Source organism: Panulirus ornatus, chromosome 12, assembly GCF_036320965.1.
Source record: "Panulirus ornatus isolate Po-2019 chromosome 12, ASM3632096v1, whole genome shotgun sequence".
NCBI classification, from domain to species: Eukaryota; Metazoa; Arthropoda; class Malacostraca; order Decapoda; family Palinuridae; genus Panulirus; species Panulirus ornatus.
Window position 1 is genome coordinate 65,001,123 of NC_092235.1, and position 121,896 is coordinate 65,123,018.

At 41.1% G+C, this 121,896-nt stretch overlaps 6 protein-coding genes and 1 long non-coding RNA gene across 13 annotated transcripts; 5 read left to right on the forward strand and 2 right to left on the reverse strand.

The window, feature by feature from the left end:
• Positions 1 to 33,722: 33,722 nt before the first annotated feature.
• Positions 33,723 to 54,320, forward strand: LOC139752147 (Y+L amino acid transporter 2-like). The gene is made up of 10 exons (XM_071668077.1): positions 33,723 to 33,774; positions 39,738 to 40,060; positions 43,084 to 43,305; positions 45,626 to 45,851; positions 46,780 to 46,824; positions 48,697 to 48,820; positions 50,342 to 50,542; positions 51,050 to 51,199; positions 51,771 to 51,948; positions 52,344 to 54,320. The coding sequence occupies exons 2-10, from the start codon at positions 39,748 to 39,750 to the stop codon at positions 52,409 to 52,411; spliced, it is 1,527 nt and encodes a 508-aa protein (XP_071524178.1). The 5' UTR covers positions 33,723 to 33,774; positions 39,738 to 39,747; the 3' UTR covers positions 52,412 to 54,320.
• Positions 54,321 to 55,282: 962 nt separating this feature from the next.
• LOC139751760 (uncharacterized) lies at positions 55,283 to 59,658 on the forward strand. Its single transcript, XM_071667307.1, has 5 exons — positions 55,283 to 55,839; positions 56,215 to 56,485; positions 56,999 to 57,973; positions 58,142 to 58,333; positions 59,039 to 59,658. The coding sequence occupies exons 1-5, from the start codon at positions 55,654 to 55,656 to the stop codon at positions 59,233 to 59,235; spliced, it is 1,821 nt and encodes a 606-aa protein (XP_071523408.1). The 5' UTR covers positions 55,283 to 55,653; the 3' UTR covers positions 59,236 to 59,658.
• Positions 59,659 to 61,340: 1,682 nt separating this feature from the next.
• On the reverse strand, positions 61,341 to 72,405 carry LOC139752152 (monocarboxylate transporter 12-B-like). 4 transcript variants are annotated; one of them, XM_071668086.1, is made up of 6 exons: positions 72,305 to 72,405; positions 71,778 to 72,028; positions 70,468 to 70,735; positions 65,123 to 65,992; positions 64,087 to 64,278; positions 61,341 to 61,606 (listed from the first exon to the last, which is right to left on the reverse strand). In XM_071668086.1, exons 2-6 carry the CDS (start codon positions 71,865 to 71,867, stop codon positions 61,461 to 61,463), a joined length of 1,566 nt encoding a protein of 521 aa, XP_071524187.1. In that variant the 5' UTR covers positions 71,868 to 72,028; positions 72,305 to 72,405; the 3' UTR covers positions 61,341 to 61,460. The 4 variants fall into 4 exon arrangements, with proteins under 4 accessions (XP_071524187.1, XP_071524186.1, XP_071524185.1 ...); XM_071668085.1 differs by having other exon boundaries at positions 72,244 to 72,376; XM_071668084.1 differs by having other exon boundaries at positions 72,235 to 72,373.
• Positions 72,406 to 80,395: 7,990 nt separating this feature from the next.
• LOC139752150 (monocarboxylate transporter 12-B-like) lies at positions 80,396 to 87,128 on the forward strand. Its single transcript, XM_071668080.1, has 5 exons — positions 80,396 to 81,068; positions 82,736 to 83,006; positions 83,187 to 84,053; positions 84,781 to 84,972; positions 85,955 to 87,128. The coding sequence occupies exons 1-5, from the start codon at positions 80,826 to 80,828 to the stop codon at positions 86,113 to 86,115; spliced, it is 1,734 nt and encodes a 577-aa protein (XP_071524181.1). The 5' UTR covers positions 80,396 to 80,825; the 3' UTR covers positions 86,116 to 87,128.
• A 1,885-nt stretch (positions 87,129 to 89,013) lies between these two features.
• On the forward strand, positions 89,014 to 97,687 carry LOC139752149 (monocarboxylate transporter 12-B-like). 3 transcript variants are annotated; one of them, XR_011713488.1, is made up of 6 exons: positions 89,017 to 89,917; positions 91,502 to 91,772; positions 93,931 to 94,833; positions 95,369 to 95,560; positions 96,043 to 96,446; positions 96,503 to 97,687. XR_011713488.1 is itself a non-coding variant. In XM_071668078.1 (5 exons), exons 1-5 carry the CDS (start codon positions 89,654 to 89,656, stop codon positions 96,201 to 96,203), a joined length of 1,791 nt encoding a protein of 596 aa, XP_071524179.1. In that variant the 5' UTR covers positions 89,017 to 89,653; the 3' UTR covers positions 96,204 to 97,687. The 3 variants fall into 3 exon arrangements, 2 of the variants coding, with proteins under 2 accessions (XP_071524180.1, XP_071524179.1); XM_071668078.1 differs by having other exon boundaries at positions 96,043 to 97,687; XM_071668079.1 differs by lacking the exon at positions 95,369 to 95,560 and having other exon boundaries at positions 89,014 to 89,917; positions 96,043 to 97,687.
• Positions 97,688 to 99,038: 1,351 nt separating this feature from the next.
• Positions 99,039 to 113,092, reverse strand: LOC139752151 (monocarboxylate transporter 12-B-like). 2 transcript variants are annotated; one of them, XM_071668082.1, is made up of 5 exons: positions 112,085 to 113,092; positions 104,908 to 105,178; positions 103,776 to 104,684; positions 103,164 to 103,355; positions 99,039 to 100,089 (listed from the first exon to the last, which is right to left on the reverse strand). In XM_071668082.1, exons 1-5 carry the CDS (start codon positions 112,325 to 112,327, stop codon positions 99,929 to 99,931), a joined length of 1,776 nt encoding a protein of 591 aa, XP_071524183.1. In that variant the 5' UTR covers positions 112,328 to 113,092; the 3' UTR covers positions 99,039 to 99,928. The 2 variants fall into 2 exon arrangements, with proteins under 2 accessions (XP_071524183.1, XP_071524184.1); XM_071668083.1 differs by lacking the exon at positions 112,085 to 113,092 and adding an exon at positions 106,616 to 107,315.
• Positions 113,093 to 116,044: 2,952 nt separating this feature from the next.
• LOC139752153 (uncharacterized) lies at positions 116,045 to 119,780 on the forward strand. Its single transcript, XR_011713489.1, has 2 exons — positions 116,045 to 118,561; positions 119,271 to 119,780. It is a non-coding gene; the product is annotated as an uncharacterized lncRNA (long non-coding RNA).
• Positions 119,781 to 121,896: the final 2,116 nt, after the last annotated feature.

The following is a 121,896-nucleotide window of genomic DNA, read 5'->3' on the forward strand; positions in this document are numbered from 1 at the left end:
GTGTGTGTGTGTGTGTGTGTGTGTGTGTGTGTGTGTGTGTGTGTGTGTGTGTTGATTCCTCACAAGCTCTTCAAGTTAAATGAGAAGAAAATAGATGACTTACGGTACACTTTTCATTCTCTATTTTCATTTTTTTCGGAGGAGGTGGAAGACAGGAGAACTTGACTGTTGTGGTCACTGTAGTATCCAAAACCTCTTGCTTGACTTAGCGATGCCTTGGTTCTGTTCCTAACCTGCTCTGACTGCTAGTAGTAGACACTCCTGAGTGTAGCATCACTGGAAAGAAGGAACTTATTCTTTTCCTTTCACTAAGAAACATGAAGTACATTTTTTTATATTCAGGTAACCTTGACTCATAGTGATACAGTTTCTCTTTTGCTCCTTCTTCTGATGTTCTTTTAGGTGATACTACAGGAAGGGGGTGATGTCAACCCCCCGACCTTCTGATTTGTCACGAAGGAGGAGTTTAGTTAAGAATTTCCTGTATGTTTTGATCGAGTAAGAGACACTGGAGTTTTGATGCGGGCGAGAATCTTTTTGGTATGGTGATAACTGTTATCAGCTGGAGATTTCGTGCCTTATGATAAGGTGATGGGACAAATGACGTCCCATGGGTTAACAAGGGTGGTTTCAAATGCCATAGATCAATTATAAGAAGCTGTAGACGTGGGAGATACAGTTCCCTTCCACACAGGCGTTGGGAAACATCTGTAACTCTTTTCCTGGTGCATTTTTTCGCTCTATTTTACAAAAAAAAGAATAGAATTATACGAAATATATGACCGAATTAGGTATTCATATCTACAGGTAACTAGAAAATGGGTTGGAAATAAGGTACATTAATCTTGGAAGTGGGTAAGCAAAATCTGCCTCAGAAAATCAGATAAACGTAGTCTCGTACACAGGTAATCCACCGCCTGGAAATGGGTGGAAAGAATCGTAAAGATCAATGATGGATGTACATAGTTTAAGTGCTTTAAAATAGTCTTGCTTTATATGGGGGGGGGGTGGAATGAATGTGAATCACTTTCGAAAATGAAAATAGAATTAATTTTTCACGCATGAATATCATTTTTTCTACAGTAGCCTGTGATTTATGTTCCAATATGGGAAAATGTATATGAAACCATGACAGAATTCTATACGTTCCATATTTTCCCTGTACGCTGTGTTGTGAATCATGGTAGTCATGACGATCAAAAAATACCAGTTAATTCAGTTGATCAATTAATCATTTAATGAATCATCGGATGATATAACCCTTAGAGCCTTTTTGTGAGATTCTTACAGCTCTCAGGATTAGGTACTACATTAAGTAGCAGGGTATGGCTGAACTCTTTTTGAGTGAAAAGTTTTATGACTAAATTGTACATCTATGCGTACGCTGAAGAGGATTCAACCCTAAAAGAAGTGGGAAAAGCAGCGATATAATTTGTTCGCAGTGCATGGATCTCGAAACACATGCTATATAAACAATCAGATAGGTGTGGATAACATATACTTCGTTTTATGGTCCTTCTCTTAGACATCTATGGAGCTAAACCTATCATTAAATAAGTATCGCTGTAATTCATCTCATAAGACCAAACGAAAAGTTTGGAGTGAGAATTAAAACAGACCATTTCTTTAGAAATTTTCTACTGCATATCAAGATATTAAGAACCTCGTCTAAGAAAAGAAACTTTACGTTTAGTTACTTTGGTGATATAGAGCATCTTGTCTAATTACTTTTGCATGCAGCCTAGTCTTTGATTATTATTGTAAGGAACATTTTCTTTATTAGTAGTTGTAGAATACCGTATGTAAGATTTCTGTCTTATGAGATGGTAAGACGTGATATGCAAGAAGGCAAATTGATTCTTTTTACTCACCTTTCTGTCTCACCAGACAGGATAGGTAGCCTCAGTGTCTGTCAGTTGTCGGCCTCCTGGTTAATCCCCTCCACCCACTTTACCCTCCCACTCTCTATGTTCCTCAACTTCAGACGTTGTATTTCCTCTCCTACTAAGCTGGCTCTTGATGCCTTCGGTTCTGAGTCGTCATGCTCATAGGACAGTTGCAGCCAACTTAAGACATACTCAGATGAGCAAGATATGAATCTAAAATTCGTCTAAAGAATGTACAATAGACATTCTTTTTTGTTCTGAACTGTCAAATTATGAAATATAATTGCGACGTAGTATTTCATTTTATAATGTTCATTAATCACCAGCAAGTACTTCATAGTTAATTCAGATAAGAGCGGAATTACTATTATAAAATTTCTGATGGCACAATGCATCAAAGTGCCCTTCACTTTAGCTGAATACTAAATCTGTATACCCACGATAATCTATTAATTCTGCCCACTCTTACCGATGTATTTTGCATATTAGATGCTTACTGGAATTTTAATGATATTACCAGCCTATAGCCCTAACCGTAATCAAGGATGCTTAAATCACTAATTAATCAACTTCCTGACAATGGGTGATTCACGCACGAAAATCATTTGAAATTTGTTGAAATGTTTTGGCCGATGCGTAATGACCTGTGGGTAGACTTCTTGAGGGAAATTCTCTTTACGAAAAATCAGGGAATATTCTTTAATATACAAACAGCATCTATAAGCTATAGATAAATCAGGGGGGGGGTTAAAGATAAAAATCAATTGTCTATTCAGTTCTATCTATCTGTTCTATCTATCTTATTCTATCGTATTTTTTCCTCTCCTCTGTTCCAAGCAAGTTTGCTGTACCGTTCGAAATATTTTCTTATTGTCGAAGTGAGCAAACGTCTCCCAGGGAGCCGTACCAACGCTCTCTCCTTCTCTTCTTCTTTGGCTGATAATGTAACCAGGTTGTAGGGAAACACAGATACGAGTCATCATCATCAATCATCTAAAGACATTAAAATCATGTTGCCGTCATGATGAGTATCATATCAGGCAACGGAGCAGTCTATATCAAGGCGTCTTAAAGTCTTCCTTTTTTTTTTAACTTCCCTTTCTAACAAGAAGCAACAGGAAACATGGATTCCTTCTTGCACTGAGAGTCTTTTCCACATCAGCCTCTACGTCCGTTAACGTCAAGGTCAGGAGACATACTGCCTTTATTGGGTCGTAACTTACGTTGACTATAGCTATAAATATGATGGACACACCACCATCTGTGGTGGGGTAACTACCCACTCACATCACTGGAAATCTTCTACGCGTTACTCAGCATCATTAAGGGTGTTGTATTCAAGTGTACTTTTCTCAGCACTAACACGTAAGTCATATATATAAGGCTTTTCAGTATTCATATTACGGTTCATTGTTTTCATTAATTGTGAAATTCTTCAGAGAATGATCTCTCAGAGAATGATCTCATCATCATAGACATCATAATGTACTCTCATGAGCAGGGAGAAAAATGTTCTTTGTCTATGTATTTCGTAGACAATTGATCTGAGATATCACTTGTTCGATGAGAGTCCCTGATGACTCCCACAATGCGTTTGGTCCCACGCTGATGTTCAGCATCTGCTCAGCACTCCATCGTCCCAATACCTGAGACTACTAGTGCAAGATGCTGCTCTTCCACCCTCCTTCAGCAGGGTTAGTGTTGAAGGAACCAACACACTCGATCTACCACACACCAGACCTGTCTATCTTGTTGGCTTAGTGACAGTCGCTTGCTGACGTATCAGGAGACGGTGTTTATTGTTGGAATGAGTTCGAGTAAATTGGCAGGAGGAGGATCTTTCACCTTTTGTCGAGAGCTGTTGCCTGGAGTGGTATTTGGGTCATGCATATGTATGTTGTCATAACTCACTACCAGTATGTTGTTGGTTATGATGCTGACACTGATGCCCTGTGTGCATCTGAGGTCCCCGGTGTACGTGCTGTTTGCTGTTAGTGGTGTGGTGTGTGAGTGTAATGGTGGATGGACATAGTGATATACAGACTTGCATGCCATTTTGGCATCTGTATATGTGTATAGATAGATAATTAGATAGATAGCGTGTGTGTGTGTGTGTGTGTGTGTGTGTGTGTGTGTGTTTGTGTGTGTGTGTGTGTGTGTGTGTGTGTGTGTGTGTGTGTGTGTGTGTGTGTGTCTGTCTGTCTGTCTGTCTGTGTCTGTATGTGTGTGTGTGTGTGAGAGAGAGAGAGAGAGAGAGAGAGAGAGAGAGAGAGAGAGAGAGAGAGAGAGAGAGAGAGAGAGAGAGAGAGAGAGAGAGAGAGAGAGAGAGAGAGAGAGAGAGTGCCAATTTTCTTTCCAGAAGAGATAAATCATTTAACGATCTCAGAACCTCGTGTTATCTGAATCTTTTATTGATATTGGAAGTAAACCTGGCCTTGTTCTCTCGTGAATTCTTTAATGGGTTCGAGGACTCCTAAGGACACTGATACTCTTCCAGTATGTGTGCAATCCCGGAAATTGTAATCAAAGATTCTCTCTTTTCTTCGATATAAGATATGTAACTCAGAACTTTCAGGAATTTCAGGGTCGTATGAGTTCCCTCATAAATATGTATTTATTTTTTGAGTCACCCATCCCCACTGTGTCTTTGCTAACCGTCCAACGAAATCTTTATAATCATATCATGTGAAGATTGTCACGAAGAATTGCCACTAGATGTTTGGCAAAGTATTTTACAGTTCAGCTGAAAACCAATGACATGTATCTCCAAGTATGAGAGGACCATTCAAAAACCCTGATACCTTATACATAAGCTCATCTTCAACAGAAGACATTTCAAAAGCGTTAAGGTTCTGCATAGACTCATCCTCAACAGAAAACCATTCGGAAAGCTTGAGACTCAAATATAGATTCGTTATCAACAGGAGACCATTCGAAAGCCTTGAGATTCCAGATAGACTCGTCCTCAACAAAAGACCATTCAAATGGCATGAAACTCCATATAGACTTATCCTCAACAGACCTTTCAGAAACCATGAGACTCCTGTATAGATTCATCCTCCACGTTTTCTTTCTTTTCTGTAGGCCACTGAAAAGTCTTGAGACGCTATAAAGCCAACGGAAGATTATTCAAAACCCATGAGGCTCCATATACATACCTCACACCCAATGGAAACTCACACGATGATACAAACTTTACTTCTTCTATGGCTAGAATCTGACATAAGTGCCATTCTGAGTTTACATTATAACCTTCCACTGAACACGCAAGATGCTTCCCCAAGAGGGGGGCGCGGGCTGGGGTGTTTGGAAAGTACGACTTTCCAGCCCATGAACTTTTCATACCTTTGAATATCCATAAATATATCAGCACTTTAACCACATTGCAGAAGTTAGTGGCCAAGGAAATTTAGTGAGACGCATAAAACCACAGGCAATTTTGCCTTTATGGAGATTCGTGACGGAAGACAAAGTACACCAGAGCTGTCTGTGTCCAGGAGAAGTGTACTGGAAGGTTTCTGCCGTCGTCTGCAGTTTATCATTCTCTCTCTCTCTCTCTCTCTCTCTCTCTCTCTCTCTCTCTCTCTCTCTCTCTCTCTCTCTCTCTCTCTCTCTCTCTCTCTCTCTCTCTCTCTCTCCCTCTAAGGCCTTAGTGACGACATCCATCCTTCCTAACTGTCGTTTTCAGTCGTCAGTGAACTAAGTTATCAAAGAAACGGTAACAAATTCAATATAATCAGCTTAAGGTTTCTTAGGTTAACAAATTTCCATTTCACCAACATAGAAAAAAATTGTTGTTCAGTCAGGTCAACATTATAACCGTTTCCCATGCATCACTTGTGGTTTCGCATTATCATAACACATGTGATTCCTCTTCATTCCTTCACTAAGACTGATAATCCTCCTCCTCAAACTCTCCCCGCAGCCTTAAACTAACTAAGCCTTATGTATGCTATTGTTAGGGTTCATTTTACTGTGACTGGTCTAGGCTCAATCACCTCTCGTTTTATCTGCTATTTTTTTACACCTGCCTTTTGTTAATTCCACCAAGCTAATCTCCCTTAAACCTTTGAACGACTCTCAGCCTTTCTGAATCATTGTTTCGTAACGTGATAATTCCTTAAGGCTGTACACTGCCACATTGTTAAGGATGTACATTGCTGCATTATCAAGGATGTACATTGCTGCAGTATTAAGGCAGTACATTGCTGCATTATCAAGGCTGTACATTGCTGCATTATCAAGGCTGTACATTGCTGCATTATCAAGCCTGTACATTGCTGCATTATTAAGCCTGTACATTGCTGCAGTATTAAGGCTGTACACTGCTGCAGTAGTGAGGATGTACATTGCTGCAGTAGTAAGGATGTACATTGCTGCATTATTAAGGATGTACATTGCTGCATTATCAAAGATGTGCATTGCTGCACTAGACAATGTGATATTTGGTGTATGATATAGCAGCAGTGGTAAGGTAGTGCCCACACTCCAATACACCACATTAAAAGCATATGTTTGTAAGCAATACATCAGTCTAATATTTGAGGATCTTTGAAGTGCGAAAAAGCGTTTGATATATCATATGTATATTTCATTTTTCATACTCTTCGCCATTTCCAGCGTTAGCGAGGTAGCGTTAAGAACAGAGGAATGAGCCTTTGAGGGAATATCTTCACTTGGCCACATTCTCTGTTTCTTCTCTTGGAAAATCAAAAACGATAGGGGAAGATTTCCAGCCCCCCAGAGAGAGAGAGAGAGAGAGAGAGAGAGAGAGAGAGAGAGAGAGAGAGAGAGAGAGAGAGAGAGAGAGAGAGAGAGAGACCTTGGCTGGAGCAAAAGCAGAATAGGGAATTAGTATCAAACTATTCATTAAAAGCTAAAATCAAACTGACTTTATCCTCAAATTCTTTGTTGCCGATCATAAGGTTGTACTTGATGTTTCTTAGACTGTACGTATGACAGACGAGGGCGACTGACTGTAGAAAACGAGAGTTCGTGAGTGTAAGGAACTGTTGGTAACAGTTAGGGACATAACAATGACTGGCACATACATGATTATGGGAAAAAAAAACGAGAGAAAAATGATGTGTGTAAGGCTATTACTTGGCTCCAATAAATCATCTAAATGAAAGACGATAGTGGCGATAGATTAGATTTATTTTGCACAGGGCTGATTTTTTGAGAAATAAGAGTGGTAGAAATGATTACAGAGTGTGGGGTGCGTGGAGACTGATAGTCTGTGCGTTGTAAAGTGGAAGCAGCTGTATTTGAAGCAAACGACACGTGTGTCGGAAATGCATTTTCTTCAAAATCATAAAGGAATGGAATTTCATTGCACATTAAAATGCGTGAATTACTTTTAGGTTATATTGCTCTCGATGTGGGTCTGGGAGTATGTGAGAGGAAGAGTATTACGATGGTTTTGAATGGGAGGTTGTCAGGTTAGTATAAGTGGTTAGTATATATAGCATACTGGTATTATGACTGGTTTAGGTCAGGCTGGTTTGTTTATATTGTGCGTTGATTTGCAAATGTTTATCTCTTTAGTTTGAGGAGAGTCTTCTACACTCAAGGTGCTCCATCTTGAGTGTGTGTGTGTGTGCGTGCGTGTGTGTGTGTGTGTGTGTGTGTGTGTGTGTGTGTGTGTGTGTGTGTGTGTGTGTGTGTGTGTGTGTGTGTGTGTGTGTGTGTGTGTGTGTGTAACCCTGACTCAGCTTCTCCAGTCGCTTGTCTCACATTCCTCACCGTAGTATTTCTAAGGGAATCACAGTTCGCCACCACAAGACTTGCCGTCATTATAAAGCGATCAAATCTTTCCCCTGAAACGATCTTGTGTGGGAAAATTCGTGCACGAAGCCTGGCGGGAATTGCATATCTGGACGGGGCTGAAGTCAGGGGTTGCGAGCACACCAATCTGGCTCCTGTGGAGACCTGCAGGACGGTCTAAGTCTGCCTGACAACTGCTAATTATGGAGCATCGTTGGCTAATGGTCACACCGCCGAAGATGCCCAAGAGACGCGCAGTTTCCAAGAAGTTACGAAGGAAAAACGGAATTCCTGGCGAGGTTGGGTTTCGAAAAGAAGGCGATCTGGGGGAGACGGTATTATGCAAATGTTCCTGCAGGCGTGAGTGTCTTATCGGAATAAAGATATAACACCAATTTAAGGCGGCAAAACTCGTACTATTTTACTAAACAAAATCCGATCAGAAGTTTATTGAATAATTCCGTCAATTAGTGGGAGCTGCAGCCACTGGTGTTGCTGTACAAGACATAGCGCGAGTTTTATTTGTGCCATTTGTAACGTGGATTATATTCCATTAAGAGAAGGAGAGGAATCGAACTCGTTTCCCAGCTTGGTGCTGTTACGAGGGGAGGGTCGTGGCAGATTACACTGGGTGGGAGTTAGTCACACTAGGTGGGAGTGAGTCTCACAAGGTAGGAGTGAGTCACACAATATGTGGGCGGGGTTGTTGTAGATGGGTGGGTCACACCAGGTGGGTAGGTCACACCAAGTGGGCGTATCACACAAGCCAGGTGGGCGGGGTCACTAAGAGCGCCGCTGACAGGCCGCTCAAGCGGAAGATGGATGTCCAGGAAACCCTCGACCCACCAGATAATATCTCCTGCCTCCTCCACCAACACCACACCTCTTACACTCTCTCTCTCTCTCTCTCTCTCTCTCTCTCTCTCTCTCTCTCTCTCTCTCTCTCTCTCTCTCTCTCTCTCTCTCTCTCTCTCTCTCTCTCTCTCTCTCTCTCTCTCTCTCTCGACTAAGGAACTCAGGCCCTTCTAAGACCCTCCTCAACGCCCACTTCGTATTCCACTTCGGGGGTGTGGGTCTCACTTCTTCAGGCAGATGAATCATGGAATGTCGTCTTCATACATACCTCGCTGGCGTCTTGCAGTGATTACAGATGTCCCGTTTCCATCCTTTCCATCCGTGTTCCTTTCCCTCCGTTGCTGGGAGGTACGACCCGTCTCGTGACATCCTCCTGTAAGCTACACTTGACCTGTTCCTGGCGTGCACTTTGATGTCATATTAATTGATGAGGCATGCGGGTCCAAGGGGAATGCAGAGAGGCAGCAGATACGCGAGAGGCAGCAGATACACGAGAGGCAGCAGATTTATAAGATGAGATCGAAATAGACCGAAAATGGGAAGTAGCCGAGGTTTGGAAAGCCGGAATTTCGAATTCAGAATGTATACCTATATCTGTCTATGTATCTATCCATGTAACTATCTATCTATCTATCAATATATATATATATATATATATATATATATATATATATATATATATATATATATATATATATATATATATATATATATATATATATATATATATATATATATATTGATAGATGTATATATATATATATATATATATATATATATATATATATATATATATATATATATATATATATATATATATATATAAAATCAGACAAAAATAAGTGATCCCTAAGAAAAACAATCCGTGAGCTAGAATTCAGGAACAAATGAACGCTGTCCTGAGAAAAGTTTGGAGACCCCGACCAATTTACAACGTGTCCAATAAATTTTCACCAAGAAAACAGAAGTTTCTCTTGAATTCGTTATATGTGCACAACTTTCCCTTGAATCAATACACACAGTGCGTGCGTGTCCGACGATGGGAGCCATCTATAACGAAACGTTTGTGCAAGTTATAACGAATCAAGTTTCGAAACAGCGATGTCGGATGATCATATACGTTCAGCAATTATACTATCAGTACACAAAAGAAAAGACAAACAAAAGTCTCTATGAATGAGCTGCTATCATTAAATTTGAAGATTCAAAGGAAAATAGATCAGTCAATATTTTTCATAAGGTAAAGGAAAATACTGAGCAAATTAGTTGGCAGACTGAAGCACCCCTAATACAGATGATGATGTTTACAACCAGCTCCCTGAGGTCTAGTTTAACCCGCTAAAGGTTTTTGACTTCAGGAAAACTTCTGAGGCTCCTGAAACTCTCCAAAACACATTGTAAATCAGCGAACCCCTTTTCCAACCTCTCAAAATCTTTCGTACCAGCCATAACAAAATTAGGGTTGAAGTTAAGACATGTATAGCGAGTTTCCCGAAACTTGGAAAATCCATTAAAATCAATTAATGCAGTTAGTTGAGGAATTTACTTGGGGAAAAGTTCAGTACCAAGAGGAATTCAGGAGCGGATACAAGACTTCATTCTATTTCGACGACACGATTTCATTTAGAAGTATAAGTGTGGAATAAAATGCTAGTCCCCTGAAGCATGTAGTAATATTTTGTAGATACAGTAATAGTGGTAGTAGTAGTAGGAGTAGTAGTAGTACTAGTAGTAGTAGTAGTACAAGTAGTAGTAGTGCCTGGATTGGCTCGTTAGCCACCACTTGTCTGCATGACATACTATTCCCCAATCATCTTTACCTTTCCTCAGTGTTCGAACTTATTAATCCCCATCATCCATTCTCTCTCTAATCACTATTCTAAATTCTCATCATCACTCGTCCTATCCTCATTCAGTACCCTAACCCTATCCCTCGTCACCTACCCTATCCTCATTCATTACTTCAATGTCCTAGCTTCTAGTCCACCTATTCTTTGTGCAATGAGCATTTACTCTCTTCTTCTTCTTCTTCTTCTAATATTTGACCCTCAATTCCACGTCTCTTAACAGCACTAACATCTCCCAACCCAGCCCTCCTTCTTCCTGCCTTAACCTGTCACCCTGGTAAGCCTGGAAGTTCACCACCTGGAGTAATGATGATACAGCTGGTGAGGGGGAACCCAACGCTACCAGCTGGCTGATGGGAGGGGTCCGGGGAGTGGGGGGGAATACCAGCTGGCTGGTGGAAGGAACCGGACGCAACCAACTGGTTCTCCTGTTGATTATCTCACAGCTTGATGACGTCAAAGCCAGGTGGCGCTGCCACACACACACACACACACACACACACACACACACACACACACACACACACACACACACACACACACACACACACACACACACACACACACACACACACACACACACTGAATTATGAGATAGTGAGTGCGGACGTCAAACTAAAGTTTAAAAAGTTCTGTGATAGTAGAGAAAGTTCAAGAAACGGGAGACCCACGAGTGCAGAACTCTCTCTCTCTCTCTCTCTCTCTCTCTCTCTCTCTCTCTCTCTCTCTCTCTCTCTCTCTCTCTCTCTCTCTCTCTCTCTCTCTCTCTCTCTCTCTCTCTCTCTCTCTCTCTCTCTCTCTCTTACCCATGTGGACAGAAAAGGTGAGATATTATCTCTTTGGCAAACTCTATCTTTCACAACTTCAAAAAAATTAAGTAAGTTTTCCTTTATTCGTTAGTTAAATTTTAGTTTTTGGTATTCACTACTAATTCATCACCATCTATCTGAATTACTTTCAGTCTGACATTATCATTACCTAACTTTCCTGACCTGTATGTGTGTGTGTGTGTGTGTGTGTGTGTGTGTGTGTGTGTGTGTGTGTGTGTGTGTGTGTGTGTGTATGTGTGTGTTAGAGGTAGAGAGACAGACAGCTAAATAGACAGAAAAACCAGAGCAGACAAGCAAAGGGAGGAGAAAATAGAAAAAAAGAATTAATGAAATACTTTTGTACATACAAAGGGAGAGACTGATAATACTTTCGTTGTTGCTGGATCTATTCAGATCTGCGTAACAAAGTATTGATAGTTCATCTCTGCTACGTCACGAATGTAGCGAAACATCTCGTTTGTGAGAGGAAATCAAAAGACTCTGTAATGAACCATTACGACGACTGCCCATCTCCAGACATCAATCCAGTGGCCTTGACGACAGAACACAAGGAAGAGACTTGAAACCCTTACGACTCCTTCATATAGATGTAGACACTTATTTGTTCATCTGAATTCAATCTTCCTTTTCTAGACATATATCAAAACGGACACACTGTGGTGACAGACTGAGGAGGACTTGAATAGCCTTTCTCTGGCAAAGACATTATGACATGCAAAGTTTACATCAGTTGATTTTTCCCTTTAGGGTGAGCTGTCCACAGAACAGACTTGGGAGTGACGTTAACAGCGAGAAGCACTCAGTGCTCTGGCGTCAGCCTCACAGTACACACCTACGGAGATAGTATAATGTATGAGCAGAGCCACCTGGAGCCTCCCTGTCGTATCACAGCTTTACCGAACTTGACGTGAGATACAGGAACCTGAGTTGGACGATCTCTTGTGGATTGGAGGTTTTGCTGTCCACTGTGAGACTGGATTATCTCTTGTGGGTCGAAGGTTAGGTTTTGCTGTCCTCTATGGAGGTGGATAATCCCTTACTGGGTGAGAGTTTTGCTGTTCATGACGAGGCCTTGATAGCGGATCGGTTGAACCCCAGACAAAAAGCCAACTCAAGGCAACAACCTCTCTAGCATAATGATTAGACCAACACTATCACAACAACGCAAGAACCAGACGACGACAACGACAACCAGACCAACACAACATGCAACACAACCGCCAGATCGGCACAACAGCTAACACAACAAAGCATCGCACAGGGGGGTAGGAAGGAGGGTAAGAGCGCTGGACGTAATCACAACCCTTTGTTAGGCACCCCTAATTATACACATGGGGATGTCGTTGTCCTTAATAGAATACTGAGAAAGGAGGAGGAAGCTACTACGTATAACTGTGCCTGGCAACGTTTAACGGGATTCCACTAATTATCTCCTCCGTGTGTAGCCGTCTCCATCTCCCTCTCCTGCCTCTCTCCACCGAAGTCCACCTCTCTATTTCCCGTCTTCGGCACCTGATTTTGCTCCCCTCCGCGTCCCTCCTCTTATATCAACCTCGACCCTCTTCTTACCCACAGCGTTGTTTCCCATCTCCATCTCCTCTCCCCTTTTCCCCCCTCTCCCTCTCTCTTTCTCTCTTTCTCTTTATTATACGCTTCTACGCCATTTCCCATTTCCGAGAGCGCCTGACCCGATCCGCGCAAAAGATCCCTCTCTCATGCTATTTTCCCTTCATTCCACTCGTCCTTGTCTACCTGCCCCGCCCGCCAGTGCTACCCACACGTCTGCTACCTCCAGTCTCCTTGTTTTCATTATTAATCATGTGATATAATGAACAAAAACTCGTCAGTTGATGACACTCAGTTCCCCCCCTCTCAAGGGACCTCTGCTCTGTGCAGCAGTGGATGCAGCAGCATCAACAGCAGCAGCAGCAGCAGGAGCAGCACTAGCGTCGGCAGCTTTGGTTATTAAACATTTAATTACAGCTCTAGGCCAGGCTCCCCGCACAGCTGTACACTACAGCATTTGCTCCTTTCTCCCTCCTCTTCCTCCTCCTCCTCCTCCTCCCTTGTTGCTGCACATTGGCTGCTGTTCCAGCTCAAAAAAAGAAATGGCAGCTTCGTCGAACGTTCTAATTTCAAGTGTTCTCCTCTTAAAGGGTATGTCAGGAGTTTTCTTTCCCAGTGTAGATATTCGAATCGAGCGTGAGGGAGAACCAAACGTTGGGTCTTTGGCGTTTAAGGTAATGTTGTGTGGTGTAGGCGACCACCACCCAACACAACACCTTCCTTACATGTGGATTATTAATGAAGGTGAGGTCCTCTTGCCATAATGGAAGTCTGTGGGTTCGTGTCCTCGGGTTCTACCTCGTTCCATCGTCATTTGTCCTCCTCACTCCAGTGTGTGTGTGGGTGTGTTAGGGTGAGGCTCACGCAGACGTTGTGTGGAATACGTCAAGTAGTTCTTGCTAGAGGATGGAAGATAATGCTTCAGCACTTGTAACCCTTAGTGAGGGCGTTGTTTGTTAGTGTCCTATTTGAGTGTTCTTTCCCATTACTTCCCACAACTGCACCTCCCCATTAGGCCATGGTGATGCCCTGAGGACAAATATTGATAGAGGAAAATAATAAGGAAAATGATGCCATAAAGCAATGGTTCTGTATAGCCAACCTTTCGAGCCCGACAAATTACAATAAAGGCAACGCTTTCGTTAACAGGGTTTCCAAAATAAACAACATTTCTGAAAATCGTAAGAAGAGAAAAAGATGCGAAAAAAACTTGACAGTCAATATGATAATGATAATAAATTTCATTTATGATAAAGAATGAGATTGATTGACTTAGAGCCTAACATTTTATCACATATAAATGTCAGACTCCACTTAAGGCTAAACATAATGTAACATATTGTAACCGATCATTTGATTTGGCTGTCACTCTAGAATATAAGCCTCGTTACCTGGGCGACAGCGAACCTGACAGCTTCCATAACTAGGTTCATAAATTCATAAACCTGGCGTCTTCATTTTCACTGGGAACGATACCCAGCACAATTTTGGACAGGTGTCAGGAATGCAGACAAAAATTTTTGACATCCTGATGTTACTAAGACCGAACGAAAATACATGTTTTAATGGGACGATTCATTTTCGAAATAAAAATAAACTCATGAGACATACAGCTAATTCGTGAAGACTTACTTGATCGCAATTTGGGCTGAAGAGGTGTAACACGAACGGACAAAAGCGATCGCTAGGGATGAGCTGAACGAACACCCAGCCGCTCTAATTACCTCGACACACACATCCCCCTGAGGGAGGAGTGAACCTGTATTGCCTCGGTTCCTAAATTTCGGTTCCAGTGCCTGTTAGAGGAGATGAGAGAGAGAGAGAGAGAGAGAGAGAGAGAGAGAGAGAGAGAGAGAGAGAGAGAGAGAGAGAGAGAGAGAGAGAGAGAGAGAGAGAGACCCGACAGACCCCCTTCTCTCTCTCTCTCTTACTCCCGAGCGAGAAGCTTTCTATTCTCACCACGTGGGAGGAAGGCGAGAGAGAGAGAAAAACATATTCATGTCAAGAGAAGAAAGATGCATCGTGAGTTTTAATCTCCAGGCGTCAACAGCAGCCCTTGACTCTGTCAGTGAGACAAATTTATGAAGCTAAGGTTAAGGAAACTTCGATAAAAGGCGCGCGGGGAGGGGGTTTATTCTTCTATGTTGACTCTGCAATGCGAGGCAACACGATCCCCTCTCTAGACAGTGAAGATTCCGTGCTGTTTTCTCTGGCAGGGGTGTTCAAGACGATGAGAGGGATGTTCAAGACGATGAGAGGGATGTTCAGGACGATGAGAGGGATGTTCAGGACGATAAGAGGGATGTTCAAGACAATGAGAGGGGTGTTCAAGACGATGAGAGGGGTGTTCAAGACGATGAGAGGGATGTTCAAGACGATGAGAGGGATGTTCAAGACGATGAGAGGGATGTTCAAGACGATGAGAGGGGTGTTCAAGACGATGAGAGGGATGTTCAAGACGATGAGAGGGGTGTTCAAGACGATGAGAGGGGTGTTCAAGACGATGAGAGGGATGTTCAAGACGATGAGAGGGATGTTCAAGACGATGAGAGGGATGTTCAAGACGATGAGAGGGGTGTTCAAGACGATGAGAGGGATGTTCAAGACGATGAGAGGGATGTTCAAGACGATGAGAGGGATGTTCAAGACGATGAGAGGGATGTTCAAGACGATGAGAGGGGTGTTCAAGACGATGAGAGGGGTGTTCAAGACGATGAGAGGGGTGTTCAAGACGATGAGAGGGATGTTCAAGACGATGAGAGGGATGTTCAAGACGATGAGAGGGATGTTCAAGACGATGAGAGGGATGTTCAAGACGATGAGAGGGATGTTCAAGACGATGAGAGGGGTGTTCAAGACGATGAGAGGGATGTTCAAGACGATAAGAGGGATGTTCAAGACGATAAGAGGGATGTCAAGACGATGAGAGGGATGTTCAAGACAGGGCCTTCATTTACAACCAGGGAGAGACCTCCTCCCGGACAACTTTCCTCTCGTCACCTACATGAAAAACAAGAGAACGTGGTGAGTTCTGGATGATCTATGTAAATATGATTAAGAGCTTCTTTTGACTCGCGAAACCTGGCTGCCCGAAATCTCAAGCTTATTTTTATGTCCCGGAGTCGTTCCCATCTACCACACCTTTAATATCTTGATATCATCTATCGATGATAAATTCCTTTAAAGAAAACAAGAAATGGTTGCTTGTACAACCGTTTTCTTTCACAGCTCACATTCATCGTGTGGGTGTATGTGGTCTTAGACCTAGCTAGACACGTAATACCAGACGAAAGTGATAAGGATTTTCCGTTTGGTGGCTTATAGTTAGACGCTGACAGCCTTAATGACTCCTGACAGGTAGTTGATTGCTTCAAATACCAACCAACCAACCAACCTTTTGGGGTAACCCAAACCTCCACTGATTATATGAAACTCCCCAGAACTCTTGGATTTTCTTTTCATGGTGGTGGAAATAAAATCTTTGAACCTAACTGTCTTTTCTTATGACAAAAAAAATAAAGAAAAAACGGCGATTTATCTTTACCCATATGTGTGTCTGTGTGTGTGTGTTTTGTGGGTCTATTTGTCCATTGTTTTTATGTACGCATCAAAGTTTCTTTATATCTTATTTACATACATTTTTTTCATGGGTAAAATCACGCCCCAATCAAAGGCAGATAATCACGTGTAGGTAATTACAGGAGACTGTAGCTTTATATATGTTTTTTCGAATGTTTACGAGAGTTCTTGTTTGTTTCTTGTTTTCTTTAATATTATTGCCCGTGTTTGTCCCGTGTATTAGTGTTTGTAGAGGCTTTTGGCCCGTGTTTGTCCCGTGTATTAGTGAGCCATGGCTTGTGATGAGCCAGTGAGGGGTGCACCTTGTGGCGGCCTTAATGAGATTAGCGGAGGGAGGGAGGGAGGGTTGGCTGACTCCCGGGACGGTAGGCAAGTGTTGGAGGGTCAGGCTGCCAGGAGGGGAAGAGAAGAGGGTGTGGCCAGGAGAAAATGTTTGGGCGTGAGATAAAGAGAGAGAGAGAGAGAGAGAGAGAGAGAGAGAGAGAGAGAGAGAGAGAGAGAGAGAGAGAGAGAGAGAGAGAGAGAGAGAGAGAGAGAGAATGAAAGAAAGACAGGGAGGGGGACTTTCCCAGCAAGAGGGGAAACAAAGTAGTGCAACAGAGAGAGAGAGAGAGAGAGAGAGAGAGAGAGAGAGAGAGAGACCCGGGAAGAAGATATTTGATGATGAAGTACAGGTGAGAGATTTTACCGAGGGGACGTACAGACAGGAGAGGGAACTTTTACGGGAAACTGTTATGAGGGTAACAGAGTGTGTGAGGAAATAACAGGAAATGAACAGTTGGGTAAAAACGACCTACAACAGAGCCAGGAGGAGCAGGGGAGACCCGTCATCCTGCAGTGAGGGATATATATATATATATATATATATATATATATATATATATATATATATATATATATATATATATATATATATATATATATATATACATATATATTGCAAAGGATCACAATTTTTCGCTTGATCAAGTATATTCCTATGAATGTCCACGGGGAAAATGGAACACAGTAAGTTCCCAAGTGGACTTTCGTGTAATAATCACATCAGGGGAGACACAAGAGAGAAATATCAGTCAGTTGATATACATCGAAGAGACGTAGCTAAGACCCCATTTGGTAAACATGCGATTGTTTCATTTTCCCCGTGTACTCATAGGAAAATATATATATTATATTTATCATTTATTTTGCTTTGTCGCTGTCTCCCGCGTTGGCGAGGTAGCGCAAGGAAACAGACGAAAGAAATGGCCCAACCCACCCCCATACACATGTATATACATACACGTCCACACACGCAAATATACATACCTATACATCTCAATGTACACATATATATACACACACAGACACATGCATATATACCCATGCACACAATTCACACTGTCTGCCTTTATCCATTCCCATCGCCACCTCGCCACATATATATATATATATATATATATATATATATATATATATATATATATATATATATATATATATATATATCAGTACATGGACTGCTTACCTCAGCGTTCGTTGAGTCAGCCACGCCTCCCATCTTGGTCAAGGATTTCCCGCGTGATGCATAACAAACGCTTCGTGACAAACACCAACAGACTGCAAATGGAATTTTCTGGTGAGTTTTTAATTAGTTCGGTGCCAGTTTAATTGGTTCGTTCTTCATGACGTCGTCCCCCTCCATTTCCCAGTGCCATGAGTACGGGAAGTAAACACGATCAGTGGAAATAGAGAGGTTACGTGTGATTAACGTGGAGGATGAATTTATGCCATTTTGTTGCTGAAACTTTGCCTGTGGAGGAGGTCATTTCCACTGTCACGTTAAACAAGAAACTGGAGATGAGAATACCCAGACAAACTGCTGAAGTTATTATGAAAGGAGATGATTGATTAAATCATAACTTTAACTATTTTATCCCATCAATCAATAAGTAATTTCGTGTTGTATCGCCTCATACTATTACAAACAATTTTATACGTGTTGGTATTTGTATATGTTTGTGTAAAAGGCATATGAGCTGAAATTAGTGTTCAGGAACTTCAGAAGCAATGATAATAAACGCATTTGTCACGACACAGAACTATACACATAATTTTCCAGAGTATTGTGTTATCTAAAAGCTTGAAATTTGGAATTAGTGTAAAATTGTACACACACACACACACACACACACACACACACATATATATATATATTTTTTTTTTTTTTTTTTTTTTTTTTTATACTTTGTCGCTGTCTCCCGCGTTTGCGAGGTAGCGCAAGGAAACAGACGAAAGAAATGGCCCCCCCCCCCCCCCCATACACATGTACATACACACGTCCACACACGCAAATATACATACCTACACAGCTTTCCATGGTTTACCCCAGACGCTTCACATGCCTTGATTCAATCCACTGACAGCACGTCAACCCCTGTATACCACATCGCTCCAATTCACTCTATTCCTTGCCCTCCTTTCACCCTCCTGCATGTTCAGGCCCCGATCACACAAAATCTTTTTCACTCCATCTTTCCACCTCCAATTTGGTCTCCCTCTTCTCCTCGTTCCCTCCACCTCCGACACATATATCCTCTTGGTCAATCTTTCCTCACTCATTCTCTCCATGTGCCCAAACCATTTCAAAACACCCTCTTCTGCTCTCTCAACCACGCTCTTTTTATTTCCACACATCTCTCTTACCCTTACGTTACTTACTCGATCAAACCACCTCACACCACACATTGTCCTCAAACATCTCATTTCCAGCACATCCATCCTCCTGCGCACATCTCTATCCATAGCCCACGCCTCGCAACCATACAACATTGTTGGAACCACTATTCCTTCAAACATACCCATTTTTGCTTTCCGAGATAATGTTCTCGACTTCCACACATTTTTCAAGGCTCCCAAAATTTTCGCCCCCTCCCCCACCCTATGATCCACTTCCGCTTCCATGGTTCCATCCGCTGACAGATCCACTCCCAGATATCTAAAACACTTCACTTCCTCCAGTTTTTCTCCATTCAAACTCACCTCCCAATTGACTTGACCCTCACCCCTACTGTACCTAATAACCTTGCTCTTATTCACATTTACTCTTAACTTTCTTCTTCCACACACTTTACCAAACTCAGTCACCAGCTTCTGCAGTTTCTCACATGAATCAGCCACCAGCGCTGTATCATCAGCGAACAACAACTGACTCACTTCCCAAGCTCTCTCATCCCCAACAGACTTCATACTTGCCCCTCTTTCCAGGACTCTTGCATTTACCTCCCTAACAACCCCATCCATAAACAAATTAAACAACCATGGAGACATCACACACCCCTGCCGCAAACCTACATATATATATATATATATATATATATATATATATATATATATATATATATATATATATATATATATATATATATATCAGTACATGTACTGCTTACCTCAGCGTTCGTTGAGCCAACCACGCCTCCCATCTTGGTCAAGGATTTCCCGCGTGATGCATGACAAACGCTTCGTGACAAACACCAGCAGACTGCAAATGGAATTTTCTGGTGAGTTTTTAATTAGTTCGGTGCCAGTTTAATTGGTTCGTTCTTCATGACGTCGTCCCCCTCCATTTCCCAGTGCCATTAGTACGGGAAGTAAACACGATCAGTGGAAATAGAGAGGTTACGTGTGATTAACGTGGAGGATGAATTTATGCCATTTTGTTGCTGAAACTTTGCCTATGGAGGAGGTCATTTCCACTGTCACATGAAACAAGAAACTGGAGATGAGAATACCCAGACAAACTGCTGAAGTTATTATGAAAGGAAATGATTGATTAAATCATAACTTTAACTATTTTATCCCATCAATCAATAAGTAATTTCGTGTTGTATCGCTTCATACTATTGCAAACAATTATATACGTGTTGGTATTTGTATATGTTTGTGTAAAAGGCATATGAGCTGAAATTAGTGTTGAGGAACTTCAGAAGCAATGATAATAAAAGCATTTGTCACGACACAGAACTATACACATAATTTTCCATAGGATTGTGTTATCTAAAAGCTTGAAATTTGGAATTAGTGTAAAATTGTACACACACACACACACACACACACACACACACACACACACACACATATATATATATATATATATATATATATATATATATATATATATATATATATATATATATATATATATATATATATATATATATATATATATATATATATGTGTGTGTGTGTGTGTGTGTGTGTGTGTGTGTGTGTGTGTTTATATGAGAGAGAGAGAGAGAGAGAGAGAGAGAGAGAGAGAGAGAGAGAGAGAGAGAGAGAGAGAGAGAGAGAGAGAGAGAGAGAATATTTGAGGACATATGACATTTCCCGACAAATATACTGTTTCACAAAACCATATTTAGCAACGAGAAGATGGCGTCACCCAACCCGAAAACAAAAAAGTGAGGGACTTGAGCAGAGGAACGGGAATAACAACTGATGTGAGACGAGAGAGAGAAAAAAAAAGAAAAGAAAAAGAAAACGGCAGATCAATACCAACATGACAACTGGTGGTCATGAGTTATGAAAACATACCACTGAACAAGAGGTGCAGACACACGCGATCCTCACTCACACACACAGTGAGTCAGTCAGTCCACTGAGAACACATCTTGTGCTCTTAGAATACTCGTATCTGCGCGTGTACACGTCCAGGGTATAGGCACGCTATGTCAGATTGACCCTCTCTTACAGATGTAGTTAGAGAAATATAAGAATAGAAAAAAATCGAATATATATATATATATATATATATATATATATATATATATATATATATATATATATATATATATATATATATATATATATATATATATATATATATATATATATATATATATATATATATATATATATATATGTATGTATTCTCAAAAATACATATCATTCATTAAGCAACACTGTAAATGATCTTTAGATGATAAGGAAAATTAACTTCATTGATGTGTATTAAGATATCACGAACGTACCCAGATATGATACACTTCTCTTCATGTACGAATTACGGCCCCGGAGACGATATGCCAAACCACTTGAAATTCGAGGAAAAACGAAGATGATTCACACCCACCCACACACACACACACACACACACACACACACACCGGTCATCCTACCAGAACACCACCAGCACTAACAAGGAACATGGACCAAGTGATTACAAGCGGACATGTCGTCCTTATGATGGGAACGAAGGACCCAGATCAAGTGGTAACAATTCTTGGTCAGAGTTCATACAACCTTGGGTTAAAGTATCTTGTTAGGAGTAATCGGCTTATGTTCGTTTGTGACTGTCTGGTGTTGCCAGTGTCCTGACACCGTGAGTTTTCAAGTTAATGAACTGTGTTGTGTTTTTGACAGTGCTCCGGTTTCGAAGCCTCGGTGGTCCCATGTGGATGTCGTCATCTGAAACATTAGAATGAACGGTGACGAGAGGTGGAAAGTGTTTACTGTGTTGGTTTATTGGAGATCTAGAACTGAACTATTGATTGTGTGAAATTTTCTTTGTAGATATATATATATATATATATATATATATATATATATATATATATATATATATATATATATATATATATATATATATATATATATATATATATATATATATATATATATATATATATATTCTTATGAGTTCACGGGGAAAATGAAACACGATAAGTTCCCAAGTGCACTTTCGTGTAATAATCATATCATTAGGGGAGACACAAGAGAGAAATATGTCAGTTTATATACAACGAAGAGATGTAGCTAGGACGCCAGTGTTCTTACAATTACACGTCATGAAGGCATGATGGTCACTGGTATGCTGGTAAGATCTTCAGCGTCTTCTATACTTACATCTTATAGAAAACGGATTACTTGTGTCTTACTGATGAAATGACTGCAGCCAGATGTCTATTACGAAGATAAGCTATAGCGGTCCTTCATAGTTACTTTCTTACCCTAGCTAATATTTGGAGTAAGGTCGTTCAAACGTGTGTAAGTATGCAGGCAGGAATTACAGGAAGGATATTGGTCCGTCTGCAATGCTCTTACGTCTTGAGATTTAATATCCTTTCCAGGTCATCCCTTCTTTTTCCTTCCTCTTTACATAAGCGCGACGGAAAATCGGATCTCCTTTTCCTCGCGGGACGGAAAATCCTGATACATTTCACTGAAGGCTAAATCTTCAAGTCCCACTCGGGATAAGTACTCTCATCCTTTCTAAATGAACCAATGGAGGAAGATGAGGAGGAGGCGGAGGCTTCCCCATCCTTTCCTTGGCTTCGCCCAAGTCGTTCAGTGCAGGCGAAAATACGACAGATGTCCTGATGGTTATCATGAACTAAGCCATTTCTGGATCTCTTCCGTATTGCAAGATATATGACTTGAGTTTCAGGTTCGTTGGCAAAGTCCGCAGCCAAGAAACATATGTACTAATCAGAAATAAGAGTATTTATGCACAAAGATAAAAAGATTGTATGAATAGATATAAACAGTATACTGAAACAAGGTAATCTAGCAAGGATTAAACGAGCGAAACGAGTTAAGCAACACGATTGATTAAGAATATGCAACGAACCTTTGTGTAGACTTTGACTTGTTTCCATGACTTGGTTGATGTCACACAACGACACATCTTGTTCTGAGTTCCCAGGAAGTTATTTTTGACAAGAGGAACAAATCAGGATACAGGTCAAAGGAAACAAGACAGACAAAAAAAAAAAGTGATATGTGACGTATCTCAAACCGGTAAAAAACGGGAGATAGAGTGGTTGATATTATGGCTCCCCTGAGCGACCTTGTGGCGCCACCATATGTCGTGCCTTGGCTCTGTATCTCCTCTCAATCTCATGACTGTGTTACCCCTCTAAGCTATAACTTGATGCTACGTTACCCCTCTATGCTCTAATTTGGTGCGGTGTTACCCCCTCTATGCTCTAAATTGGTGCTGTGTTACCCCTCTATGTTGTGACTCGGTGCTGTGTTACCCCTCTATGCTATGACTTGGTGCTGTGTTACCCCTCTATGCTATAACTCGGAACTGTGTTACCCTTCTATGCTCTAACTTGATGCTGTGTTACCCCTCTGAGCTGTAACTCGGTGCTGTGTTACCCCTCTGTATCATGACTTCGTCGTGTTATTCCCTCTGCCTCGTGATATGTCATTAAGTCTCCTCATCGTCAACTGACCTTGCCTTGTATCTCTCACTCTCTCTTGCTACCTGACGCTGTCTATCTTCTCGTGTCCGGACTTCGTATTGCGTTTCTCGCTCCTCCTCTGTCGTAACCATTACGACGTTGAACGGTTTCTCTTCTTCCCCTCCGTGTGTCACACGAAACACGAGTCGACGAACTTCGGTGAAGCATTAGGGACATTTAATGACAACGTTGTCATTAGACGTCCTTTTCGCGCTAGTGCCACACGCAACACCTCAGTTGCAGAAGCCCCCCCGGGTCGATAACGGCCCTCGCTAGGGCGTTTTGGGAGGAGGGAGTAGGAGAGAGAGGGAGGGAGTGAGGGAGGGAGGTCTGTCCTCGTCGTGACAACAGAGCAAAAGCTTTGTGCCCTATTTCTCTCACGTCTTCCTTCCTGACACAACTCTCTTAAACAAATGGGGCAGTTTGTTTCCATGTGACCCGTCGTGATGAAGGAACTGAAGCGTTATGTAAAAGATAGCATTCTCCCTCCACCTTGCACCGCCTCCATGTTTGGGTCGTGTCTTTCTCAAAAGGCCTTATAACGTTTTTGCCTTTTATCTACTTTGGCTCTCGTTCGATGTTACTTTGGCACATTAAGACAAGCTCCTGCAAGTCGCTCTTGCGTGCGATAAAACACTGCAGCTCGAGATAATAAGCTCACAAAATCAAGATCGCTGGCTAAGGAACGTCCCTGAGTCAGTGTATCTTTCAACAGACAAACCAAGTGTGGTAGCAAAAGACTTGGCGTATATGACCATATATGAACGAATATTAGCGTATATGAGCCACGCTTGACCTCTGGTAACTACATGTTTGACCTATTTTCGTGTCACATCCAGCTTATGTTTGCCATACGTCAACCTGTTTGACTTTATTTTGATATGTTCAACATGACCTCAGTGGAGCGGCTGCTTGCATAGCTGACCCTGACGCACTCAACAGGCAGCTCGGAGTCGAGCGCATGGGTTCGAATCTTGATTGCGTCAGTCGGATGTATAGCGTTGATGGGATGGCCTTGATACACACACACACACACACACACACACACATATATATATATATATATATATATATATATATATATATATATATATATATATATATATATATATATATATATATATATATATATATATATATATATATATATATATATATATATATATATGATTCAATATCACTCAGAGTTTCCTCATCATACATGTAGTTTCACTTAACCCATAAATCCATTAAGTCTTGTAATTGAGCATCTAAATTATTACAAGATGGAATATATTCCATAATTCGCTTCATACTAATCTGGTATTTGTCGGCCAGAGAAAGCATTATGATATATGATACATTATGATATATGATACATTATGATATATGATACATTATGATATATGATACATTATGATATATCATACATTTTCTTTCGAAGTATAGAAACCTTTCGTTACGTTATATTTCCATTTATGAAACAAAAAAGATTTTTGGCCTTAAAAAATTGGTATTTTCATCGAATGATAAATTTCTTTCAAAACCTGTGTATAGATCCTATTGTTTAAGCTCGATACGATTCTGAAGTTGACATGCTATTTGGGAGCCATTAAGTCTTACAAATAAGCGTTTGAATAATTATAGGATTAAAATAATTCATGTTAATTCCCTTATTATCTATTTGGTATCTATCTGTCAGTAAAAGCTCTTCATTAAGTTATAATCTAATTCTGAAAAAAAAAAATTGACCAGGAATACAGCCTAAACTATCATATTACCAACATTCTTTTAGTATTTTTCTATGGACAAGAGATCTGCTTCAAAACATTTACGATACGGCATATTTTAAAGCGGAATATGAATCAATGGGTGAAATATTGTTTGGATGCCATGAACGTCTGAAATCAAGCATTTAAAAGATTAAAATTTTTATAGAAAATCATATTTCATTTCCTATTCATTTGGTAACTGTGGAGCAGACGAAGCAATATGATATAGTTTATATCATCTTTTAAAGTGTAAAAGCCTTTCATTTGGTTCTGTTCCAGTTCTGAAACAAAATGATTTTTGCCCTAAACAATACCTTGAAGTTTTGTCAGTATTTCTTTTCTTTTATCTATCATGGGAAAAGAATTTAGCTTCATATCCTCAATATAAGGCCTATCCTTCAACTTATGTGAGTAACAAGGGTTGAAGTATTGTTTGGGGGCCAAATAATCTTGTAAACAGGCATTTAAATGATTATAGGCACAAGAATATTGATGATATTTCGATTTATATCAATTTGGTATTATTCGATCAGGAGGAAGCATTACTATGTATTCTACATTATGGTTTCATGCACTTTAGCCTTTCATAAGCTTATATTCCAATTCTGAAACAAAAGAATTTTTCCCGAAAAATCCCCTGTAGAAGCTATTCGTTAGATTATTTTCTAATTCTAAAACAAAAAAGAAATGGTCTAAAACGTACGAAAAAGAGTTAAGAAATGAAATGTTGCTTGGGGCATTTAAATTTTGTAATTAAGCATTTTAAATGTTAAAAGAATTGAAAAAGAAATCATTACTTTTCTTATCATATCCATTTCCTGTCTATCACCCAAGGAATGTTTAATGGTATATTTTACATTATCGTTCCAAATATAGAAACCTTTCGTTATGTTATATTCCATTTCTGAAACTGATTAGTTCTATCTGAAAATTACCCTGAGCTATAGAAGCCTTTCATTACATTATATTCCAATTTCAAAAGATCGATCCGGCCACGAAAAAAAAAATAATCTGCGTTTTCTTCTATTTTTCTTTGAAAAAGGAAATGAACTTTAGAGTCTCAGTATAAATTCTCTTCTTAATGCTGATTACGATCTTGTGGGATGATATATCATATGGATTCCGTTAAGTCCCGTGATAAAGCTGTTAAATAACTAATCTTTTAGAATGTTATAAGATGATTAGCTTCATAAAACTCTCGGTATTTGTCGGCCAGAGGAAGTATTATGAGACATTTTACATAATCATTACAAGTATAGAAACCATTTATCATATATTTCAACTTCGAAGTAATGATATTCCAGAAACTACCGGCGTTTTTCACTATTTCTCTGCAAGAAATAAATTTCCATTAGAACCTGATTTTTTGGGGCCTATTCATAGTGATGAATAAGACTATAGGGATCGTATACTGCTAGGGGCAATTAAATCCTGTAATTAAGCATTTAAAGTATTACATTTTGAAAATATTTCTTGAATTATTCGCTTCATAGTTGGGAAAGCATAATGAGACATTTGACCTCAACATCCTAAGTTTTGAAGCCTTTCATAATGTTGTATTCGAGTCTTGACAGAAAAAAAGTCTTTTGGCTTGAAAAATGCCCTGAGCTATCACCTGCATTTTTTGCTATTTTTCTCCGAAAAAAAAGAAATATGTTTCTTGTAAACCTCAGAGTAGAGCCAATTCTTCACATTAAATACGAATCTGGGGTTGAAATATTGTTTGAGGGCCATTAAGTCCTGTAATCAAGCATCTAAATAATTACAGGAACGAGAAAATTTCACCAGGGGAAGCATGTGATATATTTTCCATGATCATGCTAAGTGTAGAAACCTTTCATTATGGTACATTCCATTTACTAAGGGATAGTCTTTTTGGCCTGAAAATTACCCTAAACTGAATTTTGATTTTTTTTCTATTTTCCCATCGCAAATCTCATTGTTGAGCCTATTTTTTTTTTTTTCAGGCTGAATACCATTCTGTAATTGCAATATTGCTTAGGTGCCATTTAGTCTTGTAATCAAATGCTTACATGTTTTAAATTTTTTCGCTTTATAACTATTCGGCATATGTCATCCAGAGAAAGTAAAAAGAAATATCTTAATCACCCTTTTGAACATAGCATCCTCTCAGTATATTTCAACTTAGAACGTTTTTTTATCATGAAAAAATACCCTTAGCTATTATCTAAATCATTTACCATCTTTCCTCGGATATTAGATTTGTTTCAAAACCTCACTTAACGTTTGTGTTATACTGGACCATAATTCAGAAGAATAAAGAACTACGCATTATGGAAAAGTATGAAAATATCTTGCATGTAATTTAAATGAAAGTCTTGAGGGTCTTCAAAATGAATCTATGAAACACTTTGTTGTTTGTACATCAAGGCTAAATGTTAAGGAAATAGCAGAGTGGCTATTTTGGAGAGGAAGATTTTATAAGAAAGAAAGTGGGATAAGGAAGAATAACTTTCCTAAAGAGTTGTAAACCTGAGGCTATGGATAGTATGGCGAGGAAGATGGTGAAGTATGGTACTGAAATAAGAGTACTGGTAAAGTTGCTGTGTGCATGACGACCGAGAAGAGAGACACCAATTTATCCCTAGTAGATATGTATAACACGAGTAAAAGCTGTTTGGCAGTATTGTGCTGATGAGTGAACGTCTGGTGGCGCGAAACAAGGTGAGTTTATAAATGGAGGATACTGTGTACATTAGAATCTTATGCATTCATCCTAGTAATTGAGAAACTGTTGGAGTAAAATAGGAAGTATGTGCATCATCTATGGATTTAGAAGAGTTTTAGAGGGAGTTCAGACCTCTTCATATGTTCCAGACTTTCTTCTTCCTGTCTCAAATAGTTGATTAGATGCACAGTGTCACAACTACGCCTTAGTTTACTCTTGAAATATGTTATCTTAACAGTGATGATACCACATTAACATTAACGTTAACTTTAACATTAGCAACATTGGTGTAAAACGTATTATCACAAAAGATGTTGTTTCAACCAAGAACTATATAAGTTACCCAAACATAATCCACTTGCGAGGTATTTCATAGAAAATGATACATACAGGCATATCTTGGGTAACAGAACTATTTGATCTGTTGTTTAGGAATAACAACAGTGTTGATGATGATGATAATAATAGCTGAAAGATGAATGATAGTGCCGATGATAACTACATTTCCTGTGCAAAAAAAAAAATCAGTGGAATGTAAGAAACAGAAGATCAATGTGAACTTTCGAAGCAGTTTTTGACAAACGACAAGAGCTGAAATGTTCTGTGAAATTTACAGTGAGTAGAAACATGGTCACCTTTAATCTCAAATAAAGGGGAAAGGCTCAGAAAGGAGGAGTGCTTCCGTAAACCATTGACGAGAACGAAGGAACTTTATGACGTGTTGTGACAAGGTTACAGGCAGAACTGTAGCTAGCAAGCATTTGAAAAGCATATGAGAGCCTTCCTTCAACTATCATAGCATGAGAAAGGAGACGTTGCGAACTACAAACACGTCTCCTTGACGAGCGCTGTCTGTAAAGTACTGGGATTGCTTCTTAAGTTAGGCGAAAGTACTTAGGTTAGAGATAATACAGCATCATGAAAAGGGGGTCATATGTAACGAATCTCTTAGATTTCTTCTAGGGAATGAGCTCCTCTTCAAACAAGGTCAAAGGCTCAGTGGATTGTCGGTATCTAAACTGCCAAAAAGCATTTGACAGTATACCAAAGAGTGAGTTGGTAGAGAAGGTAGAGAAGCTAGGTATTAAGGCAGAAATAAGGGGAAGACAAAAGAACAGAAAAATGTCTTAGTGGAAGTGACGAAATAACCTATGTTAAAGGAGCCAAATGGACTCGGGTTACCAATGGCGTGCAGCAGGGTTATGTTCTGGGATCATTGCTCTTCCTAACCAATGTAAATGACTTGCCAGTTATTGTCTGAATATGTCTATGAATGTTGCCAAGGTCATGAAGTAATCAATAAATCGGAGGGTTGCAACTTACAAGGGGATCTAGACAAACTCCAAAGTTAGTCTGATACTTGATTGATGAAAATTAACCCGAAGAAATGTAAAGTAAATGTGATGAAAACACAGGGGTATACTGCCTTAATATGAATCTTGTTTAACAGAAGATAAGGTGCAGGAATCTCTGTGTGTGAGAGAGGCTTAGGAATCGACATCGTCCTTAACTTGTCTCCAGAGTTCTGCCACAAGGGAAAAGTGAAGGAGACAAACTGTCTGCTGATGAATATCAGAAATGTACTGTAGTATATGGATAAGAAGATATTCAGCAAACTGTACACGTCCTACGTAAGGCCAAAACTAGTGTATGCTTCTCAGATTTGGTCACACTGAAAGGAGCACAAAGAACTTACAGAAAACGTCCAGATTAAGAGAACGAAAATGGTATGAACACTTGCGGATTTACAAGGAAAGGATAAAGGCCATAAATTTGTCCACTTTGGAAGAGAGTGGAGTAAGGTGTGACTTGACCATAACTTTTAAATTTTCTAACCTGATTGACGAAAAACAGTCAGTAGTTCTCCCAAAGATACTAAGATAGAACGAACATAGGCCGTAACATGGAATTAAGCAAGAAACGTTTCTTAGAAATGATTTAAACAAGTAACTGAAAGCATGAGAGCAGAGGACGAATACATTAAACTGATATATGAGACTGTGTGAGTGAGGAAATGCAGCACTTCGAAGTTTAGAAACGCATAAGATTCATGGTGAGAAAATAGTTAACAAGCATTAAACACCACTGAATGAATTAATAAGCAGTTATACTGTAAGTGAACTGTGAACAAAGCTGATGGGAAAATTGAGTGAGTTATGCATCAAGGTATATAGACAAGTTACTATTCACAATAGGCAAAATTGGGATATATTTCAGATATCTGAGGTAGATTCACAGTTGAAACACATATATATTTCTTGTCGTGTTAGAGAAGCTAAATATAGATATTAAGAAAAGGTATAAACACTAAGGAAGCAACTCCGAGGTTATCTGTAAGTCTGCTTTCCTTGGAGTAAAGACCTTGGAAGGAGGATCACGCACAGAACAGAGAAATGAGGGCCGCGCAAACACACACACACACACACACACACACACACACACACACACACACACACACACACAGTTCCTTAGTGGGATGTATACTCTGCAGTCTTGGCTAGGATTTGGGTTAACCGCCTGGCCACATCCCTCGTATAACAATACTACATAGGTTCTGTAACCCATTATACAGCTTGTATTCCCTCACAAGACGATTGCTAGAGCGTAGAGGCAAAATAAACTCTTAGAGGTATGTAGTTACTGTCTAGCCCACTAAGTATACTTCCATAAGCCTCGGAGGTTCCAGCGTTATAAGGTAACTGCCGTGGTGTAACGGTCAGCGTTCCTGATCGTCAACCATTCACGAGGGTAGCCCAGGGTCTGAGCGCATACGTTCGAATCTTGGTTGCGGCAGTCGGTCCACAGTCTACCCAACTGATCATCCATCACTAGGGGTTGGCTCAGGCGAGGATGTGTATATATATATATATATATGGTTTTGGACGATCACATGTTTACCAAATGGCGTCCTAGCTTCGTCTCTTCAATGTATATCAACTGACTGTTATATTTCTCTCTTGTGTCTCCCCTGATGATGTGATTATTACACGAAAGTGCACTTGGGAACTTTTCATGCTTCATTTTCCCCGTGGACTCATAAGAATATATATATATATATATATATATATATATATATATATATATATATATATATATATATATATATATATATATATATATATATATATATATATATATATAATCAATGGGATGGCCTTGATTAAGGGCCTCAGTTTCCTGTGTAGTCTCAAATAACAACAAAAAAATATCACTGCCTTGCTACCCTGTAACCTTGGCGGCTGGGACTGTCTCGAGATGTGTGTCAGCCAAGTAGTATCTTAAGGCACAAGTAGTTCCACGTCATCATCACCCACACCACCACCACCTCTCCCACTTACTACTAGACGTATTTAGGTTACAGCAGATGGACACTTGCCACTCGCTTCATCGTACCAGAGGCACAAGGGGTTATCACCTCTCATGTGAGTGACGTGACGAGTAGAAAATCCCTCGAGTTTTTTTTTTGTTTTATTTTTTCCTTCTATCATTAACGTCACTCTGCGTTAAGTAGCGTAATAAAGGAAATTGTCTCGTAAAGGAACTCATGTCACGAATACAGTGAAACAGACATGCTAGTCTTAGGAATCGGGCGAGGGAGTGGCAAAGGCGAAGGGGCTATACCGACGCATATGGTCCCACGCGCACGGTAGAGGGCGAGGCTGGAACTCCAACATTAATGTGTACCGCAAGAGTGAGGTCGACTGTGAGTGATTACCCACAAGGTGAATATGTGGCCGTTCGTCATGCAGGTTTACATCATATATATATATATATATATATATATATATATATATATATATATATATATATATATATATATATATATATATATACATATATATTATTATATTTCTTATTATACTTTGTCGCTGTCTCCCGCGTTTGCGAGGTAGCGCAAGGAAACAGACGAAAGAAATGGCCCAACCCCCCCCATACACATGTATATACATACGTCCACACACGCAAATATACATACCTACACAGCTTTCCATAGCTTACCCCAGACGCTTCACATGCCCTGATTCAATCCACTGACAGCACGTCAACCCCGGTATACCACATCGCTCCAATTCACTCTATTCCTTGCCCTCCTTTCACCCTCCTGCATGTTCAGGCCCCGATCACACAAAATCTTTTTCACTCCATCTTTCCACCTCCAATTTGGTCTCCCTCTTCTCCTCGTTCCCTCCACCTCCGACACATATATCCTCTTGGTCAATCTTTCCTCACTCATCCTCTCCATGTGCCCAAACCACTTCAAAACACCCTCTTCTGCTCTCTCAACCACGCTCTTTTTATTTCCACACATCTCTCTTACCCTTACGTTACTCACTCGATCAAACCACCTCACACCACACATTGTCCTCAAACATCTCATTTCCAGCACATCCATCCTCCTGCGCACAACTCTATATATATATATATATATATATATATATATATATATATATATATATATATATATATATATATATATATATATGTGTGTGTGTGTGTGTGTGTGTGTGTGTGTGTGTGTGTGTGTGTGTGTGTGTGAGTGTGTGTGTGTGTGTTCACTTGCATATGTATTTAAATATGTAAACATACAAATGGGAACTTAAAGTTAGAATCTTCACAAACACTGAGTCAGTTATCTTCAAAGACAACCACTGATAAATCATTTATGATAATGATTTAGATCATTAGGGTTTGGATGATTATGAAGTGGTCTTGAAAGCCAAAACTTTTACAGTGATAAAGAAATTATTGCGTGTCAGAAGTTGCTCACAAAGAACCATACCTCTGGCCTGTGGCTGAAGGCCATTTAATCAGGCTCGAAAATTCTTCCTTCGAAGAATTATGTGCAACATCCTTAAACATCACAAAAGCCGCACTGCATCACTCCGCTAAACTAGTGTTTCACCCAGCACAGAAGGTTTGCACCTTCACTGATCAGTCTTCATTCACTCTGTAAAAACGAGACGTACAAATCCAGCTCACACTCTCCATTGAATAGACAGACTTTACTCATGATTGACACAATTGACAACGCACTTAACATTAACTGCCCACACTAATAACGTAAACATAAAAGCAACGTACAAATTAAATGCCCTCTGAACATTAACTAGCACCAGATCTGGACAAGAAAAGGGATCCCTTATCCTGTGCAAACAATTCGTCCGGTTTACTTTAAACTTTGCCTGGTGTTCCACCATCTCAAAAGCAAATAGGATGAATCTACATACTACATAAAATGGTGCACGGTCTTTGAACTGCTGGAATTCCTGGAAAAAAAAAGAGGATATATATATATATAGATAAACAGACACATAAACACACCAAAGTTTACGTTTCCACAATGGACATAGGAAGTATGTTGTATAAATTTCCATATCACCTGACATCATTATCGTCTATTGCCCTCAAAGTAATTTTATTTTTTTCCACAGGATGTGCTTGTAGCAGTTTAAAATGCTGTTAATCCTGTCCCTTGTTGTCTCGCTGGTTGAAGAACTGTAATCGCCCCACGTATCCTTCAGTTGCCATTTATTTCAATTCATTTTGTTTATTCGAGCATTACTGAACCCCGTTATGCATTTCTACATTTCCCATATCTTATCCGTGAGTAAGCTTCAATTCAACGATGGAAAATTGTAAATGTAAAGTGTAGATGCAGACGATAATTATCTAGATATATATATTGTGGTCGCATCTTGAGCCAACTTTCGGCGTTCCAAGCGGTGAGTGCGGCCAGAGTGTACGACGCTGTGTGTCTGGCTACTTGTGCATCTACGAGGTAAGACGATTTGATCTTTCAAACGCCTGAGTGCTAGGGGATTCCCGTGCGTTTATCATACAATATTATACATTACATTATCATCAGAAAGCGAACGGAGAGAAGTGAGTGTTCAATGTACGAAAGCAAAGTTCATACACTTTATAAAGATATGGTTTAGGGCAACAGCTTTTATACAGGTTAATGGAAAACTAAATAACTGTGGTTTATAAAATGTGAAAAGCCATTTAAAGTCTCCACAGGTTAATATAAGCATACCAGTGTCAAACACGGACGTTTTTAGGTTAACTACGTGTGTTTTCAGTTACTGACAACTAGCAAGTACTTTAATCATACATTTTGGTACTAGTGCAATATCTCAGTGATATCTATATTTATTGTATATTTTTTCCCTAGTATTGTCACTCCATTAGTTATCTTCCATCCTATTTAGATACTGCCATTACCAAGGAAGATCTTAAGCAATATTAACCCACCACTCGTAAGGCTAGATTTCCTCTATGCTCGCTAAGATTACGTAATATCCTGGTGCGTTTCGATGCAAGATGTAACAATGTCTTTCCATCACTGCTTTTTGTCACGTTTCCTTGAAGTATGTTAACTCTCCTTTGTAGAGCTCTTTTTTTGAAGATTTACAGTGATATTCTAAGCTTTCAGACAGTGTGATGTCCACTGGACTTGATTCTATCACTCAGGAAAAAAGAAACAAGGAAAGAAAACTGTAGTTATAAACACACAGCGAGCAACTAATAGAAAATATGATATCCACACGTGTCATCCGTTAGTTAGTTAAGGCTGGACGTTGTGCGTAAGGATCTTTCTAAACGTGAAGATTCAATGTTTGCCTCAATTAGTTTATTTTCAACCGAGTATTGCGCGCCTCAAGAAAGACAGAAAGATGGGAGCACAGAAAAGACGTCTCCTTTCTTTTTCTTTATTCTCTTATCTTAATGATAATAATGATGATAATAATGATAATGATGATAATAATGATGATAATGATGATGAAGATAATGATAGTGATAATAATAATAATAATAATAATAATAATAATAATAATAACGATGATAATGATAATAATGATAATGATAATTATCCCTTACACGTTCGCCGTTTTCTGCCGTTTCCGAGACAGCGCCAGCAACGAGATTATTTTATTATTATTATTATCATCATTACTATCATTATTATTAATATTCCAATCTTTATTTCGAGGAAGTATTTTCTTGAATAACGATTATTGCATCACCAGAAGGAATACAATGGGGTTGAGTTTAACTGTGAAGACAAGATAGAGTGGGAGCGTCTGTACGTTATCTTAGACTTCACAACACCTAAAGGAGATGTGGAAGAGTTTTTAGTTTGTGGTTATAATAACCTTGCCCGTTGATAACTCCACTGTACAACTAACCATGAATTACGGAAGATTATGAGGACGAAAGTCTTGAGAGACTCTCTTTCTCTCTCTCTCTCTCTCTCTCTCTCTCTCTCTCTCTCTCTCTCTCTCTCTCTCTCTCTCTCTCTCTTAGAATAACAGCCCATGAATCACCCGGACGTTGACTTACTACTATATGAGGCTCCTGGCAGAGTAGATCAATCCTTGTCTCGAATTAGATACACACTAAAGAAGTAGAAGAAATGAGAAAAAAGTTTGAGGGTTAATGAGTGTCTTGTGGATATGCAATGTACAAGCGCGTCTCGGTGGTGACCAGCTGCACGATAAGCTCGGGTGAGAGAGGGTCGCTTAAGACTTCTAGAAACCCAGCAGTGACCCTCACAAATCAGGATGACTTTCGCACCAGCCACAGGTTATTACCACAGCGTTACATGTGTGCGTTGCGTGGCGGTGGCAACGGGCCATACCCACGCTTCTTCGACCACATGACTCTCGCCTTCAGCTGAGTTGCATCATTCACTAGTTCGAAGCGAAGGAACTAACCCCTCTGTATCATCAGTAAGAGCAGCTGGATTCAGGCGCACTTGTCCTGTGTTGATACGAAGGATTTCTATGCATACATTCGTCTGTGTTGTTACGAAAGATGTTCATATCCACCCACCAAAATCTGTGTGTTGTTATGAAGGGATTTCATGAACAAAGAACGTTTAGGATGTAGGATTTAGGCGCACTTCTCTATGTTGATACGAAGGATTTCTATACATACATTCGTCTGTGTTGTTACGAAAGATATTCATATCCATATTCCAGTATGTGTGTGTTGTTATGAAGGGATTTCATGAACAAAGAACGTCGTTTAGAAATAATGACATTTCACAAGCTTGAGGCAAAGGTCCAGTAACAGGAACTGCCTGTAAAACTTTCCTACTTGCCTGACGTGGGAGGACCGCGTATCTTGGCCTCGTTTTCTGGGGAAACCCTTGTTGGAATACACATACACACACACCCCGAGGCTTCTGGCGGTGCTGGTAAGAGGAACAGATAAAAAAAAAAGAAAAAAAGAGCCAGTCATGCAAGGTCTTCATATTATCCTTCTCCTTTATGAGATTTTTTGTTAACCTCACACATCTGTAGATTGCATCAAGTGATACGACGTGACGCGTTTGAACACACACAGACAGGAATATAAACTCAGTATTTAGACACCTTAACAAAATTATGCACTTGCTTAGTCATACGTCTACAGTGACCCCGGGCTGTGACCTAATCATAGTCTTTGAGGTTCTAATTTAAGTGAACACATAAAAAGAAATCAGAAAAGAAGTTAGGTCCAGATATGGTAAGATGAGGATGATGTTGACAGTTAACTAATCCCTCGAGAGGAGTAAGAATAGAATATTAAGAGGAAAGAACATTATAATAAGCAAGACACTCGTTCAATGAAAGATGGAAAGACGTAATTCAGTCGTATAAGAATGGACGAGGAATGGAATAGAATGACTAAGGACTTGGTCAATGCAGACAGCATATGTAAATTTTAGAAGTGTAACAGAGAATGTTCAAGAGATTGGGCCATACGAGTATAAAACTTCATCCCCTTATAATTTAGAGAGAAAATTACAAATAGGTAGTTTCTCTCACACACACACACACACACACACACACACACACACACACACACACACACACACACACACTCCAGTCTAACGGGTCCGGATTTGAATAACAGAGAGGGAAGCTGCCTCACAGTCAACATAGCTGTTCATCCTTCCCTTTGAGGCTCCTTTGTGTATATGTGTATGTATGCATAAAAGTGACATGGTATATATACAAGTTTAAGTGATGGGAGGGGGAGACATGAGTGTAATATTCTGTCCTCCACCACCCACCAAAAAGAGAAAAAATGCCACTCAGACATAAACACACTGACATGGCTGAGGTGTGTGTGTGTGTGTGTGTGTGTGTGTGTGTGTGTGTGTGTGTGTTGTGTTTAGACATATAAGAGTAAAGATATGATACATATACACAAGGTTAATTGACGGGACAACACGAGTGTCATACTCTTTCCCAATAACACACAAATAGTATTCGCCCACTCACTCACCCACACACACACACACACACACACACACACACACACACACACACACACACACACACACACACACACACACACAAGCCAGAAGGCTTCGGATGCTGATCCATGGAGGAAACTGCTGAGGAGAAAAAAAATCAAATTCTTGGCTCACATCAGATATAACCTTAGATAGGCTAAGAGCTGAATCCGGAGGAATGAGAAAAGAATTGCAACAAGTGTTTGTCTACATGTAAGACGAAGGGGAGGGTGGATCTTGGGGAGCAGCCAAGTCCCCCACGACACTGTCATTAGGAAAATAGAAATATCGGTGTTGATGACTTCTCTTTGGACGAGTTTCGTACCTAACACAGCAAGGAAGACAAAACCGACAACCCCACAAAACGCGACTTAAGATAAACCGCGACAATTACGCAGACTTTACGTCGATCGAGATATGATAACCACTTACGAATCCCTCAAGAAACCTAATGAGGTTACCGCAGCCCACCTCCTTCAGGGCAGATGACAACACATAAACCCCGTAATGAACGAGGCAAGAACAGCAGCTGCAGTACGTCAGAAAAATTCCTGGACATTGGGGCGAGCTAAACGAAGAAGAGAAAGTCATCGAAATTCGCCTTGAAAATCTAAAACTATTATCGAGGTATTAGCGAGGTAGCGCAAGGAAAATGACGAAAGAATGGCCCAACCAACCCACATGCACATGTATATACATACGTCCACACACGCACATATGTATATCTATACATTTCAACGTATACATATATATACATACACAGACATATACATATATACCCATGTACGTAATTCATACTTGCTGCCTTTATTCATTCTCGTCGCCACCCCGCCACACATGAAGTGACAACCTCCTCCCCCCGCACGCACGCGAGGTAGCGCTAGGAAAAGACAACAGGCTACATTCGTTCACATTCAGTCTCTTGCTGTCGTGTATAATGCACCGAAACCACAGCTCCCTTTCCACGTCCAGGCCCCACAAAACGTTTCATGGTTTACCCCAGGCGCTTCACATGCCCTGGTTCAATTCATTAACAGCACATCGACCCCAGTATACCACATCGTTTCAATTCACTCTGTTCCTTGCACGCCTTTCACCCTCCTGCGTGTTCAGGCCTCGATCGCTCAAAATCTTTTTCACACCATCCTTCCACCTCCAATTTAGTCTCCCACTTCTCCTCGTTCCCTCCAACTCTGACACATATATCCTCTTTGTCAATCTTTCCTCACTCATTCTCTCCATGTGACCAAACCATTTCAATACACCCTCTTCTGCTCTCTCAAACACACTCTTAATTACCACACATCTCTCTTACCCTTTTATTACTTACTCGATCAAACCACCTCACACCACATATTGTCCTCACACAACTCATTTCCAACACATCCACCCTCCTCCGCAAGAGTTTTGGAGAGAGGGGCAAGTATGCAGTCTGTTGTGGATGAGTGGACTTGGGAAGTGAGTCAGTTGTTGTTCGCTGATGATACAGCGCTGGTGGCTGATTCGGGTGAGAAACTGCAGAAACTGGTGACTGAGTTTGATAAAGTGTGTGAAAGAAGAAAGCTGAGAGTGAATGTGAATAAGAGCAAGGTTATTAGGTACAGTAGGGTTGAGGGACAAGTCAGTTCGGAGGTGAGTTTGAATGGAGAAAAACTGGAGGAAGTGAAGTGTTTTAGATATCTGGGAGTGGATTTGGCAGCGGATGGAACCATGTTTCATGAGTCCCTTTTATATTTCTTCAAACAGCCCCACACAGCACTCAAGGAGCCTGCAATGATGTTGTGTGTGTGTGTGTGTGTGTGTGTGTGTGTGTGTGTGTCTGTGCGTGTGTCTGTGTGTGTGTCTGTGTGTGTGTGTGTGTGTGTGTGTTGACAGAGATAGATAGATAGAGAGAGAGAGAGAGAGAGAGAGAGAGAGAGAGAGAGAGAGAGAGAGAGAGAGAGAGAGAGAGAGAGAGAGAGAGACGATGAGGTCAGCAGAGCCTGTCCCCTGTCTTTGGCCGTAACCACACCATCAACAATAGATCCATCTGATCCATGTCTGTTAACCTGAAACGAAAGTGTAACTTGAGACACAAGTTGTAGACGGGATGGCCATCATAATTCCTTTTTGTGTACAATTCATTTATAAACAATATATGATTTATGTATGATTTTCTGCTAAATATTACCACTATCGACAGAAATATTTAATAATTTTGCATAATTTTCTCTCGATTTCTTGTGTTATTTGCCATTAGTGTCCATATTAATCAATTTTGGTATTACACCTTTGAAATCTCTTCTCATTCGTCTCTCTCTCTCTCTCTCTCTCTCTCTCTCTCTCTCTCTCTCTCTCTCTCTCTCTCTCTCTCTCTCTCTCCACTCTCTAAAGCATCCTTCATCCTCATCGTTTTAATAATCATGTCTTCGGTGACATATATACGTTGACTTAATAAACCTCATCAATTTCAGATATTTGAGAATGATGGAGAGGTGGAGTTCCAACACTCGGGTCAGCACAGACGAGGAGTCTGACGGAGATGACCACGAGCGATCATATCAGGTCTCAGACATCAAGGCCAAGGACGAAGACTCCATAGGATCAGTGAAGTTGAAGAGGAAACTAGGTGTCTTCGAGGGTGTGGCGGTGATCATCGGCTGCGTCGTGGGCTCTGGGATCTTCGTGTCTCCCAAGGGCGTCCTGCAGTACAGTGGGAGTATAGGACTATCGCTCGCTGTGTGGGTCGTGAGCGGGCTTCTCTCGATGTTGGGTGCGCTCTGCTTCGCTGAGCTAGGTAGAGTGACTAATCTTTATTTTGCCTTCATGCTGCATGACCTCTCTCTCTCTCTCTCTCTCTCTCTCTCTCTCTCTCTCTCTCTCTCTCTCTCTCTCTCTCTCTCTCTCTCTCTCCTTCTCTCTACGTCTGCTCACCCTTAGTTTTATTAGAGTACCAATGACTCTCTCATAATTTTCTTTTAAACTTTAGATTTTATATCTTCGGCTTCGTAACTTTTACCACGTTCTGAAAGTGTATCAGTCTGAGTTGATTTAGAGACAAGGGTTGAATTATTCACATTGTGTTTAAAAGGATTCTCTAAGACAGCACTATAATGACACACTCTTATGGATGAATTAAATCAACAGAAAGTGATTTAGTATTAGCTATCTTCTTCATAAGTCTTATGTTTTGAATGATGCCAAAGAATCGAGGTCATTGAGATAATCTAGAATCAATCATATCAAAGGAAAATAGTAAGTTACAATAATCATAAGGTCTTTAACAACTTCCTTACATTTTGTTGTCTTCAAAGGATAAATATCCTTTTAGAATTTTACCAGTGACAACTTTCCATCAACCTCTTCCTGCCTCTGGATGATTACGGGAATTCAAATACCTCATTACTTATAGAAAAATGTAGTTTATTGTATACCAGTATTTATCAGCGAATTTCAAAATGAGAAAAGAAAGATCATATTATACGGTCTTTAAAAAACACATTAGATCCACGCCCTTACAGATACAGTAAATGGCCACTGCTCGGGGCATTCCCTCAATGTGTTACTTTTTGTCTTATCGAAACAACGGATGTAATTAAGCTTTTCAAGATTAGGTAATGGTACAGTCCCAGATATCACAGTGTAAGATTACATTTAGTAGAGTTAGTTCTTATCATCCGTTTTTAAGATTACATTGAGCTGCTCCAGAGAAAGAGTTCATATCACCCCCTGGTACATTAACACGTGAGAGTAAAGAAAGAAAAGATAACTTCTTGAGTACTATTAAAAGACCCTTTGCAACACTGACGAGAGAACGATGCGTTTGGTATCAATGATTGACTCATGTCGACACATCATACCCAAGGGTCGTAAGGTCGTACTCAAGGGTGGTACCGTCGTTCTCAAGGGTTATACCGTCGTACTCAAGGTCGTATCGTCTTACTCAAGAGTCGTAACGTCGTATTTAAGCGTCATACCCGTCGTACTCAAGAGTCGTAACGTCGTATCTAAGGGTCATACCCGTCGTACTCAAGGATTGTACCGTCGTACTCAAGGGTCGTGCCGTCGTACTCGAGAGTCGTAACGTTTTAGGCTATCCCTGTCTGAGAGAGGACTAACCCCGGTAACCGCCGCCCAGAAGCAATGCAAGAGTTACCACACCAAACATTTCCGTGCTGGTTTTTCACTTGGCGTCTGGGTGGTGTTTCCATCACGCGAAACACTCCAGTAGTAAAGAAAGGAAAAAGTATAGATCATTTGGCAAGTGCCAAGAGGCTTCCTAAGGGTGTCAAGTAGGTCAGCCAAACCAAACAAACCTGTTGGCACTATAAACGAGTTCTTGATCACAGCCACAAACAAAAATAAACGCTACATTCGGCGTCGTAGGATACATCAGACAGTGTTGCCATCTAATGAGACTGGAAGTTTAAGTCTGGCTTTGTGGCATCTGAATGCAACACCTAAATTTCAACGTCATTTTGTTTGTATTTGATATTTCATTATCTTATTGAAGTGTACTGAAGATGATTCGTAATATAGGTTAGGAGTTTTTGAACAAAACGTTGATTCACTTGTATTAACGGATGAACGAGGTAGAGAAGCTGATATATAATATACGAAATGAGTAGAGAATGAACGAACATTTTGAGTAATGGGAATGTCTATTGTTGTTATATAGGAGCTAAGATTCTGTATACTGAGATGACTATGGCTGCAACCTCATTGCAAGCACATAATTATTGTACATTTAGGTTCCTTATTGCACAGCCTGACCTCAAAAGACGCAAAATACAACAGACACTGTTATTAAGACAAGAAGAATAGTCTGTCAATTTTTTTGAGAGAATGAAAAATTTATTTTCTTTTTCGAAATGGGTAGATGATATGTGTTACTTAAGAGGGGAAGGTGAGACCCCATTCTTGTAAACATTTTAGAATAAAAAATGGCTAAAAGTAATATCATTAATAATTTTTTCAGTTATACTAACTTAAACACACCATTCAGATTAGGTGTTCCCAATTACGAATTTAGAGATGAATAAGTTCTATATACACATATGAAAATAAAGCATCCATCAACAACTCATAAGGTAAATAATAATAATAATCAAGAAAAAGATTTTTCTTTTTTTTCCTTTTTAGTTCTTTCTGAAGTGGTTTAAATTCCTTCCTGTTTTGTTCAAGAGTCGGTAATCTCGTTGCGTCTGAGTGTTTATTGCTTAGCTGAAGTGACTCACGCACGAAACACGTTCCGGTGTGTTCATCTCCGTGTTTCATATCTTTTGTCGATACATTAGTGTGACCAACTTCTAAGCATGATGGTATGATCTTTGACCACGACGGTAGGAACGCTGAGCACGACATTATGACCTCTGAGCACAACGTTATAACCCTGGAGCACGACGATACGAACTTGGAACACAAACGGTATGAACTTTGAGTGGTATGACCCTTGAGTATAATGATTGTACGACCCTTGGGTATTGATAACCTCCCCTTGGACCGAATTCAGTTAACAGCACCGCGATTTCATTGCACGAACACCTATGCGACTGAAGTGATGACCTGCAGACGATACATTGTCAAGCCACCAACGATTCTTCTGTCCATGTGTCCCTTAGACTGACGTATGCCTCATAATGCTTTTGTCTGAGGTGACTGAACTGACTCTCTCGTCTTCGGGAGTCATCCTCTTCAGGTATTACGAACCCAGAAAGTTATATCCCCCCCCCCCCCATACGCATTATGGTGGTGAATACATTGCTTTCTATCAGGATCTCCTTTATATATGATATGCTTCATTTAGTCATTCTTTTCCAGGCACGATGATTCCAGAGAGCGGCGGTATGTATAGCTATTTGTTTCGAGCCTTCGGGCCGGTTCCAGCCTTCTTGTACATGTGGGTCACCACGCTCACCAGGAACTCGGCGGGGACTGCTGTTATTGCCATCACCTTCGCCAACTACTTCATTCAGCTCGTACTACCAGACTGCGAGGCAGCTCCAGAGATACCAGCAAGACTTTTCGCAGCTGCCTTGATATGTAAGTCCAAGAGCGTGAAAATATAAGTCCTGTGTGTGTGTGTGTGAGATGAACACGTCGGTGCTCCTTTGGAGACTGCGTTCTCTGTATGGTCAGATTCTAATGGAAGTGTTTGGTATTGGTATTGTGCTTTTATTCAGGTCACTGAGCTTCTTCACGTGTTCATAATGAAAGCTGAATAACCTCCTGTGTTTTGAGTTGATAGACGGTTCTTAGCCCCCAAAGCTCCCTTATCTACATTGCTCAGCTGGTTTTTCCTTAGTGCTTCTCAGAATATCCTGTAACCTAAATACAAGTATGAAATATTCTCAGTCAACGGGAGGCAAGTTCCAAGGAATACACGCACAATACATTTTAAAATCAGGTTTAATTTCAGCTCTGATTAAGTACTTGACACGTAATTTACATAATTTATGCTTATTCCATGAATATTTGATTCGACAAATTGGGAAATGTTTCTAATTTGAGTTGTTCTCCTTTTTCAGACAATATATATATATATATATATATATATATATATATATATATATATATATATATATATATATATATTTTTTTTTTTTTTTTTTTTTTTTTTCATACTATTTGCCATTTCCCGCGTTAGCGAGGTAGCGTTAAGAACAGAGAACTGGGCCTTAGAGGGAATATCCTCACCTGACCCCCTTCTCTGTTCCTTCTTTTGGAAAATTAAAAAAAAAAAACAAGAAAGGGGAGGATTTCCAGCCACCCGCTCCCTCCCCTTTTAGTCGCCTTCTACGACACGCAGGGAATACGTGGGAAGTATTCTTTCTCCCCTATCCCCAGGGATATATATATATATATATATTTATATATATATATATATATATATATATATATATATATATATATTTATGTAAATATATATATATATACATATACATATATATATATATATATATATATATATATATATATATATTTATATATATATATATATATATATATATATATATATATATATATATATATATATATATATATATATATATATATATATAACACATGCACCTTATTCTCCCCCAAACCCGATCACCTCCCTGTGTCGGCAAGGTAGAGCTAGGAAACAGATGAAGAGAGGCCATATCCACTCACATTCATTCTCTAGCTGTCATGTGTAATGCACCAAAATCACAGCTTCCAACCCACTCCCAGGCCCCACAAACCAAACCTTTCCATGGTTTAGCCCAGACAGTTCACATGCCCTGGTTTAGTCCATTGACAGCAAATCGATCCCAGTGTACTGCATTGTTCCAATTACTCTTTTCCATGCACACCTTTCACCCTCCTGCTTGTTCAGGCCCTGATCGCTCAGAATCTTTTTCACTTCATCCTTTCACCTCAATTTTGGTCTCCTGCTTCTCCTTGATCCCTTCACTTCTGATGCTCATATCCTCTTTGTCAACCTTTCTTCACTCATTCTCTCCATATGGCCAAATCATTTCAGCACACTCTCTTCTGCTTTCTCAACACACTTTTTATTACCATATAGGGGAGAAAGAATACTTCCCACGTATTCCCTGCGTGTCGTAGAAGGCGACTAAAAGGGGAGGGAGCGGGGGGCTGGAAATCCTCCCCTCTCACTTTTTTTTTTAATTTTCCAAAAGAGGGAACAGAGAAGGGGCCCAGGTGAGGATATTCCCTCAAGGGCCCAGTCCTCTGTTCTCAACGCTACCTCGCTAATGCGGGAAATGGCGAATAGTATGAAAGAAAGAAAAGATATATATATATATATATATATATATATATATATATATATATATATATTTTTTTTTTTTCATATATATATATATATATATATATATATATATATATATATATATATATATATATATATATATATATATATATATATATATACACACACACATAATGTTTGCTGATATATTTTCCAACCTTAGTTTCCCCACTTCGTATCAACAGTTAAACACCACACTTAACTAATGAGTCTGTTTACTCTGAAAATGTTCTATTCGGCCAAGTACATCACGTTCTATCTCCAGCTGCTGCACATTTGTTCTCTAACTTAATGCTTTTTGTACCTAATACAAATATGAGAAACAATGTTCTGTCTTATACTTTCTGAAAACATCTATTTACATGCAGCAGTTGGGTTGGCTCCTTATCAAAGGATGTAGATTACCCTCATCACATACATCATGAATGACATCACGTAGAATGGATGTATAAACGACTGAAGAAACTCTTTCCCTATGGTGTATCATCATCGTACACTTTATTTTTCCAAGCAGATCTTATTATGTCTCAAACACATCCTCACATCTGATCCTTTATTTATCAGGTTTCTTGACGTGGATCAACTGCACCAACGTGAGGTGGGTGGCTCGGGTTCAAAATCTCTTCACGGTGGCCAAGATGGGCGCTCTGGTCATTATCATCGTCGCTGGGCTGTACCACCTGGCCAGCGGACACCTGGAGAACTACCAGAGTCCTTTGGCTGGCACGAGCTGGACAGCGGTAGCCATCTCCACCGCCATCTACCAGAGTCTCTTTTCCTACACTGGTTGGTAGGTTGTGCTGCACTTTGTGTCGTGGGAGATCTATGCTCGCCATGAATATTAAAAGTTGTATCGGTGAAGATCTACTCCATGGATATTCAAGGTTGTATCGGTGAGGATCTAACACACACACACACACACACACACACACACACACACACACACAGAGTGGAATACGGTTTGAGAATCTTTTATGTTCTTTGCGAACGTCTGATGGAAAATACAATGGGCCATGTAACGCAGTGAGAGAGTGTATGGTCTTTAGAAATATCTTAAACACTTGAAGAAGGGGCACAAGTTTTTCTTTCTTTTTCATTGGTGGCAACAGAAAGATATCAATGGCTTTAGGAATCCAGTCAGTCAAATGGACCAAAGCCCACATCACAACCATTATACTCTTCCACCTAAATGTACTCTGGTTTTAACGTCCCTCTCATACGAATCCTCGATCTTACGCCAGAAATATATATAATTTTTCCCGCAGTCCAGATTTCATTTGAAAGCTTCTAAGTATAAGTATATTGTAAAAAAAAAAAGTTTAGTAGCGTTCATTCATTTAGACTCTAAATGAATTAATGTTACTCTAAATTCTTAAGATATGGAAAACATTTTATCCACTCTACTTGCGCCATATCCCTTAATGAATACATATAACCAAATGTGAGACCCCTAGATCCTTGAGTTCATGGCAGATATGAGCACAAGTACCCATGAAAAAACATTATAATGAAGGAAGATCGAGAGACCCATGAAAATTCAAATTAGTTTTTTTTTCTTCTTCATATCTTCTTTCTCGTCAGATATAGTCATCTTCACAGACGCCACTGCATATACGGGACGTTTCATTTGGTTTGTCTCTGCTTTACTGTGTCTTATGCCATTAGAAAATGTCTCAATTTCATTTATTTATATTGATATATTTTTCCTCTTTTGGCAGGGACTACCTAAACGTCGTCATTGAAGAAATGAAAAACCCGAGCAGGTAGGTGCACGAAGATCTAGTGACTGTATTCTCTTTACAAGACAGGTTATTGGAACGTGTGACTCGCAAACGATATGGAAGCAAGTATACACTTGATGAAGGAAATATAACTGGCATTTCCAGTCGTTTACGAGTGTAGGAGTTAGACATCCATTATGAAAGTATCTATTCAGTGACTTGATGTATAATCTCATTTCGAAGAGAAAAACAAGAAAATCCGCAAAAGGATTACTTCATAATCTTATTATTGTGTGATATTTTGAGTACGAACTGATAGATTATGTCTTTATCTTATAATGGACTGAGGCGACATGTTCTGAAAAAATACTTATATCTTTTTGTACCTAAAAACGCTGACATCTGTGACAAGCATACGTTATCACGAGCCAGCAAAATGTTCACAGGAAACACCATAAACTTTCAGCCAATTCTGAGTTGGTCATGTAGAAATATCGCTGCATATAGCATAAGGCAGTTTTCAGATACCATTTCAAAGGTGCGTTTGAACATAAGATGTTGAAAGTAAACTGTACCAGTATTTGCATTACTTTACAATCACTGTCTGCATGGCCTAACATCACTGTGTTGTTTGCGTTACAGCACTAATTTAAGTAGAATTGGAAACCTTATTTGTAAGAAGGTGATGACGGAAAGGATTCTTTACGATCCTCAGATAATTTGGTATTTCGTCAGAGGACGTCGTGTATATGAATCTCAAGGCAATAACACGCTACCTTTAATATCCCACCGAATGCGTGTAAATCTTTCTCATGATAAGATTATCCCTCGGCACACACACGATAAAAAAGGGTTGCATTGCTACCCAAAGATATTCATGGTAGAAACGCTCTTTGATCACTAAGATATTCGTGGGAGAAAAGCTCTATGATCACTAAGATATTCGTGGTAGAAACGCTCTATGATCACTAGGATATTCGTGGTAGAAACGCTCTATCATCACTAAGATATTCGTTGGAGAAACGCTCTATGATCACTTAGATATTCGTGGTAGAAACGCTCTATGATCACTAAGATATTCGTGGTAGAAACGCTCTATGATCACTAAGATATTCGTGGTAGAAACGCTCTATGATCACTAAGATATTCGTGGTAGAAACGCTCTATGATCACTTAGATATTCGTGGTAGAAACGCTCTATGATCACTAAGATATTCGAGGTAGAAACGCTCTATGATCACGAAGTGCTCGAGCGTCAGTCTGTTATTCATTCTAGACCTAAGAAATCCTCATGATGAAACTTGGTGTATTGCTGGCGACACATGTACATTATACCTGTTTCTCTGCAGCCAGATACAGCAGATATCTGTGCTTTACTGGTGAAGGGAAGGAAGATAACGAGTCAAACTCGTGTGGATTCCCTTAAGCTTACGTCTTTGAAAACATGATAAGGCTAATGCCTTAAGTCACACAGATCGACAACTAAGAAAAGCCTTTAATTAAAACCCGCTAACCATAAATGCATGTTTGTGTCATGCCTAGATTCATGATATATAGAATTTATACCACAATATGCCTTAATTAAAGGCCATAAAAAAGATTCAGGTATGACCGCAGTTAAACCATATGTAAAACAAAATATGTATTGATGATATTCATATCTGTACTGTGGTGAATTAGAAATAGCATCAATATTCTAGTCTGTAAGTTCATCATATATTATTCTTTATGCTGACAACATGAAGGTGTGAAATAAGAATCTTTATCATTTCTATAAATTTCATGGTAAGAAGACCTTTTCCATACAGTGTAGTATCTTACAGTTATTATGTCTAATTTGCATATGAACACTACAGATAAAGTCTCGCCGGATCAGAGGTACAGTTTGTCTAGATCGTTGTCTTTACCTGACAGGAACCTCCCATTCTCCATCATCCTGTCAACCTCCCTCATCACCCTCCTGTACACCCTCACGAACGTCGCCTACTTCGCTGTTCTCACACCGACGGAGATGCTCTCCTCCAACGCCGTGGCCATGGTGAGTGTTCCTCAAAAGTGTGGTCATGATGGCTGCTCCTCTGCCAGTGGTTGTCGTTATGGTGGGTTTCTTCGACGAGTGGTGTATGGTCATGCTGGGTTTCTTTTCCAGTGGTGTATGGTCATGGTGGGTTTCTTTTCCAGTGGTGTGGTTATAATGGGTTTCTTTTCCAGTGGTGTGGTCATGGTGGGTTTCTTCGTCGAGTGGTGTATAGTCATGGTGGGTTTCTTTTCCAGTGGTGTGGTCATGGTGGGTTTCTTTTCCAGTGGTGTGGTCATGGTGGGTTTCTTTTCCAGTGGTGTGATCATGGTGGGTTTCTTTTCCAGTGGTGTGGTCATGCTGGGTTTCTTTTCCAGTGGCGTGGTCATGGTGGGTTTCTTTTCCAGTGGTGTGATCATGGTGGGTTTCTTTTCCAGTGGCGTGGTCATGGTGGGTTTCTTTTCCAGTGGTGTGGTCATGGTGGGTTTCTTTTCCAGTGGTGTGATCATGGTGGGTTTCTTTTCCAGTGGTGTGGTCATGGTGGGTTTCTTTTCCAGTGGCGTGGTCATGGTGGGTTTCTTTTCCAGTGGTGTGGTCATGCTGGGTTTCTTTTCCAGTGGTGTGATCATGGTGGGTTTCTTTTCCAGTGGTGTGGTCATGCTGGGTTTCTTTTCCAGTGGCGTGGTCATGGTGGGTTTCTTTTCCAGTGGTATGGTTATGGTGGGTTTCTTTTCCAGTGGTGTGGTCATGGTGGGTTTCTTTTCCAGTGGTGTGATCATGGTGGGTTTCTTTTCCAGTGGTGTGGTCATGGTGGGTTTCTTTTCCAGTGGCGTGGTCATGGTGGGTTTCTTTTCCAGTGGTGTGGTCATGCTGGGTTTCTTTTCCAGTGGTGTGGTCATGGTGGGTTTCTTCGTCGAGTGGTGTATAGTCATGCTGGGTTTCTTTTCCAGTGGCGTGGTCATGGTGGGTTTCTTTTCCAGTGGTGTGATCATGGTGGGTTTCTTTTCCAGTGGTGTGGTCATGCTGGGTTTCTTTTCCAGTGGCGTGGTCATGGTGGGTTTCTTTTCCAGTGGTATGGTTATGGTGGGTTTCTTTTCCAGTGGTGTGGTCATGGTGGGTTTCTTTTCCAGTGGCGTGGTTATGGTGGATTTCTTTTCCAGTGGTGTGGTCATGGTGGGTTTCTTTTCCAGTGGTGTGGTTATGGTGGGTGTCTTTAACCAGTTATGGTGAACGCCTTCATCAGTTCTGTAACCAATGATGTGGATCCAGATATTCAGCCACTGATGGATATATCTCATCACTCTATCAGATAAGCACACGTAAGATGCATGGAGTCTATATAGATATGTGGCTTTCATTTCAGCCTTGAATTACCATATGTGCACAAATCACGTTCTCAGAACTTGTATGTACAACCTTCACATATGACTCTGAAAATTTACAGGTATTTCGCATATGTACACAACGTTGAAAGGTGAAAATCTAATGTTATCAGATGTTCATTTGACTCGAAGTGACTCAGGGTCTCCTCTTTTATGCCAGACCTTCGGCAGTCGCGTGTTGGGGGTGTTCGGGTGGACGATGCCAGTCTTCGTGATGCTGTCCACCTTCGGCGCAACCCACAGCTCCGTCTTCACTCAGTCGCGTCTCATCTTCGTCGGTGCCAGGCGGGGCCACTTCCCACAAGCCCTCAGCCTCGTCAGCATAAGGAACTACACACCTGTACCAGCCGCTATATTCAATGTTAGTTTGTCTTCCAGTTATACTTTACGTATCTGATCCATTGTGGAAAGGTATGGTTCCACACCTCCTCCATTTGGTATCTCAACCTCACTAAATTCCTGTTCCTCTTGCTGTATGTATAGTTTTCCAAAGGGTATCAGTTGACCTTCCAGTTACTCTGTGAAGCCACAGTTGGCAAGGGATGACACAAACCGTATCCAACGAGTGATGAAAGATGACATGCGCACCAGTGGCTGTGTATATTACAGTCATGTCAGGCAAGTAAGGAATTACATTGAAAAGAATAGAAAATCCTTGCGATAGATATGTTTAAAATCCTGTTTTGGTCTGATTATTTAAAGTTTGCTACTCCTTAAACTCGACAGGAGGTGGTGGAGTATATATTTAAGAATTTTTGATAAATGAGCGTGAGCCAGTCTCTGGTAAACATAACCTTGTTAATGGTACAGCTGAGTCCTGCCCGTGGTAAGTGTGATATCATGTCTTTCCCTTGCGTGTTTCCCTCAGGGCCTGACGATCCTGGCGATGCTGGTAGTGCCAGATATCTCCTCCCTCATCAACTACACAGCCTTCAGTGCGTCAGTCATGCACTTAGCCTGTATCTCCGCTCTCTTCTGGTTCCGCTACAAACATCCTGAGTGGAATAGGCCTTTCAAGGTATGGACAACACCTTCGGTGTGATATATATATATATATATATATATATATATATATATATATATATATATATATATATATATATATATATATCAGGAAGTATTATGATAGACTTTCAAAAAACAAAGAATGTTAACTTTATTATTGGAAAAACTCTATTCATCCAATGTCAAATCTGTATCTCTTAGGGGAAAGGAAAAACGAAAATGCTTGTGAATTGTCTCAGTTACTTATTAACGTTTCTGAAGCACAGTTCTTGCTTAAAGAGCTCGTCTTTTCACCACCTAGCAAGTGTTGTTACCTTTACTGACCAGTTGTTCATTGCACGTATACCTTCCTTTGCAGTCTGCAGGTGTTGCATGTCATGCCTCTGTGTTATACTCTTAAGTTCTCATAATTTTTCAACATACGTTCAATGCCAGTAGTTTTTATTTCCCCCCACTTCATACTCTATGAGAATTTTCAATGATTTGTTTCCCTTATTCTTTCCTGACACACGAAGCTCTTTGGTTTCACCTCCTGTATTGGCTTCGTCCAGATTTACTGACCACCTCATCTCTTCCGTTGGCAGGTTCCACTGGTGATTCCGGTGGTCTTCTGGTTCACTCAGGTGTTCATCATGGTCATAACCATCGTCCTGGCGCCCTTGGGAGTCACCGGAGCCATCGCCATCATCCTGATGGGTCTTCCTGTGTATTACCTCACCATATATCGGCAGGACGTCGCCCGCTGCTCCTCCCCTGTTATGGGTTAGTGTCCTCCTCCTTTTCATGGCCAAGTCCTCATCGAGGCCAAATCCTGGATATGAAACTAAGGCAAAACAGAAGAGAGGAAAAGGGAATACTTTAAACCAAAAAGAAAAAAAAGATGATTACTGGGGGATGTGTGAGAGAAATCAGCAGGAGGTCATAAGGGAGATGCCGTGGTTGAAACAGACGACATATGAGACTTTTGGTGAGCAAGTATCAGTAAACTTTAGGGAGAATAAGTCATTTTGGAGGGAGGTTAACGATGAAAGAAAGACGAGAGAACGAATGGGAACATCGGTGACGGGAGGAAAAGTGGAAGTGGTAGCAGGTAGTGATGAGATGAGGAGGAGATGAAGTAAGATGTAGGACTAACCTGAATATCTTTAACTTTTCAGAGAAGATGACCATCGCCCTTCAGAAGGTCTTCTTTTGCCTGCCAGAAGACAGGGGTGACTTACACTGATCATCATCTATCAACGCCTTGCCTCATCGACAGCCATCATATCATGAACGCGGGAGGAAGGGTCATTTAGGAAACCCTGCATTCCCGTAATTCCATACTCATTGATCCGGTACATTGTCGATGCATCAGACGGCCGGCCTGGAAGAATCGGTTCTAACGTCTGTCAGAGGTTCATTCTTCGCCTAATCCTGACATAGCATCTACAACAGACAACACCTTCGTTTTGTCGAAGATGTATCTGATTTTCAGTCATCATCATCTTCATGTACATACGCGGTGGAGCGGGATCAATTGCCATCATCACTCACTAACCGAAGCTCCTGGTTAGTGGTGATATGGAAGTATTCCACGACAGTGACAGGTGATCACCAGGGGGGCCTGAGTCTCGGCCCTACGCAGGTAGAGACTGCCCACGTAAACTGGAGGTAGACTAAAAGGTTTACATACCGAGAGATAGCTTAAGGTTTACAGGCTGTGAATATACATGAGGCTAACTTGCTTTATTTAGGTGAACTGACAAAGTTGGCATTGCAAATGTCAGATGTAATGCTCAAGTTTGTTGATTTTGAGATGGTTTATGTACAAATGTATAAAGATTTGGCCTTATTAAGCAGAGAAACTTACAACGTATGATAAAGAAATATAATCGTCACGATTTGATCATCAGATTATTCAAGACATTAAAGAAACGATTTATAATCAAGAAAAGATAATCCTATACCACTCGTCCTTTACAATAGGAGTCTTTAAATCTTTTAATCTGAGTTACTTTTAGTTCAGAATTGTTCTTGTAAGCAAAATGATACAAATACAGTTCCTTAGTAGTCAGAACTTTTAACTTTTTGGCATCACATTTTGAAATAAAATGAACGTGGAGGAAATTTATGAAAATATCTTTCTTTTGTTTCACCTTAAACTCATCAATTTAGTGTTGCCCAGAGTCCTAAATGGTGTAAATCTCTTGGGTCACACCAGTGGTGGAAGCCGTAACGTGTTGTGACATCAAAGTTACAATCACTTGTTAACTCTTGGCGTGCCATAAGTTCTCTTCCCGAAGTCAGCCACCACATCGATCAGCTCTGGAAGCCGGCACGGACGCTACCACATACTTCTCTCACCTTTTTCCTCGAGAGCTGTACATTACTTCTCTCCTTCCCCAGGAACAGGTAAAGCTCCTACCTTTGCATACCTGTGAAAAATCACACCAGTATCAGAGATACTGACGAGCGAACTATAAACAAAAATCCCCATTTGATATCTTTTTCTTCAGACTTATAGATTTGCCTTCAAGAAAAAATTCTTTTGAAAGATTTGGAAAATAATCAAAGGAAGGCGGAATGCATCACGTACATATCATGGTTAATCACTGACAAAATATAAAGGAATATCGTATGATGATACAGAGCGTCTTACAATGTCTTCCCAAGCCAACCCGCATTTAATGTCTTTAATTCTTCTCTATAGTTGAATGAGTAGATGTATAAGATATACGTGAAGTTTAGGCTTTGTTAAGCCTGGAACGGATGAGATATATATGTATTTTGAAAAGAATCATTGGTTTCCTAGCAAGAATGAAGAGGTTAAAGATTGGTGCCAGAAATAAATGGACAATATTACTCATGACTGATAGAAATCATGTCAACACATTACCCCGTTGGTAATTACCTGGATGTTACAACGACGGCATTTTGTTATACGATGCAGACTTTCACGTAAAATGTACCATATTCCCTTCCTCAGTCTCCTTTCCACTCGCTCTCTTCGTTTCAACTTGAATTGTTGTTCTCTAACTACAAAGCAACACGAGCGAGGCGAAGAGTGAAATGTAAATATTTGTGTTGTGTCCTCGTATCTATGGAAGGTTTCTGTACAAGCCGAAACCTAAGAGAAATAAAGCTCAAAAAGCTTTCGCCTGTGTTTACTCATTACCCCAAACATGCTTATTAATGGATTATATATATATATATATATATATATATATATATATATATATACACATGTAAACATCACAGTTTATACATGGCACTTTATAGATGCATCGTGTAGAACGTTCTGGTGAGTCCATGATTAGTGGAGGGACGGGACAGGGAATTATGGTGAGGGTTAGAGGAGGTAGTAGGACGGATGGGCTGAGGGTTAGGGTGAACATGGTCAGGAGGGGCTGTCAGGGCCTAGGTTGTAGGGAGGAAGATATCATCAGGAGGGGGAGGGTTTGGGCAGACAGAGGGCGCTGAGCGAGCGGTTACTGGGGAGAGAGAGAGAGGGAGAGAGAGAGAGAGAGAGAGAGAGAGAGAGAGAGAGAGAGAGAGAGAGAGAGAGAGAGAGAGAGAGAGGCTGTGTAGGGATAGTGCTATCGAGAGTAGGGTGGACCAGGGGGAGAAGTCAAGGTCATGGTACGTCACTGACAAACTCTGTATCCAGGTCAACAAGGTTTTGAAATCATGCCTGACTAATTTCTCTTAAATCACTTCCTTGAACCTTTACTTCCATAGTACCACGCTTCTCGCAGAACCAACACTCTTTGCGGCCTCCGTTTGGTCTAGTTATCACAGAATCCTTCGTCAGCGCTAGAGAAGAAAAAAAGAAGAACAAGACAGACAGAGCTATATAATCTAAGCTATTTACAATCAAACCTGATGCACACACGACCCACGTGTGCAGTCTCCATAACAGCTACACAGCAACTCCTCGACTAAAACTAGAATCAGAACATATGGCTGTTTCACTGACAAAGCATTACGTCACAACGAATACTCACCTTCTCTGAGGAAGAGTCAGCGATAAGCAAAGATAAAAAGAGATCGTAAGATAAAGAGAGACAGAGAGATAATGGCCAGGGTAGATCTAGTCTTTGGGTTTGCTATCTCCAGCCTCAGAAAGTCTTCTCCTGTGGGGGTGTGCGTGCGTGTGTGTGGGGGTGTTCCTGTGGTACTCCGAAGTCCCTCGAAGCGATCACTATCCCTGGTCGAGACCTGCGTCTGATCTGCGACGGACCAGGGAATGATGGCTTGAGGGACAACGACTTCGGGACGAGGTGTTAAAACTCGTGATGAAATCTTGGGTCATATTGGTGACATTCTAAAATCCAACACGACTGAAAGTCCCGAAGAGATGACTTGAAGATGATCTGCTAATGCGATTGCCTCTCGGGAAACTGAATTCCGGAAATCCACAAGACTGCAGACCATCAGGTGGTTATCCATAAAAAACCCAAGTTATAACTTCAACAGCTGTAGAGAAATATGGAAGAACAAGCTGAGAAGAAGAATTCAAGTGTCTCCAAGAACCTACGTCCCAATTTAGGAATTAGTAAACATAATGAGAGAAACAGTGATTCCCAGAACCTTGCTCAGGGTTCTGACAACGCTCTCAAGGCTCCTGATGGAGGTTGGGGTTGGCTAGTGGCGTTTGGTAGCTTAATCATTTGCGTAAGTTTTATATAAAAAGAAATTACTTACTGTTCAGTATTTTCACATTGGCTTTCATTCTGATTCAGTTTGTCTCCCTGAACAACCCATGTTTTTGTTTTGTTCTTATTTTCAGGAATTAATGAATCCCAGACATATGTTTTTTTCTATTTGTGATTACGATTTGTACGTTACGGGGAGAGGGTTTATCGCTCGTGATGTCCTGTCTCTTTATAATCTGTGATTATATATATATATATATATATATATATATATATATATATATATATATATATATATATATATATATATGTATATATATATATATATATATATATATATCATTTTGATGTTGCATTAATGAAAGCTTCTACAGCACATTTTCTGTACATACAGATGCTCGTTCTAATGATCACGCCGTGCTTTGGCGTGCTCTTTTTCCCCTTCCTGATGGAAATGGGCACCTCCTCCACCACCATAGCCTGGATCTTCAACCTCCAAACCTTCCTTTTGTTCATGATGGGAGTCATCATCAATCCACTTTCCAAGGAGTTCGGTTGGAGAAAAGTCGGTATACTTGGTTGCCTGCTGGCGTCCTCCTCCATCGTCCTGTCAGGTTTTGCTCCGGTGGCCGAGTTTCTCTTCTTTTCATTCTCCTTCTTGAGCGGTAGGTTCCATAGGTATATATATATATATATATATATATATATATATATATATATATATATATATATATATATATATATATATATATATATTGTGGCGATAGGATTGAATAAAGGCAGACAGTATGAACTATGCACATGTGTATATATGTATATGTCTGTGTGTGTATATATATGTATACGTTGAGATGTATAGGTATGTATATCTGCTTGTGTGGACGTGTATGTATATACATGTGTATGTGGGTGGGTTGGGCCATTCTTTCGTCTGTTTCCTTGCGCTACCTCGCTAACGCGGGAGACAGCGACAAAGCAAAATAATATAGTAATAATAATAATATAATATATATATATAATATATATATATATATATATATATATATATATATATATATATATATATATATATATATATACTAGTGGTGTATACAGATCCAGACACTCTTCATCAGAATATTATGACAGTCTGATATAAACCCATGCGTCACATATTCTCACTTCACTATATCTGGCAGGTTTTGGGGGAGGACTGTCCGTCTCAATCTGCTTTATCATCGTACCCATCTACTTTGACCGGCACCGTGGGATGGCCAATGCTATTATGATGGCCGGCATCTGCATCGGGGAAATCATTGGACCTCCGTTGATTCGGTATTTGCAAGAAGAGTATGGCTTTCGAGGAGCAACACTGATTGTTGGAGCAATTCTCCTGAACGGGTGTGTGGGCGCTTGTTTCTTCCATCCTGTAGAGTGGCATATGAAGAAGCCTTCACCGAAGGCAGCACCAGAGGCGGCTTGTGGGGTCAGTCTGCCTTTAATACACGAGGATGAGGATGAAATGGCGGCAACTGGTTCAGGTATGATCCCCACAAAAGCCCGTCGAGGTACCCAGAAAACTCCCTCAGGTTTGTCTCTAAACTTCAGAAAAACCTTCTCTGGCGTCTCCCTTAGTAATTCTAATAGTGGGAGGGAGTTAGAGACTAGTGCTTCCTATGCAAAGCTAACGAGGGTCAGAGGTCTTTTCCATCTGAGCGAGTGCTCCAGCGACTCTATCGCGTCCCTCTACAACTCAGATTTCTCGGTATATACCTTGGCTCTGTTTGGACGCGCCACCTCACCATCCTGTAACGAGAAGGAAGACATGATAGATGCGGGAGATGAGGGAAGCGCTAGTACACTGAGGAGGACTACGTTACGTCTATTACGGTCATTGGAGTCGGACATCAAGATTCTTCGACACTTGCGCGCCGTCGTCATTTCCTTGGCCAATACACTGATCGCCAACGGTTACTTTAACTTCCTTATGATGTTGCCGTTCTCAATGCAAGCAGCGGACCTCACCCTCCAAGACTCTGCTCTGAGCATATCTGTGGCTGCCGTTTGTAACCTTCTCTTCAGATTCCTCACGTCTATAATGTCCGATTGGTCTTGGTTCAGCCTCCGGGCTGCCCATCTTGGAGGCCACATCGTCCTAACTTCAGCAATGATCGGTAAGGGAAGTCTCATATCTCGTGTGTACCTCAATTGCAATGATCCAAACTGTTGATTTTATGATGATCAGACGTTTACACTTGCCGGACTGTATGATACAAGACTGAGGGATGTGGTGTACATCCCACGTCGGTGGAAAGAATCTTATTTCCTCCTCTTTTCCGCAGTGTTTCCCTTCTTGCTGGACCTGCGATGGATTCTGGTGACGATGGGTTTGATAGGATGCGGTGCGGGCACCAGCTTGGGCCTGAACACCCTTGCCATAATTGACGTCATGGGGCTGGACAATCTACCACCAGCTTTTGCCGTTGCTTCGCTAATGAGTGGTGTTGGCTTTCTCACATTTGGACCTTTGATTGGTAAGTTGGTTATCTACAGCACGAGCATACCACAATCATACTACAAGCATACTGCAAGCCTTTAAACGCAACTGTAGTTGAAATTACATCTACCTTTATGCTTAGTGGTGCTTATCCGTTTATGTAACTGCTTAAATGAAAATCCACCAGTAATATTTCCTAAAGCATTAACTTAACCCTTGAAAGATGCAAAAATCTCCCTGCCTCCTTAGTTTCCTCTTATCTTCTTTGCTGCCAAATACTTGAAAGAGGTAAGAGGTTACTCTTAGATAGGACTGGACGTTCGAGCTCCTATCCTGTAAAAGCTACGTTGATTCTGATTCGCGTGAGTGTTGTGATCAAGAGCATCGACTGCCATACAGGGTTGAAAATAAACTTCGGTGTAGACAAACTCCTCCAAGCCCAAAGCTCAGCTCATACCAGCGGTAAGGGAGAGAGAGAGAGAGAGAGAGAGAGAGAGAGAGAGAGAGAGAGAGAGAGAGAGAGAGAGAGAGAGGAATGTCAAGGGAATCAATTGATAGAGGAACACAGTTGCAGAACCATACAGTTGATGAACTCCATGATGGACGGACAGTAGTGCTCTCACTAGTGTCACTTAATGAATACATCAGCGAACATCGCCTCTGCGTCATAAAAAAAAAAACACCATGTTGCTTCAGATTTTGACTCATCTGAATCTACTTACGGTTTTCTTTGTCTTTTCAGGCTTCATACGCGACGTTAGCGGCAGCTACGCCACAAGTATGTTGATCTGCTCGGCCATGACGTTCAGTAGCTTTATATTATGGCTGTGTATCCCCCTAGCTGCCGTCTGGGATAACAGAGAAGATGGGAAGAGTGAAGAAAACGCGGGGGAGACTAGGATGGACGACATGACCAATGAAGACAAGGAGGAAGTTTGATATATATATATATATATATATATATATATATATATATATATATATATATATATATATATATATATATATATATATATATATATATATCTTTCTTTTTTTTTTCTACTATTCGATATTTTCCACGTTAGCGAGGTAGCGTTAAGAACAGAGGACTGAGCCTTTGATGGTATATCCTCACTTGGCCACCTTCTCTGTTCCTTCTTTCGGAAAATTATAAACGAGAGGGGAGGATTTCCAGCCCCCCGCTCCCTCCCCTTTTAGTCGCCATCTACGACACGCAGGGAATACGTGGGAAGTATTCTTTCTCCCCTATCCCGAGGGATGATGTATGTACATATATATACATATATGTATGTTTCCTGGTGTAACATTGGAAGACTAAATGTAGATACAGATATGATAACAATAAAGAATAAAAATCTATAGATGTATGAGTATAGCTGAGATAAGAATTTTCTTTACGAAACTCCAAGATAGTGAAAATAGATAAGACCCAGTGGTCAGATGATAACTGGGTGCTAACACAGACGTAATTGCATGTACGTATAACGAGACTTTGTGCCTGAATAAACGAGACCAAAACATAGACTGGCATGGAAATCTCTGGTGAACACAACGGCAAAGACTTGTACCTACCACCTTGTAGCCCTTGAGCTTAGATACATCGAGTCTTGATCAGCACAAACTTGTCGTTGTTCTCGACGGTCGTTGGAGGTCCTGCTTTGTTAAACATCATAACGCTGTTATGTCTACGATCATCTCCGAAGGTCTACCTCGCTGTCAGCCTCTACAGGATAACGCTCCCTTCATCTCACTAGACCTGTTCATTGTCGGCATCGTCAATGTTTCAAAAGCTCAGAGGACATTATCAAGTCACCCCTCACTTTTCTCTCTTCCAAAGTGAACAACTTCAAAGCCTCGAGCCTTTCCCTATAATTCTCAGACCATCTTTGTTGGCTTTCCTCTGGGTCTTAACTGTTAGCTCTTTGAGCTTCTTTAGGTCTATGACCATATTTGAGAAGGATAACCTGGCTTTGACCCTTTGTCGGAGGTGAATACGGTGGAAGACTGAGATCAATATCAAAATAATCTAATGCAAAACATTTTCTTTCGAACCAGTTCAATGGTCATGAAATTCAGAATCTTTTACGCAAAGTCTATTACATAACTCCCAAGCTCATATACATGAGTTTGTGTAGATCATAGTTCATTATCTAAAATTAATGTAGAGAACCTGGGCTTCGAGTGATAATAGCTAAGACAGCGATAAAAACAAAGGCTTTTCTTTCACGAGCTTAGAAGAGAGAAAACGTAACCTGAGCGGTTGTCGTGCCAAGTAACTTAACTGAAGTAACAGAGTCTGATCCTACGTATGTAGTGTTTGAGAGGAATTATTGTTTAAATCCTTATCCATGATACGGTAGTGGGCATATCTTCTGATCTTGATTCACTTTAATGGAATGATCTGCTATGAATGTCATTATAAAGATGTATAAACAAGTAGAATCACTTTTTTCAGGAATAAGTTCGTTCTTCGAACCTATACATATATTTTTCAGCCGTGAATGCTACGTGTTAGCACTGTCTTTGGGCAAAATTTCCTGGAGATGGATTCCACTGGCCTCCATGTTTGGACACTCCACTGGCCTCCATGTTTGGACACTCCACTGGCCTCCATGTTTGGACACTCCACTGGCCTCCATGTTTGGCGACGAAGTCCACTGATCTCCATGTCTGGAGACAGTCAGGGGCAAATGGTCTTAATGTGGATGTTTCTAGTTTTTAATATCTCTACAATCATATCAGTAACCATGCTTTATATATACGCACACACTGCTGTAGGGAGGTAGATGATTAAAGAAAGCCTTAGAGAGAGAGAGAGAGAGAGAGAGAGAGAGAGAGAGAGAGAGAGAGAGAGAGAGAGAGAGAGAGAGAGAGAGAGAGAGAGAGAGAGCAAAGATTTGAGGCTTTGTGACAGTCTGAGGGGAGGACAAGAGTGACTGAAGAACATGAACTGAAGAAGGAACCACAGAAGCAGGAATGAGACATCCTTGACACGCCCAGCCATCTATACTCCTGTACTTTTATACGTGAAAAGAAAACCGTCATTCCTAAATGTTTATTACAAAATTACATTTCTACATATCAGAAAGAACTACCTCGTTAACATAGCGTTCATCTTGTTATACTTCTTGGCGGCTTACTGTCGATTGCATAAGCCTTGCTTATATGGCCTCCTTGAGGGCCTCCTTCCTCTCCTCATAGGCCACAGCCGCTGGCATGAAGAACCAGAGGACGACACACACCATCACCTCCGCCGTCATGACCCACATGGCGACGGCGTAGCTGTTGCTCACGTCGCGGATCATACCTGTGTGGGTTGGGTGGTAGAAAATAACACATACACAGCGCTGTAATCTGAGGTCAGGTTAAAGACGATGTGGGTTGTAATCTGAGGTCAAGTTGCAGACTATGTGGGTCATAATCTAAGGTCAGGTTAAAGACGATGTGGCCTCAATACCTTTAGAAGACATACTCGTTTCACAATCTTGAACTAACTGTCAAGTCACTTGGAAGATAAAAGAGTGACAGCACCCCAGGCAGGATGCTACGACCCTTAACCTTTTAATAACTCGACCCATATATATATATATATATATATATATATATATATATATATATATATATATATATATATATATATATATATATATATATATATATATATATATATACGAATAAAGTGTATATGAACGCGCACCTTCATATACACCTTCATGTACAGTTGGTTCGGTATGTGTTCTGTTCGGAAACAACCGATAGACCCCGTTGCTCACCATTGTGAGACGAAGGGTATTCGAGTACTTAGTATTTCGAATAGTTGTTTCCTATTATACAGTCCCTTAGGCTATCGGTTAGCATGCCTGCCTCTTGCACAAGGGGTCCCAGGTTCGATCCTGGCTGTTGGAGGTTTGTATGATATATATATATATATATATATATATATATATATATATATATATATATATATACGCGATTCGTCGGTGACCTCTCCATCCGCAAGTATTTTCACAAATTGAGTTTTCCTGCTACATTTCCAAAGCTGGGTTCCAGGATGGGCTGTAGGAGGGGGATATACGAATTCTAAAGGCCTGAATTCACAAGATACATCATGCTCAGTTGCACTCCAGATATGAGGGAGGGAGGTGCTACGCAGCTTGTGCAGATGTTGACGTCAGAAGCCAAACATTTCCTTACTGTTACTTACGTATATATCTTTATAAATGCTCATATCAGAGTACGTTTAGATATGACAGCGACTGTAACAGATAGAAAACAAAATGATCATCCCATCGACATATAAGATAAAAACTAACAAACGATAAAGCGTATCTGAAGGCAATGGTTTATCAGAAGAAATAATCCTAGCTGATTCTTTTTTTTTTCGTTTTCTTTGTTATTATCTTTACGGCAGCACCTTCGTCAGCTCTTGCCGCTTCACCTGTGACTCGATCGTTGTACTAGCTGAGTAACGTTCTTTGTTGACTATGATCATGATGGCACATCAGCTTATATCTTTGGACAATGCATGGCTGAATCTATGTCTCATTCTGCGGGAGTTAAGATTGTTATCATACGACTTGAAAAAAAAGGAGGGGGTGGGAGAAGAGAGATCATACGCGAGTAGACACAAAAAAAATCTATGTTGAGAAAGTTAAACGATTATGCATGATTGTACAACATCTGAATACGACAGCTTGGCACTTGACTAGATCCATAAGGGACAAGTCCAAGTGCCATTTCGTTGTACTCGGGCTTTGTGTCATCACATGTACGAGATGTTGATTTATGGTAGTCTAACTAATTCATTTTAGTCTCGCAAAGTTAGTTTATTTTTCCAGCGTTTCAAAATGAAACAGAAACTTGCTTATACGACACGAGGCAGAGAAATTCAAGTCATTTTCCGATGCTTTGCTTTATAGTTGTTGAGCTTATGCAACAACGTTATGGTGACACATGGAACTTTTCAGAACTTTACCTAATTTTAGAACTTTTTGGAGCTTTAGACACTTTTGGAACTTTAGACAATTTTAGAACTTTAAATACTTTTAGCACTTGAGAAACTTTTGGAACCCTAGGCACTTCTAAAACTTTAGACTAGAGCTTTAGACACTTTTGGAACTTTAGACACATTTAGAATTTCTTAGAACTTTTAGAACAACTTCTTCTGGGTTTACTGAGACTGTGTATTTATGGATTCACCAGTTTGTATTGTCTTCCCACGAGTGGCTGATGACACACTGAAACTATTTAAGAATTTAGAATAGAACAAGAAAGAGTCAGCTTTCCCACGTTTAGATTACTCGATAATTCTTAATATATTGATTTAGCACGTTGGAGTGAGCTCAAGCTAAGATGTGTGTGTGTGTGTTTAGTGCCATGTGAAACAAAAAGTAATTTGAGCTGATAGAAAAATGAAACGAATAGTATGCAAGTCTTTGAATTGCCCTCAACACATTTGCATCCAATGTCTCTTGCTTGTTGATGGATAGCACAATGTACAAGCTCTGAGCAGGAAATACAGTAACATTTTTTGCTTGTGGGTTCAGGCAAAAGCTAAAGACATTCCTCGTTGCTTAGAAAAAGATTTCAAGAGCTCCCTGAATCAATGTATAACTATGATTTTATCTTTTACACTTTCCAAGGAAAGTCACAGACTTTACACGACCTTCCCGAAGTCACAACTGGTCATTCAGTGGCTGGAATGAGCCTATATACAATGTCACAACTCACCTACAACGTCACAACTCACCTACAACGCCACAACTCACCTACAACGTCACAACTCACCTACGAGAGGACCTAAGATTAGATTGGCGAACGCCGTGGCGAATGACTGGGCACCGAAGATAGAAGGCATCTTTTCCAGTCCCATAAACCTTGGCATGATCAAGATGTAGAGGGAGACGTTGACACCCACTCCGAAACCCCAGATCACCAGGGTCACCTTCATCCAGACCAGGTCACTCATGAAGCTGAATACTGTAACAATACTGAATACTGTAATGCTTTCAGAGCTAATGTAGTTTCAAAAATACCCTTCCTTGTCCTTAAGGACAATAAGGATTATATATATATATATATATATATATATATATATATATATATATATATATATATATATATATATATATATATATATATATATATATATATATATATATATATATATATATATATATATATATATGAGAGAGCTTGGGAAGTGAGACAGTTGTTGTTCGCTGATGATACAACGCTGGTGGCTGATTCGGGTGAGAAACTGCAGAAGCTGTTGATTGAGTTTGGTAAGGTGTGTGAAAGAAGAAAGCTGAGAGTAAATGTGAATAAGAGCAAGGTTATTAGGTTCAGAAGGGTTGAGGGACAAGTCATTTGGGAACTAAGTTTGAATGGAGAAAAACTGGACCGGATGGCGACGGAAATGGATGAAGGCAGTAAGTATGAATGTATACGTCTGTATATATGTATATGTCTGTGTATGTGTATGTATTTATACTGTGAAATGTATAGGTATATATGTGCGTGTGTGGGCGTTTATGTATATATGTGGGTGGGTTGGGCCATTCTTTCGTCTGTGTCCTTGCGCTACCTCGTTTACGCGGGAGACGGCAATTAAGTATAATGTAAATATATATATATATATATATATATATATATATATATATATATATATATATATATATATATATATATATATATATATATATATATATATATATATACCCAAAAAGATTTGGCACTAAATAGATTAAAGTTTATGAGAAACATCCACTGCAAATCAGCCTGTCAAATGTCTATGTATACAATATAAACACATGGAACTTACACAGGATAGAAAACGCCATAACAGTAACTCCTGACATGTAAGCAATTCTCATGTCGAACCAATGGCAGTCGGAGAGACTTGACGCTGTGAAACGTGCCACCAAGTTTGCCACAGCTGCATACGACATGCACCAGGCGGCGTCTTCCAGGGAGTAGCCAGCGTGTTGGATGGCAAATGGTGCTGTAATGAGGAAGTTCAGGTAACTGTTGAGTGCACAGACACCCCCAGAGGCTATGATGAAACCTCTGGGTGTCTTCAGGATTGCCAAGTCTGAGATGGTTGATCGCAGCAAACGGCCTAGTGTCTTCAGCACCCCACGCTCGTCTGGGATGCCCGACTCATTAGAATCTTTACTTTTTGGGAAACCGTCATCTGCATTTGGGGCGGGGCCAGTCAAGTCGAGGTACGAGATAGCTAGTGTCAGATTTGAAGCTTGGCTCACTCGACGGCTCAGGTTACCAACCAGCAATCTTCTTTCCACCTCACAGGCTTCCCTCTTCGGTTCTAGCGTCTCGTTCGCTGTTACATCAACCTCTCTTGATGCTTCATCCACCATACGACACTGTTTTGTATCTTCATCTGCACTATCCGACAATATGGGCCTTTCCACGGGACAAGACTTCTTCATGTGCCATTCCACAGGTTGAAAGAGTGCAGCACCAACGCAGCTATTCAGCAAAATAGCTCCCATGATAAGGGTCGCGCCTGGAAAGGAATACTGCTCCAGCAAGTAACGGGTGAGAGGAGGACCCACGAAATGGCCCGTGCACGACCCAGCCATCAGAAACCCGTTGGCTTGACCGCGTCTGTTGTCGAAGTACTGTGCGACCTGCAGGTAACAGGGCTTACAGGCCAGCCCAGCAAACAACCCTGATGAAGATACAAAAGTATTTTAGTTTTCTCATAACACAATCAGTGTACTGTGGGAGTCCATAATAAAGCTAAACTTTAAGAAAAAATAAGGAAAAAGATACAAAAAATATTCCTTCCTATTATGAAAGCATACATGCCTCATATGAAAGCATACATGCCTCATATGAAAGCATACATGCCTCATATGAAAGCATATATGCCTCATATGAAAGCATACATGCCTCATATGAAAGCATACATGCCTCATATGAAAGCATACATGCCTCATATGAAAGCATACATGCCTCATATGAAAGCATATATGCCTCATATGAAAGCATACATGCCTCATATGAAAGCATATATGCCTCATATGAAAGCATACATGCCTCATATGAAAGCATACATGCCTCATATGAAAGCATACATGCCTCATATGAAAGCATATATGCCTTAAGTGTTTGTCCACGGTGAAATTGTACCACTCAGTGAGAAAATCGACTAAAGGAGCAAGGGAGATGTTGAATAGATATCGTGATGCATCATATCACCATAAGCTTTGGCAGACCTTAACGTTCAGATCCTAACACTCTAAAAGAACTCTTTCAATCCATCCTTCCATCTTCTCAGGTCTTCCCTTCCTCTTCCTTTTCCTCCTCTTCCTCCTCCTCCTCCTGCTACAGACACATAAATCCTCTTCGCTATCGTATCTCCACTCATCCTCCACATTTTTCAGTACATCCTGCTTGGTTCTTTCAATCGCACTACCCTCACTAAGACATCTTTCTCTTGCGGTGTAATTTCTCACACGACCAACCCACCGCACATCACATATTGTCTTCAGATATTTCATTTCCAGGATATCAACCCTCTTCCCTTCTTTTGCATTTGTGGCTCAAGTAACACATTCATTCAATGCTTTCAAAACTATTGGACAATCGCATGTTTACCAAATGGCGTCATAGATACGTCTCTTCGTTGTATATCAACTGACTGTTATATTTCTCTCTTGTGTCTCCCCTGATGATGTGATTATTACACGAAAGTGCACTTGGGAACTTATCGTGTTTCATTTTCCCCGAGGACTCTTAGGAATATATATATATATATTTTTTTTTTTTTTTTTTTTTTATACTTTGTCGCTGTCTCCCGCGTTTGCGAGGTAGCGCAAGGAAACAGACGAAAGAAATGGCCCAACCCCCCCCCCCCCATACACATGTACATACACACGTCCACACACGCAAATATACATACCTACACAGCTTTCCATGGTTTACCCCAGACGCTTCACATGCCTTGCTTCAATCCACTGACAGCACGTCAACCCCTGTATACCACATGACTCCAATTCACTCTATTTCTTGCCCTCCTTTCACCCTCCTGCATGTTCAGGCCCCGATCACACAAAATCTTTTTCACTCCATCTTTCCACCTCCAATTTGGTCTCCCTCTTCTCCTCGTTCCCTCCACCTCCGACACATATATCCTCTTGGTCAATCTCTCCTCACTCATTCTCTCCATGTGCCCAAACCATTTCAAAACACCCTCTTCTGCTCTCTCAACCACGCTCTTTTTATTTCCACACATCTCTCTTACCCTTACGTTACTTACTCGATCAAACCAACTCACACCACACATTGTCCTCAAACATCTCATTTCCAGCACATCCATCCTCCTGCGCACATCTCTATCCATAGCCCACGCCTCGCAACCATACAGCATTGTTGGAACCACTATTCCCTCAAACATACCCATTTTTGCTTTCCGAGATAATGTTCTCGACTTCCACACATTTTTCAAGGCTCCCAAAATTTTCGCCCCCTCCCCCACCCTATGATCCACTTCCGCTTCCATGGTTCCATCCGCTGACAGATCCACTCCCAGATATCTAAAACACTTCACTTCCTCCAGTTTTTCTCCATTCAAACTCACCTCCCAATTGACTTGACCCTCACCCCTACTGTACCTAATAACCTTGCTCTTATTCACATTTACTCTCAACTTTCTTCTTCCACACACTTTACCAAACTCAGTCACCAGCTTCTGCAGTTTCTCACATGAATCAGCCACCAGCGCTGTATCATCAGCGAACAACAATTGACTCACTTCCCAAGCTCTCTCATCCCCAACAGACTTCATACTTGCCCCTCTTTCCAGGACTCTTGCATTTACCTCCTTTACAACCCCATCCATAAACAAATTAAACAACCATGGAGACATCACACACCCCTGCCGCAAACCTACATTCACTGAGAACCAATCACTTTCCTCTCTTCCTACACGTACACATGCCTTACATCCTCGATAAAAACTTTTCACTGCTTCTAACAACTTGCCTCCCACACCATATATTCTTAATACCTTCCACAGAGCATCTCTATCAACTCTATCATATGCCTTCTCCAGATCCATAAATGCTACATACAAATCCATTTGCTTTTCTAAGTATTTCTCACATACATTCTTCAAAGCAAACACCTGATCCACACATCCTCTACCACTTCTGAAACCGCACTGCTCTTCCCCAATCTGATGCTCTGTACATGCCTTCACCCTCTCAATCAATACCCTCCCATATAATTTACCAGGAATACTCAACAAACTTATACCTCTGTAATTTGAGCACTCACTCTTATCCCCTTTGCCTTTGTACAATGGCACTATGCACGCATTCCGCCAATCCTCAGGCACCTCACCATGAGTCATACATACATTAAATAACCTTACCAACCAGTCAACAATACAGTCACCCCCTTTCTTAATAAATTCCACTGCAATACCATCCAAACCTGCTGCCTTGCCGGCTTTCATCTTCCGCAAAGCTTTTACTACCTCTTCTCTGTTTACCAAATCATTTTCCCTAACCCTCTCACTTTGCACACCACCTCGACCAAAACACCCTATATCTGCCACTCTGTCATCAGACACATTCAACAAACCTTCAAAATACTCATTCCATCTCCTTCTCACATCACCGCTACTTGTTATCACCTCCCCATTTACGCCCTTCACTGAAGTTCCCATTTGCTCCCTTGTCTTACGCACCCTATTTACCTCCTTCCAGAACATCTTTTTATATATATATATATATATATATATATATATATATATATATATATATATATATATATATATATATATATATATATATATATACATTTGCCACTTTACAAAATACTATTCATCCTAAAAATAGTCTAAATGCTTGTCATGTAGCCCACATTCTGGTGGAATTTTACAATCTATAGTATTCAAAAGACTTTAAAAATAAAAACATATCAAAAATACGTCAGATAAGAGATAGTCAGAATTCGAATTCAAGAAATATGAACCTCACCTGATTCAAACTGATATATGGAAACCAGTTGAACCCAGAGTTAAGTTGGGTTAATGATCACTTAGTTTACATACATTGGAATTCTGTGTGTTGAATTACTTTACGTTTGAGTAATATCAACCACTTGACATCAGTCACGTAAAGAGATTCTATTTGTATGATAATTCTTAACTTTTAGGCGAGAATTATGTACTGAGCATCACCAACAGCGTGAATGAATTGCAATAACTAAAAAAAAAGTCTAACTTTGTGTTCTCTTAAATATGTATAAATGACTGTCCTAAAGAAATTCAAAAAATAACACCATAACATATTAGTCTCAAAGCTAATTGTGGAGATGCAAGAAATGGCAAGGGACTTACCACCTCGCACGTTCTCCTCCAGGTTTTGAATTACGTTTCAACTTACCTGCTGTGTGGAACCGATAGTTACAATGCTGTAGGATAGTGGATCTCAAAATGGTTGTTAAAGATCCCCTGGTGATCGATGGAATCATTCTGGGGCTCGATAATTGTCTAAGGGTCGTCACGGGAGGGTCGATAAAATTCTAGGAGTCGAAGAATTTGAATATTTGAAGAGTTAAGCGTATATAAGATAAAGGAGAGACAGAGCATGCTTGTATTCTTCATATATTAAGATGGAAAACTATGTTTTAATGATTATCATTAGGGTCATCCATCTCATTAAGGATCTAAACTGCTTCAATCAAAATATATATTAAGCATTAGCTAGTTTTCTCCTACACTTGGTCTGGTGTCGATGAAGTTTCGGTATGTCTATGATTGGAGGGAGTCGACAAATTCAGAGGTTTAGGTTCCCTGCCATAGTCTATACTACTTCACATCAATATTAGTCGTGCACCCCACAGGTCCTAAAGATACTGACTCCGTGCATCACATGCAAGGAGAACTCTACATGCCAGTTGCAACAGCCCATTAGAAAGGGATTGGAAGACGCTTTCATTACAGCAAAAGAGGAGAGGTACACTACATTCAGTTGATTCTAAGTACAATCAAAAGACATGTGAAAAGGATTGAGATACTTCTGTACTGATGTAAATACTTACATCCATATCCCATTGAAGCAACGAGCAGATTAAAGTTTCGCCTCCTGCAAACCCTCAACTGTTAGGTAGATCACATAAAAAAGAGCTCACCACATAGAGAAAAAAATACCAGAAGGTACCAAATGTTGGAGGCAAAAGCCAGGATCAGCAGGAAGAAAGACGCGATAAACGCGCACAGGAAACAGATACGCCTGAAGCCGAATTCCTTAGTGAGGGGACCCGTAAACAGGCCAAATACGTTCCAGAGGAACATGTGCGTGTTGAAGATCCAGGCGATGGTGGTGGAGGAAGCACCCCGCTCATTGAGGAAGTCCGAGAACAGGATGGAGTAGCAAGATGCCAGCATCGACAACAAGCTCTGTAAAGAGAAGAAAGAAAAAAAAAATCTTTTGAACCACATTGACATTATTAGAAACTTCTGGCATAATGAATTAAGACTCAGCATCTTTATACTCTCTGGAGTTCATTGGTTCGTTCCCATCTTGCGTCCAGCTCTGGTCACCCTACATGGAAACAAGACATAGAATGGAGAAACTGTTGCGTCGATCTACCAAGATAGATAGATTGCTGATGTGGGGAAACAAATCCTACGGGAGCAGATGAAAAGACGAATCTAGACGAGGTAATTTACTCAAAGTATTTAAGTTTATCAAAGGATTTGATCATCTTGATCTATCAATTTACTTAATATTTCGTTCGTCCTATTTCACTTGTAGTAATGGATGCAAACTCGTGTGCAAACGTTGAACCTCGAATTGTTAACGTATGGTAGAATTTGCCTTTATTCTAAGATTCTCTAGAAGCAGAATTATAGATACGTTTAACAATAGACTTCAAAATTTGTTTCGCTTCAAGTCCACATCTTACATTATTTGTGCCTTCTGAATTCAGTTAACAATATTCAGGTTATTTATCTTGAATCTTGTCACATAACTCAGTGTTTCTGATATCTTCCACAGTATCAACTCACTGGGGTCTGACCCTTTGTGTGACCCCTGTAATCCTTTTTGCGCTACCGCTCACAGGTTGAGCATGAGGTGCACAATGCATTGGCCAGGGACACTGGCACAAATCAAATCACTGTCACAAACAATCTGGAAGGAATTTGTTTGTGAGACAAAATGTGTGGATATAATATCGAACCAAGACTATAAAGTTGTATAAGTTGTTCAGAAACACGAAGATAAGGTAAGAACATACTAATCATATTAAAATATTGTGTTAAACACAGTCATACATACATGTACAATATGGCCGAATAAACAAAACAAAAACAAAACAAATTGCTTAGAACTATGTGACAAACACAGTGGCATAGACTTGTATCTACGTACAACCCAGGGAATCTAAGCTTAGATCTCTGGAGACTTGATACGAGGAATCTGTGTAGCGTATCTTACCATGATGAGAAACGATCCTCCAGCCACCATCCAACCCCAGCCTCCGTCAGGAGCCCGGTGCTCCGAGACGCCGTCACACTCGACCATCATAAAGGTAAGGAGGCTTCACGTTCCAGACTCACAATGACTCGTTCCCTCCTCACGGCTCGTCCACCGTGAACATCATGCACCACACATCTTATATATACACTTTGATCTTGACGTTGCATAAGAAAGCTTCTTTCTTTCTTCTTCTTCTTCTTCTTCCCCCGCTGTATTGTTATGTAAAAAAAATGCGTCCAATAAGTGCTATGTTCCTATCACTCCAACATACATTAACGAATCAGGATAAGGGTTTCCACTTTCACAATTTTCTCAGAAATTCATCACATATGAGTAATTATAGACAACATATTTTCACATTGCCGTATGAGAATATATATATATATATATTCTACGAAAGATTCAAGAGCGCTACCTCACTCACAACATCTACAGAGAGAACGCCCCGGTTTCTCAACACACAGGGTCATCCAAGAACTGCTTACTGTTGCACTGACGAACGAAGACTACCAAATCCTGTCCGTTTTCTTTTGGTTTACGTTATGCAATGTTCCAACAGCTGATTCTCCACGAACTATATCTGACCAACTCGTTTAGTGAGAACCATGTACCTTGCCAACACGCTCGGGATTTTCAGATTTTTACTTGGATATCGTTCTTTTCACAAATGTATGGTATACGTTCTATGCGCTGCGTTCAAGAGGACTAAAACAGTTTGATAAGAGGCATACGTGAGTCTATGCGCACTACATTATATCTGCTACCAGTCTGGAAGAAGTCCAGTGACATTTAATCTTCTATTTAGAGTAAAGACGAATGCTCAGTTTGGGCTAAGTTAAGATGCGCAAGAGCAGAAGCGATAGCTGCCAAATCTTCTTCAGCTACGAAATGAGAACCCTCAACACCAGACACTCACACATAACACACATTTGAATTTACTACCTACAAGAGAACACTCCAAAGGTCGTGGGAAGTGAGATGGTACAGGACAGGTTGAGAACAGGCCATGACCTTGATGTAAAGTTAGGTAAGGTCTACTGTCTGCCAACTCGGTACGCGCGTACCAGGGATGTCTGACGGCGGCTCTAGAGGGTCAACACATTGTCTCCAGAGGTCCAGATGTAAGGTTTAGAGAATAGCCAGTCGATGAGGACCTGGGAGCGAGTCTGAGACGATGGTTTTATATGACAGAATTATTTTGTTCGAATCAAAGTTCTTAAAAATGTGGGAAGAGAAAGTGAGGTTTTTGAATGGGAGACAGACAAAGCGATAATGATGTCAAAGCAGAATGTGAGCTGGAAAATACCAGTTTATGGATTCCTGAAACTGTTAAGGATAAATGCTGAGAAGAGAGAGAGAGAGAGAGAGAGAGAGAGAGAGAGAGAGAGAGAGAGAGAGAGAGAGAGAGAGAGAGAGAGAGAGAGAGAGAGAGAGAGCTTCCAATTTCAGGTCAAAGCAAATGGTAGGACTAGAAACCTTAATATTTTGCTGGGATATAAGTCACGATAGGAAGAAGTTAGAAGTTCAAGGCTCAGGTTTCGCTCGGGGTTCGTCCCTAGTAACAATTTCAACCTTGAAACCAGGAGCGAACACAGACAGACAAGCCGTTAGTCCTCCAGCACAACAATCTTTACCTCTCCTGATATGGAGTGCTCTGATATCTTTCTTATATAACTGATGGCACTTCGAGAGCAATGAACCCACCATACGTCTCCGTCAAAACCAGTGCGTCAAATAGAATACTCAACTAACCCTCCTCAAAAGAGGAGAGCGGCCAAGAAGCGTACGTGGTGACGTAATGAAAGAATTGTCCCATTACAGAATAATAATGTCAAATGAGATAAGGAAAGTTAGGGGTGGGGGTGATTACTGATCTTCAGTCAAACGATAAGGACTGATCGCGCTTACGTAATACACACATACATATCTTAACTCATCCAACTGAAAGAGATGTAGAGCATTGATCTCAGATAAGAAGAAAAAAAAAAGAAGCGATTAGACACGTGAGTTCACACTGCTGATGGCAGTGGTGCAGTTGAGGGCGGAGTCAACAATGTACCCTGGCTCCCAGCCAACCACTCCTCCCTCTCCCTCTGTCCCATGATGGTTGTTTAACCTTGGGAAAAGCTTGCCAGTCACCCTTGGCACAACCTTGAGATTTCGGAGTAGCCATTGACCTGTCCTCTATGATCCTTGACACCGAGGAGCTTATATGACAGTGTCGCTGTCGGCTGTATGCCTCGTTCGTTCATCACAAATCCCATAAAGGTTCATGATCTGCATGGTGTTATCTGGTCAGGTCTTACAGCTCGGCTAGTCTGCCACTGGTGTTCACAATCAACAGTAACGCTTTCCCTGAACTTCATGTTTCTTCTTCACGTCTGAGGCCCCAGTCCTTCATCATGTCCAGGACCTAGAGGGAATATAAGAAAAGAAAAAGACAAGATAGAGAGAAAGAAAAAAGAGAGAGGAAGAGAAAAAAACGAAAAACAAAGAAGACTCCAAGTTTTTTTTTTTCTAAGGGAGGTACGAAGCTCTTCTTTATGAACATGTTATCTTTATGTAACAGTTAAACAGACCTGTGCCAGCTTTCCACTGTGCCTCGTCAAACGCTGTGATGAGGGTACCCACCCTCTCCCCCAGTGTATGGTATTGAGCGATTCATTTTGCTAATAGACAGGGAAGACAGCGCAGAGGATACTTAGAGAGAGAAAAGAATCGTGAAGGGGAAAAAAGAAAAATATGCGTCACTGAAAATGCCAAATGACAGGAAATGAACGTATACAAAGACCAGTCTTCAATGAGTTTCCCACACACGTCAGTGTCCCCAGGGGCAGAGATGCTGCTTAAACCAGTTAGCCGGGTTTCAAGGGCGTGTGTGTGTGTGTGTGTGTGTGTGTGTGTGTGTGTGTGTGTGTGTGTGTAGACAACAATCCTCAGACAAATATCGTATTTAGGTCAATTAAAATGTTAAAGTTGTTGATGAGCTGCATGGCAAGGCTTACTGACTGAGGTTGTCCTTGGGTGTTTTGTGTTGCCTAACACTATGATGTAAGTTAAGGACAGTCAGAGGAATCAAGAATTTTTTTTTTTGTGAATCATTTATCTCCCTATTTTGCTAGGAGTGTGTGTGTGTGTGTGTGTGTGTGTGTGTGTGTGTGTGTGTGTGTGTGTGTGTGTGTGTGTGTGTGTGTGTGTAATTACTTATTTGTAGTGCACGGGGAGTGAGCTCTACAAATCATGTCTCCTCATCTCCTGAACCACACCCACTCACCATGCCAAGAATCGAACCCTTGTCTCCTAGGTGAAAGCTAGGTATTCCTAGCCGGCTACTAGACCACTTGGAATGCGCTTGACCATCTGTGTGTGTGTGTGTTGTGTGTGTGTGTGTGTTTCGACTACCAGATAACCATTAAGCTTACATGCTGATCACGAATGCTAATCATACTTCACTAAAGACGTCAACATGCTTGTGTTGGTTAGGTCAGTCGACGTGAGGAGCATATGATAGTTGTAGCAGGGGGGATAGCAGCCAGGATGATGATGATGATGATGTTGACCTGATAACAGTGAACTCTTAAGATGTCGACGTTCATCTGGAAGGGAAAATCAGCGTATCCAGAACGGCTAATGATGACTGCTAAGATAACTTCATGAAAAACAGGGAAGGATGTAGATGATTTGTTGAGAGATTCTACCCAAACAGTGCCCAAAATTGATTCTTAAGATTAAGCCTTAAAATATATATATTTTATTGGAAGTGAAATATTTGAGGACAAAATGTGGTTTAAGGGGGTTTGATTAAGTAATGAAAGGATAAGAGAGATGTGTGTTAATAGAATGTGGTTGTGAGAGCAGAATATATGTTGAAGTGGCTTCGACATATGGAGAGAATGAGTGAGGAAAGTTTGACTGAGAATATATGTGTCAGAAGTATAGGGAACAAGGAGAATCAGGAGACCAAATTGGAGATGGAAGAATTGAGAGAAAAAGATTTTGAGTGATTGGGCCTGAACATGCAGGAGAGTGAAAGGCATGCATGTAATAGAGTGATTTGCAATGATGTGGTATACTGGGGTCAATGTACTGTCATTGGATTAAACCAAGGCATGTGAAGCATCTAGGATAAACCATGGAAAGGTCTGTGGGGCCTGGATGTGGATAGGGAGCTGTGGTTTTGGTGCTTTACACATGACAGCTTGAGCATGGATGTGAGCGGATGTGGCCTTTCTTCTGTTTCCTGGCGCTACCTTGCTGATGCGAGGGGCGGTGACCATATGTATAGGAAAAGAAAAGAATGTATATGTTATTTTTCCTTTCATGCTTTCATGATGTTTCCTGCGAGTCAGGGTGGTATTGGGAATAGATGACGGTGAACAAATATGAATATATACTTTTGTATATACCTGTATATTTATGTACAGTATATGTATGTATGTGTGCGTATATGTATATATGCTGAAAACCACATGGAAGAGGAAACACGAGATCCCGAGCACTTTTGTGTATTAACAGATGTTCAGAGGACAGTTACAGATTTGTCTTTGGTCCTCTTATTCTGTAGCTGTCCTTTGAAGATGTGTTGATGCACGGAGGTGCTCAGGATCTTGTGTTTCCTTTTCCATGTGTTTTCTCAGCATTCATAAAATCACATCTTGTGATTTTTTTTCTTGTCCGTTTTCCTGGCGCTACCTCCCTGACACAGGAAACGGCGATCAAGTATAATAATTATAATGATATATGTATTTTTCCCAATACCCGACGGGGTATTGGGAAAGAAAAAAAAATATATATATATATCCCTGGGGATAGGGGATTAAGAGTACTTCCCACGTATTCCCTGCGTGTCGTAGAAGGCGACTAAAAGGGGAGGGAGCGGTTGGCTGGAAATCCTCCCCTCTCGGTTTTTTTTTAATTTTCCAAAAGAAGGAACAGAGAATTGGGCCAGGTGAGGGTATTCCCTCAAAGGCCCAGTCCTCTGTTCTTAACGCTACCTCGCTAATGCGGGAAATGGCGAATAGTTTGAAAGAAAGAAAAATATATATATATATATATATATATATATATATATATATATATATATATATATATATATATATATATATATATATATATATATATGTATATATATGAAGGAAAACCGTTCTTATATGATACGTATTTCAACGAATCTACTTCAGTGTGGAATTCAAGACGAACAGAACATATACAAAATGCACAGTGGCCAGGTTTACCATTGGACGGGAAAAATGTATAACGTTTTAAATCAATACATAATACAGAAATTCTAATTCTTGACACAAACATTCATTGACTGAACGGTGAAATGATGCTAATGATATATTGTTAAATACATCGAAGACTTTTGAAAAGTGGCCTTCGGTGGCCTCAAAACAGCCTTCAAGGTCGACTCGTATCGCTTAAAGCCTTGCTCAGATTCTGAAGTACCTACACCCAAAAATCTGAGGTCTTTAGGTGCTACAGCTTCGCCGTGAGAGAAAGTTAAGAAACAAACTGACAAACTCCTGGATTAAACGACGTCTCTGAACCACCTTGGAAGGAAGAGGTATTGTGGATCCAGGCCGTCGTATTTTGTAGCCTTCCGCTGTTCCCTGAAATCTCCAGCACCATCCAGAGGAGGTGTAGGCTCGTTCCAGCTGTCTGACCATCCAGGCATATGACGTTACACCGTCGGGAGGCTTGCCACTTTCCATTGGGTCTAGAGAGATGGAGTTCTTCTGCTGGAGCGCGCGCCACCCAGCGGAACTCTTGTATCTCATCTTACGACTGCCATTCTGAATAGTCAATTTCTGTCGCAAGTATTCTGGTAGTCAGCGTAGATGAGGGTAGCAAGACGATGGTCTGTCCCGATACGCGAAGCATGTGGGTGGAGACGAGTGCTAAGGGAGGAGATTGGAACAGTATGTAAGAAGTTCCTTAATTGGTAATGAGCCCTTATACTAAGGTGCCGGGCCTTCCTCATCCGGGCCTTGGATAGATACGGGAAAGACGCAACTTGTTCGAGCACAACCGTTGCTTCGTCCAATATGGTTGAGGCCAAAATTTCCACGACAGGATTATTATCCCATCTGCTTTGCTTATGGGTCTATTGAGGTCTGCGTCTCAAAACCTTATGCGTGAGGTTACCACACATCATCTTGCACCACAATGTTGAGAATAAGGATGGCATTCACGTGCGGAGCTCTGCTCGACTTCTGGCAGCATCCTGGTCACCAGTTCGCTAGAGACTGCAGTGGAAGACAAGACGAACGGGATAGTTTTGGGGTGGTAGTGCAGGTCTTCACACAGCTGAGCCGAACAGGAAGGGTTTGCTTGTCCCTTCTAGTTCAAGGTCTCATCAAAAGAAAGACTTAAGTGCATTATGACATTCCCTGCGTCTGCCACTGGAAGAGGAATGGCGAGCTAGGCTCTTGTGGAAGTAGGTCAAGACTCGATAAGATCAAACATCTGGTAAGAAAGTTCAGGGGTCGTGGACAACTATGGTTTGGATGCTGTCTTCAATTCTTCGTAAACCTTCTATCTCTCTTAGGCTAAAATTTCATCTATTGCCTGTAACCCAAGAGCGCAATAAGCCTACAACTGTCCCCTTAGTTGATGAACAGCACGGGGGACTACCTAAAACCTTAGTTTGAATCATGACTTTAACGCCAAAGTATAACTTGGGGAGGAAACACAACAATTACGAATAATACAGAGAAACTTCGTTTGTTCACCATAGAAGTGGACCCGACTTCACCGTCCACCAGACTTAATTCCTTCATTGCCTGAGGTGTTAGTGGATATTTCATTTTCTGTTTGACGCAGTATGAGCCATGATTCAGCAGAGCGTCCTTTGTTCCCACTGTAGCTCTGGATGATGTCACCGTTGCTAGAAAAGCTGCTGTCGTTGTTGCAAGGCAAGCTGACGTCACAGCTGCCAGAAAAAAGCTGCCACGAAGGTGCCATCACTGTTGCTGGAAAAGATGACATCACTGACATCCGATCTCCTTGGTCTCCCTTGAATCCACTAAACTATGAGAGCACGCGAAGCGTAAACAAAAGTCGAGTTATGTAACAATTCAACCGCCAATTTTCCCGAAATTTTGTCAACGTTAAGATAATAAGACCTTTTTAGGCTTGGTTGGCTATTTTCTCATTGCTTTAGTGTCATGAACAGAGATAATGACAGTAAGAAAGCAAAATTCCTTTCCCACACCAACGTGCAAAAAAAGATTCTAACTGGGAAGACCTTGGCTGAGTTGATAAAAGCAGGTCTGAATCTGCTTGACGAGCACAGCAAATCAACAAGTCCTTCGAAGAGGCACCGTGATGACCCTACCTGTGCCATGACCTTACTTATCATCATCATCATCATCATCATCATCATTAACTGAGGCCGTACAATACAAAGTTTGAGATACATTTAGCGACCTATAAACTTCGTAATGACTCTGCGTTAAGACAGATTCGTTCGCGTAGAGACTTTTAAAACAGGAATGAATATTCGAGTGACCATTACGCAAAAACAATTCCACTGTTATCATAATAGCCTCCATCTTGAGTTCGATGTCGACATCGGGGATGACAAAACGCCTCCTAATCGGGCGTTTATCTCTATTATGAGCCGTAAGGGAGAATGTTCTCAGATGATTCGGTCAAGTGTATTTCTTTAGGTCCAAGTCGTAGATATCCGCTTCAGAAACCAGTGAAGGAAAACGCTCTGTCACACAAGAACCACAGGTGACAAATGATGTTTAATTGTGACGACATGTTCCTACACCTTCAAGCAAACACAACTCATGTTTGATCAAAACCAGTTTGGTGGAGGAACACGGAAAACTTTATACTACTGCGACATATAATCTGAAACTCTTTTATTATTCTGTTTATACCATTATCAGTGAGACGTTACGAAAGGGCATGAGCGGACGACGCTTTTCTATTTGGGTTTCCGGATCTGGCTTTATGACCTGACGCAGATGGGTAACCATTAGAACTAACAATACTTATCTAAACACTTTCTCAGAAGACTTGGCCCTTTCTTTACTCACAGATATCATCCACGCATGTGACCTTGAATCTTCCCTCCTTATCTTCGATGATAAAGTCAAGAGGTCCTCCAAGTTAAAAAAAAAAAATTCAATTCTCTGATAAGCAAATAGATACATAAGTTTACCGTATCGCTAAAGAATGTTTTCTCTCTAAACAAGACGAATGACTCAATGTACAGGTGAGATCAAATCAAGATAAAAGACTAATGACTCAGTGAATAGGTAAGACCATATCAAAACACAAGTGTCTATGCTGCATCGTTTTTACTCTAACAGGTCACACTCGCTTTTCACTAATTATCAATGAATAAGTCTGTGATAAGAGAGATCTAGCTTTAAGAAAATGAAGTATATCTTATATAATCAAGTGCATGATTATATGCAATTAACGTGGCAAGCTAAGAGAGAGAACCCACTAATAAGAAATGCGTCTGTGAAAGTGTACCGACCTCGCTCGCAGTGAGAAGGGTAAGATGACGCCTTGGCCAGCTTCTCACAAATAGTGCGAATGCGTGTTGCAAAGCACTTGGCTCTGCAGCGTCTGCCGCTTCCTGAGAAGAGTTGCACTCATCCTGTCCAGTTGCGAAGCCACCGTGATAGAGACATGTGCTTGTGTGATGCGCTGCAGTGCACAGGGATAAGAAAGAGAGATAGGAAAGTGATAGAGTGAGACACATCATAGGTGAAAAGAGTCATGACCTTGTCTCTCTCTTACAAGTACTGGGAAGACTTGCTTCGTGTAAGTCCCCAGGTCAACGACTCCTCGAGGTGAAAAATACATCGCAAGCAGTTGTCGAAGTACGGCGCCCTGGCTGTCAAGACGGCGAGATCGATTTGGAGATTGTTTGGCCACGAAGATCGATCACAGAACACGATATGAGAAGCGCTTCCGTGAAAATCGCCATAGTTTACGCACATCGTCCCTACGTGAGAAGGGAGAAATAGAGGAAAAAAAATGACAAGTTCACAGAAAATACAGGCCGATGCAAGCCTCTCTAGGGGAGTAGGTGTTGCTAAGATCTTCAAGGAGGACCTTAGATATGAAAAGAAGTGTCAATCGCGGGACTTGCGTCAGAACGGTGACAGGAAGCAGAAGTTATGCGATGTTGGGGACGAAGCCGAGGATGACGTGTGGGAGATGAGACCTCCTGACGGAGGCTGGGGCTGGATGGTGGTCCTAGGGAGCTTTATCATCATGGTAAGAAGCAGAAGCTGCAAGAATCTCAGTTCTTAATGTCTGCCCTGTTAAAAGTCCTTCGATTCCTACATCGTCCTAGATCATTAGATTGGGTTTTCGTTGAGTGAAAATAGACCACAGCGTTTGAGTTTAGTGTGGAGTTCCCTTAGTATCATGTCAACACGGAGAATCAACCTCTTGCCATTGCCAGTCTAAGTATCTACTTTTTCTTGGCAGTGCTCTGTGCCTGCTGACGCGGTACGCAGGGACCACTGCCAACACAACGAAGTTGCGCAGTCATGGATGAGATTGACCTCTCTCTCTCTCTCTCTCTCTCTCTCTCTCTCTCTCTCTCTCTCTCTCTCTCTCTCTCTCTCTCTCTCTCTCTCTCTCTCTCTCTTTACGAGTGGACTCTGGTTTCTTCTGGACGTTTTTTTCTTAAATGGAGTGGATTGGGTATACATATATTAGGGGTTTGGGGAAGGAAATACTTTGTGTCATGATACGTCGAAGTAACGAACGCCATCCGACAAATATTGTGTACAAGTAAAACGAATGAAGATCAGGGACAGTTGTGTGTTTATTAGGTCATGTCTAAAGTCACAGAGTCTCACTTGTCGTAGTTTATGACGGTTCATTCAGACTCGGAGATCCGCCAGGGGCGATGACCCTGGGGAAGATGCCACAGTGATACCTGTTTACATAGTTACGTAGTTGCCATTGTTCAAGACGTTCCAAACAGATATCAAAAAACTAGTTTCAGAATTTTGTACATATATCTATATATACACATATAAAACCTCGTTTATATCATAGTTTCAGACTAACTAACAATAAACTTCCAACACTGGTTGTTTACTTCAGGAATAAAGATGTTAATAGGTCGCTAAGTTAATATACTCCCAGTTTCAGGTTTACATTCATACTGTGTCATAATATTGGTATCCCTAAGACCCCATCTAGGCCACGGTCGCCTCCCATACAGACCTGTATGAAATCAATGTGTCTGGATGTACGTCTACCTGTCTGCCTAACGAACCCTTTATGAATGAATAAGACTTGGACCACTTGATCTGGTACGAAATGGCACAGCCTAATCAAACTACGATATATCTCTTCAGATTATGGAGGTATAAGTCCATTTAGGCCAACAAGCATTTCAGCACATATTGAACTTACAGGTCATAATTAACAATTTGTACTCGCAATATATACTCACTGTTCATTTGATACTGCAAAATAATGTATCTTACCAAATCTTGGTGGGTAACATCTTGAAATTGTCTTGTCCAGTAAGCACTCTGGGATTAATGATCAAAGTACATAGTTAGTAAGAATGAACACCTAAGTCATGTGTGTCCTAAATCCTGATGAATACGATCTATCTTATTTTCTGCACGGATGATGGTTTGTCTATCTTATTTTCTGCACGGATGATGGCTTGTCTATCATATTTTCTGCATGGATTATAGTTTGTTTTCGTTAACGATCGAGCCCCGTCTTTTGACGGCATTTGGATAATATTCTTGCTGTTTACGAAGCCGTCCTATAATCACCACGGGTTTAACTTCGTGCAGCATATCTTCGAGTCATTCCTCAATCTGTTTTTGGCTCTTAGTGTTCATGATTAAGAGGTTTCGTCAGCCTCGCGTTGCACGCGATATTCACAACGACTTCTTTTCTCACAGACTCTAATCCCCATGATGACGCGGTGCTTCGGCGTGATCTTCTCACCCTACCTGCTGCAGGAGGGTTCCTCCTCCACCACGGCGGCCTGGGTCTTCAACACCCAGTGCTTCATATGGAACGCCATGGGACCTATCACGAGACCCCTCACCAAGGAATTTGGCTGGAGAAAAGTCGGCATCACTGGAGCTGCTTTGGCATCAGTCTCTCTCATGATTTCAGCTTTCACTCCTTCTCCGGCGTTCCTGTTCTTTTCGTATTCCCTCCTGAGTGGTAGGTATAGGTTTATGCATGAGCAGTATTTAGCATTGAAAATAAAATTACTCATGATTTCATTAAATGTTTCTGATGCCTTTCCAAGGATTGATGGAATAAGCAGATATAACTAATGGTTAGATTTTTGGCGAGTTATTCTCCACGTCGAATAAAACTCTCGTTTGATCTCATCCGCAGGTAGTGGCGGGGGTATGGTGATTTGCATATGCCTCAACATTGTCCATACTTACTTCGACCGTCGGCGAGGGAAGGCGTGTGCTATAACGTCGGCAGGCATCTCTGTGGGGCCGATGGTTGGCGCACCTCTAGTTCGCCTCCTGCAGGATGAATACGGCTTCAGAGGAGCAGCTTTGATCCTGGGCGCCTTAGTTCTGCATAGCTGCGTGGGAGCCTCCTTCTTCCACCCTGTCGAGTGGCATTTGAAGAAAGCTCATCCACAGGTGACGGATCAGACTCGGGAAGTGGACGCATTTCTGACATCACCGAAGGAGAGCAAACCTGTAGTCAGTGAGGGCCTGGTTGACTCCACGCCAGAGCTGTCATTTACAAAGAGCCTTCGTGAACCAGACTCGGAGATGAGGGGGCGTGGTGGGCGTCGTATAAGTGAGACATCTTGGTCATCTTGGCAAAACTCGTCCCTCGCTGCCTCTGTTTCGGATGTGGCTACTGTCGCCGAAGCTGAACAGGTGGATGAAATCTCTTCCACCGCTGACTCCCGGGACTTATCCTCCATCGGCACAGTCATCCGGCGAGTGGCGCAGTCCACGGTGTCAGACTTGAGGGTGTTGCGTTCTCCACGCGCCTGCATCATCGCCCTGGGCGGGTGTCTCTGCATCAGTGGATATTTCAACTTTATGATGATGGTGCCATTTGCGATGCAGGCGGCGGGTCACACCATCGAAGACGCCGCCTGGTGTCTCTCCGTCGCGTCCATCTGCAACCTTGTCATGCGTCTGGTGGTGTCCGTATTGTCCGACTGGCCCAGGTTCAACATGCAGAGATGCTACATGGCTGGCTTCACCGTCATATCCTTCGCCGCGTTCAGTAAGATGATGAGGAAGTTCTCATTATAACGAAAGGCTTCAACCGTAGACCATTCTCTCTCACTTCATCATCAAAATGCTCACTAGCAAGAAATATGATAAATGGCTTTCGGTGTTAGTAACTGTATGGATCTGTGATTCAGACAAAGGAGGGGAATAACTTTATGCTAAGTAATTACAGTCTTGAGAAAGAATGATAAAGAGGGACCCTTAAGGTAAACTTTGCAAACATTTCTATTTCATTGCTATGCAATAACATACTGTGAAGTTTGAATAGGATAAAATCATTTCTTATTTCAGAAAAACGTTCTCGACAAAGAACGTTGCGAAAAAATGAGGATTTCGCAGAATAATCTTTACGTTCTGTTACGTGATTAACACCAGTCCTCTTACCCTCTTATTGTCTTTTATCTAGTGTTTCCCTCGCTCGTCACTAAAATTCTTTCATCTCTCTTCCTTTCCGTCACTGTTGAGTCTTCTGAATCAATCCATTTTCTTCCCACGTTATGACTTAATGTTTGTCTTGTCTCTATACCTTCCTCTGTTTCAGTTTACTTTCTGTAATACGTACCACTAGCTTCTTCAACGAGTACATCACTCCAGTGTCATCCATTTCATTTGCAAACCCATTTTCTTCATCTTATCATTTGCTTCACATTTGCGCTGCCTTCCTATTAGCTCCTCTGAGAAGCTGCTTCAGGTTCGTATTTCCCTATCTTCCCACGCAGTCTTCCCGTTCCTGACCGACCTCACAAACCTGTTGGCGACGATGGCTTTGTTCGGGTGTGGCGTGGGCACCGCGATGGGCCTCTACAACCTGGTTATGATCGACGTTATGGGACTGGAGAACCTGGCGCCGGTGCTGGGGTCGTCCTGGCTCACGGTGGGCATCGGCTTCATCCTCCTCGGCCCACTCATAGGTACTGTAGTGTGTTGTTATCATCACTCATGTGTTGAGCGTTCTTAGTGAGGGTCTGTATGTTCATGGTGGCCATGTGTTTTTCTTTTGTTCGACAGGTGGATAATCTCACGGGTACTTTATGACATTCTGCGTTCTGAACGCGGTTTTTTCTAAGACTTCACATTTATATTCCTCACCTGCACAGTTGTTGATTTTTTTTCCTCCTTTAAATGAATGAATGTGAGGAGGATGCTACTTTGAAAAGAACCCATTGGTCTGTTCTTGTTCAAGTTCCTTTATACTATCACCCGCAACCATGGATGACCCATATGGACCTCAGTCAAATCAAACTTGCATCAGCAAACGCTAAAGGCGAAAGAATATATCAGGAGCTTTTTAAAAAAAAGTTCGCATCGAGTCCATATTTTCTGGTATTGTAGCTGCGTGTTATGACATCAAGCGGTTAGACCTCTCCTGCGCGAGAGAGAGGTTGGCGTTGAACGAGACAAAGATCATCATAGTATTGACGAGGTTGACCTGCCTATGCAGAAGCGCTCACTGGCTTGTATATCCTATTTCTGATGAGTCTCTCCGAGTAACTTTTCCTTCCAAAAGGCATCCATCATTTTCCCTCTTATGAATTGCACACCTGACGCTGCACGAACCCCATGAATGGGTCCTTAGGAGTAAGGTAGTCATGACATAGACAGATGAATATGGATTGACGGAGAAAAGCAAATTTAAAGTCAGCAGACGAGTTAAATAGAAAAAGCTTAGTACACTGACTTGTACTCAACTAGATGGTTAGATAGATAGATAGGTAGATAATTGTTATCACTGATAAAATTGAAAGCTTCTAGTATGTTTTCAAAGTAAAACTTGGTGTCTTTCCTCCCCATATGTAACAGCTTCTATTCTGAGCTCAGGATGAGCTATCAAGAGTTAGACTTTAACGTTAGCCAACCAGTGAGTGATTCATGTGCCATCCTCTTCCTCCGTAGGTTTCGTCCGAGACGTGAGCAACAGTTATGCCCTCAGTATGTGGATGGTGGCAGGGATGCTCCTCACCAGCTTTACCCTGTGGCTCTTCATGCCAGCCGCTGTCCGCTACGACCAAAGAAGGTCCGAAGAGGAGGAGCAACAGGAGCTTAACAGACCTTAAGGATACCTTGTAGGTCTCTGTCGTCGGTGAGGTGAAGGAAATCTCCTAAGCCTCCGTCACTGGCGAGGGAGAGAAGAAGTTATACCTTCGTGATGGATTCTGAAAGTTTGCAAAGGCCTGCAGCACACATGACCAAAGTATGCACGATCGATCTGGGAGACTTAAAGCTTGGGAACTGGGACTCAAAACTTAGATAAGAATCCACGACTTAGCATCAACCATTCAGCGCCCATGGAGCCAAGGATCGACACCCATGGCATCACGATTCAGCGCCCATGGAGCCAAGGATCGACACCCATGGCATCACGATTCAGCACCCATGGAGCCAAGGATCGACACCCATGGAATCACCACTGAACACCAACCTCTCAGCAACTCAAGAAACAAACCAGTAACTATGCTAGTGTGGCTAGTAATTACCCTATCAGTACCTGGACCTCTCACTCATCCTTTTAAAACTCTGTTCACCAGGAAACAATCCTAGTGTTACTTACGATAGCGATATCACATATACTTCTGACTGATGACTATACATGAACAGTACATGGAAACAGTGTATCGAAATCTCTTTACCTATCTAATTTCACCAGCCTGTTAACGTTACGTCTTGAACCGATGTCTGTGTTCACTGAGACATGGCGTTTGATAATCCTACTTTGTAACAATATATTAAAGCATGTGTTATCACTTATAATACCCAACCTACGAATATGTATATGTGATATGTATACATATTCATCGTCACGTAATAGCTGGATAAATCCTTCTAAGAACTCCTGGTGATCCCCAGCTAACGTCTGATTTAATCCCAAGTGTGAATATAGAGTGAACATCACACATACTATATACGGTGACAGATAAGAGGAAAATGTAGAATATGGAATATGAGATAAACGTTGCTACGTCTTTAAAGTGTTTTGTAGATGCAAGCATCATCAGCTGAAGTGGAAAGGGTTATAATTGTTGTCATATGTTGTATATTCTAATAGATATATATCATTATTTTCTTTAAATGTTGTTTTTATAGTTGGTCCTCATCCATCGCAATCGATCATAATCCTCAACCTCCAAAGAAGTGATTTCGATCAAAGGAAGCGCTAGGAAGGATGTGGGAGGAGAAATCTTTGTGGCCTGCAGGGACACAGGAAAAAAAAAAACACATAATGAAATCTATATAGATATTGGGTTGGGGAAGCCTTGGCGTTTGATTCTGCGCGTTCACAACTGCTGAACACTGTCTAGAGACTCTGATAATTTGATCGATCTTTTTTTTTCTTTGCTTCTAAATTGCCTGATTCACCGTGCACTCCTACCACATTCTGTGGCGCAACAGAGGATGTAGTGTATGATATGTCCAGGGGTCGGTGTTGTGCGGGGGAGAGTGTGATACCAAACTGCTTATTAGATTCGTACACGCACTCAGCTCTTGAGATCGTCTTATGTTTTAATCATAATGTCGTCGTCTGTCGTTTGTAAGCAAGTGATCTGCCTGTTGTTGTTCTTGTTGTTGTTGTTCTTTTGTTGTTGTTGTTTTTTTATATAAAAATTTGGGACATTTGCCTTGTTGTTGTTGTTGTTGTTATTGTTTTCCAATGACTCGATGGTTTGTATTTTTTTTTTTTGTAAAGACTTGGGACATTGATGACTACCAGCGCCCTTGCTTTATCACCAGCACCCACCCACACACTCCATGGCTACCATCCCGACAACGTATCGTGCCCTCTCGTACCTAGACATTTCATAACGTGACTAAGAGTGTGTCAACTTGAGCGTTCGATAAGGCTCGATAGCGGAGGTGTCGTACGTAGAGTGGTGATTGCCACAGCCGCTGTATGTAGATGATTCCCTTCTGTTTCCTGAATTAAAAAAAAAAAAAGGAAAATCTTGAATTAGGTATTGGTAAACTGCTCTGGTGACGTTCGCCGGAGATGAACTTTGAAAGTGGATTATATGCAAGAGCACTGACGTTGTGCTGAAAAGAGGGAGGCAATTCCATTTGTGCCTTCATTTTGAGTGGCATTATATGAAAGAAATGAAAAGGAATTGTCATGAATATGAGGGGAAAATGACGAACAGTCACTAAAAAAAGACCCTTCAACACACTCATCCAACATGAGGAATGACACTATGTTGTGCCCAGACGCATACGTTGCCTGATGTTGAAGCAACATAGCTCCAAGATAGGAGGAAAAGAAGAAAGAGCCTTGCAAGCAATGATGCTGATAAGAGATGTTAACACGTAGCAAGAAATACTGCCAGACGAGTGTCTACTGATTATGTGCAGTGGAGACAGACCTAGGACGGAGCTGGGTGACGGACAGAAAAACACTGACGAATCAGCTTTGTGCATAGAGCGAGTAAGCACGAGACTGGGAAAACTGGTTTATATAGACACGGATAACGGTATGCGTAAACCTATACTTCTCCGGCCGCTCTGTTTTTTAGGGCACGTTACATGTAGATGAACATTCATATGGGCTTTTGCTTACGTATGAAGGTACACATGCGAGGCCAAACATACGTGGTGGACGAACGTCTGTTAGTTTATAAAGTTTCTCATCTACTGACATGGGGAATACTGTTACATAATAATGTTGGCTTCGTACTTGGCTACTCCCCAGAGTACGCCAGCACCATAATGATATCCTACTGGGAGTGATAGCTTGACTGTGTGTGCAAGACCCCCTTTCTTTAACCACCCTCACTAATTTTTGGGGTGTCCATACTATGAATAATTCCTGTTATCAAGAATTAAGTAACCCGGTTAGTTTGATACGACAGATTATCCTGATGGATCGATAAGGATGGTCAAGTGGGTAGACCTCGAAGTACTAAATGTCCACGAGATAAGGTCCAGGGGGGGAGCTGTGGAAGCTGTGAGACTTGAGTTTGTGACGAGAGTGCCAGTGATCATCCCACCACCATTCGTTCTACGAGAAGACATGAGACATGTCGATGTATTTACAGACCAGAAGTATATTTTCTTGGCCATCGTGTGGCCAGCGATTCAAATACAAGGGAATCTTTATCAGATAAATTCCACAGTAGTTGGCGCATGCGCAAAGTATACGGACTAATCTCAGACAGCAGGAGGAGCGATTTGCTTCTCACTAGCTTAGCAACAACGACTGGGTAAACACATGCCTCGCGTTCCCCCACTAAACATCCGTGAAGCAGAGGCTCAAACAATATCAAACAATATTCGTATGTGATGTAATACATGAATCTAAAGGCAATATTGTGGTGCCTTGTCGTGGTAAAATGACAAGTAATGGTCAAGATGGAATTTCGGTTTCTATGACGCAAGTGATGGCTAGAACAATACACATATGATTGAGACTTAATGCTGGAAAAAAAGGAGAAAAAAAAGGATAGTGAGGAAATCATCGAGCAACGAGAGCGAGCATGTACGTTAAACTAGAAAATGCATTTAGTACGTTGTATTCGCAATCACATGATATACAACACTTCGTTAGAGTTCGCACGTAAAATGACGACCCGCGGTAGATGATCGACCACAGAAGACGAAGGTGACAAGATGACCATTTCACACGAAGCCTTCATGGACGGTGGCGCGATCCAGGTTTCCGAACTGGACGAGAGGGTCGGGCTGCAGCGTGGGCCGAGGGACCTTTGTCAGGGTGCGAAAGGCAACGAGAAGAACGGGGATCTTAAAGAGGAGAAGAAGAAGCAGGAGGAGGAGGAGGAGGCGGAGGCGGAGGAGGATACTGCTGCAGGAGAGATGAGACCCCCTGACGGAGGCTGGGGCTGGATGGTAGCCCTGGGCACCTTTATAATCATGGTAAGCGAATCACAGTAAGAATAATATCATTATTAGGATTCGTTCGGTAGAGTACATGCTTGCTCTCTGACTCAATGACTAAGTGTTTCTGCAGCGCTCTGGAAACTTGCCAGGACCAGATGTCATGACGCGTGTATGTGTATGTGTGTGTGTGTGTGTGTGTGTGTGTGTGTGTGCGGGGGGGGGGGGGGGGGGGGGAGAGAGTACGGAGCAATTACGCAAGTAATGTCGGGCGTCTTCAGTGTAGCAGCTGCAACATGGGCATGAAAGGTTCGAGATATGTTCATTCGGTGTTTCGTAAGACTGCAGACTAGATTGCTGACGTGTGATATCGTCTGATGAGGATGAACCATTACGATTCTCTTCCCTCTTCTTCTTTCCTTTCTTTTCTCCTCTTCATTGTGATTCTCTTCCATTTCTTATACCATCTTTTCCCCTTCTTCTTATAACCTTTCTAACTTTATAGAGTTAGTTCTATAAGTACCTGAGAAGCCCTGATGAATTCTTTTCATCATTTTCACGTTACATTATTTCTCTTTTTATTCAAGATGGCAATAAACAGGACGTGTTCGGTCACTATAACCAAAAAAAATGATCCCTTTCTGAAGTTTCAGTTTAGGTCCCGTTTTTTCTAAAATCACAACGAGTTTATCTTTGGAACTGTAACTTCTTTCATGCAGATAACTGATCAAATTGTTGAGAATTAAGTTTAACTGAAAAGATTAATTTGGTATTGAAAAGGACAAATCATCAGCACTTATTCTTTCTATTGCATACAAGTTCTTAGTATGTGAATTCCAGTTTATGTTTAATGATTGTTATCAAATTAATACGACGATGAAATAATCAGATACTCTTAGTAAGTACATGGATGTAAACAGTGGTCTAATCAAGGTTTACGTACCAACAAACCGACACTAACTACTAAGTAACTAACCACCTAACTAGCTAACTAACTAACTAACTAACTAACTCTGGTCATTGGTGAGAATTGGAAACTCTCCTTCTTTATTTCCACCACCAACACATAAGAATCAGCGGAACAAGTTAGTATGTGGAAGAATCTTGATTTTCTTCATCATTTGACGTGAGGGTTGGCTGGCTGGCCCTCATCCTACAGATCAATATTTTCATGGACAACTTTGATCTCGGTTCTCACCCGCTACTGTTTACAGTTTCACACAGTGGGAGATGAAAGGCTAAGAAGTCTTTAATGACGGAATTAAGGACAATCTAAGAGAGAGAGAGAGAGAGAGAGAGAGAGAGAGAGAGAGAGAGAGAGAGAGAGAGAGAGAGAGAGAGAGAGAGAGAGAGAGAGAGAGAGAGAAGATGGAGTAGAAAAGTAAATGGTAAAAATTAGATCTCCATCATCCGTGAATACTACCATTACCTTTTCCCTCCGAGAGATGTAGCTTACTGATGTCGACCGCTGGGAGATGTTTGTTGCTGCTAATACCTCGGTGGACGCTAAGTCTTATTGAATAATGCCATTTAATGTGTATGTCTGGTGACTTACTGGTCGTCCGGTGGTATGATCATGATTTGCATACGATTAGAAGCTATTAACTTCCTCGTCTCTCGCAGACTTTCGTTCCCATGGCGGGACGGTGCTTCGGCGTGATCTTCTCACCCTACCTGCTGCAGGAGGGTTCCTCCTCCACCACGGCCGCCTGGATCTTCAACACCCAGTGCTTCATATGGCACGTCATGGGACCCATCATGAGACCCCTCACCAAGGAGTTTGGCTGGAGAAAAGTCGGCATCACTGGAGCTGTTTTGGCATCAGTCTCTCTCATGATTTCAGCTTTCACTCCTTCTCCGGCGTTCCTGTTCTTTTCGTATTCCCTCCTGAGTGGTAGGTATAGGATTATCGATCGTGTTCATGACTTAACTCATACCAGACTGATATGAAGAGGAATCATTTTTGTAATCAAGAATCATTCCTGCAATCATATTGGTATCGTGTGTGTGTGTGTGTGTGTGTATGTGTGTGTGTGTGTGTAACAGGACAGTGCCGGCTGGGAGATAAGGAGTTTGTGTGTGCGGTGTGTAAACATTAGATCCACCCCTAGTGAAGTCTGTGGCCAGGGTTATCAACGCCATGCCTCACTCACGCATCGGAGAGTTTACTGATTAAGGATGTTCTTGTGAAATTGTTTCATAAGTAGTGAATAAATCTTTAGATTCTATGAAACGTTAAAGTGCTAAGCAACGTGACAACGAGAATGTAACGAGTGTGGAAAAACGAAAAAGTGAATTAGTGGAGTAATTAACAAAGGACACAGAAATGATTGCCTTGGTGATGCAGCAAATGACATTCCACCTCACGCAGAAACAGAGACGAGGGTCAGTGACCCATCAGGATAGCACAGAGACAAGGGGGTCAGTGAGTATCAGGTCCGCGCAGACACAAGACAGTTTGTCTAGCCCTGAGGGAATAGCGTTAACATCTACCAGGTATCCCGGTCAGCCATACCTCGCTCTGTTACACAGAACGTCTTAGTAAAGTGTGCCAGACTCATCCTCCTGTAAGAGTAACGAGTCAATGATATGTCTACAAGAGACACTGATAACTCCAATTCCAACAAAGCACCAGTCAGGGTACCAGTTAAGGGTCGTGCCGCGCACCAGTTGGGGTCATACAACAGTAAGGGGTCGTGCCGTGCACCAGTTGGGGTCGTGCAACAGTGGGGGTCGTACCGTACACCAGTTGAGGTCATACAACAGTAGGGGTCGTACCCTGCACCAGTTAAGGTCATACAACAGTAGGGGTATTGCCGCGCGCCAGTATGGGACTACAGAGAATCATACCAGTGTGTGGACGGGAACAAGTGAGCTGTACCAAGGACGTACGGTGGGCGCGTCCTGCTGTATGTGTGACTAGTGCACGTCTAAGGCCAACCTGACCTGGGGAACGTTGGCCGTCGCTTGCTGGGGAGTGCCACAATCCTGGATCCTGGTGCACGTACAACCAAGCCTGACCGGCAGGATATGTATAACCAGTTCATGCCACCTTAATTAACCTTTTGCCACGAGTGACTAAGTAGAGCCGCTAGTCAGTACTATGCTGTGAGGCAGGAACTTCAACGTGTGTTGTTTATTTTTGAACATGTCAGTGAGTTTGCATTAACCAGATTTCCTTTGCACTTGTGAATTTGAGTCTTTTAGTTATCAACAGTTGTGTTAGGATACATCTCCTATCATCGCCACAACTGTTATTAGAAGTAGATATTATATGTAAGAATATTTGCGGCTGTCCCTTCGCCTACAGGAAGTGAGTGATCACGCTATGCTTGGCAGTCCATTGACATAGTTGGATCGTTAATGTTCTCATTAAGGGGTTTTGCTTAGACAATGGTTTATGGACCCCCTATGGTGATCTTATTTGAACATCATTAACTATCGAGTACGAACAACACTCTCCTATTTTTCTTACCACTGCTTATGTTATGTATGTATATATATATATATATATATATATATATATATATATATATATATATATATATATATATATATATATATATATATATCTTTCTTTTCTTTCATACTATTCGCCATTTCCCGCATTAGCGAGGTAGCGTTGAGAACAGAGGACTGGGCCCTTGAGGGAATATCCTCACCTGGGCCCCTTCTCTGTTCCCTCTTTTGGAAAATTAAAAAAAAAAAAAAAAAAAAAAAAAAAAAAAGTGAGAGGGGAGGATTTCCAGCCCCCCGCTCCCTCCCCTTTCAGTCGCCTTCTACGACACGCAGGGAATACGTGGGAAGTATTCTTTCTCCCCTATCCCCAGGGATAATATATATATATATATATATATATATATATATATATATATATATATATATATATATATATATATGTAAAGTAAAACATTGATACATATAAGATATATATATATATATATATATATATGTAAAGTAAAACATTGATACATATAAGATGCATAATTTTTCAGATGAAAAAGAATTTGGTACCCACGCAATATGTAGCTCCGGATTGCTTTTCTCCACAGGAGCTGGCGGAGGTGTCTTGGTCTGTATGTGTTTCTGTATCCTTCCTCTCTACTTCGACTGCAAGCGAGGCGCGGCGAATGCGATAATGAACGCGGGTATCTGCATGGGGCCGATGGTTGGCGCACCTCTAGTTCGTTTATTGCAGGATGAGTTCGGCTTCAGAGGAGCAGCTTTGATTCTGGGCGCCCTGATTCTGCATAGCTGCGTGGGAGTCTCCTTCTTCCACCCTGTCGAATGGCACTTGAAGAAGTCCCATCCACAGGTCACAAACCAGCCTCAGGAGGTGGATGCGTCTCTGATGTCGCCAGAGCATAGCAAGTTGTGCGTAACCAAGGGCTTTGTGAGCCCCAAGCCAAACGTGTCATTTACTTTAAGCCATCACGAATCCGAATCAGATCTGGAGAGGATCACCGCTGACGCAAGACTGAGAAGACGTGTTGGTCGTCGTATAAGTGAGGCATCCTGGTCATCTAGGAAGAACTCGTCCCTCGCTCTCTCTCTGCTAGACGTGACCAGCATCTTGGTGATGCCCGATGCTGATCGAACCGACGAGTTCGAATCTGACGACGATTCGCAGACCACGTCCTCCGTCTGCACTATCGTCCAGCGAGTGGCACAGTCCACGATATCTGGCCTGAAGGTGTTGCGTTCTCCACGGGCCTGCATCATCGCCCTGGGCGGGTGTCTCTGCATCACCGGGTACTTCAACTTCATGATGACGGTGCCGTTTGCAATGCAGGCATCAGGTCACACCCTCGAAGACGCTGCCTGGTGCCTGTCCGTGGCGGCCATCTGCAACCTTCTTGTGCGTCTGCTGGCGTCCGTCTGTTCTGACTGGCCCAGGTTCAAGATACAGAGGTGTTACGTGGCCGGCTTCGCTCTGATCTCCTTCACAGTGTTCAGTAAGCTAATTGAACAAGTTTTTCTTTACATGTTTTGCTCTCTTCTCTAACCCTTGACTCTCATTGTGAATTGTGTGTTGGATGTTTACAACTTGTAACCTCGAAGCAAGTAATTGTCACTGTTCTGTAGGATCATTAAGATATATAGAGTTCATATACAATTCTATATAAAAGACAGTAGAACAATATGGTCACTTTTCGCCATCGTCCTCACACCTTTTTTCCTCTCTCAAGGTGCAGATACCATGTTTAAAACCAACATAAACACAAAACTTTTGTTTAAGAATTAGACTACCAAAACTTTGATTTCCGACAGATGTATCGCACTGATGCTTATCTAACTCCAAATGAACCTCACGAAGTGGACTAACACAGCTTTCAGTTTCTCCAGCTATACTAAGCTCTGTTAACTTTAAGTCTTATCTTCTGGCATAATCTGACAGGTGCTGTGCTCACGATCCGACGAGCTGCTGCTCTGTTTCACTCTAGCATCATTTCTTGTCGGGCTAATAATACTCACAATGTGTCCCCACAGTCTTCCCATTCCTGACGGACCTGAGGCATCTGTTGATGGTGATGGCCTTGTTCGGGTGTGGGGTGGGATCAAACATGGGCCTCTACAACCTCGTGATAATCGACGTTATGGGACTGGAGAACCTGGCGCCGGCGTTTGGGGCTTGTTGTCTAACTGTGGCTATTGGTTTTATAACTCTGGGACCTCTGATAGGTAAGGTACTATTGTATTGTGTCATTCTAATGTTGCTTTTTTTTCCATGTAATTCATGTTGATTGCAATCGTCCGTCTTATATTCGGAACCTTCCCACACTTGATGTTATTTTATTTACCTCGCTGAGCACCACTTGGCTGGTGGTTTGGGGGTTTGGGCTGTAAGTCATTGAAGCCACTAGCGTCAAGCTACGTCCGTCAGCTGGAAATATCTGTAGCACCTTCTGTTGCTATACGTACAACCTCGCTATGCATGTAGACGATGTGAGCACCTTTTGTTCTGTGTATTCGATCTTTTCTCAGAATATTTCATATACGTTTCAGTTAAAGCGTTTCTTATTCATCTATGCTCTAACATGGTTCAGATTGTGGGTTAGCAGTTGTACAACAATACGTATTATTGATGGCATTTATTGTATTATTTCATATTGAATTTCACCCTCATGGCTCAGTGATGTGTGTGTCACCTCCTTCTCCCGTAGGTTTCGTCCGTGACGTGAGCAACAGTTATGCTCTCAGTATGTGGATGGTGGCGGGGATGCTTCTCACCAGCTTTACCCTGTGGCTCTTCATGCCAGTAGCTGTCCGCTACGATCAACGTCGGTCTGAAGAAAAGGAGCAACAGGAGCTAACCAAACCTTAGAGAGAGCCTGAGAAAAGGTACTGCCACTGGTCATATTCTTTGTTGCATTGTCGTAAGGTTTCAGGGGTTGATTAAGGCTTCAGCACCGAAGACCAAAACGAGAGGCCAGAACTCATGTACCAGCAACCAAAGGCTGGAACCCGGGTACAGCAACCAAAAATGTGAACCCATGCACCAGCAATCAAAGGCTTAAACCAGGGTACCAGCAACCAAAGATGTAAACCCATGTACCAGCAATCAGAGGCTGGAACCAGGGTACCAGCAACCAAAGATGTAAACCCATGTACCACCAATCAAAGGCTGGAACCAGGGTACCAGTAACCAAAGGTAAGAACCCAGGTAACAGTAAGCTAAGGCTGGAACCAGGGTACCAGCAACCAAAGGTAAGAACCCAGGTAACAGCAAGCAAAGGCCGGAATCTACGTAACTACAACGAAAGGAAAGAACCCAAGTACCAGCAGACCAAAGTGCCATGATAATGTAGACACAAGCAACTAAAGATCATAACTCAGTTATCAGCGACCAAAAGTCTCTGCTCAAGACCCAGCGAACAAGAACCATAGAGACTGTAACTCTCACGAATCGAAAGTTGTCTTTCAGAAGAACTCCAGAAATCCAGCAGTTACCATTCTCCAACCAACCAAACAACAGGATGTAACGCTCAGAGTCTCGGAAGCAAGGTCAGATACGCCTCACCTCTGATTATAACTTCAGCTACACATCCCAGGGGGATACAGTCGTCTTAGCCCCACTTGCATATTATACAGTTCTGCCGTTATTTCAATCCACAGTCGTTCCACTATGAAGCATGGAACGTCTGTTGTCTTCGATCCCATCACCTTATTAAGGAATCCAGAAAAAATATGAACCAGGATAGAAAATAAGCAAGGCTTCATTATTACTTCTGGGAAAGAACTGTTTATCTAGTGAGTGAGAGACAAGTATATGAATGCAATAAACGTTCTTCGAATGTCATTGTTTTTCAGCAAATAAATAAGTAAACAACATTGTCTTTCGAGTCACTAATGAGCTTACGTCGCCAACAAAAGGTATAATGTAAAATGGACTCAAATACGCAGTAGCTTGTTCCTGAAGGATTCAATGGTATTACGTAATATGATAAAAGGTTTCAACACCATTAAATGAGGAGATAAGGATGTGTGCCGAGAGAAGCGCTGCTAATCAAAGGATTTAACATTTTCTTTCTATATATAGAATCTAACATTTTCTTTCTTTGTCTTTAAGTCTAAATTTATATTTTTTTTTGTTGTTACTTCTCTCCTAGAGAGCACTTGATGATACAGGCCCCTTTGTTATGTGTGGACGAAGTCTTATTTACACAAGTATGCATGTGTCAGTTATCTATCATCGTTGTTGATTTATATATGTGTGGAACTGTTATGAATGAGTGTATTATAATGTATGTGTATAAGTTCATACTATACTATCAAGGAATATCTTCGATCATATATATATATTACCACAAACCACATATCATTATCCACGAGTTCTCACTAATATTTTCCTGTAGATAGGCCAAGACTAAACATGTACAGAAGCGGAGCGCTTCCGTCATCTGACCTACCAGCAATGACCTAGTTCTGTGGAGTGACACATGCCTGGCTATGATAAGACTACGGTAATGGGGGCATCATCATGTCTTTTGCAGATCCTACTGACGCACTTGTAAGGCATAATAAACTGAATGTCTCTCCTCACACAGTAAGCAAAGATATTCACGTATCCCAAGGATTTCTCTGAAGGTCGACTATCTCAGGCGGTGAGAACTATAATTGGACTTGTCTGTTTTGAGTTTATCATGATCTTGGCCAATAGTAATGATAGTAATAATGGTAATAATAATGATAATAATGATAATGATAATAATGATAATAATAATAATAATAATAATAATAATGATAATAATAATGATAATAATAATAATAATAATAATAATAATAATAATAATAATAATAATAATAATAATAATATTAATAATAATGATAATAATAATGATAATAATAGTAATGATAATGATGATGATAATAATGATCTTACTATCATTTTCATTATTATCATCATAATCATTATTAGTATCATAATTATCTACAAAAACACAAGTGTACACATAATAATAATAAGAATAATAATAATAAGAAGAAGAAGAAGAAGAAGAAAAAGAAGAAACTTTAATCAGTGTTCCTTAGTTGTGTGTTCACCTGACTTAAATATAAGTAGGTCACAGGAAGGGAGGATAAACGAATGGAGTTAGTTCCCGTCTCGTTGTGCGAGGGAAGGAGGAGGTATTATAACGGTCAATGCTCGTGTGGTTGTTTTCCACACACAAACCTTGAAGAGCAGCAGCCAAGCGCGAGTCACGTGCGCACGACTTCCCAAAGGGACTGGAATGTACTTGTGGATGATCCTAAGAATATAAAAGAAGTTGGGAGTCTTTAGGATTGCGGGGAAACCTCCAAAGAGGCCTTCACTAGTCCACAGGCTCCAAATGGTGTCAGATACGATTGCAGGAGACCTGCAGGAAGCATCATAACGGATTCGTACCTATCCCTAAGAGAGACACACGAAGAGGATCATGAGGGAGATACATCACTAAACATTGTATAGGTTAACCACATGTATGAAACATCGAGACATTGAGAAATGTATTTCCATGTACTCGACCCCTATTAGGGCATGTAGTACCCATTGAGTATTTGATTTCGCCAGCTGACTGATGCAGATATGATATTCGCTGAATAGTTTCGTTAGATATACAATAGAAGGCTTTATCAAAGTCACGGTATCCCTACAGAAGCTGGGATCAACAGAAAAATATCAGTTATGATCTTTATTGACGTATATTAGAATAATCAACATTTATGTACACATGAAATATAAAAAGAAGTCACATTTCTGACACATTCGATACGATCCACATACTCAAGCTTGTTCGGATATTTACAGTCACTTACAACCTCTACATTTCCTACAGACACTACTAAAGAAAACATGTGTTTCAGTGTTCAGAACATTCTTTTAAGATTGTAATACATTTCTAAACAATGCTTTACACCTAACTCATGCTGAATACATTTGAATCCTAATCAGACAAAACCTATTTTCTATTCCTAAAAATGAAAGACTTGTTCAGTACATAAATTCGTACCACAGTAATATAAAATAAAAAGACGTTTCAATAAGGGCAAAGATTATAGATCACAGCGTGAGTTCTGTATGTGGAATGAGACTAACAAATAGATATACTGGCCACGTAATATACACTACATATGGTACATATAATGAGCTCTAGAGGTGTAACGTGTGTACATGTGGATGACGACAGCCCTTGGCCTCCTCGTCTTTTCCGTAGCTCTTTATCTTGGTACACTACCAGGGTTGTATCACCTGAGATGGTTGTGATTCACCCACAGCATAAGATTTGCAGACACATCAGAACATCGTAGGGAATATGAGATTTTGATCTTTGGGGGATGAACGTTGGGTTCTGTATCCTATATACATATATCAACGTTGTTTCCTTGAATGTTGAGCTCTTGTGTCCTAAACTCTGAGAGCTGTGCCTCGCATGGTGGCTGCATTGTCTGGATCAGCGAAGGCGAGTGGTATGGTTGGGCCTCGGCTGCTGAAACTACAGTGAACATCTCCAATATTTGTTTTTTGTGGGGGAGGGGGAAGGGGCAGTGACGAAGAATTCGGAAGTTCTGTCAAACTTTTTTCGGTTCCTGTTGCTCCTTCTCTTCTAACCGACGTTGATCGTAGCGGACAGCAGCTGGCATGAAGAGCCACAGGGTAAAGCTGGTGAGGAGCATCCCCGCCAGCACCCACATGCTGAGGGCATAACTGTTGCTCACGTCACGGACGAAACCTACGGGGGAAGAAGGTGTTAAGTCCTGTGGGTTTCAGGGCAACTCGTCCCTGCTCTCTCTCGATAACTCTGAACGAAAACAAAGGCGTGAATTTATCCTGTCGTAATCTCTTGTCTTCTTATTTATGAACCACACGAATCATTTCGATATTTGACGTATTATCTTTTGCAGATAGAGTGATTACCTGATTTCAATGGCGTTACCTCTTGTTGCCTCCAAAAGGACAAGGGGACACACACACACACACACACACACACACACACTCACACACAGTCTCAGAGGTGATACAGATGATTCATTGCCAGTCTCCTGCATACGAAACATCTCTCGACAACTCTACCAAGCTTTAGCATCCTTGATATGGTAATGATTACATCACTCTGGGTAATGGTATCTGATTCTTTTCTCAAGGTGACCCCAGCCGCCCAGACAACCATGATCTTAAGAAAATTAGAATGTATGTTGAGAGTCGAGATATATTCTTTTTTTGTGTGTGTGCAGATGGAAGTGATCGTCTTTACGATTCCTTATGTCATGGTAGGAAGAGTTTTCCTCTATATGATGGGCTGCAGCGACATGGCAAAAAAAAAGAATATTTAATTCCTTTAAAGTTCGTCTTAGGAAAAATGGCTCGTTGATTTTGTTTTTGTTTACTGCACAAATCAGTCCTTTAAAAACAAGGTTAAAGATTGTCTTTTTTTTCTTCATCTACTCAATGGTCCACTTCTTGTCCACATAGTAAATTTATGATAAGATTGTTGTCAGACTCGAACGCACGCGACCTGCATTCGGGTAGTCACTTGTTTACCAAATGGCTAGCTACGTCTCTTCGTTGTATATCAACTGACTGTTATATTTCTTTCTTGTATCTCCCCTGATGATATGATTATTACACGAAAGTGCACTTGGGAACTTATCGTGTTTCATTTCCCCCGTGGACTCATAGGAATATACTTGATCACGCGCTCAATTGTGATCATTTATTATATATATATATATATATATATATATATATATATATATATATATATATATATATATATATATATATATATATATATCTTGACGCGTAAATTGTGGTGACGCTCCTAACTTGCCGCCCTCGTGCGCCACAATACAACCTCGTGCAGCAACTCCTCGCACATCTCACAGTTCATTGGCTACGGTTAACCTTCGTCGTGATGCCTATTATGACCACTGTGGGACTCACCCTCCAAAGATCGCCGTCAAGGGACATCGTACACCCTTAGGATGTGTGTGGTTCACTCTCTCTCTCAGAACCCTCCTGTGAGGCAAATCTCACCAGAATGACTCGATTCAGTTATACTTTACGATTCATTTAGGCATATTGCCTGTAGATAATACAGTGAATTATGGAATTTAACAGATCTTTGACAACTCCAATCAAATGTATCCGAGTCTACGCCTAAGCGCGCAAGAGGATCTCTTTCCGAGATGGCAACAGACGCAGTGAACGCTGGTCTGCCACGCTCACGAAGGCAGCAAAAACTCGTGTCATCCTGGCAGCCCCTAAAACCTTACCTTTTTTTCTTTTTTTTTTTTTGTCAAGTTGAATAACGTGACAACCTGGCTCTCTCTCTCTCTCTCTCTCTCTCTCTCTCTCTCTCTCTCTCTCTCTCTCTCTCTCTCTCTCTCTCTCTCTCTCTCTCTCTCTCTCAAGCTCGACCTGGCGTTCGTGTTATGTGGAATTTAGATCTCTTGTTATGTTCTTGAGTTTGCTTAAGAGTCTCCCTAGTTTTATTAGATTTGTCAAAGGTCGTAGAACACAATGGGAACAAATTACTAGCAATACACACACACACGCATACACACACACAAACACACACACACACACACACACACACACACACACACACACACACGCACACACACACACACAACTTGAGACTTGTGAGATCTTCTGGCAAACTTACTTCACTTTTTTGTATTGACATGATCAACAAATCTACATTTTCCTCACAACTTTTTGTAGATATTACGTAGTATATTATTCTCAGTCATCAGACGCATACGTAGACGTACACAATGCTCCTCCCTACGTAAAGAAAACAATAAGGTGGGATGTGATCTGACACTGCGTGTGTGATTTTAGAACCGGGTTCGAATCTTACCTTCGCTTCTTTTCTGAAAGATTGATCTCATGTATCCATTCATCATATACCGTATAATGATACTTAAACATACTTCCGAGTAACAGAATCAAGTAAAGACTGAATGTTTAAAGATACTTAAAAGCAAACGTACTTAAGAGTAAGCGAATCAAGACCATATGTTTATGATTATAGGCATTTGACTCAATCAGATTCGAACGATGAAAAGAAACGTAAACTTTTACATTTCAGAGGAAAAAAACAAATACGTAAAGCTGGTTAGCGCTGAAGCTTATCGCTCGGTTAGAATGATGAAAGACTCGCAACTTTATGACGTGCATAATTCATTTACCGTTTGTAGTTTATGAATAACAAGGAGATTACATAAGAAGGGTTTGTGCAAGGTGGAATCCTCCAGGGAAGAGGAGGAGATGTTGGGGATATCTGACGACGTGTTTGTGCAATTAGATAGGTTGTTAGTTAGTTAACCCTTTTTATGAGGCTCCTGCAGCTTCTAGACTGCACTCCAGGCAGGAGCAAAGTAAGGTCACCTCCTTTAGGATAAGAAGGTCCTCCGCTCACAGTGTAACCACTTGCCGGCGGAGTCCAACTGATTTATACGCAGTGCATATATAGAAGATATATGCACATAGAAATATATCATATAGTTAAACCACTGTTTTTCTCTAAGGGAATAACCAACATTCCTGTAACTGGAGCCACTGACGGAGCACAGAATAATAGAGTAGGACGATACATTCATTAACGAGGCTGGACAGACTATCAAATCACCTCATACTGTGCTCCATGATACTCTATGCACAAATGATGATCAACTACGCAAACCATGTATACTCATCACGAAAGGTCTCCTTAACAAGTACCCACAGACCAACACATTCACCAATAGACACATCAAAACGTTTATGCCCTTTGAATCACCACTAACCATATCACCTTACCTATCAGAGGTCCCAGACAGATAAAGCCAACGGCCACCATGAAGCAGCAAGCACCAAACACAGGTGCGAGGTTCTCCAGTCCCATGACATCGATCATGACTAGATTGTAGAGGCCCATCGTCGCTCCTACCCCACACCCGAAGAGCGCCATCGTCACCAACAGATGCGTCAGGTCGCTCAAGAAGGGGAAGACTGTAGGAACAAATAGGAGGCATGAGAGGCTGGATACTTTTAAAGGATTTGAGAGCAAGAGTGGAACAGAAAGCTTAAGGGTATAACGTTTGGCATGGAAGGGAAGTATGCAACTGGAAACCAGCTGGAACAGGTATGGAATACACGCGGGAAATGGCGAATAGTATGAAAGAACATATGTAGGGTATATAATGATAGAATCACTTTAGATTCATAACACGTATGGGAACAACTTAAGACGGAGCAAACGCATGTCTCAAACCTCAATGAGAGGATGAGTCTTGCTTTATACAATAGTGAAAGATGGGTGGATTGTGTGTATGTTCCTGGATCTTCGAGAAAGAACAAGGGACGAGAAAGGCTGATGATCGTCAAAATCCATCAGTGGTAAAGATAAGAAAACATCACTCAATGCCTTACTGAATATGGTAAAGGATATGATCCCGAAGCCGGCCATGTGACACGCCCTCATGTTGAACTTGGACCAATCGGAGAGCGAGGACACCATGAGCCGCATCAGTAAGTTACTGATGGCTGAGGAAGAGAGGCACCAGGCGGAGGCTTCGAGGGTGTGACCCGCCGCCTGCATCGCAAAGGGCACCATCATCATGAAGTTCAAGTACCCGTTGATGCAGAAGGTCCCACCGAAGGCCAGAATGCACGCCCGCGGAGAACGCAAGACGCCCAGATCCGAGATCGTGGAGTGAATCACTCGTAACAGGACACTGCATATGCTCCAGCACCTGGTCTCGTCGTCTTCGTCGGAACGCAGCTGGTCATCATTTCTCTCAGTGTCTTGCATAGCCGCGTTGCTGGCTATGTCCAGCGTAGAGAGGGCGAGCGTCGAGTTATTTCTAAGCGTACAGTAACTCGATCTCAAAGGGCGACTGACTATTCCTAAGTTCTTCGCGAGCATGAACTCACTTGTTACTCCCGACTCCACTTCGCACAGACTCTCACTAAACGACATCTCTGAGTGGGAGATCACCAAGCCCTCACGGACACTTAGCTTCCCGTTTCCTTGCGATATCAGAGGCAAACTTCCTTCCTGAGTCTGACTGACCACCTGGGCAGGAGACCTCTTCATGTGCCACTCAACAGGATGGAAGAATGACACTCCCACGCAGCTGTGTAGGATGATGCCGCCGAGAATCAAGGTAGCTCCTGTGAAGCCAAACTCATCCTGCAGAAGGCGTGCGAGAGGCGGGCCCACAATCTGGCCCATACAGACCCCTGCCATCATTATACCGTTCGCCAACCCCCGCCTTCGATCGAAGTAGAGAGGGATGACTGTAAAACACATACACACCACAGCACCTCCGCCAGCACCTGAGGATATCATTAGCTTTAGTGTTACAGCATGAAAATATTATGGCTTTTCTTTCTTCATTTTTTCATTGTGAACGGCTATTATTCTCATTATATGCTGTTGCATTAAAAGAAAAAAGACATTCGAATATCAATCTGGTTGTAAGGGCACTGAATCTAAGCACAACTCAACTGATTTCAGCTTAATACGAGATAGATTTGATGGTCTAGATATTGTACCTACCACTTATTAAAGAAAACGAGAAGAAGAGAAATTCTGGGTAGGGTGTAAAAGCCGAAGCAATCATAGAGACTGAGACCAAAATAGATCCAAAGATGCCGACTCTCCTCCAGCCAAACTCCTGGGTGAGAGGCCTGGTGACTACACCCATGATGTTCCATATGAAACTCTGGGTGTTGAAGATCCAAGCTGTGGTGGTGGAGGACGAACCCTCCTGCAGCAGGTAGCGAGAGAACAGCACGCCGAAGCAGGGACCCAGCATGGGAAGCAGAGTCTGAAGGAGACGTAGGAAGTGGAGGTGATACAGTGCTGGACACACAACACCCATGGCATAGTGAGTGGTGAGGCGACATCCTACCCCACAGGACGGGAAATGGATCATGACTGTATCTAGAATTATAATATAATGGTATATCATTCTTGTGGGCGGGTTTGTGGGTAAATATATTCATACAGAGAGAGAGAGAGAGAGAGAGAGAGAGAGAGAGAGAGAGAGAGAGAGAGAGAGAGAGAGAGAGAGAGAGAGAGAGAGAGAGAGAGAGAGAGAATATACGCACACACATACAGTATATACGAAATCACCCATCAGGTGGCTTTAGCACCGCTGGATGACGACACGAAGTACATTCTCGTCAGAGAACTTTTCGCTTCGAAGGAAACCATCCTGTCCCTGCTACTGAGTCCAACGCAGCCTTAGGAGCCCTGGGGTAATATATATATATATATATATATATATATATATATATATATATATATATATATATATATATATATATATATATATATATCTTTCTTTTCTTTCAAACTATTCGCCATTTCCCGCATTAGCGAGGTAGCGTTCAGAACAGAGGACTGGGCCTTTGAGGGAATACCCTCACCTGGCCCAATTCTCTGTTCCTTCTTTTGGAAAATTAAAAAAAAACGAGAGGGGAGGATTTCCAGCCCCCCGCTCCCTCCCCTTTTAGTCGCCTTCTACGACATGCAGGGAATACGTGGGAAGTATTCTTTCTCCCCTATCCCCAGGGAAATATATATATATATATATATATATATATATATATATATATATATATATATATATATATATATATATATATATATAGATAGATAGATAGATAGATAGATAGATAGATAGATATAATCATAACCATCCATGTATATATTTGGCATCATACTCCTCAAGAATATCAAAAAAATGGTTGGCCAACATCGTTGCTGAGCACAACGCCAGCCACCCACCAAGTCTTCACCTCCCATTGGAGTCTCCTCGAAGTCATTCCTCCTCCAATCTTCTTCAGACATCTTACATAACCCTATCTTCATCCCAGACAAACCAGAGTGCGAGAGTCCTCATAGATACAGATGACCTCACAGTTACATAACACTACCCCCACGACGCCAAGGGAGAAACAAGACAACCATGCAACATTAGATCACGCAAGGAGGTTAGCTCACTCATATCACAATGTTTATATATCTTCCCTCACAGACTGCTGCCTACACATTGCCACAACCCTGAATCACCAGTGGGTAATTGCGAACGATGTAGACTGTGGGAACCTTGAATTTTTTTTTCTGCCTTACTAGTTTATGTTTCTTTTTCTTTTTTTAGCTGAGTTAGCACATACAACTGGAGGTCCCACTCAATCAAGGCCATTACGTTAATAAAACACACACACACACACACACACACACACAAATATCGACCAACCCTTAAGGAAATGGTGAACAGCTGGCTTGACCATAGACCGACTACCGCAACAAGGATTCGAACCTACGCGCTCGACCACAGGCGGCTCGTGAATGCGACACAGTCCACAGTGCTATCCCCGACGCTACGGTTGTCCATAGTTTCCTCCTCAGCGTCTTCCTCAGGAGAATAATGAAACATCGTGACAGATAGACTCAGGCTTATCTACATATCTGGTAAATCAAGGAACTGGTCGATGAAATGTGGACGGTACCTGACTGGTCCAATAATGCCGCTTGCTTGTTGCAAAATGACCAATCACAGAGTACCATTTCTGCCCTCACTTTAGCCCAGGTAAGGCTGCCAGCTTTTGTGTGATAGTTTCCGTGCTGACGGTGGTATGTCTCTTCTTTTCCCCAAGTGTACATTCTTGGCATCCCTTCGCCTCTGCACGTGTCATGGTTTCTTGCGTCAGAGAGGTTGGGCGTGACGTACAAATGGCGCATCTGTTGGTGCTTTGTCGATACATATACACGAGGGAAGACGCAAACAAACATAGAATGTTACGAAGATTCTACACCAGACAGTAGAGAAGAAGGCAACAAAAACACTAGAAGCAGCCCACACATCTTGGTAATCCACACTTGCAAAATGACACGCAGTAAAACTACAAATTACAGAAAATTATGCAGCTTAAAAAAGAAAATAGCACCGAATGCTTTATCAAACACACGCACGTTCAACACCAGCATGGCGAAACGATCCAACCTTAGCGTATTTGACACCCTGTTCTTTGCAAGATTACCATGCCTCTCCCGTTCATACCATTTTAAACTAACCGCCAATCCCACCCAGAAATATAAGTCAATCCAAAAGGAAAAAGAAAATACGATAATTCGTATTTTCCGTTTCCTTGTGATTATATATATATATATATATATATATATATATATATATATATATATATATATATATATATATATATATATATATATATATATTTTCTTTCTTTCAAACTATTCGCCATTTCCCGCATTAGCGAGGTAGCGTTAAGAACAGAGGACTGGGCCTTTGAGGGAATACCCTCACCTGGCCCAATTCTCTGTTCCTTCTTTTGGAAAAAAAAAAAAAAAAAAAAAAAAACGAGAGGGGAGGATTTCCAGCCCCCCCGCTCCCTCCCCTTTTAGTCGCCTTCTACGACACGCAGGGAAATACGTGGGAAGTATTCTTAATCCCCTATCCCCAGGGATAAAATATATATATATATATATATATATATATATATATATATATATATATATATATATATATATATATATATATATATATATATATCATATATATATATATATATATATATATATATATATATATATATATATATATATATATATATATATATATATATATATATATATATATATATATATATATATATATATATATATATATATATATATATATATATATATATATATATATATATATATATATATATATATATATATATATATATATATATATATATATATATATATATATATATATATATATATATATATATATATATATATCATTTATGGACCTGGAGAAGGCATATGCTAGACTTGATAGAGATGCTCTGTGGAAGGTATTAAGAATATATGGTGTGGGAGGTAAGTTGCTCGAACCACTGAAAAGTTTTTACCGAGGATGTAAGGCATGTGTACGAGTAGGAAGAGAGGAAAGTGATTGGTTCTCAGTGAATGTCGGTTTGCGGCAGGGGTGCCTGATGTCTCCATGGTTGTTTAATTTGTTTATGGATGTTAGGGAGGTGAATGCAAAAGTTCTGGAGAGAGGGGCAAGTATGCAGTCTGTTGTGGATGAGAGGGCTTGGGAAGTGAGTCAGCCGTTGTTCGCTGACGATACAGCGCTGGCGGCTGATTCGGGTGAGAAACTGCAGAAGCTGATGACTGAGTTTGGTAAAGTGTGTGAAAGAAGAAAGCTGAGAGTAAATGCGAATAAGAGCAAGGTTATTAGGTACAGTAGGGTTGAGGGACAAGTCAATTGGGAGGTAAGTTTGAATGGAGAAAAACCGGAGGAAGTGAAGTGTTTTAGATATCTATGAGTGGATCTGGCAGCGGATGGAACCATGGAAGCGAAAGTGAATCATAGAGTGGGGGAGGGGGGGAAAATCCTGGGAGCCTTGAAGAATGTGTGGAAGTCGAGAACATTATCTCCGAAAGCAAAAATGGATATGTTTGAAGTAATAGTGGTTCCAACAATGTTGTATGGTTGCGAGGCGTGGGCTATGGATAGAGTTGTGCGCAGGAGGGTGGATGTGCTGGAAATGAGATGTTTGAGGACAATATGTGGTGTGAGGTGGTTTGATCGAGTAAATAATGTAAGGGTAAGAGAGATGTGTGGAAATAAAAAGAGCGTGGTTGAGAGAGCAGAAGAGGGTGTTTTGAAATGGTTTGGGCACATGGAGAGAATGAGTGAGGAAAGATTGACCAAGAGGATATATGTGTCGGAGGTGGAGGGAACGAGGAGAAGTGGGAGACCAAATTGGAGGTGGAAAGATGGAGTGAAAAAGACTTTGAGTGGTCGGGGCCTGAACATGCAGGAGGGTGAAAGGCGGGCAAGGAATAGAGTGAATTGGATCGATGTGGTATACCAGGGTCGACGTGCTGTCAATGGATTGAATCAGGGCATGTGAAGCGTCTGGGGTAAACCATGGAAAGTTCTGTGGGGCCTGGATGTGGAAAGGGAGCTGTGGTTTCGGGCATTACTAAATGACAGCAAAAGACTGAGTGTGAACGAATGGGGCCTTTGTTGTCTTTTCCTAGCGCTACCTCACACACATGATGGGGGAAGGGGATGTTACTCCATGTGTGGCGAGGTGGCGATGGGAATAAACAAAGGCAGACTGTATGAATTATGTACATGTGTTTTTATGTATATGTCTGTGTGTGTATATGTGTGTGTACAGTGAATTGTATAGGTATGTATATTTGCGTGTGTGGACGTGTATGTATATACATGTGTATGGGGGTGGATTGGGCCATTTCTTTCGTCTGTTTCCTTGCGCTACCTCGCAAATGCGGGAGACAGCGACAAAGCAAAATATAATAATATCTATAATATATATATATATATATATATATATATATATATATATATATATATATATATATATATATATATATATATATATATATATATATATATATATATAACCATCGTTTTCTTCCATACTAACCAAAAACGAGGAACAGAAACATCATGCTCATTTGCTCACGTCCACCCACCGACACCAGAGCCCACCATGCTCAACCAAATCCCACAGACCATTTCAAGGCTTCTCTCTCACGTCTGCCACTACAGCCGTGTCATTTCCCAAGAGCAACTAACTCACATGCCAGGCACAACACCCCCTCCCCCAACATACTATAGACCGATCCCTGTCACAAAGACCCTTGCATTTTCTACCTACTACCTCGTCTGTGAAAAGATTAAGCAGCCAAGGTGACGTTACAGGCCCTTGAACTAGACCCACCTCCACTTAGAAGAACGAACTTTCCCTCCCGACCTACACTCGCACACGGTTTACTCTCTCGGTAAAAACCATGTTCACAGATTCACTCTATACCATAAACCTCGACATTGAAAATCCTCTCCACTGACGCCACGCCACACAGGACATCGCATGCCAGGGATAATACCATTAGAACAACCTAACATTGTTGGCAGTCCCACAGAAATGTGTCTTCTCCTCCTTGCCAAGAGGAACTATAAAAAATAGCAGGTAACGTTTTCCATTTTGTGATAGTGAGGAAACTTATATCCCAGCAGTGGCAGGACAATTTTTTTTTTTTCGAACGATGTTTTACATGAGGAATCCTTTACGATCTTCCTCTGTACAGCTCTGGTCTTATCTAATTAATTCTAGTTCCTTGTTTCGTTATACATTCGTCATATGTTTTAGAGCGGATGAAAGAAGCGATGAACAGCAGCATCTGTAGACTAGGAAAGCATTTGGTCGTTAGTCAGGCCAGAGCTGTGAACCCTATATTGATCTGGCGACCATCCCTCTTACGCAATTGCTAACCAGGCAGCGCCAGGAGGTGAGAAATGTTAAAAGTAACGCCGTATCTACGTTTTTGAGGGAAGGGGAAGGGTGGGAAGAAAGGAAGCCTTGACAGATGTCTCACTTTCGTCCACCTCGAGATATTTTTAGAAGAGTAACTTGCACGGTTGTAAAGTGGGGTTATTGGCCTCCGTCCTGCTGGAGGGTACAACGCTGGTGAGAAAACCCACCTTTAACGAAGCTGTGTCACTAGGAGTACAGTCTCGTCCTACATATTCTCACTCTGAACGAATGCATTATCCTCCCTCCGCTAAACGAAGAGCATCCTTGGAGCTGCAGGAGTTTCAGAATCATTAAATAATTTACTCATAAGGAAATAACTAACCTCTGTGGTCATTTGTTTCTTTGAAGATCACTCCTAAACCTCTGACGTTCGGCCTATGTTCCATCTCGTCAAGCAACGTTCATTAATTAGAACTTTTTGATTAGAATGTCGACCATAGCTCGGTTCAGTATAACACTTCTAAAACCCTGTTGCTTTCTTATTTCCCCATAAGATTCCTCGCTACTCTATGATCTCCGCTTGAGGCGTCTCTCTGTGGCCTTACGCCACGGTAATCAAATCTTATATCTTAGATAAGTCTAATCTCTCTCTCTCTCTCTCTCGGATAACCAGCCTTGTGTGTGGCGGAAAGTGTTCTAGCATCCCGGGTGATGACAGTGTCACGTCAGTACCTCACAGAACTGTCTAATGGCCGTTCAGGTCCCCAAGATTGATCTACTTTCTTTATGCAGTTTTTTTGATACTCTCTCTCTCTCTCTCTCTCTCTCTCTCTCTCTCTCTCTCTCTCTCTCCTTACGGAAATCACTTCGGTCTCAGTTCTCGGGAGATGGCAGCAATTGAGCCTCTTAAATTACCTTGGTCACGCTATCCTTAGCGAGCGATTGCGTCACATATCTCCTGTCTGGCCACTGGTGGTAACTAGTGAGCGGGACGTCCTAACGCTTCGCCTTGTCCTTGCACCGCTAAGTCTTGGAACTTTGTACCATCTTATTATATGTTTTTCTAAACAGCTAAACCGTTTACGAGTCAGTCATTCACTTTGTGGAAGACTGATGGGTTAGTAATTAAATTTTTTCGATGCTTTTGTTTATCCTTGCTGGTGTCCTGTGGCTAAAGACGTAAGAAAAGAAGAGAAAAACACGCCGCGTGATGTTTAGTCCTGCCTGGAGTAACACAACAGTGAAGTCTGCCCTTCAAACCAACACGGACAATGATCTCGCTCACGAGTCACCTCCTCCTTGCCCCAGCGGTCACAGAGCCAGCTTGAAGTCGACAGAGAAGATAGAGAATATCACACAAATCAAGGACGACATGTTTAAGAAGCTCATCATCAACTCTTCTCTCTACAGACACTTACTGTGATAATGAAGCTTCCTAGGGCCACCATCCAGCCCCAGCCTCCGTCAGGGGGTCTCATCTCCCAGGCAGCATCGTCCACTTCACCTTCAATGCCCTTGCCGTTAACCCTGGCATCGGTATACTGGCGGACCTTCGTTGGTGCGCACTGCACACCACCGTTGCACCTCACCTCTGTGATCTTGGCAGCACGCGTGGTGTCAGACATGTTGTCTGTCGTGACTGTTTCCTGGGCGTTTGTCATCCTTCCCAGATATCTTTGAGCAGTCGGTTGAGTTCAGTTTCTCGAGTTAATACATGCGAATTTCAAGTTAAGTGGCATGTTTCATGTGTCGTAAGGATTCGCTCACCGCTCGGAGTATGAGTGTCTCGGTCATGTGAGATGTTTGGCAACATACATTACCACCTCCTGTATTTTTCATAATATTATGGCAATTTTCAGCCGGGTTCACTAGAGCAAGGATTAGTTCAAGGGTATCAACCCCTCCGCAGTGTAGGTTATGGGAGCGATGGAAGGGGAGGGCTTTGTCTATCCCAATGATATAACCTTCCACAATGGAGACTCACTGTACCGCTGTATCTTCGCACTACTCAGCACAACGAACTGGGTTCCTGCTTCGCCGTGGCGGCCCACCTTCAGCTGATCGATGGCCGTGATCAGTGGCTGTATGTGAGGGGAGGGAGGGTTTAAACTACGTGTGGTGTGCACACACGTATTCCGTAAACGTCTGTTCCCCGGCGCCGCTAGTGCGCGAATGTCCACAAGCAGATCCAGTTGCCAGTTCCTCACGTTATCTCCCGTAAGGGGTTGGGTGGGGGTGCTGGTGTTGTGGGGAGGGCGTGGGTGGCTTCCCGTATCTCCCTGACCCTCTGCAACCCCTCCTGTTACCAAGTAACGCTAGCCACCTCAGACAGCGTGGAATGACGAACCCTTGTCACATGAGAATTGTAAATACGTTTGAAGATACGGAGCGCGACCTCTGTCCTCGCCCGCCCACCACGACTGACACTTCTAAGGAGCTCATAATAGCCGCGAGCGGTGCTGGTTTATCATCCCGTCCTCCATGATGTAATAGGTCCAGTTATCTAATAAAAGATGAAGTTACGTCAACATGCCTCACGTACATAGGTAATTATGTAATCCCCGCAGGAGGAGGAGATAATGCGCCCTCACTGGATCTGAAACACGTCGACACATACGTCCTCTTGCTTTACCACACTAGACAAAGCACGATGAGTAGACAAGTTCAAGGAGAATAGAATCTACAGATGGTTTGACTGAACGATGAATGTGGTAACCTGAAGAGATGGGGTAGGTGGTACCACCGCCGCCAAACCCCTCTTCCAAGAACAGACCGGCTAACAAAGGATAAACGTCAGGCCACAAGCCACAAGGTCATCATCACACACAGTCTCATTACCAGTGTGCGACGTCTCGTCACAGAAACGGGATTTGGTATCAAGGTTACGCAAGATGTCATCACTCTACATAAATGCATTCCCTAAGACCACATCGTCTCTCGCATGAACAAGACAAAGAGTGAACGGCATTTTCATGTTTACTATGTATAGCTTCGAAGTGCCTTATCTTTCTGTTTAACATATAACTTAGTGCATTGTCTGTAGGAGATTTCATGTGTAAAATCTCTCATAAACCGGGAGGAAAATTCTTAATCAGTAACTTTCGAAATGAAGTAAGATTCGTAATACCAGAATTAACGTGAAGACTCTGATGTAGATGAGATTTCTTGGAAGACTCCACCATGAGGCAACACCAGGATGTTCTCAACTGAAGAGAGTTGCTTGGGTTGAGCAGCAGACATATTCTTTTTCCCCTATTTCAGTACAAGGATACGTCACTGTAAAAATGGGAATATTCACAATAAAATCACAACTTGCTTCATAGATTTACTTATGAATCGTGGATTTAGACTACAAATACAAAGGACTTCGGACCACAAAGGAAACAGTTGATTTCATGATATTGTTAAGTTGGAATGGGTGAGGAAGACCATATATATATATATATATATATATATGTATATATATATATATATATATATATATATATATATATATATATATATATATATATATATATATATATATATATATACATATATATATATATATATATATAACTACCTGCGTTTGCATAATTAGTCTTACATACACATCCTCAAGCTATGTCGGGGGTAGAGTGAAACATGGACTTCACCTCCTACAAATGCTCCTCACTTTACCAATTTTCACACTGCGTTCACTCACCGAGAGAAACTAATGTCTCCATTTTCTACCATCACTGTGTACTAAATGCTTCCATCGTCTGCCATCCTCACATTATATATCCATAGCTCTCATCGACTCTTTCCCTACATCTCTCCATCTCTTTAACCGTCCCTCTACTTTTGTCATTTTAAGAAAATTTCTTGACTCATGTTCAAAATCTCATTTCTTTTCTCTTTTTTTTTCCACTTTGTCCCATTTCCCGTTATTTTTGGATGATGAAGTTTATCATTTTAAACTCCTTTTTATTTATATGAACCTTTAAGTCTTCAGTCCACAAAACCATTCCCTTCTTATCATCCCATATACACAATAATACCGTTCCAGTGAAATTCTTTATCTTCTCACTTATCATTTAGTTTGGATGATTTCACGTTATCACTTCCTACCAACTTCAGTCCATCTTATTTCTCTAACGTTGTAGTTATCATATTCATATAACTAGCTATTCTAGGATGATGTTCTATCTTATTTTAGCTACACGATGTTTTGAAAGTGAAGTTTGCGCATATGACTTCCTTCGACGCTGGGAATAAAATGAATGCAACCCAGTTTGAACGTTCTTGTTATATTTCCTTTAGCTTAAATCTACATTTATCTTCCACTTTCAGACTCATTCATGATGAACAGAGACTGTACTGTTTACTACTAGTCTGTATGTGTTTTGTTCTTATTAATTGTGTATTTCCGTCATAAAGGATACTCAGATCGAGCGTGTAGACAGAGTATTGCATGTGTTTATAGATTTTCTAATGTTCATTAGTTTTTTTTATCATTTCAGGTTTTACAAAATTAACTTAGTGTATGTATTGATGTAGAAATGTCTAGCGAGAAAAAAAGATAATGTTCTTGTGTTAATCATATTCAGTAAGTTTTGTCTATCATCCTTTACAAAGCTAATTTGAAAAACTACAGGAAAATAATCAACAACTGTTCTATTTCAGGTGTGTAAATCAAGATCTTAGTCAACTTTTAATCAACAGTAACCAAGTTAGTTTGCAATAGTTATCCATCTAAAAAGGAAAATATGACTAATGCATAAGAGAAAACAAACAAATTTAAGGGTAGCTATTGTAAATTATATACAACCAATTTCTTTTGCCTTGCTTAAAACAATGATCGGACTATCTCACACATTTAGCATCATCTAAATTTCTCGATTTAATGTCACTTATAGAATCTATCATAGAGATAAGTTGTACAGAACGCCATGAAGGTCAAATGTATGAAAGAACTTACCCCCTCATGATTTTTTCTAATAATCTTCAAATTTTAAAGACAGGGACACAAAATGAAATACAATGGAGACATTTATATCAAATCCATCCACCTGTACTATCATAACGACGAAACAGACCATAAGACAAAAATAAAATCATATATTTCATCGTCCTTTTTATTAACTGCATGTGTGATTAACGGAAGCACAATTTAGTGTAAAAATAACTTTGTTTCCATTAACGACTGTCGCAAAAGTTCCTCAAAAGAATCTCTAACAATATCCATAAAAGTTGTCTTTAGATTTAGGGTTCTACTTTGATAATATTTTTCAGCTGCCAAACCGCGGTAAAAACCAACACGAACAGACTTGAAAACAGGGAGGACCTGCTTCAGGACCAGATAGACGTCTCCATGAGGCGCTGGTGTCTTCTCACAATTCCCGCAGGTTAGCAGACAAGATACACCATGAAGTTCCTCTCCTTAGAACTCTGTCCCACCTTTTTATTCATTCTATTAACCTATGAATACTGGGAGCTTATACGGAGATACGTGAACTGGAAAGTTTATTTTCTTTTTTATAAACCTTAGGTAAACTTAGGTATGAATTGTATTCAGTATTTTTGAGACTTTGAAACAGTGGAATGTCCTCAGGCCGTGAGCATTCAAAGGTGCTTTCGTGGCTAGAAGACAGAGGATCCACGCTGTTCATGGCTCTGGTATGATACATAACTTTGTCACAAGCTTCGCTTACACTTGACGGAAGCTTTGGCTGTCTCTCACACACGAGACATCCACTGTCTCACAGAATCCTACCAGAGTGACGATAGCGGGTGTGGTACAGCAGCTTCATCCCGAACCGTGGGATGAGGTCCAGGTGATGGTAGTTGAGAGTCAGGAGTCCCTGTATGCAAAGTGCCTCCGGAGAGGAGTCTAGTTTGAAACGAGGAACTATTTAAACCAGCCGATGACCAGGACATTGTCAACACCTTCCCAAAACAATCAAAAGCTACAAAAAAAAATTAGGTCAAGGATGCCCTTAGTTTAGGTCAAGATGCCCTTAAACTACTCCTCTATGAATGGAGACGAAATGTGAATTAATATGGAGAATTTGATCTATTCTGTAGATAAAACGTAGCGTATTTCTTAGAAATGTAACCCCATTTCTGACACTGGTACACAGAGGTGTATTTATCATGATGAAAAAGTAGTCACAAAATTCATATCATCTTATAATATAACCAATTTCTAGAGTCCAACCTATGGAACACCTTTCCTAGCTATCCAAAGGCAGTTTGATGGAAACTTTTAATGCTAAAAAAAAAAAAAAAGGAGGTGAAAGACAGGATTCTATAGGATGTCCCATTCAAATGGAGTCATAGAGAACAACAAAGAGTGTTTTTGTTTATAACATTCGTTCGAAATGCTAGCCATAAACATCATGGCATTCTTTTAACCTGGTTGTGATGAACTCTGTGTAAGATACATGATGTAATATAAGAACAAGTTTCACCCCACAAATAAGAGGTTCACAATATGATAGCTGTCTGCTTCACAGTACATGAACCGCATGCTCGGATGATTTTCACTTTTTCCTCATTGGGTAAAAGCATTATCCTCACTGAACCCACACGACTCAGATAAAGATATATTGATTATTCCGTTTCGTTCCACTCAAAAGGAGGAACCTGCTGTTGTTGTTGTTGTTGTTGTTGTTGTTGTTGCTGTTGTTGTTGTTGTTGTATCTACCGTGCACTGAATGCCTTATGGAAGAAGCAGCTGTCGGTAAGAGGTTGTAGTGCTTCATATATATATATATTCTGAGCCAGTGTCTCTCAACATACGTACATGATCAACCTTACGCGGGTCGGTCTCCTTTAATATGGGTAATTAGAACTGACGTGGCCAGTGGTTCTCTACTTCAGGTTTGAAAGCAAGCGTTTCAGCGATGCGTCATCATCTTTTCTGCATGCTAACACAGTCCCAAGTACAAACTTTCAGAAGCCGATTAGCGTTTACTGGAGAATTTGGTTGATAACAAGTACAATGAATGACGAATGCAATTTCTATCAGGTTACAGATGATCGTGGCTCGTAATCATCTTTCATTGCTGACTTTCTTATTTAAGAAACGTGTTGACGACCAAAGTGACTTCAACTTTTTACGCACTATTTCGTTCTCTCTAGATGCTAACTTCACGCTGTTGGCTCTCGCAAAAAAAAAACTACTGAATAAGTGAATCTAAAAAGGAATCAAATTTCTGGGAGCATATGATAACACCTAATGTCGAATGAAGTTACAACATTACACTATGAAAATGTTAGGAAAACACCCGGCAACCTGAGACACGCTCGGCCCAGAGCGGCATCAAAACATTGTTTAACCTTTAAGGTTTGTGGAGTTTTATGTATATGCATCGACGGGATTTTTCCTTTTCCTTTACATCACAAGAGGTTGATGTTGCTCTATCATTGAAGTTTCGAAATTGAATTTTGTACAGGTTGTTGAAACGTTCATATGAATCGTTTGTCGGGAAAGTGAAAATTGCATAGTTGCTCTGTGACAACCTACCACTAAACTGTGAACGAACAGGTGAAGCGTTTCGAGTATGTCTCTTTTTAACGGATCAAAGCCTTTGGGAAAAAGGCATCTTCTTAATCACCAATATTCGAAGGAAATTAAATATTACTCATTTACCAAATCTACTGATCGAAACAGAAAATAAAAAGCTACAAAACTCTTAAGATATTTCAACGCGTAGGTAATGATTCATTGTGTTCGAACCGGTTCACGAGACTAGTCGACTCAACCTGAAACGGAGGTGAAATCGGATCCTACACGGCTTTATGTGACTCAGCTGGCTGTAGGGTCTTGCTGAAGTAAGTTGACTTGTTTTCTTTGGTGTTATGTAGTCTTATTATGTGTTATAAGTGATCAAGGGTTTTATGATATACGATTTGAAGGTCTTGCTGAGGTAAGTTGATTTGTTTCCTTTGGTGTTATGTATTCTCATTATGTGTTGTAAGTGATCAAGGATTTTATGATGTATGATTTGAAGGTATTGTATTTTACTGATGCACATGTATGACTGGGTGATTAATCTGGACTAGAATTTTCGCGGCAAAAACGTATACCTGGTTCGCCGGTTTGCTCTGTCTGCCTATTATCAAAACTAGGAATGGCTATGTAGTTTTCTCATTGGTAAGGAAATTCGAGGGAATATTTGTGCAGCCTTAAGCATTTGTCTCTGATTTTACGACGGAGGGAGGCAGCTTGTTGCAAAATTCCACTTGTTTCGTATGTGACTAGATTTTCCCCTACCTTTTTGTAATGTCTTTGTGGAAGGAGTGGAGTTTGGTGTAAGTGTAGGAGAATGGAGGGTATGTGTATGTGGAGGGCTGGGGAAACGAAATGATTAGAGAAAGGGATGAAAGAAACGAGCTACTCGATTAGTTAAAGAGTGCTTACGATATTTTTGCGAGAGGCAGGGAAAGAGTGATTGGGATTATGGTGGAAGAAGGCAAGAGAGCGATGGATGGAACTTGTGGGCGGGAAATGTGAGTTTCGCGTTTGAAATGTGCACAACTTGCCATCTACGTATGATAATAGTGCTGGTGTTTAACCATAAGGAAAACACTCTCTTCCCCATTCTGGATCCTTGATGACGTCATTGTTCCTTCCAGCATTATACTGGTGACGTCGGTCCATGTTCCTGATGCCTCGCGCTGATGACGTCCAACTTCCTGTTCCCTGGAGGGTCGTATGGGTGGCGATGGTGCTCCTCTTACCAATGACTACGCTGAGCATTTTCTTTGTTGTGTATCAATGGTGTCGATATCTGTTCCATGCCGAACCGTACTGGTGGTGACGTAGCTACTGTTCCGTCATGTATCTCGCTGGTGACGTTTCCTGTTCCTTCCTATATCGCTCTATGACATCACTGTGTTTCTTACTGCTCCACACTGGTGGCGTCATTACTTCTGTGACTCGTCGCATCATAATGATGACCTCATTGTTCCTCCTGCCAATGGTGGTGTCGTCTGGAAGTGTCGCTGACAAGTGATTTATCTTTTAAAACTTTGTGATAAAAAAATTTTAAAATTGTACAGTGCCTATGAAAAAAAATATAACTATGTATATCCATGCATTAACATAACACGTTATGTCTATTGGAATACAAATAATGAAGTTTTTTATGTATTTTCTGTATCCCCTTATTTCATTTACGTACCTTAAGGTTGTGACAAAATGCCGAAATCAAACGGTCAAGTGTATACCATACAAATTGCTCGTTGTCCAAATGAGGTAGTTAGATGTATCTCTTATTATATATAGATGGTGTTGTCGTCGACATATGATTAGTAATTACACCATTCGTTGCTTCTCCCTTGCGAAATAAAAGTTCATGGGGAAAGTGATGTTACCAAGAATCGAGCTATGTAAATTTTAAAATGACCGTGACCTAGCTCGGTAATTTGCATCACTTGTTACAACTGACTAATCACTTGTTACAACTGACTATTCATTGATTCTTGATCGCTTTACCTGCCAGCCAAATGAGTATGATCATGTTCAGTATGACGTAATGTACCATCTCATTTTGGGCAAATAATGACAAAGGGGTTACGGATAAGCGATACAATAATTGATAGAATCCAACGAAAGCAAAGAGTTACCCCTCTAAAGTTTGAAGTTCAAAGAAAACTAAAATTCTTGACCATCAAAGAAAACTTAATATTTGCTAGGTAGTACTATAGTAAACAATCAAATCTCGCTAAAGCTTCCCTGATTTATTTACCCGAAAAAATTATACATATGTATCGACAGAATAAGTTGGATAAAGCTCATTAAATTCATTTGTTGAAAATGGTCTGGTCAATGCTAAATGCAGTGTCTCATAACAGATTGCATGCGGGTGAATTTTCTTTGGCGTGGGGAAAATTTGGAATGAGCAGTATTGAAGGTTTGTTGAATGTGTTTGATGATAGAGTGACAGATATAGGGTGTCTTGGTCGAGGTGGTGTGCAAAGTGAGAGGGTTAGGGAAAATGATTTGGTAAACAGAGAAGAGGTAGTAAAAGCTTTGCGGAAGATGAAAGCCGGCAAGGCAGCAGGTTTGGATGGTATTGCAGTGGAATTTATTAAAAAAGGGGGTGACTGTATTATTGACTGGTTGGTAAGGTTATTTAATGTATGTATGACTCATGGTGAGGTGCCTGAGGATTGGCGGAATGCGTGCATAGTGCCATTGTACAAAGGCAAAGGGGATAAGAGTGAGTGCTCAAATTACAGAGGTATAAGTTTGTTGAATATTCCTGGTAAATTATATGGGAGGGTATTGATTGAGAGGGTGAAGGCATGTACAGAGCATCAGATTGGGGAAAAGCAGTGTGGTTTCAGAAGTGGTAGAGGATGTGTGGATCAGGTGTTTGCTTTGAAGAATGTATGTGAGAAATACTTAGAAAAGCAAATGGATTTGTATGTAGCATTTATGGATCTGGAGAAGGTATATGACAGAGTTGATAGAGATGCTCTGTGGAAGTTATTAAGAATATATGGTGTGGGGGGCAAGTTGTTAGAAGCAGTGAAAAGTTTTTATCGAGGATGTATGGCATGTGTACGTGTAGGAAGAGAGGAAAGTGATTGGTTCTCAGTGAATGTAGGTTTGCGGCAGGGGTGTGTGATGTCTCCATGGTTGTTTAATTTGTTTATGGATGGGGTTGTTAGGGAGGTAAATGCAAGAGTTTTGGAAAGAGGGGCAAGTATGAAGTCTGTTGTGGATGAGAGAGCTTGGGAAGTGAGTCAGTTGTTGTTCGCTGATGATACAGCGCTGGTGGCTGATTCACGTGAGAAACTGCAGAAGCTGGTGACTGAGTTTGGTAAAGTGTGTGAAAGAAGAAAGTTAAGAATAAATGTGAATAAGAGCAAGGTTATTAGGTACAGTAGGGTTGAGGGTCAAGTCAATTGGGAGGTAAGTTTGAATGGAGAAAAACTGGAGGAAGTGAAGTGTTTTAGATATCTGGGAGTGGATCTGACAGCGGATGGAACCATGGAAGCGGAAGTGGATCATAGGGTGGGGGAGGGGGCGAAAATCCTGGGAGCCTTGAAGAATGTGTGGAAGTCGAGAACATTATCTCGGAAAGCAAAAATGGGTATGTTTGAAGGAATAGTGGTTCCAACAATGTTGTATGGTTGCGAGGCGTGGGCTATGGATAGAGTGGTGCGCAGGAGGATGGATGTGCTGGAAATGAGATGTTTGAGGACAATGTGTGGTGTGAGGTGGTTTGATCGAGTAAGTAACGTAAGGGTA

Bases quoted from the DNA above. Each gene is read 5' to 3' on its own strand.
- LOC139752147 (XM_071668077.1), top strand. From the start codon at position 39,748: ATGATGGAGAGGTGGAGTTCCAACACTCGGGTCAGCACAGACGAGGAG. The intron at 46,825-48,696 runs GTAGGTGCACGA...TTTACCTGACAG, and splicing joins GAAATGAAAAACCCGAGCAG to GAACCTCCCATTCTCCATCA. The intron at 51,949-52,343 runs GTTAGTGTCCTC...TTAACTTTTCAG, and splicing joins CTGCTCCTCCCCTGTTATGG to AGAAGATGACCATCGCCCTT.
- LOC139751760 (XM_071667307.1), top strand. From the start codon at position 55,654: ATGGAAGAACAAGCTGAGAAGAAGAATTCAAGTGTCTCCAAGAACCTA. The intron at 56,486-56,998 runs GTAGGTTCCATA...TATATCTGGCAG, and splicing joins TTCATTCTCCTTCTTGAGCG to GTTTTGGGGGAGGACTGTCC. The intron at 58,334-59,038 runs GTAAGTTGGTTA...TTGTCTTTTCAG, and splicing joins CACATTTGGACCTTTGATTG to GCTTCATACGCGACGTTAGC.
- LOC139752152 (XM_071668086.1), bottom strand. From the start codon at position 71,867: ATGATGGTCGAGTGTGACGGCGTCTCGGAGCACCGGGCTCCTGACGGA. The intron at 64,279-65,122 runs GTAAGTTCCATG...GTATTGTTACAG, and splicing joins TATGGCGTTTTCTATCCTGT to TATTCAGCTTCATGAGTGAC. The intron at 61,607-64,086 runs GTGAGTTGTGAC...CAACCCACACAG, and splicing joins AATCTTAGGTCCTCTCGTAG to GTATGATCCGCGACGTGAGC.
- LOC139752150 (XM_071668080.1), top strand. From the start codon at position 80,826: ATGACAAGTTCACAGAAAATACAGGCCGATGCAAGCCTCTCTAGGGGA. The intron at 81,069-82,735 runs GTAAGAAGCAGA...CTTTTCTCACAG, and splicing joins TAGGGAGCTTTATCATCATG to ACTCTAATCCCCATGATGAC. The intron at 83,007-83,186 runs GTAGGTATAGGT...TCTCATCCGCAG, and splicing joins TTCGTATTCCCTCCTGAGTG to GTAGTGGCGGGGGTATGGTG.
- LOC139752149 (XM_071668078.1), top strand. From the start codon at position 89,654: ATGACCATTTCACACGAAGCCTTCATGGACGGTGGCGCGATCCAGGTT. The intron at 94,834-95,368 runs GTAAGCTAATTG...GTGTCCCCACAG, and splicing joins GATCTCCTTCACAGTGTTCA to TCTTCCCATTCCTGACGGAC. The intron at 95,561-96,042 runs GTAAGGTACTAT...CTTCTCCCGTAG, and splicing joins AACTCTGGGACCTCTGATAG to GTTTCGTCCGTGACGTGAGC.
- LOC139752151 (XM_071668082.1), bottom strand. From the start codon at position 112,327: ATGACAAACGCCCAGGAAACAGTCACGACAGACAACATGTCTGACACC. The intron at 105,179-112,084 runs GTAAGTGTCTGT...CGTCTCCTTCAG, and splicing joins TAGGAAGCTTCATTATCACA to ACTCTGCTTCCCATGCTGGG. The intron at 103,356-103,775 runs GTAAGGCATTGA...TTGTTCCTACAG, and splicing joins CATATCCTTTACCATATTCA to TCTTCCCCTTCTTGAGCGAC.